General features: G+C 37.6%; 8 protein-coding genes and 1 pseudogene across 13 annotated transcripts in view; 6 read left to right on the top strand and 3 right to left on the bottom strand.

Annotated features, from left to right (window-relative positions):
- LOC149021859 (protein NUCLEAR FUSION DEFECTIVE 4-like) overlaps positions 1–1,821 on the top strand; it is a 2,300-nt gene extending 479 nt beyond the window's left edge. The window contains exon 1 of the mRNA XM_089147200.1: positions 1–1,821. This exon is cut by the window's left edge and continues 479 nt beyond it. Coding sequence (XP_089003326.1) covers positions 1–1,531 — 1,531 coding nt within the window. The 3' untranslated portion in view covers positions 1,532–1,821.
- A 1,866-nt stretch (positions 1,822–3,687) lies between these two features.
- On the top strand, positions 3,688–21,635 carry KTF1 (kow domain-containing transcription factor 1). 2 transcript variants are annotated; one of them, XM_089150039.1, is made up of 24 exons: positions 3,688–4,117; positions 6,489–6,739; positions 6,825–6,980; positions 7,152–7,310; positions 7,404–7,487; positions 9,112–9,179; positions 9,276–9,614; positions 9,705–9,756; positions 9,828–9,983; positions 10,084–10,221; positions 10,308–10,428; positions 10,509–10,667; positions 10,744–10,798; positions 10,925–10,974; positions 11,988–12,054; positions 13,889–13,925; positions 14,065–14,089; positions 15,093–17,780; positions 18,030–18,092; positions 18,674–18,733; positions 18,861–18,920; positions 19,044–19,103; positions 19,225–19,284; positions 19,769–21,635. In XM_089150039.1, the coding sequence occupies exons 1-24, from the start codon at positions 3,919–3,921 to the stop codon at positions 19,840–19,842; spliced, it is 5,181 nt and encodes a 1,726-aa protein (XP_089006165.1). In that variant the 5' UTR covers positions 3,688–3,918; the 3' UTR covers positions 19,843–21,635. The 2 variants fall into 2 exon arrangements, with proteins under 2 accessions (XP_089006165.1, XP_089006166.1); XM_089150040.1 differs by having other exon boundaries at positions 10,928–10,974.
- A 1,511-nt stretch (positions 21,636–23,146) lies between these two features.
- Positions 23,147–33,966, top strand: LOC149021861 (serine/threonine protein phosphatase 2A 57 kDa regulatory subunit B' beta isoform-like). The gene is made up of 2 exons (XM_089150041.1): positions 23,147–25,074; positions 33,220–33,966. The coding sequence occupies exons 1-2, from the start codon at positions 23,878–23,880 to the stop codon at positions 33,544–33,546; spliced, it is 1,524 nt and encodes a 507-aa protein (XP_089006167.1). The 5' UTR covers positions 23,147–23,877; the 3' UTR covers positions 33,547–33,966.
- A 5,411-nt stretch (positions 33,967–39,377) lies between these two features.
- On the top strand, positions 39,378–41,040 carry LOC149021862 (uncharacterized). The gene is made up of 2 exons (XM_089147201.1): positions 39,378–39,687; positions 39,838–41,040. Exons 1-2 carry the CDS (start codon positions 39,634–39,636, stop codon positions 40,531–40,533), a joined length of 750 nt encoding a protein of 249 aa, XP_089003327.1. The 5' UTR covers positions 39,378–39,633; the 3' UTR covers positions 40,534–41,040.
- A 3,472-nt stretch (positions 41,041–44,512) lies between these two features.
- LIG1 (DNA ligase 1) lies at positions 44,513–69,528 on the bottom strand. Of its 3 annotated transcripts, none has more exons than XR_016172368.1 (18): positions 68,552–69,528; positions 67,925–68,041; positions 64,868–64,969; positions 64,675–64,788; positions 60,964–61,194; positions 60,788–60,882; positions 58,010–58,097; positions 56,884–57,015; positions 50,769–50,881; positions 49,516–49,617; positions 49,346–49,407; positions 49,079–49,150; positions 48,914–48,987; positions 48,756–48,812; positions 46,593–46,670; positions 46,382–46,459; positions 46,159–46,291; positions 44,513–45,608 (listed from the first exon to the last, which is right to left on the bottom strand). XR_016172368.1 is itself a non-coding variant. In XM_089150042.1 (17 exons), exons 1-17 carry the CDS (start codon positions 69,371–69,373, stop codon positions 46,214–46,216), a joined length of 2,415 nt encoding a protein of 804 aa, XP_089006168.1. In that variant the 5' UTR covers positions 69,374–69,528; the 3' UTR covers positions 45,875–46,213. The 3 variants fall into 3 exon arrangements, 1 of the variants encoding a protein (XP_089006168.1); XR_016172369.1 differs by having other exon boundaries at positions 46,134–46,291; XM_089150042.1 differs by lacking the exon at positions 44,513–45,608 and having other exon boundaries at positions 45,875–46,291.
- Positions 69,529–73,884: 4,356 nt separating this feature from the next.
- Positions 73,885–77,686, top strand: LOC149021864 (protein SOSEKI 3-like). 3 transcript variants are annotated; one of them, XM_089150043.1, is made up of 7 exons: positions 73,885–74,560; positions 74,976–75,243; positions 75,315–75,384; positions 75,466–75,581; positions 75,706–76,600; positions 77,046–77,344; positions 77,446–77,686. In XM_089150043.1, exons 2-7 carry the CDS (start codon positions 75,057–75,059, stop codon positions 77,469–77,471), a joined length of 1,593 nt encoding a protein of 530 aa, XP_089006169.1. In that variant the 5' UTR covers positions 73,885–74,560; positions 74,976–75,056; the 3' UTR covers positions 77,472–77,686. The 3 variants fall into 3 exon arrangements, with proteins under 3 accessions (XP_089006169.1, XP_089006170.1, XP_089006172.1); XM_089150044.1 differs by having other exon boundaries at positions 74,981–75,243; XM_089150046.1 differs by lacking the exon at positions 77,446–77,686 and having other exon boundaries at positions 77,046–77,349.
- Positions 77,687–77,904: 218 nt separating this feature from the next.
- Positions 77,905–86,734, bottom strand: LOC149021865 (protein FAR1-RELATED SEQUENCE 5-like). Its single transcript, XM_089150047.1, is given in 10 exon segments — positions 77,905–78,798; positions 81,815–81,877; positions 81,991–82,055; positions 82,166–82,214; positions 82,216–82,270; positions 82,352–82,418; positions 82,530–83,031; positions 83,033–83,778; positions 83,781–85,364; positions 86,527–86,734. Coding segments are annotated over 9 exon segments (3,156 nt in total). The 5' UTR covers positions 85,354–85,364; positions 86,527–86,734; the 3' UTR covers positions 77,905–78,762.
- Positions 86,735–95,894: 9,160 nt separating this feature from the next.
- LOC149021866 (pentatricopeptide repeat-containing protein At4g21065 pseudogene) lies at positions 95,895–98,258 on the top strand (annotated as a pseudogene).
- Positions 98,259–99,527: 1,269 nt separating this feature from the next.
- LOC149021867 (E3 ubiquitin-protein ligase RZFP34-like) lies at positions 99,528–101,683 on the bottom strand. The gene is made up of 12 exons (XM_089147202.1): positions 101,637–101,683; positions 101,425–101,512; positions 101,285–101,344; positions 101,074–101,106; positions 100,918–100,995; positions 100,647–100,690; positions 100,517–100,554; positions 100,335–100,417; positions 100,084–100,175; positions 99,916–99,985; positions 99,781–99,822; positions 99,528–99,680 (listed from the first exon to the last, which is right to left on the bottom strand). The coding sequence occupies exons 1-12, from the start codon at positions 101,660–101,662 to the stop codon at positions 99,528–99,530; spliced, it is 807 nt and encodes a 268-aa protein (XP_089003328.1). The 5' UTR covers positions 101,663–101,683.
- Positions 101,684–108,271: the final 6,588 nt, after the last annotated feature.

Genomic DNA, 108,271 nt, shown 5'->3' on the forward strand with positions numbered 1-108,271 from the left:
CGCTGAGGTTACTCCTACCTGGTTCGTCCTCTTGGTTGGTGCTACCCTCAACTTCGTCGGCTACTTCTTCATATGGCTGGCTGTCTCTGGCAAGATCGCCAAGCCTGCCGTTTGGCAGATGGGCGTTTTCATATGTATTGGTGCCAATTCTCAGAACTTTGCCAACACAGGAGCTCTCGTCACCTGCGTCAAGAACTTCCCCGAAAGCCGAGGCATCATGTTGGGTCTGCTCAAGGGATATGTGGGACTCAGCGGAGCCATTATGACCCAGATGTATCTGGCAATCTATGGCGACGACGCCGTATCGCTCATCCTCCTCATCGGCTGGCTTCCGGCATTCATTTCCGTCATTTTCGTCTACATAATCAGAACAATAAAGGTGGTTCGTCAGCCCAATGAAACCAGGGTCTTCTACCACTTCCTCTACGTCTCCATCGCTCTTGCTATCTTTCTCATGGCCATTACCGTTCTTCAGAAGCAGATCGCTTTCACCCACGGCGCTTACATCGCCAGCGCCACATTCGTTTGTATACTTCTCTTTCTCCCCCTCGGCATTTCTATTCGTGAAGAATACGCCCTCTGGATCCTCAAGAAACAGCCCATCGACCCTCCTTCCAGCATCGCCGTCGTCAAGGAGTTGCCGCCCGTGATGGTGGAGGACCCTAAAAATACAGCGGCGTCAGATTCACCTTCACCTTCCAAGGACAAAAAACCCAAGGGCTCCGGCGGCTGGAACATCTTCAGGAAGCCAGACAGAGGCGAAGATTACGGAATCTTGCAAGCCCTCCTGAGCATCGACATGATGATTCTGTTCTTGGCGACGTTTTGCGGACTTGGTTGCTGCCTCACGGCGATTGACAATCTGGGTCAAATTGGAGAATCTCTGGGCTACCCAACTCGCGTCATCAGCTCCTTCGTATCACTGGTAAGCATATGGAACTACTGCGGAAGAGTTTTCGCCGGATTCTTCTCGGAATACTTGCTGGTGCATAAGAAATTCCCTCGGACTCTAATGATGACGCTCATCCTTGCCCTGTCCTCCGTGGGCTATCTCATCATTGCCATCCCTTTCCCAGGGTCCCTGTATGTAGCTTCCGTGATCGTCGGATTCACCTTCGGTGCCCAATTGACGCTGCTCTTCGCCATCATATCAGAGCTTTTCGGACTCAAATACTACTCCACATTGTTCAATTGTGGCCAACTGGCTAGCCCATTAGGGTCTTATATCCTCAACGTAAAAATCGCAGGGAAGCTTTACGATAGGGAAGCCTTGAAGCAACTAGCACTGAAGGGCCTTGATAGATCTTCAGTGAAAGAATTGACTTGTTTAGGGCCTCAGTGTTACAGACTTTCCTTCATAGTACTAGCGGCGGCGTCCGCCTTTGGAGCATTGGTTTCATTCATTCTGGTTATGAGAACGCGAGAGTTCTACAGGAGCGATATCTACAAGAAGTTCAGAGAGGAACCAGAGGTGGCGGAGAAGCAGATCGCACTGACATCGACAGCTGCCGGCGACGTAGAACGCCGGTAATTAATTAAGGCCGAGACAAAACACAAAAGGGGGATGCGTTCCTGCTTTCTTTGTTTTTCTTTTTAGTTTGTCTTATGAGGCATATCGGTTTGGTGTTGATACCGATGGGCAAATTGGTCCGGGTTTGGTGATAATTTTATGATACAAACCAAAATAACGTTTCGTTTCGCCGATAATCTTGAAAAGGTGATCGGTTTCATAATTGTACCATGAAATGTAATTGGTCCTTCCAACAAAAAAAATAAAAAAATTCAGGTTAAAAGATATTACTCGCATATCTACGTTTGAGAGAATCATGTTTGCTTATTTGCTTCCCAAAAACAAATTGAGTTACTGAGATGGGGTACCTTCATACATTTTGAGAGGCCTATGGTAGTTGGATTATATTTTCCAGCAAACTTATAGATGCCTGAAATGAAATGAGTTCATCTTCAACAAATAAGAGACAACTCATATATAATTCACTCATCTTCCACTAGCATCAAGTTCAATTGGTTTTATTCTGGAAATCAACAAACTAATTTTTGTAAAATACGATATTGTATAAATTGTTTAATCATCCGAACCCTAATATTGAACAAGAAGTCACAAATCTCAAACTTCTACCATCTTAGAACATCGTGTACAAAGTCTAAACTATAGCTTATTCATAAGAGGAAAACACACAATAAAACTAATTAACAAGAAGACCATGAAAACGTTCACTTTAGAATCATTTATACCAAAGAAGTACAGACCTAGATCCACAAAGCTCTCCTTTGTTTCTTAATGGTATTTTCAAATGAGTTTCGGTGACACTATGAAAGAGTTAACAATGCCTAATTATACAAACCAAAAGGAGTTGAATTATTAGTAACATGGTCATACATAGAGTGGTATTTGTGGTATGTTTGACGTTTTTTTGAGATGTCTCTATCATTAGGCTAAAATGTAGAGAGAATTAGTGAAATTCTCACTAAACATTTTTTATTGAATCATATTATTAAACATAGCTACTAGTAGACAATGGAGTCCCCCATAGATTGGTGGTTGGGATAAGAAGTATTTTGTAGACACTAGGCATAAATGGATAAACAAAACTACCAATTGAATCTACATTCATACTTGTTTGGGATAATTCAAATTTATCCCAAAACTAATGAAATATGGATATGATAATCTTTTCAATATATTAATCAATCATTAATCCATATCCATTGATGATAATATGTATTAATGTTAAAAGGATAATAAGATATCAAAAATCTAAATGAATTGAATGTAATAATGTATATGTAACAATGCCATTATTTGATTCATTTCCATTTCTAACATTATTTGGAATATTGACCCAGTATGTGATCGATGAGGCGATTTACCTCAACACTCTCTTACTTATAATAGCCTCCACCACAACTAATCCAATTTCCCCCATTTGTCTTTGACTATTTGGATACCATTCATGCCTCCATTCCAATCTCATATGAGTGGAATCAGAGATTTTCCCCAACTAACCAACATTAAAACCTTTATCTTGGTGTATATTCTTTAAAGAGAGAAGATGTCTTACCAAAAATAAAAGGGATGATCCATTTGATTGGAGTGTAGGGACTTTTTATGTAAATAATGCATATGAGTCATTTGATGGAAATCACTCAAAGTAATCCCACATGTTGGATTCAACATGAATGTTTGACATTTATAAACATATGCTCATGTATGTGAAGATTCATCATGCCATCATGCCATCATGCAATGTGATGCGACCAATTGATAAGCATGGAGAGTTTGGAAACCCTAACTTAGTGTTCCTTTTAACGGCAAATACACAATCAGGTAATCATCAAAACATTCCTTATAAGGGAGAGGGGAGGAACTTCTATATAGGGTTAAAGCCCCCCAACTCCATAGACATTTGCTTCAACTCTTTGATTTATTTTTGAGATGTTGATCTTTGCCAAATGAACCAGCCATTGGATTCAGATTCCACACCCAAATCTGTCAACAGTCCTAAAGCTCTATGCCTCTGACGTTTCACATCATAAATCCTTCTGATGATTCTAATCCGACGCTTGGCACATAGCAGAAAGCAATGATTCCGGTTGCTCAGTGGGCCCAGTCATTCTATTCCCTTTATTGGGATGAATTCCACCCGTTTGGAGATTTTTCCCGTAACTTGGTAAAAAACCAAACCCCAGAAGGTAACGGCACAAAAGCCGATGTAATGAAATCCACTACCAACGACACGAAATTGCCTTCTCGTTTTACGATGTAGAGTAGTGTGGTCTGCATTCCACTCTCTCCTCTCTTCAACCCCAACTCTGTCTCTTCGTCCTGATCGCGAATCTCTGTGGTAGTTCCATTCCATTTTCAGTCTTTCTCCCTCTCTCCTCCTGTCTCTGTAGATAATGGCTGTAAAAGGTAAGGATGTGAAGGGGAAACAGGTAGCTACAAAAGGGTCGTCGGGGAAGAGGAAACGCGATGAATCGGACAAGTCTGGAAATCGGAAGAGAAACACTTCTGGTGTACTCCAGTTTTTCGACGTCGCTGCCGAGGTCGAAGACGATGAAGAAGGCGAAAGCGAAGAAGATTGGTTTGATGACGATGGTACAATTCCGTCTTATTCTTCCAAATTTCCGATTCTGCTTCCTTTATGTATTCTATTCTTTATAGGGTCTTGTTTTCCGTCATTTCCTTCTGATTCTTCACCTTATTCCAAACTTACGGTATTTAGGGCTTTTAGTGGGTATGTTCTTAGGGTTGGATTCGGGTCACGTATATTCAGTGAATGCAAATGTGAGTGCATATAATTGGTTTTATGCTTATCTGACATGCGTTAAGGGCTTTGACTGTATTTTATACTTATATGCACTGAATGCTACTCAGTTCCATAAGCGGATGCATGTCATGGGGTTTATGGGCTTATGGGTGTACTTAAGTATGTGATGATGTATGATTATAATTCGGTCAGGGTTGGTTCTTAGCCCAGAACTTACCGATGTTTATGTTTGGGGGTTTACCTAGACAATCAGTCCCATGAGAGGTGGTAAAATTAGTGCCGTAAGTGCCTCTTGGCTGCCTAGTCGACGCCTAAGATATGCACAGAACCCTTGATTTTCTGACCTTGCAAATTTTCAGCGAATGATATGTTTTCAGAATGTGGTAAAATCAAAGCTTGTTCATTTTTAGAACGTCTGGATATTCAACTTAAAAGACGACACTGGCACACTTCAAAGAGAAGTGCCTATTACATGGTGTTTCATATGATTGAAGTGGAACCAACGTTTCATGAGATTTGGTTATACACGGGTTTAATGTTGGTCAAGGACATCAATTGCTTGCAAGATATCATTTGAATGTCCCCTTTGAAAACTATATGAATAAAAGCTTAGCATGTTTGATGATCTTTCAACCATCTAATTTAGTTGGAGTTTTGGAATTCATTTTATATTCTACCATGTTATTCTAGTAAATAATAAAAAAGCACACTGTTACGCTAATTTAATTCGAAAAATAAATTTTCTAATTTTTTTGTTTGTTTTTGGAGACTTATTTTACCATTTTTTAAAACTATTTTTAGTTGGTCATGATTACTATATCCTGATTTTATTTTTCACATTGGCTTTTGTGGCACTCCAGTTTTCCTTCGCTCTTCCCCCTGTAAATTGAGTTTCTTTATTCTTTTTCAGTTCCCTGTTCTTCGACAAAATAGAGGGTTATAAACTCTATTTGGGCGCTTATGGTTAAGCCTTAGTTAACATGAGTCATTCAAGTAAGCTGTCCTAGGGTTGTTTTGTGGCAAGTTGTGACCATTGTATAATTTAAGAGAGTTGGTGCAGGGTATGGCTGCATTGTTTTACAGAGAATTTATTCAGTTGGACCAATGTTGCATCATTTCTATTATTATCTATTGAACTTGCTGCTGTTAGTCTGTGCTAATGTACCAAGTGCTGAAAGTTGCTGCTGCATATAACTGATATATCTGTTACTTGATTTAATCGTCTTACCTTATTGCTTACATCGATTTCATCTTTGTTCTATAGGGTGTATTGTGTTGCCCATCCACACCCTTTCTAGTTATTTCCTCCCAAATTACTCCTGTTAACCATCCTATCAAATGAGGAGGAGATCAGCTATTCACTTCTTTTTATGGTGTGTGGTTTCCTTCTTTTGCAGTTGCTATGATACAGGTCTATTACAATGTAGCTTTTCAAGTAGTGTTTTCTTTCTGGCAATTGTGTCGTTGTATTTGTTTCCTTATACTGAACCTTTATACCTTGTTCCATGAGTGCTTTCATATAGGGACACCTTCCCACCCTTGTTCCCTGAGGTTTATCAACCGCATCAAGCGTAGCCTACCACAGATACTTTTAAGTGCCTAGAAATTCTTCTTTTATAAGCAGAGGTATACCTTTCTCATCACCTATGATGAAGCCTTCTTTGTTGCCACTATCTTGCTGCTAGTTATGAGTCTGTTAGCTGTTTTGGATTCCTTGGTTGTTTACATCAACATGTTTGGTTTGCCTTTATTTATGATTGGTGGCTAATTGGTTGGTATTCCATCATACAAGCTTTTTCATGGGAAAGCCAATCTGTAACACAAACCAGCAGTTCGGCTTAACTTGGCACTCTCCCAGTCCCTTGTGTTTTATGTTTATTTGATTGCTTGAAACTTGTTGATTGAAAAATAAAGGTACTCATGATTGTTTATTTTTCTTCTTTTCAGTTTCGTCTAACCTCACCACTAGATTTTTAAATGAGTTGGTGTGTCTTTAAGGCTTGTAATGATTTCTGATTTAGGAGGATATATTGGTATTATCTGAGTATAGTTTGCTGAGGAATGTCATAGTTTGATTCAGTGGCAGGAGATCTCTTTACATGTCTTGGAAGATGCTCCAATGGTTTGCTGCTTCGTTTGTTCAAATTTCAGTAGCCAACCAGTAGATTTATCACATCCATTTTTTTATCACTTGGACAGATTTTTTGGATAAGACTAACGCAGGGCTAAAGGACAAGATTGAAGCTGGAAAATCCCATCACCTCCCTTTTTTTCCTAAAGAAGAGGAGTTGAGCGATGATGAGCTTGCAGAACTGTTGAGAGAACGTTATAAGCCTGGTTCAAAGCATGTTGTCTTTGCTGAAGATGGTTATGAGGCTAAAAGTTCGCTGGCAGAAAATGGGCATATGCCCTCAAACGAGGACCCAACCATATGGAAAGTCAAGTGCATGGTATGACGTCTGATCATTTGGTTGTCTCTGGACAGCAATGATTGAAACTGCTTTATGACCAATTCACTGCTTCTTTTGGGTTCAGGTTGGACGTGAACGGTATTCGGTCTTCTGCCTAATGCAAAAGTATGTTGAATTGGAATCTCTTGGAACCAAGCTGCAGACTGTTTCTGCTTTTGCACTTGAGCATGCAAAAGGTTATATATTCATTGAAGCATATAGGGAAGTTGATGTAGTAGAGGTATCTCCCATTGCCATTACGTGTAAAATTTATTGATATCCAATATTATCTTTATAAATTTCTTGCTGCCTTGGCTTGATTATTGGCCAGTAAGCTGCTTATTACCCTTGCTATTAGAGTAGGGTTACTATATAAGATACTAACATGGGGCTGACAATGTCTGTACTCTAGGCATGTAAAGGGCTTTGCAGTATATATTCTAGTAGATTGTCATCAGTACCAAGAAATGAAGTTCCCCATTTATTCGTTACAAGAAGTAAGACCTGTGAAGTTCCTGTGGGTTCATGGGCTCGCATGAAATATGGTATTTACAAAGGTGATTTAACACAGGTATGTTTTGTGTTTTTTAGCTCATTGGTTGCTGGTTTCCAAACTTCAAAGTGCATTTTGCATTTACTTTTTCTGTATGATCTGTTTCTGTAGGTTGTGGCTGTCAATGCTAATCGTAAGAGGGCAACAGTAAAGCTTATCCCGAGAATCGATCTACAAGCCATTGACAAAAAACTTGTATTAAGTTCTTGTTACTGCCGTTAATTTTGAATTTGTTACTGCTGTTAATTTTGAAATTCATCATTGAGAATTAACTATTAAGCAATGGAAATGAGCACATGCTCTCTGTAATTGGTGTCTAATAAATAATAGTTGCCTAAGAGTTGACTAGCACCCAGGCATCCTGGTGGTTTTCTCATTTCTGGGGGCTGGGCAGTTGGTAGGCTTGCTGTAGTTGTGAAAGGGGATTGCTTTCTTGTCTTTGGTGGTGCATAGATGTTATCTTGGGACTCCTTGCTGTGCAGGCAGTCTGCATGGATAATTTTTTCCCTTTTTTTTTTTAACAATGATAGATGCCTTTTCTATTTGTACCATTTATGTGTTTGCAGATATATACGATTTCATTCTTGACTACCCTGTACCCATTTTTTTTTGTCTGCTTGTTTGATGTTCACCCTTAACTGCAAGCTGCAATTTTATCTCCAACTTACCATGGTTTACAGTGGCAGCGTTCCAGGGTGAGGCCATCCTCCCTTTGTTGATTAATAATTGCTTGATTTCAAGTTGTGATAATTTGTTTTGCAGTTTGCATTGTTGTATATGATACTATAATTGAGATTGACTCTGTTCATATTTCATAATTGTATCTGGTATTCTGTGGTTATGTTTACTCACATGGTCCTTGTTTTGTTGGTTATTCATGATGAGTTGTGGCTTAATGTTTTTTTTTTCTTTTTTGGTTCTAGATTTTTTGTGCGTATGATATAAGCATATATTATATAAGCTTAAGCTATATGGTGATTCTTGATGAATTGAAGGAATCCTGGATAAGGGGGGATTACCCCATACTCTGTTTTTTTGTTCACTTGTTAAGTGTTCACTGTTTAACTGCAAGCTGCAACCTAACTCCAATGTACTGAGGTAGATGGGTGGCAGCATTCCAGTGGGAGGCATCCTCCCTTATTGTTGATTAATGATTACTTGATTTCAAGTTCTGATGATTTGATTTGCATTGTTTATATGATACTATCATTGCGATTGACAGCATTCATAATTGTATCTGGTATTTTTGTTTGTGGTTATGCTTAATCCATGTGGTCCTTATTTTGTTGGTGATTCTTGACGAGTTGATGTGGCTTATTTTTTGTGTATGATGTAAGCATATATTTTTTTAAAGTTATATTTTAGTGATTATTAATGAGTTGGATGGGATCATGAATAAAACGGGAATGGGTTATTAACACTCGACTGCCTAGCCCTAAGTGTCTAGGCACAACTCCACCATCTTAGGTTGCCTTGGCACCTTCGTACCTTGTAACTACAGTAGGCATTAAGTTTGCGACTACTCTGTATAGGTCCAGGTTGAAGCTGAAATGAGGACCATGAGCCTGCTGGATTATTATGCCTTGGGATCAGTAAATCGTTAACATATTGCGGAGGATGAATCAACTCTTAACTAACCGATAGTGGTCTCTGCATGATGTCTCTTATGAGGATGCCAAATGAACGAAAATATATTCTTGGTTTTTGTTTTTGTATTGTCAACTAAACCACTCAGTATCTTGCTTTTTATATGGTACTTGGCCTCTGTAGTTTTTTTTTTGGTCATTTATGTGGTGCTTGGTGCAAATTTCGTCTGCAGAGTGGTGGAGGGACTGTCAAACGATCTTCTGTCCCAGCACCAAGACTTATAAGTTCCAGCGAGCTTGAGTAAGTTGTCTAATCTTCCTCACTTAGAGTGTGCCACTGGATGTTGATTGCAATTCTTTCCCCCATGCTGCATCTCTGTATGCTTAACATCTGTAGGAGCTTTCGGAAACATATTCAATATCGACATGATCGTGAATCTGGCTTGTATTTCGAGATACTTGATGGCTTGATGCTGAAGGATGGTTATTTGTTCAAAAGAGTACCCATTGAGTCACTATGCTGCTGGGATGTGGTGCCTTCAGCTGACGAGCTACAGAGGTTTGAGGCTTCTAAGGAACACCAATCGGATGATACAGAGTGGCTTATGGGGCTTTATGGTGGAGGAAGGAGTAAGTGTTCGGAGAAGAGTGACAATGACAAAACCAGTGGATCCAAAAGTACATCAGGGACAATACATGAGAGTGGTTTCGAACTGCATGATCTTGTGTTTTTTGGGTAAGTATTGATTACTACACGAAGCCACCTGCTTTATGGTAACTCTCAAGTACTTATGGATTTCCTTATTTATTTTCTCTTGGATTACAGTGAGAGTGATGTTGGTGTTATCATAGGCATGGAGGAAAGTGATAGATTCCAGGTAGTCAATTTTAGTTTATTTTCTTCCCTCTCTCTTGCACTGGCTACTTATGTCTGCCTTTGGTTGTCTAGATACTAAAAGACAGTGAGGGGGAAGTAGAGACTGTGACTGTTGAGCTGGACGAGCTGAGAAGTGGATCTGACGATAGAAAGTTTACTCCTCTAGATCATCAGAGGGAGACAATATCCATCAACGATACTGTTAGTGTTTTAGAAGGTCCATTTAAGGTATGGTGTTTGTGCTTATGAGTTGTCTCATTCACTAAAATAAGTAGTCAGATACATTTTAATCTCCTAAATAACTCTGCTGTTTATTTTTTCATCTCAGGATCGACAGGGGATTATCAAACAAATATACAGGGGCACCCTCTTTATTTTTGTTGAAAATCAACTGGAGAGTAGTAATTACTTTTGTGTCAAGTCCCATTTATGTGAGAAATTGAAGCTTGCTTCTCAGGGAAATGATGTATGTTGCACCAGCCACCAGAGATCAAGTTTGGGCTTTATAATCTCATTGCGTATACTGAAGCCTTCTATTTTTGGCTTTTATAGGTTGACGGACCAGGGTCCTCTGGGTTTGAGGATTCCATGGCATTTCCCAAGTCACCTCAATTGTCCCCAGAATCCTCTTCACCTAAAAAACCTTGGGAAGCAAGGGGCAACTTTCGTGATTGTATGTATCTGAGTTTTAAGCGTCTTTGTTCAAAGAGCTTGATATGTGGTTTCGCTTCTAATTTTAGTGCTCAAGTGCAGCCAACAACAATGGCCAAGGAGATGGAGATGGAACATTCTCCATTGGGCAAACTGTGAGAATCAGAATTGGTCCTTTGAAGGGTTACCTGTGCCGTGTCATTGCCATTTATCGCTCTAATGTTACGGTTAAGCTCCATTGCCAACCGAAGGTTCTTTCAGGTTGGTTAATTGCTGATGGTTCTGTGTACTGTAGGTTTTATGTTAATTGATAATAATTGTGTCTATGTTTCTGTAGTAAAATGTGAGAATCTTTCGGAGGTTCGTGCAAAAACTTGCGGAGAGCCTTTTAGGTATATTGTATGTTTTGTGGTATTTTGTAGAAATATATGCTGGGGATGTAATAATGGTTGAATTTCTTTACTTGGTAGTCTATTTGTCAGTCTTCTGATTCAAATCTATTTCTTTCTTTTTTAAAGCAGGAATCCTGCTTCCAGTGCTGAAATTGGAAATCAAGACTGGTCAAGAGGTATGGAAATTGTTGTTTCCCTCCTTGAGCTGGCAAAATATGGAAGTATGTTGCTTATGCACTAATATTTGGCCTAACGTTTGGCACCTTAGTTAATTCCTGATGACAATGGAAATATGATGCATCAAACTGGGTTATACTCTCTGTATCGACTCAAAGTAATTGTTGGTCCTGTTGGGTTGGTTGTTACTTTCTGTCTAGTGACCCTAATCTCATCAAAATACCTTATGGTTTGGGCATTTTTCAATCCTCCTCTTTGCCTAGTCTATTGCTAACAAAGTGGTAGCTAGGAACATTCTCAATGAGAATTAGACTTTCTGAATCTTATCAAGCTGCTCTTTTCATGCACACTTTTCAGAGATGGTTTTCTAGCTTTTTCCAAGCACCTTTGTTCAAATTTTAAGATGCCCATTGTTAATTTGCTTCTAATGGTTGACTAACCTGTCTTTGTGGTAACCCAAGTCTATTGCCTGCTAATTCAAGCCTGAAGCTAGAGATTGAGGCTCAGCAGGTATAGTTTCCGTTCAAGTAGAGTGAAGCCAAAAATCAATTGACAGCAGTCTTTTAAATTCATTAGATGAAGGGTGATTAGCCTCTAGATTGTTGTTGTCACCAATTTGTGTGATACATTTCGTTGGTTATATATCCACTTTAGATTTTGCTTCGTTGTTTCTTATGGTGTTTAAAGAAAGAACAAGGTATCGACATATATCCTATAATTGCTTAATTGCTTTGCAGAGCCTAATTTAGTCAAATCTTAAAATGATAGAGTTAAGCTTCAAATAGGCCAAGTATTGAGTAGAACAGGGAGTTTGGAGCAAGACATTTAGAAGGTGTAAAGACTGGACCTGCAGACAGAATGCATGTGTCTTGGGTGTTCCTCTGTGTTAAGCATCTACTTTTGTATTTTTGACTTATAAATGTGTGTCATAGTAAAGCATTACTATTAGTTCTCAATCTTGTCACTCTTGTCACCTTTGCTGTTGTGTCACATGGTGCCTTAATTTTTGAAGATCTGATGGATGGAAAGGGAGCATTGGGAGAGAGTAATGGATGGAATTCGGGATTGTCTACTGGGAGGTATGGTACATCCATATATGTTGATGTGAATACGGTGAACAAGCTATAATTTGTTGATATTTGATCTCTCTGGTAATTATTGATCTTTTGGGGCTTTACATATTTAATAAGGTTACATATGCAAATGCACGTATTGGTGTTTGGTCAAATATGAAATACCTAAAATGAATTATATAAGGAAAAGAAGTGTAAGAGTCAAGAGGTACACAAGGAAATTAGTGAAGATATTTGAGGGTATTTTAGGTAGTAAAAATATATTCACATTTACATTACACATTGTCCAGACTAAACTTGAACCAATTTTCACCAAAAAAAAAACTAAACTTGAACAAATTCCATCTTTTCAATTGATACAGTTTATATTAGCCATTAGGTGTGTATCTTAATTATTGAACCTACAAATAGGACTTTGTAATTATCTTAATTTTTGTTAGTTATAATTATGAGTAATGCAATTACCATAATAAGTATTTGTCTATGTAAAATCTAAGGAAATGAATAGAGTGCAACTTTACTTCCTAAAATTTCTTCAATCTCATTAACTGGATGGATGTGATTAATGTCTATAATTGTAATTTTGACATTTTATAATAATATCAGCTATTTTATCAATATTTATTTTGATTAATATTTATTAATACCAGTATTTCCTCCTAACCTTTCCACACCTTATTGGTAAACGAATCGGTCCTTAAACAAAAATTACGTAAAACTAATTTTGGGAAGTTAATTGTAACATTTCATATGTCCTAAAAAAGTAGGATATTCTCAGATCTTGGTGAGTTCTCCATCTATGATTGTAGTTTTGATACATGCAACCTAATGGATTAACTCAACCCTGAAGACCTCTTAAACAAAAATCTCTTATGATTTGCCTTCCAATCTTTTTCTCAATATCTTTTCATTGTTTGAAAATAAGAGCATAACCATGGGTTGGTTTGGTTGCAATTGCTCGTTTTAGTTGACTTTCTGGAGTGGTAAGACCTCTCATACCAAATCCCTTACGATTTGACTGGTATATAACTGTCCAAAATTTTCAAAAATATCTTTCATTGCTTGAAAAGTAAAAAAGGAACATAAGTGATGGTTGGATGGTTGCAATTATTTGTTTTGGTTGAATTTATCATATTGAATTCTTACTTAGTCAGTACTCCTCCTGGGCTGTGGATTAGTAACTTGGATTTACCCTTGGAGTAAGTGTTTAAAAGACATTCTAGAAGACGATTTGGATAGGTGGAAATAACTGGTGATAATTGTAAATGTTTTCCTTAAGCCATATACCTTCTTTCTTTTTAAATTTGTCAATAATCATGTTCAGAATATTCTAAATGAGCTTAAAGTTTGGTGGTTGAGGTCTAGAGGAGCCTTGAAAAATCACGATTAATGTAGCTTCCCCTAATGTTCTTTTTATATTTTGAATTCCACAATAATCATGTTCAGAAGATTCTAAATGAGCTTCTAAAGGAGCCTTGAAAAATCACGATTAATGTAGCTTTCCCCTAAAATTTCAGAGGAAGCTTATTGGATTTGAGTTGAGTTAGCTTCACCGAAGCAAAATATATTATAAATTATCCATTTCTTTTACTAGGTTAAGAAAATCACAATTCTGTAACCTTTATTTTGAAAATTTTCCCCTAATTAACTGTTACATTTTTGAAGACTATATCGTTGAGCTTCTCTTTTAGTGGCTTTTTGTCGTTGTCAGACTTGTAATGGTTTTAACTGATCTGTAATGATGATTTTTAAGATTTGTTGATTCTTTCTAGGAATTAATTGGTTCACTGGCTTTGTCTGTTTTGATGCATACATGACAAATTCATGCATCTGTCTGCAGGAATTCTTGGCCTGATTTCACTGCTTCTGGCTTTTTGGTTGGTTCACTTCTATTCACACATTTCTGTGGCTGTTACATTTTTATGTATTATTTCAATTTTCAGTAATTTTTTATCATCTAATGGGAGCTTTCTGCTTGTTTACTCGGACTGAGTCCCTTCTGCGAATTCTTTTCAGTCCACAGCAAGTGATCCTAAAAAAGGTATGGTGGAGTACCATTTGAGCTGGTATGTTAGTGTCCATGATATAGGTGTTTACCAATTTTAAAATGCATTAATATGCATTTACAGCATGAATATACTCATGAGAAACATGTGTGGTACTATTGCAAATACCTGTGATGTAAATGGATCATCTTTTAAGTTTAATCATTCTATAATTCAATCAGTTGATCGTTTCCGTTACCTGTTTGACAAGTAATCAATTTCACTGCTGATCCATACTGATGGATGACATTCTCTCCCCTTTCCGTATGGCTTCCCTTAATGTTGGCTTCCCAGGGAGAGAATTGGTTTGGATTTGGATCATCTGACTGAGTTGGGATTTCTTGCTGCAAATGTTTTAAAGTTGAGATGCCAAGGTTGACTTTGCTATTTATCTGAGATTTTTAAACCCAACTCAACATTGTCTCAGCCTTATAGGGTCTATTTTTCCAATCAACTCTATGCAAAGCCATAGTTTGTTAAGAGTACCCTGTCCCAAGCCATGTACATCTACCGGCACCACTTCTTCTGGAGTCATTTTGGTCCTATTCGCTGGTTCCTTTATCTACTCCAGTCTGAATCATACTTGCGTTCTGTTACATGTCTTTTTCAATGATCCCAAATATCTGTTACATGTCATTTCTTTGAACTTGACATGTGTTGGAGTTGCTCCTAAAGTAGTTTTTTGTCGATGTATGTTTTTTTACTTTAGCACTTGTTGTTCTCAACCTGATTTCTGTTACACTAATCTTCACTTATTGTTCTCAACATCCAGATTTTTGTTACACTAATCTGTATGTGGTGTTTGTTCACCGTTTGGTGTTCAGCTCCATGTGTCACTGCTCTTGGCTGTGTTTTATATCCCAAAAACTAGTCTTATAGTAAAGTGGATGTACCATATCCTTTTTTTTTGGGTAAAAGATATACCATATCCTTTTTGTGCTTAATGGAATGCCTATGTGTGGTTTTTATTTTTTCTTGTTTGTCACTTGTTAATTACAGATGAAGGAGATGATCCGTGGGGAAGCAATTTAGGTCCAGCTGGTGGTAATAAAGCTGCAAACGGCTGGGAAACTGCAATTGGTTCTCATGAAGATCAGAAGTCGTCTTGGGACAAAGTAACAAGTATGGACAAGGCCATGGGTGCCGTCAATGATAGTGTTGGTAACTGGGGTGCGAATGCAGACTGCTGGGGTAAAACTACTACTAAAGATGGCTTTGGCAGCAGTAAGTCTGATGGCTGGGAAAAAGCAAGCATTCCAACTGAAGGGAAGGCAGGTTGTTCAAGAGATGCAGGTAATAACTGGGCCAAAGAAAATCATGATGGTCAGCCAATGGATCAGAATGATGTTAGACAAGATCAACCGAGTTCTTGGGATAAGGGGAAAGATATTGTTGGAAATGATTGTTCTGGGGAGGGTGGTGCAGCTGGAAATAAAATAGATTGGAACAATGCAACTGTTGCAGGAGGTTGGGGTAATGCATCTGCCAGTCTTGACGCAAAGGGAGATCAGGGAAGTGGCTGGAATAATGATAAAAGCTGCGGTGCTAGTCAGTCTGAGGAAAGAAATTTCCAAGAAAACCATGATAAGGGAAAACGAGAAGACTCTTGGGGCAAAGCTCTAGACAGTTGGGAAGCAAAGGATGGTTCAAATAGAAGTAAGACAGACTGCTGGAGTAGTGCAACCGCTGGTGGTGGTTGGAACGCAAGTAAGACTGTGAATGCGAGTGGTATGAACGATGGATGGAACAGGCAAAGGGCAGCTGGTGCTGATGAAGCATTGGCCTGTGGAGAAGGGGGTGCTATGGAAAATGAAACAAAACAAGATCAAAATAGCCGTTGGAGCAAATCAAAAAGTTTCGGCAGTGACTCTGGGTTTGATTGGAAGAAAGAAAGGGTGGAAAATAAGGATGGATGGGGAAATAGAGACCAAGAAGGCAGCTGGGACAAACAAAAAACTTTTGATGATAGTGGGGGTTCTGGTGGGAGAAGAGGAAGAGGAAACCGAGGAGGTGGTAGAGGTAATTTTGGTAGGGGTAGATCTTATGGTTGGAATGATGAAGGAAACAAGTGCGAAACATCAACAGTATCTGGTGGGAGCCAGCCCCGATGGAACAATGGATCAAATAGAAGTAAAAGTGGGGGTGAAAATGGATGGAATAGCAATGTTTCGTCTGAAGATCAGCATACTGGTTGGAAAAGCGGAAAAAGTGATGCAGGAGGAAATCAAGCACCTGGTTGGGATGGAGGCAGCAATTGGAATGCTTCCAAACCAGAGAAGGAAAACCAGTCATCTGGTATTCAGAGAGGAGAAGGTGACGCAGGAGGAAGTCAATCTGGTTGGGATAAAAGCAGTTGGGGTACCCCTAAAGTTCCTGCTGAGAAACCAGCTGTTTGGAACCAAGAATGTGGTGTGAATGGAGCAGACGGGCAAAGAGATCAAGGGCGTTCACCGGGTCCTACTAGAGGAGGCTTTGGATATAGGGGCCGTGGAAGGGGCAACCAAATGAGTGGCAGGGGCAGAGGACAGGGTTCTGGTGAGGAAGGTTCATTTAGGAGGGAAGGTCGGGGTGGTGACGGTTGGAATAATAGCAAGACTTCCTCAGAAGATCTGCACAATGATTGGAAAAGTGGAACAAACGATACTTGGAGAAGTCAAGCGTCTGGTGGGGATGGAGGCAGCAATTGGAATATTCCCAAAGCAGCCAATGAAAACCAGTCATCTGGGTGGCAGCGAGGAGACAGTGATGCAGGAGGAAATCAATCTGGTTGGAATAAAAGCAGTTGGAGTACCCCGAAAGGAGAGGGTGATACAGGAGGAAATCAACCTGGTTGGAATAAAAGCAGTTGTACCCCCAGAGGAGAGAATGATACAGGAGGAAATCAATCCGGCTGGGATAAAAGCAGCAGTTGGAATGCCCCCAAAGGAGACAGTGACGCAGGAGGAAATCAATCTGGTGGGGATAAAAGCAGCAGTTGGAATACCCCCAAAGGAGGCAGTGACGCAGGAGGAAATCAATCTGGTGGGGATAAAAGCAGCAATTGGAATACCCCCAAAGGAGATGGTGGCGCAGGAGGAGATCAATCTGGTTGGAATAAAAGCAGTTGGCATACCCCCAGTGGAGAGAATGATGCAGGAGGAAATCAATCTGGTTGGGGAAAAAGCAGCTGGAGTACCCCCAAGGGTTCTGCTGAGAACCCAGGTGCTTGGAATCAAGGATTTGGTGCAAATGAAGCAGATGGGCGCAGAGATCAAGGGCGTTCATCAGGTCCCACCAGAGGAGGCTTTGAGTATAGGGGCCGTGGAAGGAGCAACTATTCTAATGGGTGGGGAAGAGGTCGGGGTTCTGGTGAGGAAGGTTCGTTTAGGAGGAACGGTAATGCAGATGATAGTGAACATGGATGGAGTAGTAGTGGTCGTGCTGACAGTTGCAACCAAAGAGGTGGCTTTGGAAACAGAGGCCGTGGGAGGAGGGACCAATCTGGTGGCAGGGGCAGAGGACGAGGTTTTGGTAGGGAAGGTTCATTCAACTCAAACCAGAATAATGATGGTCCTGGAGATCGTACCAGCAGTTGGAACCAAGGAAGTGACGCCACTAAGGGACAGTGGCAGGATTGGAGTGTTGGACAGAGTGGTCAGAGTAGAGATGGAGGTGGAGCAAGTTCCTGGGGCAAAAGAAACCATGAAAGTGAGTAGGGAAATTCATTCTCAACTTCAATGAAGTAGATATATTAAAAGTTCTGGTATGTTATATTAGTTTGAAGTTTTTTTTTTTAAATTTTGCAGTAGCAGGCAAATAGGTTCAGAGTTATGTATGGAATTTCTTTTGTTTACAAATATTATTTCTGATCCTCATAGGTATACTTTGAGTGAAAAATTGTAATTATTTTTTGTATTTTAACTGTACAAATTTCTTTGTTCTGTCATTCTTCTGTAGAGCCAAGAGGTGATGCCACTGCTTCTTGGGGAGCAAGCCCTGCAGGCAATCAAAAAGATGAAAGTGAGTAGGGAATGATTTTCGATAATTGATGTCCTAGTGATAGGGAAGTTTATTTGTATGCTATGTACTATGCTAGATTATGTTGGACAAAAATTTGATGGAGTTTCTGCGTGGACTACAATTGTACTTAACTCCTATTCTGATTCTGCTGGACTGGGTAATAATAATTGAGTGATAGGCCCACTCCAGAATGAGTAGGTTTTATGATTTTCTGTTGTTTACAATTTTCTTGTTGGATGATATTCTTCCACAGATCCAGGGGTTGATACCCCCTGGAACTTTTGGATCCAGCTGTTCTGGCAAAGGAAAGGATGGAAGTGAGTGGCAAAATTAGTTCTCAACTTTGTGAGAACAGTATTTGTAAAGATTACTGGTATACTATTTAGTTTTACGTTATGCTTGGATTTCGTACCCTAGATTGTGTAGGAAATTCAGAATTCAGTTGCATTCAAGTACTTGTTATCAACTTTTGACTGGCATTATTTTAGTCTGAAGTTTCAGTGAGAGGTTTTAGTTTTGTTTGCAATGAGTGGTTGTGTTATAAATGTAGAATTCTCTTACTTTATGTTACTCTTCCACAGGTACATGGGGTAATGCTGCTGGTTCCTGGGGAGCAGGCTCTTCTGACAAAGGAAAAGAAAGTAAGTGGGAAATTGATTGGCAATATATTAGTCTGAAGTTTAGTTAGTGGCTTTTATTTTATTTGCAATCAGTGGTTCTGTTATAAATGTTGAATTCTCTTACTTTATTTATGTTACTCTTCCACAGGTACATGGGGTAATGCTGCTGGTTCTTGGGGAGCAGGCTCTTCTGACAAAGGAAAAGAAAGTAAGTGGGAAATTGATTGGCAATATATTAGTCTGAAGTTTAGTTAGAGGCTTTAGTTTTTTTTGCAATCAGTGGTTCTGTTATAACTGCAGAATTCTCTTATTTTATATTACTCTTCCACAGGTACAGGGGGCAATGCCGCTGGTTCTTGGGGAACAAGCTCTTCTGACAAAGGAAAAGATAGTAAGTGGGAAATTGACTGTCAATATACTAGTCTGAAGTTTTAGTTAGAGGTTCTAACTTTGTTTGCAATGTTCTGTTATAACTGTGGAATTCTATTATTTTATGTTTTACACTTCCCCAGATACAGGGGGTAATGCTGCTGGTTCTTGGGGAGCAAGCTCGTGTGAGAAGGGAAAAGAAAGTAAGTGGGAAATTGGTTATTTTATAAAAAATTAGTAATAGTTAGGTTCTTTGGTACTCTTTTTTTTTTTTTTTTTTTTTTTGGAAAGTTTCTTGGTACATAACTACCATATGTTTCGATTAAATTCAAACCTAAATCGTAGCTGTATATAAAAATCCAATTGTATTCAAATTTCCTGACTGGGTAAATATTTGAGTGAATGGTGTTAAATCGATTGTAGGATGGCTATTGACTGGTTTCTAATCCTTGGTGGGCCTTGGCACACAATGGTCAGTGGACCACAGTTGTAGCCTGAGGTCCAGGTATCGAAACAGCTTCTCAGCAATAGTTGCTGGAGTGAGGTTGAAATATGGCTCTGCTTGTGGGGAAGCCTTTGGCATTGGTTTTGCCCATTTAATCAACAATGCTTTCTAATACTTTGTATTACTTGTCTGCTTCTGTTATTTTCATTTGTGACTCTTAGTTAGACGTTTTTCATCCACAGATCAAAGGGGAAATGCTGCTGATCCTTGGGGCAAGGGAAGCGACAAGGATGGTGGTGCTAAGGGTGGGTGGTGACACCAGGTGAAGTGCTTTTTGGGGTCATAAACAGGCCTTATATTTGACTTTAAGGATTTGCTGTCTTTTGTTTCGTTCAAAAACAGCAGTGCTCCAAGACTGTAAATAGCAGGTTATATGATCTTTGATCTGTTTAGCATCCTATCTTATTGGTTGTAAATATAACCCTGCAAAACAATGAATAGGCTTTCTGGGATTTTTTTGCTAGTGTTTGCTCTATTCTTGACTTTACCTCCCATCACCCTCTCCTGTAATTTCCTTATTGCACACTATTTGGCTGTTGACTGAGGAATGGAAAGGCAACTCTCACCTGGTCCGAGTGGATCAGTTTGAACAAAGAAGGGGTTGGTAGAGAGAAGGAAAGAAAAGGGGGGGAGGGGTTGGGTTACTCCAGGTGGCAGTGCTGTGGATGTCAACCTAGATCCTCTAGGACTTCTCTCGCAGGACTGTCAAGCAAATCATTCTGGTCGATTGGATTGATCTTTGACCATTGAAATTCAACAGTTTTTGATCCAACGGACTGAAATCTTGTTTGATTGTAATGCGCATGACTCAGAGCACTTTCGGATCCTCAACAAGGGGAAAACAAAAGAAGAAGACAGCTTTTGCAGTTTCTCAACGGTTGATGGTTTCCTTGTGCTCGGTTGCCTAATAAGTTGTAGTAACATGGAGATCTACTTAGATTTGGTGTACGATTACTGGGGTGGCATGTATTTGGTGTGAACCTGGATAGCATAACAAGTTGCAAGCCATCTAACATTCATTTGTATTGATTACTATCTGAGATGAGCTGGAATGGAAGTGACAGAATACGATGGTTGGCTGGTATCTGCACTAGAGTAAGCTCAAGATTTCACATTCCGTTAGTTCACTACCTGACAATTCATGGGTAGGCATGAGAAGTAAGCTGAAGATGTCTCGATACACAGGAACTAAGGTTTGTCCTACTTATGGTGATAGCTTTGGTTTTGTTGGTTTTCTATGGGGTTCTGTGTTTTGCTTTCTTCTTTGTTTTTCTTCTTTCCATCTCATTTTTAGTTAGTAAATTATTTATTCATCTAAAGAAAAAACAGAAAACTTTTTCCATACGACACGTTACCTGTTCTGAAAAATTTGCAGCAAAATTCAGCCGAAAGGCATTGTATTACATGTCACAAACCAATGATCAAGCTTGGTCAAGATTTGGATGGCTAATTAGCTCAGGTATGAGTACGCCAATTGAGATGTTGCGCTTGGCTTCGTATTTTTCAGTGTCAAAAAAAAAGTTGTGGGTGTGCTAGTGGTTTTTAGTTCATTTTCATGCGGTTTGTTAGTTCTCGTGCTTCAGAGGTTCAAATTTTCTTTGCTTCTCTGTTTCTTGTTGTGTTGGGTAGTTATTTTGATTTTTTACCTAGGGTTGATGGGGTTAGTGTTTGCGCTAGTAGTCCAAAGGACTAATACTTGCTTAGGTTGAACTCAAAAGTTCGACAATTGCATAGCGGTGGGGGCGCAAGGTTGTCACTACTGTATCCCCTCTTAAAAAAGAACTATGTATTAAATGGTCTTTCTATTTTTGAGTGAATTTGAAACGATCTCTTTGTTGTATGTCAAATTGAAATAATTATTTAATTATGAGTGAGAGTCTTGTCCCAGATAATAGAAAAGTGACAAATTATATATAGACTCTTTGTGTTTGCTATCAATTACATCTATTGTCTTTGGAAAAAGATTAATTACAAATGTTCTTTACTACTTCTCAGAGCTGTCCATTTATGTTTTTCAATTCTTAATAGTAAGGAGCACATGTAATTGATTTTTTTCGGAATAGTGAAGTCCAGGGGTATATGTAGCCATATAAAAATGTTCATTTGTCAAAATATCAGTTGGTTCTATATGTATATTTGCCATGATAAAGTAGATAAATGTTCGAGAAAGAAAAAACAAACCCCCCTCCAGAATGTTATGTGCCCAAAATTTATATGAGAAATACATACCGGATCCAACACTTTCTTAGTTAACTGGTATGCTATCACAGGTCACTGACCATGCAGACTAAGTTACTCTAAAGGGAAAAATATCTATCGATTGAAACCTTTGAAGTTTTAGGGTGTTGTAGCTCTGTAACTTCTTAAGTCGTTAATAGTATTGAAGTACTGTCTCAGACTCTCTGGTAAGCATGGAAAGGAAAGCAATGTCCTCGTTAATGTGACCACTGCAAAGCCACTATTTACTGCTAATGCTCTTGGCTTCTTGCTCCCAAACCCTAACTACCTCTAGATTGCTTATCCTTGAACCAACATTATTAAATTTAGAAACAAAGAAAAGGATTATCTGGGCCAACTTCTCTTGCCCATCATTATTGTCCTTTAGGTTTTTAGGTATTAAAGTTGCAAAAGGTATTCAACCTTATCCCTTCCATCTGTAGTAGAAAATTTGTTTCTTCTGTTTTTCGCTTTGTTTATTGCTCAAGGTTAACTGAGAATTTCTTTGCAGAAAAGAGTAAAAAGAAGAGTACAGATTAATATCTACCCAGTATCCAGATGCGGACATCAGATGCAAAACAATTAAATAGATCTCTCACCTTCAACATTACTGTTAGGAAGAAAAAAAATTGTGAAAAATACTACCAATTGGATGATCTACAAAACATCTAGCATGAAGGAAAATCTCATCTGTTTGATATATCTCTTAAACAATAATAATACTCTAAAATAGGCCGGTCATATGATTATTTTACACGTGGAACCGCCTCTGCAATCTTATATTAGATATTATGTTTTATTTCACGAAGATTAAATCGTCTTCTTGCACAATCCAATATTACGAACCACGCTGTTTGTTAACATTCTTTTTCTTGATTTTTTTGTTATTAATTAAATATTATTTATAGACCAACCATGACCAAAACATACACCATACTACTATAGAGTCAAATATCCTGACTTGGCATTTAATTACCTTAAAAAACAAAAGAGAATTTCATGACTTGGTATTAGTCCTTAGTCAGAGTTGGGCATTTCTGAGTCTTCTGACCCTAAATCCTCAATGTCCAATTCAATTGCTTCTTCCAGTCCAAATTCTCACTCATAAGAGTGTTGACCCTTTTATCCAATAAAAAAAAAAGTGTTGACCCAATCTCTATTGACAATTTCATATCTTTCCTTGTATATCACTACTATCATAAAAAAAATTTGAACACAATTCTGGATTTCAGTGTTTATGTTTTCTTTTTACCCCGGGTTAATTTGGTCATAACAAAAAAAATCCTCAAACCCTTATACAGTCCAAATATTACATCATCTTATCCTTCCTTCTTCAGGGGAGAGAAGAGGACCAAAGCTATAAGAAACCTCTTTTAGTTCTTTGGAGGTTCTAAACTGGTTGTGCCGCAACGGCTTCAGATTTCATTTCCTTTTTAAATTCTTAGCTGGTTACTTTCAAAATATTCTAAGAATCAACCAATCCTGAAAAAGTTTTTTTTTTTTTTTTAAAGAAGATTAAACATTAATTATGGTTTACAATAAATAGAAAAATTGAAGTTCTCCCGTCTCTGGGTCTTCGTATTTTCTCATTTCAGTTGCTTTTCTAGTTTTTAGGTTTTTGTAATGTAAATTTATTCTTGTTTATTTTCATCACCCGCCGATTTTTTGTTCCACTAATTTTAATTCTCTCCCAAACCCATGAATCGATCATTTGAAATCTATCTGGGTTCTGATTCTTCGTCTGATTTGGGTTCTATTCCGGCAACCTCTTATAGATGGTTCCGGCGTACCCATCTCTCTGGCGTCAGATTTCTCGACGATTTGAACTGAAAACGGTACCCTTTTCTGTCATCTGGTTCAGGGTTCTTCGATCCGCGTGTTTTCGATTCCTTGGGAAGAAGTGTGTTGTGATCTTAGAAGCTGAAACTGAAGGAGAAGAATAATACTAGGTTTCCTTTCTTTTTGTGTTCGGCAGTTTCCGGTTCATGTTCTAGTGATACTTTACTTAGATTGTACAATTGATTGCTGTGCTTGAAGATCTAGGGTTAGGGCGCATCATTGTCATTGGGGTGAGATGTTCAATAAAATCATAAAACGTGGGCATCGTAAGGTCTCCAAGTCCGATCTTCACGAGCCTGCTGTATTTGGGCAGGGTGTTTCAGCTTATCGCAATTCTGCATCGGTTTCCACATCGAACGTGACAGTGAATCATGCTTCTCGACCTGCCGTTGCTTCCTCCGGTCCCAATTCTCAACCAAATGCTGGAGCTGCTTCTGCGAATTTGATGTCCTCCACTGGGCTTTCGGATGCTACCGTTGAATTTCTTCCCTTGTTCAGAGATGTTGCTGCCCCTGATCGCCCGAGTTTGTTCCTCCGAAAGCTGCAGCTTTGTTGCATACTTTTTGATTTCTCCGACACGTTGAAAATGATTCGAGAGAAGGAGACTAAGCGCCAGACTTTACTCGAGCTTGTGGATTTCCTACAATCGGGTTCTAGCAAAATTGCCGAGAATCTCCAGGAAGAGCTGATACGCATGATTTCCGTCAATATCTTTCGTTGCTTGCCGCCATCGTCGCATGAGAATACTGGCTCCGAACCCACTGATCCGGAGGAAGAGGACCCTTATCTGGAGCCTTCGTGGCCTCATTTGCAGCTTGTGTATGAGCTGCTCTTGAGGTATGTTGTGTCGTCTGATACTGACACTAAGATCGCTAAACGTTACATCGATCATTCCTTCGTTTTGAGGCTTCTTGATTTGTTTGATTCCGAGGATCCCCGTGAGCGGGAGTATTTGAAGACGGTTCTCCATCGTATTTATGGCAAGTTCATGGTTCATCGTCCCTTCATAAGGAAGGCTATAAACAACATTTTTTACCGTTTCATCTTTGAGACGGAGAGACACAGCGGAATAGGAGAGCTGCTGGAGATTCTCGGGAGTATAATCAACGGCTTTGCTCTACCAATGAAGGAGGAGCATAAATTGTTCCTCGTTCGTGCTCTTATCCCACTCCACAAGCCTAAACCTGTTGCTTTGTATCATCAACAGCTCTCCTACTGCATTACCCAGTTTGTGGAGAAGGATTACAAGCTGGCAGATACTGTCATCAGGGGACTGCTGAAGTACTGGCCATTAACAAATTGTCAGAAGGAGGTTCTCTTTCTTGGAGAACTAGAAGAAGTGCTGGAGCTAACGCAGTCTGCGGAATTTCAACGTTGCTTGGTTCCCCTCTTTAGACAGATTGCTCGTTGCCTTAACAGTTCCCATTTCCAGGTTCGCGATAGTTTACTCCAATATTTTCAAATATCATTTTAGATCCTATACCTAACATTCCGCAGGTGGTCATGATTCATGTTAGATGCTCAAGTTCATCCCAAGGGATCTTAAAGACATGAACTTCATGTTTGTTTGTTACTTTCAGTGTTTTAGATGAACTTATTTTCCATTTCTGTCTGTTTATGGGTGTTCGCAATTGCTTGTTTTATTTTTAGCCTTCTAGGTCTAGTTCTTCTTTTATTTTCTGGGGACTTTTTACCTTGGTGAAGAAGCTTTGGCGCCCGTGTAGCCTACTAGTGATCCTTGAAATATTTAATATCTGTTCTGTTGTTCACCCATTCTAGTTTTTGTACCGGTTTAGCATTAATTATCTAGTGCCACTTTCTGTGACATCTCTAAGTAGTTTTGACAAACCGGGTGTATTTTGTTAGACTGAATGCAATCGTTGGTCTGTTGAGCTGCTTTCATTCACATCACCCCACTCCACCTCATGTATCTTTTTGTTGTATTTATCAGATAGGGTTTGAGTTGCAAAGTCATAGATGGATGGGTTTGGCTCTTTATATTATAGTTGCATGTCATGCATGTGTGTTGCTCTCTGTGTTTATATAATTGTTGCCTACCAGAAGTAGAAAAGACAAGGTTGTTTTGCCGGTTCAACCATGTTATTTCTGAACTTTATTCTCAGGAGTTGAAAAGATACAGCTTAATGTTGTAGCTGTTGTGCATGTGGCAAAAGCAATTAGCTTCTAATTCAATGGAATGAACCCATTTGTTCATGGGTGAATGATGTCTTGCCGGACATATCCAGATGAGACCCTAATTTAGGACTTTATCTTAGTTAGAACAATTTATACTGTTTTTACTTTCCATGAGTAGAAGATTGCAAAACTTGACCAGCTCTTCTTTTCTTGGTTTATGCCTAGACACTAGCCAGCCGCCTATGATATAACAGCTTGGCTCACTTTGCTAGGTATCTGCAGGCTGACCTCTCATGCCAAATTTGCTGGTGAACCTTTGACATATGCCACCTGTTTATTCTTGTATTGGACCTGAAAGCCAATGAAATGTGGTGGGATTCAGATTGTAATAGACAGACACTATTCATACGATGCTCTGTGTTTATATAATGCTTGCCTGCTAGAAGTAGAAAAGACAAGCTTCTTTCTGGCTGACTGTTTTGCCTGTTCAACCATATTATATCGGAACTTTATTCATCAGGAGTTGAACAGATACGGCTTAATGTTGTAGCTGTTGTACATGTGGTAAAGCAATTAGCTTCTGATTCAATGGAATGAACCAATTTGTTTATTTGTGAATTATATCTTGTCGAACATATCCATATAAGACCCTAATTTAGGATTTTATCTTAGTTAGAACAATTTATATTGTTTTTACTCTCCATGGGTGGAAGATTGTAAAACTTGACCAGCACTCTTTTTTCTTGTTTTATGCCTAGAAACTAGCTAGCTGGTATGATGTAACAGCTTGGCTCACATTGCCAGGTATAGGCTTACATCACATGCCGAATTTCCTGGTGGAGCTTTGACATATGACACCTTTTTGTTCTTCTATTGGACGTGAAAGCCAATGAAATGTGGTGGGATTCAGATTGTAATAGACAGTTACTAGTCAGTCTGCTTAGGAAGCCAAGACCTTGTTTACTTCCTCCACAAAGTTTTCATGAAGCAGCTTTTAGTTATAGTGGGTTGATGTATAATCAGCAGTCTTGCAGTTCCTTGCTGGTTCAAGGTTCTATTTGTCTTTTACATCTGTGGTTGGGTTTTAAATTAGTAAATTCTACACTCTAGCCTCATTGAATAATAGAAAATTCCTTGAATCCAATGATATCTTTTGTGAACTTTGATTGTATATATTGCGAAGGGTCAGAGCTGGACTTTGTAAAAAAGAATTGAAAAAAATGGAAAAAAATTACCTTCCATCCATCAGCCTATTGACTTCTCGTAGCAAATGCCTATCACACCCATCTCGTCTCTATCAGTGTATCTAATCTTGGGCAATCATTAGTTTGGTAGAGTTGCACATGATTATTTCCAAGTCTTTGGCATAGTTGTTAATGCATTGCTTAGGCTTCCAAACTCTTGGGTCCAAGTTGATAGCATGCCTTGTTGATGAGACCTCATAATTTTTTTGTTGATTTTTGTCTATTGCTTTCATTTTTTGGATGCATGTGCTTATATTATATTCTAGAGCAAATTACACGGCACCTACTATGTTTGGGGTGTGACCACCCACTATTGTCTCAGAAATTACATGGCACCCACATGCATAATTACAAGTTACCCACAATTAAATTCTGCTATTAAATGGGTTATAGAATTATCTAAATGCCCTTTGATGCCATACCCAACCCCAAGATTTCCTATGCCGGAAACTACTCTCCACTACCCGAAACCGCCCACCATGCCGACGACCGGACCCCCTCCCTGCAGGCTACCACAGCGCAACCCCATCTCTCTCTCTAACACGAACTTCACATAACGGAGTCGCTACCTTGTTAAAATTCATTCTCTGATATTCAGAAACACGATATCGAGTAAATGGGTTGTAATAGAAACACTTCGTTTCTCTCCCTCTTCTCTTCCTTCTTTCTTCATCGATAAAATCTGCTAGTCAAACCTCTAATTGCAGATTCAAGGGTTTCCAATTAGGCTCTTCATCAATTCCACAAATCCTTTTCCTGTTCTACAAGGGGATTTGAAAGGAAGAGTTTCTCTGATTTCTGTTGTCTGAATCAGTTAGAGGTAACCTATTTATGACCTCCATTATTTGAGCACCTGCAGAAGAAGCTTCAGAGAAGTACCTCAGGTTTGACAGCCCATACCCCAAAGCCCTGTACAAGAAAACAGAGCAATAGAAAATTTTCAAATTCATCACTATTTTGAAGTACCCAACTGAAATATCAAAATTCAGTGATAAAAAAAGAGAAATTACAGGCCACCAACAGTGGTGCAAGCTCCAATAGCGAAGGCAGTTCCATCTTTTCCACCATTATACATGACTAATATCAGAAATTGTCCATTTTGATCTCAAAACTGGAACGTTCAGCTGCGACTATTGAGAAGTTCCTTACTTGCTTTAGCTTTTCTCCTCTCTCTCTCCCTCTCCCCCCCCCCCCCCCACCGTGTCTCTCTCTCACTGTGTAAGGGCATCTATTTCTACAAACTGTAAACCTAGTCATGAAATTGCAGAAGAAGCAGTTGAATTTCAGTTTCTTCCTCGCACCTCTAGCAAGGTCCAAACGAAGGAAGATGGATTCACAGAGAACTGGAAAATTACAGTATCAATTTAGATCTGGAAAATTCACTTCTGAATCGGCATTTTATTCTCCAACATTTTGTCTGTGGGGATCTGGAAAATCTTGTCCTTCAAATCTGATTTTTATTTCTGCAGAATCAGATCTATGCTTGTGAGAGAGAGAAAAAGATGGTCGTAGGCGTGGGCGTGGTGGGTGGTTTCCTGTGGTGGGGAGTAGTTTCTGGCATAGGAAGAGGATGGTGAAGGGAGAATCCCTCCCTTCACTCATCTAGGGGTTGGGTGTGGCATTGAAGGGCATTTAGATAATTTTATAAACCATTTAACTGCAAATTTAACTGTGGGTAATTTGTAATTATGTGGGTGGGTGCAATGTAATTTTGAGACAATCGTGGGTAGTCGCTAGTTTCACCCCAAATATAGTGGGTGCTGTGTAACTTGCTTTATAATCTATGCTTTGTTTATTATAAGTTGGTTTTCTCATAATAGGCCATTTCTAACATAATAAAATCAAATTGCATTGATGTAGCTTCTTTTTGCATATAAACATAACTTTACAAAGTTTATCTTGACATTACATATAGTCATGTTCTGCTAACCTAGAGTCCCCAGGTGACACCTAGGCTAGTGCTTTATTGCTGAGCCACCTCTCTAACTCCTTTGGTTGCCTTGGCAACTATGATCACAATTTGTTTTTGTAGTTTTCATGAACTAGTAAAGGTGTTATAAAATTTGAAGGGACTAGTTGATTGATTTCCATAGTGTATGGAGAGCATGGACCAGAATGAGGTCGCCTAGTAAGTTTGGACATGTAATGAATGATGTATTTTCCCCCCCCTCCTAATCTTTTTATTTTGGGTAGATATGATGAATGGTGCATGATTTTTCACATTTCATTCTCTTCAAGGCAAGTGTCATGCCAGATAACATATTGCTCTTTCTCTGTTCTTATATTGATCTCCTTATGGATTTTCAGCCAATACAAAATTTTCCTTGGATGTTAAAATCTGACTCATGGAGCCTTCTTAGTATTTCAAGTCTAAACATAGCTTCTTAAAAATTGAAATATGATTGGGATAGTTTCATTTGATATTTTTGGCTGCTATATTATCTGGAAAACCTAGTACTGTTATATTCCAACCTGATTTTGTATCTGTATTCTAGTTTGGTCCATTGTTTGCTTATCATATAGATTACAATATTTAGCTTTATTTTGTTACTTGATTTTATCTATTTTGGTGGCCATGATCTCCCATGTAGGGTTAGTCGCACAAAAGCTGTGCCTCACACCTTCATCTGCTCATGCTTGTTGTAGGTTTGATTCCATTATCATTTTTGCGGATGGCAAATTCAAACCCTCTTATCTGCCGGGTTTTTAAATCTTTACATTTGACAGTATAGTTTTTTTTTTTGGGAGGGGTGCAGTTTGGTGTTGTGTTATAGCCAAGGACTACAAGATTTGACATATGTCCAATCCATAATCCATTTTATTTTGGGTTTAGCTGCATACAAAGGAGAGGCAATCATAAGCAACAAGAGATCAAATTAAGGCTGCTTAAGATAACTGCAAGATATTGTTGCAAGAAAAAGAACTCCATCTTTCGTGATACATGCGTGAAAGAATCAACAGTGATGAACAAACCAAGTAGCCATAGAGGCTACAGAGATTGCTAAAGCACTCTCATTTGGGTGGGCGGGGATTAGATGGGGTGAAACAGAGGTTTAAAGTATCAGTATCATTTGTTGTATGATTTGGAGACATATTGTATTGTTTCATAGATACATATCTACCACTAAGGATATGGATGGAATTGGCCAAAGTGCACTTGGAAATGCACTAAAACAGTATAAATAAATAAATAAATATATAATAAGAGTCATAAGTAAATCACGAAAATGGAGGCATCTATAAAAAGTCAAACATGCTAAGATTGAGAATAATGCGTAACCAAACAAAGGCATCAAATAAAACTGTTATTAAAAGATGAGGTTTCTTGCGTGTGGTAGCAATGATTTGTTCTCAGTGTTGATTGGAAGTCTTAACTCCCAAAGTATGAAAAACTGAGATCAAATGCAAGATTTGAGACACTCAGTTGAGAGTCTTTCATTTTTCAGCAAGAACAGCAGCTGTATGGAGGCTGTGTGTGAAAATGGCTTTTGAATGGAAGGTATCTACTATGTTGGTGGTATCAATACATATTGATACGTATTAATGCACCTGTGAAGTCATTTATTGGTTGCATTGATAGTATCGTATCACTCTGTATCAGACTATAAAATTTAATTCTGTGTATTTAAAAAATAAGAAAGAAAATAAAAAAATAGGCGTATCAATTTGAGACTGATACCATTACGTATAGGCCAATTATCTAGGTGGTCAAATAGTGTTGTTCAAGTTGTGAACATTTCCCTAACCGTATGCTTGACTTTAGTAAATACAGAAATTAGTTTTTTGACCTTTGGGTTCTAAGACATTCTTAGTCCCCTACTTAGACTCCTGTGGACCTGTGAAAGCAGTAATCTATTTTCTATTTAATTTCTTATCTAACCTCGGACATTGTATTTATTACTTATTAGAATACTTGGAGTCGCACCCTCAGTGATGTCTGTTTGCCAAATCCTTTGTCAAATTTAGTGCAAACTATTTCGTGAAATTATAAGTCTTTTTGCTGCTGTTATTATTACTATTATTATTATACTTGTCATGGTGCCTCTAATTGATATCCAACAAGATAATATGCACTGTTGAATCTTGCTTTGCTTCTGTTATAATCATAGTTTTATTTCGTGGAAAATATAACAAGAGTGATTTAATTCCAAACTTTTTTGATTGAGGTGAACGAATTTCAGTATGTTGACTGATGATTTTAATGACAGTATTCTAAGTGTGTAGCTACTTTACGCTGTCAATTTTTGCTTCTGAGTTTGTGGCTCCTTTGTCACTAAATCATTATTTCTTGATTACTTCATGACATAATTAGATATGATATATATAAGGGCAAACCTGATACTGAAGGAGTTCCACACAAGCAGAGTCCGGGGGCATTTTTCCTATGCAGCCTTACACCAACAAATTTTGCTGGGAGGCTGTTTCCGTACCTTGACCTCAGGCTACAACTGTGGTCCACTGACCATTGCTCTAAGGCCTGCCCCTAATTAGTTATGATATAAATATTAGCATCAAATGCTAGTTAATTTTATGTTGATTACCACTTCTCTTGAGTAATTCCTGCATAGGCTTCTTGGATTTTGAGTATTGTTCAAATCTGCAGTTACTGAAACAAGTCTGTCAACCACTGTAGATTTTTTAGGAACATCTAGGGCAATTTCATTCCTCAATTTATGGTCTAATATTAATTTTCAGATTATGCTTGACGCAAATCATTAGTTGGCCTGGATATCATCATTCAAGCCATGCTCTTACTATACAAGGTGCTGTGAGAATATTTTTATATGAGATCAAGCGGTATAATAATTCACCATGTCCATATGCATCTGTATATGAGCCATTGTGGTATCTTCCAGCATGTTGGATGCTTGGCAGATCTGTATAAGGTGGGATTTCTTTAGGGGAACAATGTGCCTTTGCCATATCTTTCTGAAAGCAGAATACTTCAAACTTTGCTCTATCTCAATACCTATCATTTTCAGCCTCTTATCTTGTTTGCGTTTTATATTTTTGAATCATCATCTTAATCTTTCCTTCATATGGATAGCTTAACTGTGGCACTGTAGACTAGTTATGTTTGGTTAATAGAGAACTTAAGACCACAAACAATAACAAGGATAATCCATCATTTAGATGGAACTCAGTGGAGTTCAATTTGGTTCCCCCCATTTACCATTGTTTCCTTTTCCTGAAGAGAATTGTCTTTCCAGCTTGCTTTTCAGTATATATAGTATAGGTTGCTTGCTGAATCATTGATTAATGTATACTAGAAATGTTCCCTTGATATATGCTATATTTCAGCATGTGGATAAACGAATGAGTCATGTCCACACTAATGAATCATGCATGTATGAATATTTTGAAGAGCATATGTTGAGTCAATTGATTTGGCTGTTATTAATGTAGAATATGGCCGAGAGTCCATCTTCATCATACATTTGAGCACTATTTCTTGCTCCATGAGCTATGGTGGTTCACCCATCCTTTTCCTTTTGGAATGGGGAGAATAGAGAGACTTTGTGTGTCTTGGATCTTTTTCTTGGTCAAGGATGTAGGTTGATGCCCTGCTTCTTTTTAACTTGAAGATAAAGAATTGGACTTATCTACAAATGGGTCACTCCCCTTTCCTTCCTGTTCCCCTAGTTAGCGTTTACTAACAAGGGTGATATTCCAAGCTGTTGGTTCAGGTTCAAAACTTTGAAACAGCCTCTCCTGCCCGAAGTAGGGGACGAGGCTCCCTATTGTCTGCCCCTTTCAGTAGATTTTTCAAGATTGAGCAGCTTTGAGAAATCTCACCTATGGAACTCTTGGGCATTTGGAGATGCTCTTACAGTTCCTGACAGGACATTGATAACCTAATTTGTTTCTGGGGTAGTGACTACTATTTTTCTAGCAGGGCTTTATCAAGACATTGCCGCAGTCATGTTGATCCCGACCTGATGAAGCCATAACCCAGTGGGAAGGGTTCTGGAAGAGATTTGCATGCGGAAGCTTATCATAGTTCCTTAGTTATCTTGTAATTTGTTATTGTTATGCATGATTTGCTCAATAGGAGTATCTGTTGTTGGAACTAAAGTCATCTGCTGTCTGATGTTTGTAAATTGCTTCATTTGATTAGAAATGATCAGTTTTTGTTTTTGGGGATTGTAGTATCAGTCATTATATAAAGTATTTGCTAAACCAAAGCTACATGACAGGTATCAGAGCGAGCCCTTTTCTTGTGGAACAATGACCACATAGTGAGTTTGATTGCACAAAATCGTAGTGTGGTACTCCCATTAATTTTTGAAGCCCTGGAGAACAACATAAAGAGCCATTGGAACCAGGCAGTTCATGGACTGACATCCAATGTGCGGAAAATGTTCTTGGAGATGGATAACGATCTGTTTGAAGAATGCCAGAGACAGTACCAAGAGAAATTGGCCAATGCCAAAGAAATGGATGAACAGAGAGAGTTGACATGGAAGAGACTAGAAGCTGTGGCTGCTAAGGCTGGAAGTGAGGACATGGTTCTGGTGAGCTGATTGAGTTGGGTTGCCCATCAGTCAGATCGAATGAGTTAACTGTCTTCTTCTTGTTCTAGGGTTTTTAAATTTTTTTTTTTTTAATATATATTTTTTGGGTTGGGGTAGGATGCATTAAATATATCAAGAAAGGCATTGGCTAGTGTAATCTAAAATTGTATCAAAATATGTGGATAATATGCTGCAGATTGTGAATGTTTTTTGAGGTTTCCAGTAAATTGTATTGGTTCATGGTTCCTCAATATCTGAATGCCCTATGATAAGGGAAGAAACTATTTTGTTTTCTTTCAATAGTGGGAAGATTTGTTTGAAGTGGTTGGCCAGATCATCAATACTGCAGCATGTTGCCTGACTGTCAGCGGTATAGTTGCTTAAAGGCTTAAAACCCAGTGGAGATTCTCCAGTGCCCAAAATTTCACCTCTATCTACCCAGATTCTCTTACAGATTTTTTTTTTCTTTTATCTTCGGGAGATCTTTTAACAAAAAACAGAAAGGGTAAAGGATGGTGGACATGCGGAATCCCTTTTTTTTCTTTTCTTTTTGTGATGAAAAGAAAAAGCATTGACTAAAAAAGAGGTATCAATTGGAAGAAATTTCCTAAAATGCTCGATCATTAGAGACTGTATGATGACGTATTATATAAGTTCATAGGAATGCTCCCAAATTTAATGTCAGTTGAATTTTTATATATGAAAAGCAAAATTCGGACTCATTTGATGGGCCAAATTACTCCGGAATGCTTAGGAATAAGAGTAGGTAGGTCATTATAATTAAACCAAACTTCATCTAAACGAAATCCTAAATTAGAGCAAAAGTTCCAGCTAATCAATGCTTCTTGTTCCTATGGCTCCGGATAAGCATTTTTCTTCTGTTTCAAAAGCAGTTTTCCACTTCTATCCTTGCTCGCATTCATACCATGCAATAATCAAAGTTCAGTTGATGATTTTATCCCAACTAATGGACGGAAATTGGAAAGAATTTTCATGGTTAAGAGCATTTGATTCAAATGATGTATTCCCTGATATAGGAGGTGAGACTTTGAGTTCTTTTAACCAAACAGAATAGTTTCTAGAGTCTTACTTGGAGTTATCTTCTTACCTACTCTTAGAACTTTGTTTCTAGATGTTTAGATATAATAAAAAGAGAATAAAAGAACAGAAAGCCACCAGAAAAATCATTTCTTTTTTTCATTGAAAAATGATACAGATTTATAAAATAAATTTGAAAATTGAGTCAGTTCGAAAATGTTCAATCTTGAGACCTAAGGGAGCTGCAAATAAAATGTGTTTTGCATACCAACTTGAAAGAAAAACATGCCAATCAATTTCATAGGGCAATCACCCAAGACACACTTATTGGACGAATTATTCCATTTGGCAATAGTTTTGTTGACAGTTAAACTATTATGCAAAACCCTCCAAAGGAAAATTTTGTATCTTAGGTGCAATTTAAGGGTTTTGAAGAGTTTCTAAAATCTAGTTTCATTCAAATCCTGAAATATTGACTCACTCGAAAGGTGGGCAGCTAAAAGTTTGGTGGAGAACTTCCCCAATTAACAAAATGACAGAACCAAGCATCTTCCAAAGGTTTGGGGGAGATTTGAAGGATTTTTGAGATAAATGGGAAGGGGAGAAGGGTGAGAATTCTATTCAGGTTCCAAGAGTATTTTTGGATCAAATCACCATCTAAAGAAGAGGGGGAGGTATAACATGATGAGGGATACAAGGAATCCAAGGATCGTGCAAAAAAAAGTAGGATCACCTTTCCCAATGATTTTGAGAGAGCACGATTTGAGAAAAGGCAGGGTTCTAACAATACCATTCCAAATGTGGGAATATATGTTGTTCTATATTTTAGGATTGAAAGGTGAGAGTCAGAAAAATATTTACTTTTCAAAATTTGACTCCAAACTAAGCAATTGCTAGATAACATTCTCTAGGAAAGTTTATGGATAAGAGCTTGATTATGGATGTGAGCTCTTCGAACACCTAAACCACCCAATTAGTAAGGCTTGAAGAAGATATCTTTTTTAATTAAAGAAGTATTTTTGATAGAATTAGTGCCACCATTCCAAGAGTTAAGAGCAATAGAGTCCAATTTAGAATAGATAGACATGGGAATATCAAAACAGACCATTTGAAAAGAGGGGATGGATGAAAGAATAGATTTAATGAGAACGAATCTACCTACGAAGGACAGACAACTAGCTTTCCATGCTAAAAGGCGGGATGAGATTTTTTCAATAAAAAATTTGAAATCTCTAGTTCTAGCTCTAGAATTGAAAATGTATGTTCCGAGGTCTTTACAAGACATGCTCATTTTCGGAATCCCAAGAAAAGAGCACAAATTTTTCTTAACAATTTGACTAACGTTTTTGCTGAAAAACATCCCACTCTTTTCAAAATTGATACATTGTCCAGACAAACCAGCAAATAAATCAAGAGCAACTTTAACAGTGAGAAGATCATTAGCAAAAAAGAAATGTCCGGGGCTCTCTTGGCAACTCTATTGCCCTTGAAGCTATTTAATTCCCGATATGCATTCAACATTCTAGAAAGGACCTCCATAATGCAAAGAAAAAAGTATGGGTTTAGGGGGCATCCTTGCCTAATGCCTCTAGAAGGAGAGAAAAAGTCATATGTGATACCATTCAGCTTTATAGAAAAAGAGGAAGAAGAGATAAGAGAGAAGATAAAAAGAAATCCAATCTTCTGCAAAATCCATAAATCTAAAGACACTAGTCAAGAGACCCCATTCAACTCTATTAAAAGCTTTAGAGAGATCTAATTTAATAGCTACCCATCCACCTTTACCATTTTATTTCTTCCTAAGATGGAAAATTTCATGGGCGTTAACAATATAGTCGTTGATTTGCCTTCCCGGGACATGCAGAATTCTTGTTTAGAAGAACACAACCCTTTCATCTTGACCATGAAGCGACCCACATTTCCCTAGATCTAAATGTTTCTCTTACTAAAAAATAGGAAAACCACGACATCTATGGCTATATAATGAGGGGAAAGAACTTGTATCATATAAGAATGCTGGAAACAAAAGAAAAATATATATGTAATTTAAGTGTCAATTAAGAAACCTTAAAGGGCTGGTTCAATTGGTTAGTGACCGTGCTTCGAGGTCAAGGGTTTGAATCTCCTTGAGTCCAAGAGCTAAGAATGTAATTGAGGTATGCATAAATTGATAATTCCCAAGTATATTTTGAGCTTGCATCAGTAAATGTTGTATAAAGAGGCTGCTGAGAGTGTGTAATGATATTAATGGGTCTTTATCTTTCCTATTTCATTGGTTTTTCTTGACAGAGACAAAGAGTTTAAAGTAATTTCCAGTTATCAGCAATGTGAATTTGCAGTGTCTCGATTCCTCCCTGGCTGCTGGATAAACCAAAGGATAAGACTTTTGGACAAAGGTACCTTGTTGAAAATTCTAGTTAAAAATTCTAGTTTTCAACTCCAGTCAAATCTTGTCTGTATTAGTCTTGTTTTTTCTTCTTCTCCCTATTCAATCCATATCAACACTAATAAAATCTCCCACCCCACCCCCACAAAAAAAGAAAAGAAGAAGAAATTATTTAGATTAGGTTTTGGTCAAATGCATGATAGGTTTTTGCATTTCTAACTTAATTGCACCCAAGTAATGAAAATTTTCTTAAAATAAATGGGTTGTCAACAATTTGCGTTCTAAGTGAAAAACATATATGTTTGGGAAACAAATCCTTCAAAGAGTTACAAACATTAGTTTAAGATCATTTGTCTTCCATCTGAAGGATTTTATAGGCTTGAAAATGAAGGCAAAGCTAATTCAAAAGCAACCCAGGTCACACACATCCATATACTGTTTCAATACTTTATATTTTTACTATTTCTTTCTTTTTCTGCTGAAAATATGAAGAAAAATATAGGTTGGTGGAAATGAAGATCAAAGAGCACTAATATTTTTGGGTTGCAAGAACTAAAATCATCTATTATGATGAAATAGCATTTCTCTTGTTCAGAGACACAGAATTAGTCAAAAAATTTAGCATTTCTTCTTCCTTCCAAAGACTTTTTGTCCAATGGAGTCCATAGGCCCTTATCATCATCTTTACAAGGGAAAGTTAGGTTTCCTACCAGCACCTTTCTCTGACTTACATAAACAACTACACTAACATTTGACTCCTATGTAACTCGTTGTCGATCTTTTTGTCTGTATCATTAATGGAAAAAATTCATATCTCCAAAGTTTGAAAAACAATGCGAAAGAGACAATATTATGGTCATTGCTTAGTTTTGAAAGAGAGTATGCACGTTTTGGATTTCTCGATTCCTTCTCATCCTTTTTGTGAGTGGACGACTGTGATCAATGGAAGTCGTCAAGAAGGTGCAAGCACATGCAAAAGTGACGACAACTAAGAAAAACAGGGGCCGGATTTGAAAATTTTGTTGCTGTAGTCTCAAATAATCCGACATGAAATGATCATCAAGAAGAGGTGGAGGTTTCTAAGATGAAGGCAAACCCACAAACTAAGATGACAAAGACTAGTTTGTGCTATGGGATGAATTTGAGGATACACTTATCATTTTGTTATTTTCAAGAAGTAAAGAACACATGTTTTGCTACCTTGATGACTTCATGTGTGCTATTGGAACCATGAAGAATGGATGTAATTTGGCTACTACTTGGGTTTAACAAATGTTCTACTACCCTGCTCTCAGCCAATGAGAAGATAACTAAAAATGATACAGAAACACAAAAATGAATAGATGAAGCCAAGAGGGATTTGAATTATTCCATCTGATCCCCACAAGAATAGGAGTAAAATTCCTGCAAGCTAGATAGCAGCTAAGATTTTTCTATGAAGAAGCTTCATCCAGGCCGCATTGTTCTAAGATGGCAACCTTTGCTAGAGAAGATGATATCTCTGAAAAGCTCAAGGACCATCAATTTTTCAACCCTTAATACACATCAAATAGATCTTAATTATCAAGGGGATGGAATTCATCATTTTGTTACAAATTTTAAAGCTCCTCAGAGAAACTTTTTCTTGGTAAAAAGCTCATTCAGAAACTTAACCATTGATTTACATCCCTAATGCAAGTATAATTCATGATTTGATTGAAAGCTTCATACATCATCATCAAGTGGGTTTTGGTTATTCAAGCGGTTGCAACTCATAAGTGATTCAACCCTCAATGAACATCATCAAGATATTATCTTTTTTCAAGGGAAGCAAATGGTCTGACTTCATTACCTTTCCAAAAAGTTCCTGCTTATGATAGTTTGGCCTAATTCTAATCGTTGACTTCATTGCTTGTGTAGATGGAGCTTTGGGTACTAGGAGACCCTAACCATCAATGGAGTTCTTACTTACATGAAAAATCTGTTTCCTCCTGATCATATGGTGTAATGATTCATGATCGATTCTCCATGTGGGAAGATGAGTTTCCTTCCTCTGCAAGGGATCCCACTGCCCAGTGGCATTCCAACCATATGAAAGTAGTTAAGAATATTACATGTAGTCCTTGCACCCACTGATTTCGAAGAAGACCTTCCATCGATTCTTATTAAATTGAGAAACCAATCCATATTGAAGCTCCATGGGCCACAGCCACTATTAGGCTCCTATATAGTGAAGACCATGCAGCATTCTGTTAATCTATGAGGTTTCCTAAGGCTGACGCACAATTAATACCTTGGGCGCCTAAAAATTCTACTTCATATAGGTATATAGCAATAATTTTAGGCGGAAAGGTAGGTATACCCTGAAGTTAGGAGGGGGTCTAAAGTAAGTTCAGAAAAGAATGTTATTCGAATACCAGATAGCAGAAATAAATGTGAAAGTAGGGCTTTTCCTTTGGCCTTTTTGTGGAGGGTTTTTGGCCTTTTGTGTTTCTTTTGTCCAACCACATAGAAAGTTGAAGTTAAGGAATATTAATTAAAGAAAGCTACACTCACAAAGCAAGCAGGCAAGAACTTCAATTCCTCCCTCTCTTCTTCTCTGCTTCCCTCCCTCTCTGAAGCTGCCACTCAGTTCATTTTAGTGTTGATCTGTTTGAGCCCATTACAGTTCAAAACGCTCAGGCTTAAAAAGTATGGCCAATCAGCACATCTCGCCTCTTAACTGGGCTTTTTACTCCCATGGAAAGGTAACATTCTCATCTTCCCCTGCTTGCGTTCTATCATAAATTCATAATACTTCCAGTGTTGTGGCATGATCAATACTTAACTTTCGCAGTAATGGGTTGGAAATATTTTTCTTATATAATGAGTTAGTAGGTGATTTTGTAACTGTGCAGACATCGGAGGAGCTAAGGCAATCCCTTTTGTATACGACCCTGGAGCTGGAAACAACCAGGCTAGCAGCTCAAGATGAGATGAGGAGAAGAGAAGAACAGATGATCCGTCTCGAAGATCTTTTGAAAAGAACCATCAGGGAGAGAAACGAGGCACAAGACAAATGCCATAGGCTAAACATGGAGAAGCTCTTACTCCTGAAGAGACTTCTCCAACGAACTACCCTCGTCACAGGGAGGTCCGGCATTGAAGAAGAAGCCAGAAGAGGAGGTGACTCCAGCACCGGCATATCTTCCTCGGACCGCGAAGAGAGCACCGTTTCGCCTCCCGTGACGGACCCAATTCCACTACTGCAACCACCGTCGGAAACTGTAGAGCTAGCACCAGGTAAGCCATTGCCAGAAAAGGGAAAGCTTTTACAGGCAGTGAAGAAAGCTGGACCACTACTTCAGACGCTTCTTCTAGCAGGACCGCTCCCCCAGTGGCGACACCCACCTCCGCAACTCGATTCCTTCGAGATCCCACCAGTGCCCATTACTTCGTCACCAGCAACGCCTTACCTACCGAGCCAACATTCTCTGACTGCAGACGTCAACTGTGGGGGCGGTACAATTACTAGAAGAAAAAGAGGTTTGATGGGCTGTGGAGGCCCCGATTCTTCCACCGAAACCAAGTTCCAAAGAGTTGTTCTTCAGTGAATTCCACAAACAAATAGGACGCAAAAACGATGGTTCGCGTTGAAGAGGATGAATTCAGAGGAGGGACACTGCTGTCTAGTTTCTGTTCCCTTCTCTTGGTAGCTAATGGAGATTCTGTGTCTGTCACAATTTAGAATTTCTTATAACCTTGTGTTCCAAATGTATGGAGATTCTGTAGTTAGTAGGGATTTTGAATTCTCTTGGTACTTATTTGAGAATTGAGATGTATCAGGAAAATCCATTTATGAGATTGATAAACCTTGAAGTAACTTGGTAGAGTTGGTACGGATTCGATCTATGAAGATGAGATGCGAACTGGGGAAGCCAACAAGCAGATGTTCTCTGTCGTGGAGAAAAGGGGTTGGGGTTCCGAATCCATATCAGATCATCTACAGATCTTAGCAACTTCTGGGGGAAAATGGTGGGGTATGAAGTTGAGTCAAATCCATATCTTTTCCAAACCCTAGAGAAGGCGAGCCTCTCGCTCTTCACAGTACGAAAATGAAAACCTATCATCATATGATCTTCTACGTGTCAGTTATAGAATCTCCACCTGATCCTCCTTTACAACTCCCAATGGCCAACCGGATTTTTATTTTGCAGCTGCTGGCTATTGGTAGTACTTGTGCCACATAATCAAAATTTGATCCAATGATTGACAATCAAATACTGAAACTGTATTTGGAGTTTGGACTCGTCGATTGAAATAGTGAGAGCCGATCCTGATCCGATTCGCATGAAGGAATGTAGTGTTACAGTGACTCGAGTCACTGGGGAAGCTCTGCTCTGCTGGTTCATTGTGGAAAATTTCAAAGAAACTCCATTTCTAAGTAAATAATGATCACTAACCAGGGTCCCACTTCCCACCAAAACAAGATCATTAACTAGGGTGGAAGTGGAACAATGAAGGAAGGGTGATCCGCTCATGTAGGGACTAGGGAGCCTCTTGGGAGGCAAAGGAACAAAATTAATTTGATTGCAGTCATGTGCGAATTAGGTGAGAGCACAAGTCGCAAGTCTTTAGGTCGTTCAAGCGCTTGCTTGACCCATGATACTGATTTCTCCCCCTTTCTCAATTCTTGACCCTCCCTCTCCCTCCTGCTTAATCCAGGATAATGGTGGAGATTTACTGGCCGGCACCAATGAAAGTGAGACATTTCTTACCCGATGGGACTTGCCACCAATTTCCTTTGTGAAAAGTCAATATTGATAGTTCATGCCTTGGTTTTGGTTTTCCTGGGCAAGCAGGTATCGAAGGTGAGACCAGGGGTCCTCTGTTGCATGATTTGCCAAGCATATTGGTTACACAAACTCGAACCCATGGGAGCTGCAGCTCCTACAATCAGGCAAGCTCTTCATCTAAACACAACATGGATCAGCTCATCATCAAAAGTGACAAAGTCCCTCTCATCAAAATTTTGTGAGAGGATAGTCTTGGGGCATCAAGGCACTCACTAGCTGAACCGACCCCACCTGAACTCAATTGGATGTTATTCTGAATTTGAAGGTGAGAATGTGTCAGTTGGTTTTCAATGTAAGGTTGATAGAGTGGTAAAGACTCATACTTCTTAGTGAAGATGTTATGGGTTCGACCATTGTAGATGCCATATATAATAACCTCCTCCCCAATATATAAAACTCTCCTATGAGTTTATGTATTGGTGGTCCAATTTATAATTCAATTGTTTAGTTCCTAGTAAGGGTAGTTACGTGATCTTGTATACCTCATGTTATTATAAATAAGAGGCTTGGGATCACATTGATTCATTCATCAAGCATTCAATTATTTTCACATGGCATCAGAGACTAGGAAAAATTAGAATCGTGTGACACCCCTCCTTCCTGCCTTCAACTCCTCTCTTTCTCTCTCTTGTTTTTTTTGCCAACGACAAGACCCCCCCCTTTCTCTGTCACCAACACCCCTCTCTTTTTCTCTTTCCATCGACTCTTTCTCTTTCTTTACCGCTGCTACCCCTTCTTTGGTTGATTAATTTCTTCTAGGGCAGCCTATATGAGGTAATTCATTATGAAGTAATGCTATCTCTCATTTTTACCTCTCCGAAAACATGGTCTTTTTTTTCTTGAAAATCTACATTTTTGGTGACATTTCAGATATTTTGGAAGGTTGAAGACTAAAAAACAGTAGGTTCGATAAAATAAAAAAGAAAAAAAGAAAAAGAAGAGAGGATCTATCAACTTTTGGTTTTTTTTTTACAAATATTTTTTTGGTGGTTTGGCTGGAAATATGGCAACATCAGATGCTACAACTATTCCTACTGGTTTAGAAAATCGTCCTACTCTTACACCACTCTCAGTTAGGTTCGATAGAACTAATTAATTGATCTAGTCTTGTTCAGCCAATTTGACAATCACTGGAAGAGGTCTTATTAGTCATATTACGAGCACTACTGTTGAGCCCTTGATAGTTGGCACACTTTAGGATAAATGAATTTCAAATGTCTTTCTTATTATGTCGTTCCTTTTGAATTCCATGCGTCCAAGTCTTAGCTAGGGATATGTACTACTTGATATAGTAGGCCAAATTTGGATGGCCACTCAAGAGACCTATGGATAGTTAGGAAATGATGTACGGATCTAAAGAAACTCTATGAAGCTACACAGAAGGAGTTGATAGTTGCACAACACTATGTAGAATTGTGATTTCTTTGGCAAGAATTAGATCATTATGGTGATTATCACCCAATTGATCATGACAATGTGGCTGTCTACAGGAAGCATGTTGATAAAATTCAGATTTATAATCTTTTGGTTGGCTTGAGTGTGGAGTATAATCGGGTCCAGGTGTAAGTTTTGAGTTGTTCTCCCTTTTCCACACAAGAACAAATCCTATGCACTAATTAGTGTGAGTAAGAGTCGTCTCCTAACTATACTTCACAACTCAATCATGAAAAAGTCTACTCTTCGGAGTGTAAGTATGGTGTCTAAAACTGAATTAGCCAAAGATGTGGTTAAGTGTGAGCACTACTACAAACCCTATTATACCAAAGTCACGTGTTGAAAATTACATGGGAAGCTTGCGATTTGAATAAAAAATAGCACAAAGGAAGAGTTGCTAGCTCTAAGGCACATTCTACAGTCTTTCACTACTGTTGTTGCTCCAATTTCCTTCAACTGCATATTCAAACTCCTAACTTGCTAGTTGAGGTAACTTATTTACAAGCTTCCATGCTTCTTCTCTTTCCGCTACATGGATCATCGATACTAGAGCAACAGACCATATGACATGTTTTGTTTTTCTTTTTTTGAATTGTTTACCTACTTCAAGGAAAGATAAAGTGCATATAGCTTATGGCTCTCACCCTTCCATTGTTGGAAAGGGGATCATACAACATTTTCCATCATTTTCTTTGTTTTAAATTTTGCATGTTCCGTTCTTTGCTACTAATCTTATTTGAATTAGTAGTCTTACCAATGATTTAAAGGTGAGGTAATATTTTCTCCTTCCTATTGTATCTTCCAGGATCTAATAATAGGGAAGGAGATTGGACGTGGAAAGTTGGCCAAAGGACTTTACTTGTTGGAGCCGAATGGAGCCTCTTCTTCTATTATGATTGATACTCCTTGTTAGGTCAATTTGGCCTTGTTAGACCTTCACCAGTGGCAGCGTAGGTTAGGTCATCCCGCCCATAAGAACTCTAAGAAAACTCTTTCATGATTTAGTTTCATCTCGTCATAGGGATTTTTTTGTGAAGTTGCATTTTTGCATAGCAGACTCATTCAAGTTATTTGTCTTCCAATAATAACAGAAGTTCAATTCATTTTGTGTTCATTCATACTAATGTGTGGAGGCCTTGTAGATGTTACTGGCCATAAATATATTGTTACTTTAAATCCACATGGATTTATACTTTAAAACTGAAAAAAATGAAGTTTTCAAATGTTTAAAAAAAATTATAATATGATTAAAATTCAATTCAATGCTACTATGAAAGTCCTTTGCATTTACAATAAAGCAGAGTATATTGAAGGTGAATTTCATAAATATCTTTCTAATTCTAGTATAATACATCAAATCAACTACGTAGATACGACGTCCCAAAATTGTGTGAAAAAGAAAGAATAGGCATCTCCTTAAGCTTGCCCGTTCTCATCTAATTGCCATGAATGTTCCCAATCAATATTGAAGTGATGCAGTCCTTACATGTGCTTACCTAATGAATAGAATGCCTAGTAGAATACTTGATTTTGTGTGTCCCAATGAAGTTTTTCAAGGGACATCTTCATTTGTAATCCCTCTAAAAATATTTGGTTGTGTCATGCCAGGAATTCGACCCACAAAAGTAAGTTTGCACCCCATGTCCTCTGCTGCATCTTTTTAGGGCTCACTTACTTGTAAGAGTTACAAATGTTATCATCCTCCTTCCAAGAGGATAATTGTGTCCATAAATATCATATTTAATAGGTCCAATATTACTATACACCTCTCTTGGGGGAGAATCCAAGATGAGAGGCGTTATTTTTCACTTTGGACATTGTTATCACTCATATAGACCCACGAACCTCACATTTAGAAACTCAGGGAGAAATTCCTAACTAGGGGGAGCATTTGGCCAGTGTCCCAGAGCATTCAGTCAGCATACCTAGGGACACTCAATCTCCTCTTTCCTCCTCTGAATCTTATGAAGATCCTATTCAAGGGGAGACCACTCCTATGAGGTTTTCTTAAAATGACACAAAAAGTACTAAAGTATCCTGTTAAATTACATAAACTTGAAAAGCCTTAGGCTACAACTAACTACATGATGTCAAATGCCCTACTGCTTCAAGACCAACAAGTTCATTAAAACATTAAAAACAAAATCGTGGGAATCAGATGGATGATTAAGTACAAAGACGTGATCAATGAATTACACAACTAATTTCAGCAAAAGCCGAAGGCCATAATTAATCAGTTGACAACATAAATGCTGAAGGTACATATGCTAGCATCTTTTGTTCATTCACTCAGTGTGCCTTCGATTGGCTACACCATCCAGCGGTATCCAGACAGGACATTATGAGCCTGGTGCCAAACTGATCATAGCTTGATTCACGTCCCCATATGATTTCCACAACTGCAAAATCAAGACTACAAATTATTGTAAAATTATGCAGAAAAAAACGAGTATTTGCAGATGAAGTTGAGAAGAGCAAATTACATGTACACCACCAAGGTTTGCCAAACTTTTTCTATTACATTTACACCCCTTATGTTCAAATTATATATCACCTACACCCCTACCTTAGAATAATGGGGTTAAGTGATGACTCAAGCATCATCCATTGCATTTTCAAAATTCCCACATTGTCCTCCTTTACCCTCAAACCTGTTTCAACTTTCAAGAAAGAAGTAGAGGGGAAGGTTAAGAACAACAATTGGTTTTTACGTATTACTTTTATGTTCTTTTTTCACTTATAAGAAGATCCAACAAGAACTGATACATCTTTTTCTATTTAAATTAAAGCTGTCAAGCACAGCGTCATTTTCAATAAAATAAATACAAGGAGTGCACACACGATAGTTTGCATACCAAGGGGGTGTACATGTAGTTTGATCAATTAAAAATGAATAATCCAAGATCAACAAGATACATATTTACCAGCGAAACTGGTAAAAGATCGCACCATGGTGGGTAGAAACTGCCCCCGCTTGGAATGAGTTCAAAGTGAAATCATGGCCTTAATCATCTTCTTCTTCATCATCTTCATCTTGATTGCAATTACCATTATGCTTTTGAGCACGGTACATATCAGCAACCTAACTCAAATCAGGATACCAACATAGAAGATTTCAGTTAGGTATGAATCCCAACAAGACCAGCAAAGAGGGAGCTGTCCTTGATTTTACCTGATCAGAAGACGTAGCTTCCTCTGGGGTTTTATCTTTTCGCACTCGAACTAGACGTGGAAAGCGGAGAGAGATTCCCTAAGGCAACAAAGCCAATGAATTCAGATGGATAGGAAATGTAACAACAGTCCATAATGCAGAACAGTGACTATGGGTTTTAGTAATCGCAGAACAAGATCAATCACTTCTGTTGTCCACCAGGACATCTAACCTTTTTTGGATCCAGGATACCCATTGCAGCACAATTAACAGGACTAATTGTCAGATCCGCAGCTTTCACCTCCCAAACCTTTGAGAGAGAGAACCACAGATAAATGCGTAATTTTAGTGAAGAAAAATACAAGGAATTTTAAGTCTCCAAAATAAGCCATCAAAAGAATAATCAAATTGCCAATTATTTAATAACTATTCCATAAATCTTCATATTTCTGCACATTATTTTGAATCATAAACATAATTTTCAACACAGCAAAAGATGTCACAATGCACAGACCAGGCACCATAGACCTAGGCAATTTTCAACACAGCAAAAGATGTCACAATGCACAGACCAGGCACCATAGACCTAGGTAAGGTATATTGGTGCTGTTGTGCATAAACAAGGTTTAGATGGGGAGATTTTCAGGTTACTACGGTACTTCTTGTTTACTGATATACAGAGCCAGTTAGTTTAATATTACTATGCTAAGTGCTAATGATAAGTCCAAACTGAAGAGACCTGAAGCATTCACTAGTCAAATCAATGATAATTTATCAAAGGAGCCAACCAATCAATGATCCTCTTCATTCATTAAAACATGCAACAAATGATCAAATGAAGTCCATTTCAAAATATCATGATTTTAAGACCAGAACTGTATTTGGCTTTCCAATTGTAGCCCCTCCTTCCTCAAAGACATGATGAGCTGCAATATGGATATGGTGCACCATAAAAGCATACAACCATATGGCCAGTCATGACTTCAAAAACATGAAAATAGAATAAAAATTTTATGGCCATGGCAGTATGTAGCAGACGCATCAATGAACAGGGCAACTTAGGCAAGTGTGAAAGGAAAAAAAAAAAAAAAAAAAAAAAAAACCTAGAAACAGTGCTAAGTTGTATGAAACCTAAGTGAGAGCAGGCCTTGCCCACAGTTAAAGGCCTTGGTGCCTGGGTGAACCTAAGGTGTCCTAGGAGGGTTTTGGCAACTGGGTTCCTAAAGGTCAGGAACCAAGAAACAGAACCAATTAATCAACACTTCCAGATGAGCTATGTTAACAGCCACAGGAGACTTTCAGCAAGGGAACTCTCTTCAAAGGTCATTCAGTTGATTAAATGACAAAGTTTCTTTATGAAGCCCCCAACCAAAGATCCGTGGTTGCTTCTGGTCGGTAAAACCTTTCGGTGCCTGTTGCTCAACATTTTGCGTTTTATAGCCTCGGCTTTTTTTTCCCTATAGATTCCCCTTTGGCTTCTTTGTGGTTTCTCCGTGTTTTTTTCTCCTGATGGGGTGGCCTTCTTGACGCCCTCCTCGTGTGGTATGAGTCTATTTCTTGTTGAGCTTTGGGCTTGGTTGCCTTATTCTTCCAGGTGTGAAAGAAGATGATCCCCCCCCCCCCCCCCCCCCCCCCCCCCCCCCCGGGGGTGATTGTTTTGAAGGAAATCTTTCTCTTTAAGCTGCCATTTTTTTCAGATAATTGTCTTCTAGTGTTCCATAGTTAAGATGTAGCTGTAACAATACATTCACTCAGCAAAGATCCAGCTTTAACAATGGACAAAGAAAATACAATAGATATTCAGCCAAATCAGAGAAAGAAGAAATATTTTCTTGCAAAAATACTTTCTTTTCAGTGACAGCTTTCTCTGATTAAGCTGCCAATTTTCAAATAACTGTCTTCAAGCATTCCTTGTATTAAAATGTAGCTGTACTAACAATAAATTCAATTAAGGAGTATCTGAGCTTTAACAATGGATGAAGACGGCACAATAGGTGTTGGGCAAAATCAAAGAATTTAAAAGGGCATACCCAGTGCATGAGGCTCCTGCCACTGCAGGGTCTGGGGAGGGTCTATCTATGTAGCCTTACTCCTATTTTTGCAGAGAGGTGGTTTCCAAGACTTGGACCCATGACCACTTGATCAAAATAGAGCAATCTTAACCATTGCACCAAGGCCCACCCTCTCAAATATGATTGAATGAAATAGCATAATATGATCCCAAGGTAGAAAGATGCAGAGAAAAAATAACCACCAAGGCAACAGGGTAATAATTACTACCTAAAATGGTTGAAGTTGGAAAATATGACAGAAAAAGATGGTCAAGTAGGATCACCAAGGTAGTAGGATGCATAGAAAAAAATATTCACAAAGGCAAAAGGATGATAATTACTACCTCAGATGGTTCAAACCACACATCAGGATTCATTGCATCACCAAATCGGTAATATGGCTGGAAACAACATTAGAATGAAGTTTAGCTTCTTAAACCATTTCCTAACTGACAAAACTGTTGATTTATTCCCCCCACCAAATATTGAGAAGAAATTTAACCTTGGGTTTGGGGATCACTTTAGTACGAAGACTATTATAACACTCCTCAAGTATTGCATCAGAAAATCCAGTGCCTGTGCAGCATCAAACACAAGCATACAACTCAATGCACCAGGGAAATCCATCAATAGTAGATATCAATATAATCCAGGAAAAATTGCTTACCTAGTTTGCAAATACTCTGAAATTCTTCTTTCTTGTCATCATAACAAGCAAGGAGAAAGGCACCATAGAGACCTAGCAGAGCACAGTAAAATCACCAAAACAAATCATTCAATAGTAAAAGGGAAAAAGGAGACACGAAAGCTTAAATAGGTGACAGATAAATGGCCGAGGAGGATCAATTTGACGAAAAATAAATTCTATTTGGCAATGTCAATGCATGTTAAAATAAAGCTGACTCCATATGGAAATGGTTTTAATGGTGACTACCTTTGCGTTTCCCACGGCCATGGACTGCACCAATAGGTACTAAATCCAATGAGTCACCAAGGCTGCAAAACACAGATTTCATTAGTATTAACAATGATATTAAAATGAGGGCAAGGAGTCATGGTGGTCAAATGCAATTTATGAAATGAGCAAGAACCTTTATCATTTACCTGTCCATGTAATCTTTTTTCAATTTCAGCCAATTGTGGGATCGTTTTGAAGGCTCATAGGTAGCTTCTTCATATAATGTTTTGACAATCAACCCTTCAGAGCTGTACAAGTAAAAATAAAATAATGTTTAGCTTGTGTGGGGAAATCCTGGTGAACAAAAGATAGAACTTTCATTGCTGAGCATCTGACATCACTTTAAGATCACACACATCACTACACCTCCAGACAAAAAGAAAAGGAATGACAAAACAATTTACAAAACGTAGTCTAATTAGAAGTCCTTTCTCAAACATGTAGCAGTAGATACATCCCAAGAAACATCAACCATAGGATAGCAACACAAACTATAAATTACAAGCAGATCTTTCATTTCATTAGAAATAAAGATGAAAACCAATATAGTATGATCTGCTAGAGAAGGAACAAAATCCTGGCATGGAAGCCCCTATAAGAACATTTGAAGGATAAGGGGTAATTGCCTGACGTCTAAAATGATTTACCATAGAAGTGATAGGACATTGTTAATGGGAGAAAATCAATGACTGCAGGAAAGTTTATTTTCTGGGAGCAAGTGTCATAAAAAGAGATCATATGAATTACTGAATAGACAGAAATTCATGCATCTATGCGGGCAACTTTATTCTTAACAGTCTTGATTTTGTGTAATAGATGATGCTATGGCTTGTATGCTTTTTGGGTCTGCCTAATGCTGAGGCATACCCTCCATTAGAGGCTCGATTGCAAAGCCGGTTCCCTCGTAGATTTGTTTCACTTATGAACTGTTGCAGCGAAACAAATCTACGGGGGAACCGGCTTTGCAATTGAGCCTCTAATGGAGGGTATGCCTCAGCATTAGGCAGACCCAAAAGCATACAAGCCATAGCATCATCTATTAAACAATATCAAGACTGATAAGAATAAAATTGCCTGCGTAGATGCATGAATCTCTGTCTATTCATGAATTAACAAAGTGGTTTCTAACAAAACAAGAAAATAAAGACAGCGTAACTACATCATCCAGTAAACCAAGTCTAGAAGATTCTATTGCCCCCATGCACAGCAAATTGCTTGTTGATAAAAATGAATCGAAAAAGCATTTTCGTTGGTCAAATCAAGATTATATAAATCTATAACCTAGAGCAGATAAGTAGTTTCATTTTGTTTAATCAAGAAAACAAATACATTCCTTACAGCTACGACAATAGTTTCTTCAACATAGAAACCAAATACACCAAACGCCCATGAAGAATACCTCGAAGCAACTGCATCTTCAAGAAACTTTTGTATTACTTCAAGATCATCTGCTGTTAGTGCTTTCGCAAATTCAAAAACTCCTGGTTCTATCTCAAATGAATCATAAAGATGCTGTATCAAGCAAAGAGAAGGGAACGAGGTAAGGAGACATGAATATTGGGGAAAGAAGGGAAGAAGAAAAAAAAAGTTGCACAACCATCTGTTCACAGACAACTAGAATAATAATTTCAAATTGCTTAGTACTACTATCAGCATGCATAGCCTTTATAGTAAAAGCATTGTTGGATTCTACTAGGAGTTAAATTAGAGTTTGTGTTCATGTAAATTTCTATTTCTTGTTACCCAAGTAAGGGTATTTATGTAATAGTGTTGTTTCCACTTTATTATAAATAGAGGGTTTGAGATCACACTGATCACAATAAGTCATTCTACCACAATCGTTTCTTTCAACATGGCATCAGAGCCTAAGTTCAACGAGGATCTTTTTTTTTTTCTTTTTCAAACCCATCGCAAACCATCACAATTGGGATCACCATCGTTCTTCAGTTACTGCCACTGCACTATCATTTCTGCTGCAAACCTCGAAGACCAGAAAAAAAAAGGGCGGGGGGGCAGAAGAAGAGAAGAAGAACCACGCTTCCTGTTACCACCACTGCTGCTAACGCCTGCTGCTTCCTGTTACCGCCGCTGCTGCTAACGCCTGCTGCTTCCTGTTACCGCCGCTGCTGCTAACGCCTGCTGCTTCCTGTTACCGCCGCTGCTTCCTGTGCCATCGACAGAAGAAAAAAAAAAGGAGGAAAGAAAGCAGAAGCAAAGATGCTGCTACTGCTGCTGCTTCCTGCGCCTAACAGTGAGTTTACCTCTGATTTTTCTCTCTGTTTCTGGTGTTTAAGTCTCAGTTTCCGCTGCTGAAGTCCCTGCGATTGCGATTGAATCGTTGTATTGTTTCTGGTGTTTGTGGTGCTTCATCTATCGATCGAATTTACCGTAGATTTATCGAATTAAAACGAGGGGTTTAGTTTATAAATTTGAATTCTTTCAGGGACCTATAGGTAAATTATCATAGTTCCAGGGACTTATGCATAATTTTACATTTTTAAGGGACCTATTTGCAGATTTACATAATTTCAGGAACTTATGTGTAATTTTGGATATTATCAGGGACCTTATTGTAATTTCCTATTTTTTTTAGGGGCTTACTTGAAATTTCCCATAGTATTATTTGATAAAATAAAGAGAGAGAGAGAGAGAAAAGAAAAGACAAGACAAGACAAGACAAGAAAGGAAAGGAAAAAAAAAAGTCCGGAAGGAAAGAAGGGGGGAAAAATGGTATTCTTTATAAGCATTTTTTGAATTCTATCATTTGTTTGGGTGGTTTGGCTATTGCATTCTGCGACATTTCAGTTATTTGAAGGGGCAAAGATTGAAGAACTGCAAACAATTCTTTCAACATGGCAACCACTGACGGTACTACTGCTCCCATTGGATCCGAACATTACCCCAATCTTCATCCTCTTTCGGTAAGATTTGATGGCACAAATTATTTGATCTGGTCTTGATCTGTTTACCTGACTATTACCGGAAGAGGACTAGTTGGACACCTTACAGGCACCACTATCAAACCTACTTACCACAGGTGTTTCACAGGATAAATGGATATCACATGACTCTTTTATTATGTCATTCCGTTTGAATTTCATGCATCCAAATATTGCTTGAGGATACCTACTACTTGATACTGCAGCACAAATCGGTAAGGCTACTACTGAAACATATGGACAGTTGGAGAATGATGCATAGGTTTATGAACTGCGAAAGAAGCTTCATAAGACTACCCAAAAGGAACTGACTATGGCCCAATATTATGCCAAATTGCGATCTCTTTGGCAGGAGTTGGATCATTATGGGGATTATCAACCCACTAACCCAGATGATGTGACTACTTATAGGAAGCACATTAATAAGATTCTGGTATATGACTTCTTGGCAGGTTTAAATGTGGAGTACGATCAGATTAGAGTGCAAGTATTAAGTCGTTCTCCCTCCTACACTAGAACAGTCTTATGCTCTTGTTCAGTATGAGGAAAGCCGGCGATTAGCCATATTTCATACTCCTATCATGGAAAATCAGCCTTATAGTCTGTTAGCATTAAATCTGCTTTGGCTAAGGAGATTGTCAAATGTGAGCACTATCACAAACCATATCATACTAAGGCCAATTGTTGGAAGCTCCACGGGAAGCCTACCAATTTTTGAGAAAAAAAGAGCACAAAGAAGGGAAAAACCGAAAGCAAATCTTTCTGAGATAGTTTCCACAACACCTTCTGCAGACATTGGTTTTTCACAAGAGGAGTTAGCTACTGTACAACGTATTCTGCAGTCTTCTACTACCGGTACAGCCTCTACTACTACTTCCTCCACTACCCATACCAACTCCAATCTTACTACTTCAGACAAAACTTTTATAGGCTATCATGTTTCTTCAGTTTCTACTCCCTGGATCATTGATACAAGAGCCACAGATCATATGACATGTTCCTCCTCTTCTTTTTCACATTATGCTCCAACTTTCGGAAAAGATAAAGTTCGAATTGATGATGGCTCCTATTCTTCCATTGCTGGAAAAGGGATCATTAAGCATTCTCCATCACTTTCTTTGTCTAAAGTTTTACACGTTCCCTCTTTCTCTACTAACTTGCTCTCTATAAGTAGTCTTACACATGACTTGAATTGTAAAGTGATTTTTTCCCCATCTTACTATGTCTTCCAAGATCTGGTAACGGGGAAGGAGATTAGACGTGGTAAACTAGACAATGGATTTTATCTATTGGAGCCAATTGGAGGATCTACTTCTGCTCCAACTGCAACTCCTAATCAGGTCCATTAGGTAATATCAAACCTTCAGCAGTGGCACCGTAAGCTAGGTCATCCCCCTCTAGTAACTCTTAAGAAAGTATTACCCGATTTAGTTTCTTCTTGTAAAACGGATGAATTTTTTTGTGAAGCCTACATTTTTGCGAAGCAAACACGTTCTACTTATTTACCTTCTCTTATAATAGAAAATCTATTCCTTTTGGACTCATACTAATGTGTGGGGGCCTTACCAACGTATGTCTATTACTAGCCATAGATACTTTGTTACTTTTATTGATTGTTACTCTCGTTTTACATGGATTTATCTTTTAAAACAAAAAAAATGAGGTTTTTCGATGTTTTCGTGATCTTCATAATATGATTAAGACTCAGTTCAATGAATCAATACCACTATGCAGATCCTTCGCAGTGATAATGGCGAAGAGTATATTAATAGTGAATTTCAGAAATATCTCTCTGGACTCGGCATAATACACCATACCAATTGTGTTGATACTGCTGCCCAAAATGGGGTTGCCGAAAGAAAGAATCGGCATCTTTTAGAGATAGCCCGTTCACTTATGATTGCTATGAATGTCCCTGACCAATACTGGAGTGATGATATACTCATTGCCTCTTACTTTATGAATAGGATGCCCAGTAGGATACTTGGTTTTAAATGTCCTAATGAGCTTCTCCAGGGAACCTCTTCTTTTCTTATTCCCCCAAAGGTTTTTGGATGTGTCTGTTATGCCAGAATCACAGCCCATCAAAGTAAGCTAGCTCCCTATAATTTATGCTGCATTTTTCTAGGGTATTCTACTACTCAGAAAGGGTACAAATGTTATCATCCTCCTTCCAAGAAAACCATTGTCTTCATGGATTTCATTTTTAATGAGTCTTGCCCTTACTATACACCTCTCCAGGGGAGAGTCCTAGAGGAGAGGTGTCATTTCCAACTCTAGATCTTTCTATCACACCACCACAACATAACTTAGGAGTTCAAGAAGTATTTCCTGACCAGGACGAGACTTCATCTAGTATACCTAAGGACTCTAATTCCCCTCCTCTGTTTTCTGAACCATGTGAAGAACCTAGTCAGGGGAAGACCACTCCTGTGAGACACACTATTGAGGTATTCCAAAACAAGATTGACCAGAATAAGGAGGTACAAACTTATCAGAGGGAAGAATTACAACCGGCTAAAGCAGGTGGAGAAATGTGACACGCTACCACTTCAATCTCCTGCTCCAAAATCAGATTCTACTGTTCCCCTTAAGGTATCTTCTTCTGATCTTCCTATTGCTGTTAGAAAAGGAATCAGATCTTGTACTCAGCATCCCATAGCTAAATATGTCTCTTATGACTCTCTATCTGACTCTTATCGAGCTTTTATATCCTCTCTATCATTTATATCTGTTCCTAAAAGTTGGCAGGAAGCCTATGCTAATAAGAGATGGAAGGCAGCTATAGTAGATGAAATGCAGGTAATGAAGAAAAATGATACTTGGGAGCTGGTTACACTTTCCCCAGGAAAAAAACCAGTAGACTGCAAATGGGTGTTTGTGGTTAAACAAGTTGAAGGCAAGACTAGTTGCAAAAGGGGTTTACCCAAATCTATAGGATTGATCATCAGGAGACTTTTGCCCCTGTTGCAAAACTAAACACTGTCATAGTTCTGTTGTCTATAACTGTGAACAAACTGCACCAACTAGACGTAAAGAATTACATGGGGAGTAAGCAGAGGTAGTCTATATGAAAATCCTACATGGTTTCTCCGATGACAATACTGCAAGGAAAAAGGAAAGTTTGTTGAGAGGTCAATTTATGGGTTAAAACAGCCTCCTGAAGGCAATGAATCCTATTGGGTACAAGCAAAGCAATGTTGATCATACACTATTTGTCAAGAAGTCAGGTACTAACATCACACTTCTCATTGTTTATGTAGACGATATTGTCATCACATGGAATGATGGTGAAGAAATTCAAAGGTTGAAGGACTTTCTTGGCAGAGAGTTTGAGATTAAAGATCTAGGGAAGTTATAGTACTTCTTAGAGATTGAGGTGGCTTGATCAAAGAAGGGTATATTCCTATCCCAAAGAAAGTATATCCCAGATTTATTATCAGAAGTGGGAATGTTGGGGTGTAAAGCAGTTGATACCCCTATTGAAGCTGGAGCTAAACTTAAAGAAAAAGAGGGAGAACCAGTGGACAAAGGAAGATACCAAAGGCTGGTAAGGAAGCTTATTTACTTGTCTCACACCAAGCCAGACATCGCTTATGCCGTGGGGATAGTGAGCCAATTCATGCATGATCCATATTTAGCTCATATGAAAGCTATCACCAGAATAATAAAGTATTTGAAGGGAACTCCTGGAAAAGGAATACTTTTGTCACCCACTGATAATCTAAGAGTAGAAGCATACACTGATGCAGACTGGGCTGGATCTCCAGACAAGAAGTCAATTTTAAGTTACTGTGCCTTTGTTGGAGGTAATCTAGTTACTTGAAGAAGTAAGAAACAGAATGTGGTAGCTTTATCTAGTACCGAAGCTGAATATAGAGCTATGGTTCATGGAGTTTGTGAGCTACTATGGTTGAAAAGCTTATTGCAAGATATTGGAGTTCAAGTTCCAAACCCTATGATGTTATATTGTGACAACAAGGCTTCTATTAGTATTGCTAATAATCCGGTGCAACATTATCGAACTAAGCACATTGAAATTGACAGGTTTTTTGTAAAAGGAAAGTTGGAACAAAGTGCTTATCTGCATGCCTTTTGTGAGGTCTGGAGACCAAGTGGCAGATGTTTTCACTAAAGGTTTGAAAGAAAAAGATTTCCTTCCTATTGTAGGCAAGTTGGGCATGACTAATATCTATGCCTCAACTTGAGGGGGAGTGTTGGATTCTATTAGGAGTTAAATTAGAGTTTCAGTTGATGTAAATTTCTATTTCTTGTTACCCAAGTAAGGGTATTTATGTAATAGTGTTGTTTCCAATTTATTATAAATAGAGGGCTTGAGATCACATTGATCACAATAAGCCATTCTACCACAATCGTTTCTTTCAACAAGCATGCACCAGGGAAATATTTTCATCAGCAAACTTGCCCATAATAGAAACACAAGGAAGTGATTACTGCTCCATAGAGAACTTCATAACCACAACAGAACCGAATGGCTTGAAAACTTGTACTAAGAGAGAGAAGGCTCACTAGATTCTTTCTTTTTCATAGTTTTAACAACTAATTAAAATTTACCTGTCTGCGAACATTAAGCTGCTCTTTCAGTAATGGCTGCCCATTGATGTACAACAAATCAAAAGCGAAGATGCATACTTCAACCTTAATGTCACTCAAGGCCACCCCTTTACGAGCACGAGTACTGAGGATCTGCCAGAAATGCCAATTAAGAAATCATTTTTGTTTCAAAATTAAGTAGAATCCAATGACAGCAACATTATAGGAGGAACAGAAATTGAGGGTGGCAAAGAGGATTGGATCAACATGAGAAAATTCTACAATGGACACCCCCAACAGAAAATCTCACACAAAATAGAATGCTATTGTGAGACAAATTTGGGCAGGCAGCTCCAGAAAACTGGGATAAATATCTGATGATGATAATGGCAGCAACAACAGTTATCCAGAATACTGTGAAGGCCAAATCAATGCAATATTTTTATCCAAAAACAAAGATATTTAAGGGGTATAGGAAGACAAGTGACTTGTGAATGAAAATCTCACAACATACTGCATATTCATATATAGCACAAAAATAAAAAAGGTTTGGTCAGCCAAAATATGTGAGGGGATTGCCATGCCATCGGTGAATCCAGTGCTTCCTGAGTGGTAAATTTCATAGGAATCTAAAAAGAAATTTGAATTATTTACACTAACAAATATGTACGAACAAAATGCTCATTTCTCCATTTGAGTATTTCACCTTATGTACACCCTAATAACTTGCCAACACTCCAAAGTCCAAATACAATATTTTGATAGCAGAATTGAACACAAAATGAGTGAGGAAAGGTTCACAGAAGTTTACAGAAAAAAGAAATAAACAGAGTCTGAGAAAGGAGGAAAAAGAAAGCTATTGTTCTCCTTCTAATGTTATTAGAACTTCATCCAATCAACAGAAAGAAAGGTAAAATTTCTGAAAAAAGGGGAAGAGTTAGAAGCATTTGATAGAAATCACTGATATAAAAAAAGAATTTCCAAGAAATCTCTAAACTAACAGAAAATAACAATTTTAATGAAGAAAATTGAACTTTACCGAAAGGAAAAACCATCTTTGTGCCATCCATTATAACAATCCAACTCCTAAGGCTGCAATGAACTGAATTTACCTATGTGACATAAATTTTTTGTGAAAATAAAATACCTGGAAAGGTTGAATCTTCTGTTTTTCACGGTCATAAGCAACGAGTTCACAGTCCAGAACGAATGATTTCACAGAGGATTTCTTTACTCTGCACTCTGACAATAGAAGTTAGGGATCACTGTATCCTAAAAACACACACACACTATGAAATTAAACTTATTTCAGGAGCAGCTTCCTATTCTGGGAAAATAACAATACATACATATCAACAAGTGTAGCTCAAAACCCCTTTAACAGGGTAAGTATTTCATTTGCCTAATAAACCACATCTCCTTGTTCTTTACCTCCCCAGTTGTTATCAGCAAACAGCTCACTGGGTCGTCAGGTCATTCAAATGGCTATAACAGAATCCAGAATTATGGGAATTCACAATATAGCCCCCAATCAATGGTGGGGAGGATATTTTTCTTAATTTATTGCTTTTGATTGTTTAGCAAAGTGTTACCAATCGATTAGGACACTCATTCTTACCTGTGGCAAGAGGAGTTAGTCTTAGTTTTTGACTTGGATTTTATTAGTTAGTTGTATTTATATTCCAAATATGGTTCAAGCTTTATAGCTGATGATAAAGGCATGTACATGTGACACCCTCCTTACACTTTGAAATTTGAATAACAAATTTAGAATTCATTTAATTGAATTTTGAATTGAAAGAACTTAGGACCTCCCCTCTCTATTTTCTTCCCTCTCAACAAATTTTGGGTTTCCTCTTTTTCTTCTCTCTTCTTTTTTTCTTCTTCTTCTTCCCAGAAAACTGAGCCCCTTCTTATTCTCTTCCACTGATCTGAGTTTTCCTTCATTGGAATTTTACCTTTCAGCAGTTAGGGCTGAACCCATCTTATATTTGGGATTCACTTATTCCCAATTGCAATTGTGGATCTAGACAGCATCAGTAGGTGCTCCCCGGTAACAATCTATTTAACAAGGAGACTCATTCCAGAAAACTTGCCTTGTCAGACAAGACAATGACCAAGTTAGAAAGAGAAGACACAGTACAAGGTAGAGCGACGTTAGCATTGGGAATGAAGCCTATTGTGGCCTAGGCAAATTATTTATACTGACAAACAACACAGGTTCCTACTAAGAGTTAACTATGCATAGACCCAAAGACAAAAAGCAAATGCTATTAAGATTAATAAAACACTACAAGGCTACACAAAACCAACCACCACCAACAAAAATACACAAATGGAGAGGGGAAATCCCCTTCAAAGTATGAATTTAAAAACCCAACATAAAATTATTTAGTTTTCTTTCCAAGTGCCACGCTTCGCAGCCATTATTCCATACCTAACACTGAGACCCTTCTCCCATCCATCTAAATCATTACAAAGTAACAATTTGGCTCCCCTAAGGCCCTAACTGTGGAAATGCAGAGGTTAAGAAGAATCATAGACACGGGCTTGTATAATCTCTAATTAATAAAATAACTAGACAAGTTGAGAAGTACAAAGAAGTATATTATGTGAATGAAATGGAAAGGACCATCCTTTCCAATCAAAATAAGACCTAGCCAGATAGGATTCCTTGTCATTTCAAGAGCATCTTCAAGATAAAACTCAATGCCAAGATGCACCTGACAGAGAAGAGGAGGTGTGAGAACTGTAGTACATGTCCATTGTTCATAGCATAAACATCAAGATTCTATTCTTTCCAGACTCCCTCCACTCAAGCTTGTCCCAAGTATCTACTATTTCACTGGATTTGCAACAGAGCCAATAAGAAGTACGCTGGAGAGAAAAAAGTAGAAATCACCCTAAACAGGTGGTTTGAACTTTCTAGACTTTACAGAGTAGATAAGTTATTTGGTGGCACAACCACAGGCATGGTGTATGATTTGACAAAAGCTTCCATTTCCTGAGTACATTTTAAAACATCAGAAAGAACCTCTTCCTTACAGGGACGGCAATTCAGTAATTTTTGCACATTATGAGAGTTTTTCTGACCTTGATCTAGGTGGGTCTTGCATATTTCCCCACTCATGACTTCACAGGCTGACAACAGCAACAATTTTGGTAGGTTAAAAATTAGATAGGAATAAAGAAAAAAGGGTGGTCCCACATTTAAGATGGGTTTGTTATTCTTTTCTCTCTTTTTTTCTTCTTTTTTTCAATTTCTTCTGCAGTCAAGGTAAGCATTGGTTTCTATCATTCTCAAAAGAAAATCAAATACATATGTCATGATTATAAATAAATGTTATGGATATATAGTGGCCTCTGTCTCAGGAGCCTAGGGCACTGCCTATATCTCTTGCTTCTTCATATGAAAGATATCCTATTAGCTTTTGAGTTAAACTAACAGAATAACCACCAGTTCCTAAAACAGAGGTTGTGGACATCACGAAAACAGGAGAAGGTAGAGAGTCAGAAGAAAAGGTCGACTTACCAACCATCCAACTGAAAAAAGGAGAGAAAGGATATAGTATAAGTCAACTGCAGAGGGAAGAAACGATGGTTTTCTTGTAGCTTTTATATGGAGTCATCACTCATCGCCTGTCTCCAATACCAAACCTACCAGCCTAACATGGTGGATTTGACCCACTTTTTTGCCAATGTTGTGTGCAAGGTAGGGGTGGCATATTAACCCAATCTACATGGGTCTGTTGTATAGGGAATAATCTGGCACCCACACTTGCACTGTAACAAAGCACTACCCAACATTTTTTTTTAAAATAAATCTCTTAACATCAGCCAACAAAACAAAAATTTTGACAGACTAAAGCTAACAAGAAACAATGAATCATTACACAATGAACACATGGCCATAAAGAAAGCATACCTTGTCACTGCAATGACAACATCAGGAAACTTTGCTGTATTCCGTTCTGCATTTCGACTATATATCTCAACAGAACCATCCTCCATGTAATGTATCTGCGTTCAATGAGTGAGCAAAGCCATTGTGAAGAAACGGCCTTTTCTTTAGGGGGAGAAATACATGCAAAGTAAAATCACCTGTGCACGTTCTCCATCATACTTGTATTCACAAGTGAATTTCGTATCCTGGAATCTATCCAATATCTCTGTTACCCCTTTGGTTGGTTTAGCCAACATAGGCCCAACTGGAACACCCAATGTAAAGCAACATGTCTCTGGAAGCTTCCATACACCATTTTTCAGAAGAGTGGACACAATCTCATCGTAGTTAGGAACTACAGAATACACTTGTTTGACAATTTTGGAAGCCTGAAAATAATAAATACAAGCATACACTTAATATTGACCATCCAGTTATATATAAAAATCCTTTAAAAATTAAGGAAAAAGGCTAAGTGAGGCACAGTCGTACTTAGTTGTCCACTCACAAACATTAGGAAAATCTCCAGCACTGGATTGAAATGATACCCAACACACATGGAATAGGCATAAGGTTTGTTTTATTTACAACCCCCAATCTAATATCGTAGCACCATCTTCCATATGATTACCAATAGGGGAGACTATTTCTAAAAAGGGTACATCTTTTCTTTCTTAAAAAAATTATTCGCAACCAAAAACTAATAAAAACCAGGAACTGAAACCTCTAAATAAAGAATCTCACTGGGAGTAGAAGAGTAAATGCTATTTCCTACCTTACATAAAAAGAAGACTTGCATTTCTAGAAGACACATTTATCAGTTTTTAGAAATGTTTCAATATTTAATCAACAACTCAATCTTCATCTTAGGTTACATGACATTAACGGAGGAGACCTTAGAATGAGCATGAAATTGAGGTGCTTCCAATATTCTATTATCATAGTATCTACTTTCTCCTCATGCAACAGACACCCTTAGGAGATTCAATGATCCACGATCATGACAAATATATCAAACACAACTGTTGGGGATTGCCACATCAGCCCTCACTTGATTTCAATCATAACAAACACAAGGTACTAATGCCTTGATTAATAAATGCCTGGTTAGGGCTAATACAAGTTGATCAAGCCCAGAAAATCAAGTCACGTGAATTGGACCAAGGCCTAGTGATCAAGACATGGACGGGGTTGAGACGAGTCAAAGACCAAACCTAAGAGTGTACAAGTGCATTGATGAAATGAACGTGAAGCCCACTTGAATATCCCATGAAGATTTGAAGATCAAGAAGTCCAAGTGCACTTAGAACACACATCACTAGTAATTTAGCACATTCATGCATCATGTCTAAATTAACCCTAGGCAGACTTAGAACATGTTAGAAAGGCTTAAATTTTTCAGACTTAGAGATGGCTAGAAAGACCAAAATCCCAAAAAAATACACAAGTACTATGCTTGATGAACCAAACAGCAAGTCTTTTCCCAAATGGCAAGCCGTTTCAGCAAAACCCATTTACCTGCTGAACTAAATGGCAAGCCGTTTCATATATAACATGTGTTCACTGATAAGCCTTGAAACTCCAGTGACCAGACAGAATGGAGTCATTTCCAAAACGGTGTTAGGCCTTTTGAGCAGCAACAGCTACTTCTCCAATGATCTTCTGAAACGGCAAGTCATTTGAGGAAAAATATGGCTGTTTTTACTGTTTTAATCTCTTGGGACACACTATTCCCATTACTTCTCCTATATATGACCTCTCACCTTGAGAATTAAAACTCTACCTTTTGCCTATATTGTGCCCATCTTTAAGTGACCAAAAAGCACTAAGTCCTCACTTGCAATAAATCTGAGTAATGTAGATACCAAATTTGATTGATCAAAATAGTACCCAAATAGGACCTTTTCACAGGGAGACAATTGCAAATTTGATGGACTTAAAGTGAAACAGAGTTTAGATGGGAAAGAGGGCTGAAACTAGAATGGTATTATAACGGGCTGAATAGATCTTTAAATAGGGACAGAACTATAATGAAGAAAGTGACAATAACAATGTAACACGTAACACCCAGGCTTCACACCGCAAGGTGGATCGATTGGATCGAACACCAACCTACCTTGATCAAACACAAGGGTTCTCCAAAGAGGAGGAATGCTAGCAAGCAATTTGATTTCAATTCATAAGTTGTGTCTTCACCTCTTACATAAGTCTCTTTATATAGCATTTTAAAGAGACATAAATACTAATGGTAACATCCAACCACTAGCTAACACCACCTACCTATTAATAACTCAACTATTACCTACCTCTTTGACAAAGGAAAACTCCTTTGACAATGAGTTCTTTTATTTTCAAACCACAGCCCCTTTTATTGACTTTTAAAATCTAGACTTAGGCTTAGGTCTAGACTATAAAGTTCAACATATGTGGGCTAACTTTAACCCACTACAATAGTTCTAGCCCACGCAAGCCATGGGCTGTTTTGGATCATATCCTTAGGCTTTGATGGGCTTGACCATTGGGCTTTTCTCTTCCTTGTATATGCTGCCAATTCTGCATCACTGAGCCTCTCACCCCTTGTTCACACCTTGAAAAACTCTTCCAAAGAATTAAGCCCATCAAGATTGATTGTGGCTCTGGTGATAGAAGGCTTGTTGGGAAGTCAAGTAAATCCCAAAGTGGTGCAAGCATCTCATTCATGCATTTCATTCCACATTGCATCACAAATCTCAAGGGGTAAAATGCCACACCCTTTGATAGGTAACTTCTACCTAGTATTTTTCTTTTATTTGAATTCTAGTTCTAGGTTGAATTAGAATTGTAAATGGTACTCTTGCTCTGTTAACAAAACTTGTAAGGGTGCTCTTGTCTAGTGAAAAAAGATTGTAAAAGGTTTGTTTTCTACCCACCGCATGGAAAGAGGAATACTAGAAAGGAACCTCTCTTGAGACCAAGAGAGGAGAGGACATAAACTTGGAAAAGTTGAACCACTATAAAATCTATGTTTTGGTTGTTTGATATTGTCTCCATTGTCTACTTAACTTTTATTTTGCAATTACTGCAAAAATTAGACTAATCTATCAGAGGTAACCTATTCATTCCCCCTCAAGGTTACATTTACAGTATTGTCTCTTTTCTCTAAGAATCAGTATTTAAAATTTCTGTAGAAAGCTCACTAGCATTAAGTAATTGAAATTTCAATAAAAGGAAACCAGACAGATGGGTGTCTACTTCAGTTATTTTCTAGAGTTATTAATACTTGATAAAGCTCTCTACTTTTGTTCTAATAAAATCGCTTTGCTATCATATAAAGTGCTTACTTTTGGTAAGCAAACTCCAATTCTGCTGTTGAATCCAATTTTCTACTTCTAGAGACAAGGGGAAACACACACATAGAAACCAGCTTGGCAATCCCCCAACCTGCAACTGAAAATAATATAAGATTCCAGTTCATGATGACAAAAGGGCAACCGGTGATGTATCAATATCCTTTTTTTGTTTCTCTTATCATATTATTAGTATAGTTCAGAAACTCGCTGAAATTTTACTACATTTGACATATCACAGAAGGCAACATCCAGAATCAACACTTTTCCACTGAAATTTTGCTTATCTGGTCATTTCTGTCACGTCTATACTGTGCGCAAAAAAGCACTGTTTTGGTGAATTTTCAGCTCCACTCCTTTTTTGTCAAAGTCTCAGTGATTTCGCCAGCAGACAAAAAATGAACTATTCAACAATATCTCAACTATTTAAGTGAATTGCAAATTTTGGCCTGACCAAAATGGCCCACTGAAACGAGTTTTAAGACAACAATTAGTAGATCAAAGGCAAGACGTAGTATCGTGACAGAGGTAAGTGTTCCTAACCTCTTCCAGATGAGATTGAATCTGTGAAGGTGTAGATTGTGCTTCAGAATAAACAGCAGCATGTCCCAGAGCCACCAGGAGAGTCTGCTCTGCCAAACCTATTCGTAGTTTTGACTGCAGCAAGTTTAAAGTTGGTTCATAAAGAGCACAACATGTCAAGAAAACAATAGATATCAAAACATCCCACTCTAACCTGCAACAGACGAATTAAATATTGAGGTTCACAATCAGTAGCAGCAATAAGAAGCTCCCTGATGTGTCTTCTTTTCTTGTCTTGACTGTCCTTGCCAGATTCCTGTTCAAAATCAAGCCCAAATAAGGCCCAGCAGCACATACAATGATACAAAGGAACAGAAATGTCATATTATGAGCTAACTTCGCAACAAGTCATGAAAACTCTCTCCAACTCTAAGCGAGCAGGTTTCCTCCACTGCCTGGAAGAAGCCAGCAGCAATTGATAAGGCTCTCACTCCAAACTCTTTGGACATTTCACAAATGTTGATTTTGAGAAATTAGTTGTTCTCAGGGAAAAGAAAGCAAGAAAGACCACTGAAGACAAAAGTTAGTGGGTTCAACACATAGCAGGACATAAGTTTGAAATTGGTCCAATTTGTGGCTGTACCTAAGCATTCAATAGTTGGAAGAACCAAACCAGCCAGAAGATTTCTTTGTGAAGATAACTTCTTTTTGTACTGAGCCATAATAAGTGTAGGAAATGGAACTTTCTTCCCTGGTTATATTTGTTTCTCTGTATTTTTCATGACCATTGCTATAAATAACATCTCTTCAATTTACCAGAAAACTTGGGTGAACATGAAATTAAGTCACCTGATATGAAATTTATTATGATTTAAGAAGATTACGGAACAGAACAGCATTCAGGCTTTTTAAACAATATTACAAACAAACAGAAGAACTCAAATCAACAACAAAAAAAAAAATACTAAATAGACAACAAGAAAATATGAAAATTTTGGCATAGAAATAAAAGAAATTGAGTGGATAACAAGGATAGACATTATCGGCACTTAGTGATTCCATCCCCCACTCGCCAATTTCAAGGTCATAGTTCCCCAATATGTTTTCTTTCTTCTGATTGAATTTAGGAATACTTAGTCCAAAAAAAAGGGATCGTCCAGATATGTTTCTATATGTTCATCCCAAAAGAAGGGATCATCCATATATGTTTCTATAGTTGACACAACCGACCTCATCAGAATTTTGGCGACATTCCTTCCCACTGCAAATAGTATTAGCATAGTAATGCACTGGGTTGGAAGTTTGAACAACCCTTGCTGTGATTTAGGAGCCAGCCAAACAAGAAAACACAGAGTTCAAATTTGAATGGTAAGTCTGTAAATTTCTTTAGAGGCTGACACTTAATAACAAATGGAATCTCAACTAACTATGGCAAAATTCTATAATTTACTGGAATGAAGCTATCAGAGAAGGAATGTTTTACGGAGAGGATATGACTAAATTTGAGCAGACCCCACCCCAACCCCCCCCCCAAAAAAAAAAAAGTGAGGCAAGGTTGTGTACATCATATCATGAGCCTCTCCAAACACCAAAGTTGCAGAAGCATTATGCACTAGGTACACTCTTTATGTGAGTTCCTTTTTAAAGATTTGGTGGTGTTGAGCAATCCATATTTGATTTCTTCTATTCTCTTTTGTTATTTTATTCTCTCTCCTTCCTTCCAAGCAGATTGATCTCATCTTCTTTTCCTTTTCCTTCCAATTGATCTGATCTGTTTCCTTGTTAATGCAGTAACTTGCTTTTATCCCTATTATGTTCACAAGAATGGTCAACTGGGCATGCTTGCATCTGAGACCCATAATCTGAATTTTCAGATTGCATTATTTCATCTTAAAAAAATAATTTGTTTCATGCTTCAAGATGTCTCTGCTGAGATTACCATTATTTCATCACTAAAGTCATTCAAGCATCTATAAGCATTTTCTTGACACACAGCCTTCAAGAAGCCATTTTCTTGGTGAAGTCAAGCCAAAGCCTTGCTACGGCTGAATACACAGCTTTCAAGAAGCCATTTGTTCATTCCAAAGCTCTACAAGGCTCCCCACCCAGGAATCTGCAGCCTACCCGATCCCCCTTGTCCAATCTCCCTTTTTCTGTTTTTCTCGAGACTTCAGACCTCCAAAGGCATCCAAAATTCATGATCAGATCTGCACAAATATAGCCATCAGATTTCTCCCATACTTTATGTACATCATTGCCCCCCAACCCTAGAGACCTTAGAACCTAATTATACCCCATTTTGACCATCTGATTTCCAGATATGACTGTAACATATCTTCTAGTTTAACCATCCAAACCCAACCAAACTATTTTTCTTTTTTTCATTTTTTTTTTTTGGGGTGGGGTGGGGGGGGTCCTTTCCCCATATTATTACCTACATTACGTCCAAATTTAAATCCATGCTGACACCTATAGAACTAAGCTTCCCATCTCAAGCAATTTATCCCATATCTTCCATGGGATGGACTAAGTGTCATCCGTCATTCATATCATAAATATCATTTAGGAGTGCATTACTTTTCACCATAAAGTCATAGCCTAAACCTTTTTCCCTAAAATCAGATCTATCTACCCCACCTGAGTTGGTTCTCTATAAGGATCTTGAAAGAAATGGCCCTTATTCAATTGAGGCTACATATCATCACCAAATCTCAACTTAGTCAAAACAGTACAAATGATTCTTCCCCAATATTTGCAACTGGGGTGGGGAGTGGGAGCACCACCTATAACAGTGGTTCAAGGGCAACAACCCAGCACCTAAATTTTTCTGAGTCATTTACAAAAGTGGTAGTTCTGTACTTTGGGGGATTAAGGTTTGTAACATTTTTATTGGAACAGTGGAAGCTCAACTTGGCTGTGGACATAGCCCAACTTGGGTGAACCATGTAAATCTTTATGCATGTGTGATCCTTCTATATGCTTTTCATTTGCAAATCCCTGATCCTCTGCATTATAGTATTGCCAAGCAGAAAACGCCATACAATAAAACTTAACAAACCATATGAAAAGTTAAATAATAAAAAATATCTATAGTAAGTCCTTGTCCTCTAATTATGTGGTACAAACACAAATTAATTCGAACAGAACTCTAACTTTGTCATAACCTCGCTGTGCTGAAATGTATCTCAAACTTTATTTTCTTTTCTTATAGTAATGAAAGAGAAAAAATGAGAGGAGGGAAGATTTCCGCTTGAATTTTGAATTGACTCACATTAGCAATGAGGCGAAATGTACCAAAAACCTTAGCAACAGTTAAAGCTTTCGGCTTAAACATCAAACTTTGAGATGAACGACTTGCTTTTGCAACAAGGCCCAAATCTCCCAGTTCCTGCAATTAAAAAAAAATATGAATGTATAGTACCATATGATTGAATTAAATTATAAAAAAATAAAAAATAATAAAACCAAAAAAAAAAAAGAAGTTTTTTTTTTTTTGGGGGGGGGGGTGTTAGTGTCCCCAAAGTACATAAGAGAATAATTGTCAAATGAAGAACCCAAAACAGCAAGCATATTCGGCACTCAATACTCCAACTGATAAATAAGTATCCTCAAACATGCTACAGATACACTGCTGTACTACAATTAGCAGAACAGAAACTACCACCAGTGGATTGAATTTACAAGTTTCTCAATTGATAATTCGGTCGCAATCTAAATTATATATGCATATACGCGCTAAAATGCAACTGCTGCATTTTCCCTTCATATGAATGATATTGCATTGTCACGTCGCAGAGTGACTCTTTTCCATCTTAAATGATGAGCTTACGTACTCGAAACAAGGGGAAAGGTGTCCAATAGCCAAACTGAAACTAGAGAAGGTAAAGCCAATGATCACCTCTGTCTGTTTCTTGATTTTTGCTTCGCTCCTTCCGTATGCTTCAGCGAGAACTCTAGTAAGGGCAGCGTCTCCAAGCCCAAGTTCTATGCCCTCGTGAGACGGAGCAATCTTATTCGCAGATAGATACACAACATAAATCAAATCACCTGGGGTAGTAGCCATCACAGTTCTGAAAACATTACAAAGAATCTCCGTACTGACAATTCGCCCCTTTTCTTGACTGATAAAGTCAAACGCACGAGCAAGAAACAGAAAAGGGACGGATTCTCCATCTTTCCAGAATGCAGCAGACTTGGGTTCGAAATCAGACGCCTTCTTCTTCAATTGAGCAATGTGGTCATCCACACTGAGCGAGTGATCTTTCACGGCCGTCTTCGACTTCTTGGTAGAGTGTTCTTCGGATTGTGGTTGGTTGTTTTCAGACACAGCTTTACAGTCTTTGTCTTCTAGGGTTTTGGATTTCTTGGGAGAAGAAGGAGGAACCTTTTCTTCGGCCGTCTTCGCCTTCTTGCACAAGGGTTCTTCGGATTGCTGTTGCTTGTTTTCTGATGCAGCTTTAGAGTCTTTTTTCTCAAGGGTTTTCGACTTCTTTGCTGAAGAATTAGCACCCTTTTTGCCAGCAGCAGTAGCTCGAGCGGATTTCATAAGAAATTCATGGACGTTAGGGGTTTCCGACATTGAAGATATGGGAGTTGAAGAGAAGAGAAAACGGATAAAGGGTTTGCGAGTGGATGCAGCAGAGATCGCAAGAGAGAAGATACGAAACGATCGAGAAAGAGGGAATAATCGTGTCTGGCTTACCAAACACGGTCGGAGCATTACTTAGTATGCCTCTCTGAGGGAGTGGCTTTATAGTTTAAAGCAATCTCGCCTGCCAACGTGTAATAAAATGGCGGGAATGAATTTGCAGTCCCCACGAGAGTCGAGAACGATGATGGCTTGAAGCCAGGCGAAACGATTTACCCGGAAATTAGACCTATTATTTACAAGGGGTGAATCGGTCGTTCTCCCTGGTCTATATAAGAATGATGGTTCGATTGAGTATTGGGTCAAATTCAAATCAAAATTGGTTTAATATGATCTGATCCGGTTTGAACGTTTGTTGGGTTGGTTTCAACTTTGCCTCGTTAGGAGTCTTGACGCCTTTTTTTTTAGGTTCCAAATTTTATGTCTTTTTATGAGTACTATGCAAACACTTCACTCTTTGATCCAAAGGTCAAAAAGAAAAAAAAGAGGAACAGGGATTTGGCAGAGCATGATCAGTATTCTATCACACTATACAAACTATGGTTTTGAGAAAAAATGGAGATGGAAATAATACATACTTCTAGATTAATCCATCGAATCAAGCATCAACGGACCATATGATAGTTGATCACAACTCTGACCTCTGGAAAAGGCAATCTACAGTACATAAAGTATACAATTCTCATCAACAAAGAACCACGGAGTCACAAAATCCGAATCTTGCTATATCTATTCCAGCATCTTTATCCCACTCAATTCAGTCAATCCATCTATCACAAGCATCGGATTCATGGTTATCTCTTTTATTGACAACAGGTGAATTTATGGCTAAGTTAGCCGGGAAAGCATTGTCAAAATTAAATAACCATGAACCACCGACACCTCACTCCATATGGTGGAAATTCTTCTGGAAACTATCAATTCACCTAAAGTTTAAAAAAAAATTATGGTGCTTTGTGAATGCAGGCCGACAAAAGCCACAATCTCTAAATGGGCTGAAGCAGATTCAACCTGTGAATTCTGTAATACCAATGAGGAATCCCTATGGCACATTTTCTAGTCGTGCAGCTGGAAGAAGAGATGTTGGGAAGCAAGACCATTGGGGTTATGAACGGAAATCATAAACAATAATTCCCTCATTAACCTGTGCAATTTATTTCTAGCCTGTCATGACCTTGATAAAGAAACAAAAACCTGATTTTTTCTTTTTCTTCTTCCATTTTTAGTATTACATGCTATTGTATTTGGATATAAATAAATTCTAAGGTACACAATAGCACAAACCCAAACCCGCTAAAGGTACTTGTTAGTATTAACAGGTGGATTGGGGAATTCCAGCTTCACCCTCAAAATATGATCAATAATCAAGAAGACACACAACCATCACCACCATTTAAATGCTTAAACACATCAAATAATTTTGGCCATTTACCAACCCTTATGTATGCAGGTTTATCTAATGAACTAGAAGGAGACAAATGGAGTGTGGGTCTACTGTGGGAAGAAAGTATTCAAGAACATTACAACGGGATAGCTATCAAAGGGCAGCTCTTGGAAAACCAACTTCAAGATATCTGGAAAGCAATACAGACAACACAACAGAAGCAAATACAACTCCAAGAAATCTAGTATGATGAAGACATGATAGAATATCTAATCCAAGGGAAATTGGGTCAAAATCTAACCCCCTCACTATTCCCTATTTTGGTTAAAATTATAACCTATAACTACCAAACTTAAAGTATGTAATCTAAGGAAAAATGAGGCAAAACTATGGCTAGCACATAAGACTACCCTATGCTGAGATTATGATTCATGATGGATGTAATTGCAAAATCTTACCTAAATGAAGTCTCAATTTATTTTCTTATCAAAAAAATAAATAAGAGAGCTAACCTAGTGCCAAATGTTTCTGCACAAGCTGAGTCCAGGATTTTTTTTTTTTTTTTTGCGGGGACAATTTTCCTATGCAGATTTACCTCAGGTGATCTTTGTTGAGTTGTTTGAATACAGATTTTGAAATACAACGATCACATTCAGTGAAGTATCATGAATGACCCTATACACTCTCAACAGCTAATCCATGTTCTAGCTGCAATTCATGAACAACATTTCCTGAAGCAATCATCAACTCTATTAAGGGAGTAGCACCTAGGCTACAATGGAATATCCAAGTCCATCAGACTTGCTCTGAAATTGGAAAGGATGGTAGGTAACTCAACAAATTGACAAGAAATCTCAATTCATTTTCTTTCCCTACTTAGGATTTCCTACTCAGATAAAGTATACAAGACGCTCCAGATTCTGGGTCGATTTTTTTTTATTTCAGCCATATTATAGTGCCATCTGAGATATTTGGGCACTTGTACCTTCAGCACCAAAACTTGAACCATTTTGGTAGAAATCTATAAACGGAAGTTTTCAGAAGCCAAACCTGAAACCTATTAAGCGTGTTTACATATGTTGGATCATTAGGGAGAAAAGCATCATGGTAGTTGGCTTCAAACCTATCATACATGACAATTATAACATTCTTTCCTTGAAAAATCTACTCAAAATCCATCACAAATATCCTTTAGGTGAAATGTTTTAAATTTGAGAAAAAATTTGACAGATGCTTTGAATCCACCCAAAGGTTGCAGAGGATGGTCCATAGTTGGCCACTATATTGAAGCCAAAAAATTGAGGTTTTCAAGCAGTTATGGAGTGCTCAAGTGAACATGCAGAAGCTCTAAATTCTCTCAAAATCTTGCTTGTATATGACTCTATGCTTGAAATTTAATGGGAGCTTGAAATCAACTCATGATCAACTGAAAAAGATTTGTACCAACACAAGCTACAGGAGACTATTTCTGTGCTTTCTGCTTTACCAAACCAGATGGAAGTGGACTATTGAAGTTAAACTGAAAATAGCTTTTTCCACAGTTGAAAATAAGCTCAAACAGAGAAGAAACAACTTCCTCGTCACACTTCCAACTAAACTAAACACAACTGTAACTCAAATTTCCACACACTACTAACTAAACTAAAAACAACTAAAACTCAAAGAGCTACAATACTCTTAATATTGCTAGGTAATAATGGCTATGTTCATTGTGAAAAGCTTGGTAACCCCATGCTCTAATCCTTCATGTCTGCCTTGGAGCTATTCCCAAAATAAGTTAATCAATCTGAACCCAATGAGATAGGGCCCAGAACACCATTACATGTCACATAACAACCAGTAAACCTATAGACATCTCCAAGTCCATTATTGGCAAAAATTGTGATGTGTCGACGACCACTGGCAGTTATTGATCTCTTAAAAGTCTCGACCATTACCGATCTCTGCCTCGCAACGATCTTCACACGACTAATGTCACTTACTGGAACTACCTTTTTGAAGATGAAGACAGGTTGCTCAATACTGCCCTCCAACCTTTCAATATTTGAAAGTGGCTACGCCTCCTCTGGCTGGAAGTTCACACCCGGTCACACATCTACAAAGAAATGGATGGTCCATTTCAAACAAGGAAATGGACTGGATAAATTTTCGCCGGAGGGGGGTTTGGGGTATTCTTTTCTAAGACCCTTGGGTGAGCCACTACCTGCCATGTTTGAACCAACAATGTTTAACAAAGCTTTGATGGGTGAAATATTGGCTATGCAAGCGATTGTTCTTGACACAATTTGGGCTATAAACTGCTTTTTGGGCAGTGACTAATAACGAGATCGGGGCTCGCTGCTAATAACCAACTAGAGCTTTGGTGTTGGAGCTATGCCAATGGATGCATAGTAAATTTTGGAAGATTTACTAACCTTGAAGTCTAGCATTAATGATTGCATCTTTAAATTTGTTCCAAGGAAGCAAAATGGTGTTGTTGCCTTCTTGTCAAACAGGTCCGTTTATTACAAATATGGAAAATTACGTGATTAATTACTTATAGATTTCTCTTTTAAAAGTAGTGACTCAATGTTTCACTTAGTAAAATTAATTAAAATTGAATTTACATTTGTAAAACTAACCAAAATACTGATCTTTCATCTCTTTGGACATTTTTCTCTTAAAATAATAATTTTTTCCTTTTGAACAAAATAGTGATTTTTTTTTCCTTTAATGTGGTTAGTTTTAAGAATAAAAAATGCCCAAAAGAGTGAAAAATCACTATTTTGATTAATTTTGCAAATGCAAATTTAATTTGAATTAGTTTTGTTAGATGAAAGGGTGACTGCATTTTGTAAAGAGAAACCCAAAATTAGTTAATCATGTAATTTTCCATGATTATTGGTTTTTACTTTGATTGAAAAGAAAACAAAGAAAAGAAAAAAGAGAAAATAAAGAAGAAGAAAGAAAGAAAAGAAACCATTGTCATTTATCCATTTATGTTCGTGCATTTTTTCAAGAAGTGGTTGTCTAGACTTCTGTTCTAGTAGAAAACGATATGGTTGTGATTTATGAAGAAACCCTAGCAATTTTATGGCTCAGACATTATAATTTTCTACTGTGAAGTTCCTGCAAATGAATACCCATTAGTCAACCCGACATTCTAACTTTTACCTCTTCTATTGAGCCCTGTGGACCTTGAAGCTCATAAACCGAGGCATGTCTGTCTGTGTTTGACATTTAATTTTCCAACACATGGTTTGCTCGCTTTGTTTGTTTTCACCTCTGTTTAATATTTTGGACTTGTCTCCGACTTAAAAAATGAAAACGTATATCTGTCTCTGGCCTTACTCTGTAAAGCCTTCAGTGCTGCTTTGCTGTGAAATGCTCGGATTTTGATTTCATATTCTCTTTCTCTTCACATCTCTTCATTTAAAATTTCCTAGGCATTGTCGTCCAAGTCTTTAACGAATATTTAGTGCAACACCAGGTGAGAGAAACTGACTCCACTGGTTCACTCAGAGTTGATAGACGAGCTCTCCAATTATCTCCACCACGATGAGAGGACTTGAGCAAGAAAATGAGAGAGCGAGATCTGAGCCCAGCCGGAGAGAAAGAGAGAGCACAGCGTAAAGGGTTTAGTAAGGTATCACTGGTGTCCCTGAGAAAAGGAGAAAGGTAAAATATAAAGGGAAAGTAACGCTTAAGAGAGAGAGAAAGAGAGACGAAACGCTGTGTCGGTAGTCTGCCGCCGTTGCTTTCTCAGATTTTGGTACTTAACTGCAATTCTATCCTTCAACTCTGATTTCCCGGTGAGCGGAAGAGCAGTTACTATCAGGTTTCTCTTATCTTGCCTGTCCATGCCCACATGAAAGCAGCTCCTCCTCACTTCTCAGGTGCATACATTTCTTCTCTGTAATCTATCATTTCCTTGGTTTTATTCTGTTTCCTCTTCTGGGTCGGCTCAGAAACAAAGAAAAATGAACTTTTTTCATTCTCATATAGATTAATGTTATAACAAAATTGTGTAAATGTATGTTTATGCCTTTTGTTTCGCCTCTCTCAGCTAACCACTTGTTCACTCTCCATCGCATTCTTTTGAATTGGGAATGCCTGTAGAATCTGTGGTGTTGCTTCTCCTATAGCTGCTTGGGATTGTATCACTTCTGATTTTCATTTCAGATTTTTCTTTATTTATTTATTTATTGAGATCCTCGAGTTTGGACCAACCTGCTTTAGGATTATCAGTTTGTAATGAAGTTAAGACTCCAATTGGTCCCTGATATCTCCTTGCTGTAACTGGATCCTTAGGATAGTTTGATGCTGGAGCTTATGCTTTGAGGGTCTTCTTTTTGGACTCATTTTGGTATGAGGTGCTTTTGAGAGAGGAAAATGGATGGGCAGATGAAGAAATACAGGCAAACGAGCCCAGAGAGGACAAGAATTTGGACGGAGCCGTCACCTAAACGCCAAACTAGGAAAGTCCCTGTTGTTTACTATCTATGCAGGAATCGACATCTCGAACATCCCCATTTCATTGAAGTTCCACTGTCGTCGTCTGTAGGGCTCTACTTGAGAGGTAAGATAATAGAGACACCTTGATTAGATCCCTCACCTTAACTATCCTTATATTTTTAAATTGTTATGCAGATGTTATTGAAAAGCTTAATATTCTTAGAGGGAGAGGAATGGCTTCTATGTACTCGTGGTCTTGTAAGAGGTAAATGGCCTGGCTTATATTGCTATTGTTTGTCTGTTTGTCTTCATATTTGCTCTTATTTCATTTCTGTGCTTGATAAAGGAGCTATAGAAATGGCTTTGTTTGGCATGACCTTTGTGAAGAGGACCTAATTCTTCCAACTAATGGAAATGAATATGTTCTCAAAGGTTCTGAGCTCGTCCAAGAATCTCATTCAGGTACACCAAAAACCTTGAGGAACTCCCAGTTTAATGCTAGATCAGTTATTATCTAGAGGATAATGAGAATGGAAAACCTCAGAACAGATCTTTTTTTGGTCTTTCGCCTCCCCTTTCAATCCAGGTCGATCCCATCCCTCACTTAGTAAAAAGTTGCCTAGTTCAAAGCAATCAGAAGAAAACACTTCATTTAGAAGCCAGGAGTCTGCATCATCTTCTTCAGGCATGATGGTTGTAAAAGGGGTAGAACCTTCTCAAGAAGATGAAATCTCTCCTCGGCTTCAATGTCCAAGTTCCTCTGGCTTGTCTCTGGATTATAGAGTTGGAAACAACCACTCATCATGTGACTTCAGGAAGAACTTGAATGAGTATAAGGTCTGTAAGGAGGCCCAAGCAGCTGATGCTTCAACACAAACCGAGGTAGCTAGCGCAAGGATAAATAAGGCTCCAGAAACCTGTACAAGAGGTGTTTCAACTGATGATGGATCGATAGAGCTTGAAGAATGCAGTGAGGATCAGGAGAACCAGGTTTCACAAACTAAGAATGACTCTGAGCTGTGTAGGGGTGAGATATCTCCTCCTCCGTCTTCTTCGAGCACCTCTTCTGGTGGAAAGGCTGAGACTTTGGAGGCTTTGATCAAAGCCGATACTAATAAGATCAGTAGCTTCAGGATACTTGGGGATGAAGATATTAGAAAGCCCTCTGTTATGAAATTCAAGCCTGCAAGCATGTTGATGCAATTGATCTCCTGCGGGTCTATCTCAGTGAAAGATCACGGTCTTGGCCTGATATCTACATACAAACCTGGTTTTTCTGGTTCAAAATTTCCCTCAGCGTTGTATTCTAATAAATTAATGTTGGGAGAGTTTGACTGTCTGTCAGAAAATCCTAGATTGATGGGACTGAGACTGGAAGACAAGGAGTATTTCAGCGGAAGCTTAATCGAGACTAACACTTACGGGGAAGAAGGAGATGGACAAACTGTTCTGAAAAGGTCCTCATCATACAATGCTGATAGGTGATTCTACTTCCTCTAATTCCAGCCTCTTATGTATCATTCTTGGTAATTGGCATTCTCTTGCAATGAAGTTTGAGAAATCTTTGTTAAACCTAGGAAATGCATGAAGTTACCTGATTTCACGAATTTTGGCTAGATGTTTGGAGTCAACTTTCTTATTTTCTAGCTCTATGTTACCACTTACCACTTGGATTGCAAATACTTAATATTTGAGCATATTAGTGGTATGCTTTTTCTGGATGAATATAGTGTATGTTATTCTACTCTGTTTCTTTTTTTGATATTAATTGGAACTGTTCTAGTATGTGGAAAATTAATTCAATTGTTGCAGCCTCTTCAATCCTGTCATTCCCAACAAACTTGGGAGTTTTTGAATATGTTCTTAGTAACCTGAGATCAATTTTATCCTTCTCCATGGTTAACAATAATCCCTTGCAAAATGCAGAACCTGTAAAACATTGGAGTCAGCAGGTGACAAGGGGAGGGACAGTGATGCTGTTTATTCAAAATGCATTCCTCGATCAATTAAATCCTCTCTGGCTAAGCAGCCAAGGAATGAAATGATGAGATCCCCTGTTTCAGACGGACCCAGGAGTTCTTCTGCAGGAGCAGAGGGTTCACGATCCATTTCTCACTGTTCATCCAATGGTGGAAGCAAGAGAATCACCGACCCTTCCTCAGAGAAGCAACCATCGAAGAGATTTGACTCCTTCAGGGAGGAAAAAGTGATAAAAATTGAAGAAAGTTGAGTGTTGGTCTCAACCTCCTTGCCTATTTATTATATATCAGAATAGTACATGATGATTTTGTTGTTGATGGTGAATAATTATGGATTGTTCCTGCAGGCTTTCTTCAGGAGCTCGGATTATAATTCAATCCAAAGCCTCTAGTGATGAGACTATGGACACCTCATAGACGGTGAGATTGGGATGGTCATTGAATTTGTGACTTCCAAAGATGTTTGCAGAATATACACATCTTGTTTCTAGAAATTTGCAGGGGCCATATTCAGTTAGATATGGAGGGTAGTCTTAATGTGGTAGAACAAATGCATTTTTTCTTTTGGGTGGGGAAAAAAAAGTTAGATATGGGAGGGTAGTCTTGATGTGGTAGAACAAATGCATTTTTTTTTTTTTTTGGGGGGGGGGGGGGGAGTTAGATATGGGAGGGTAGTCTTAATGTAGTAGAACAAATGCAGGTTTTGTTCTTTTCTCGGGTGTACTAAATTCCACGTAAGAAAATGGAAATGTTTCTAGTCTGGAAACATTGTGAGATTACAGAATCTTATTTTGGGCAACATAAATCCATCAATTGACATGTAGGTTGAACCTCATAAATTTTTGGAATTGGCAAATTGAGTTGTAATTGGTATTTGGACTGAAGAGAGCTTTTCTGTACACTACATCCAGATTTTGTTTGGGCATGGATTTTCGTTCAACAATAAGGTTGTTCTATAGTAAGCCCAAGGGCTGGTTCAGTTGAAGACTAACCTCTCATAAGAGGTCAAGATTTCAAATCTTCTAGATCCAGAGCTCCACCCCTATACATTTTCTTTTGCTCCTAACTTAAGAAGAGTTAATTGTATCTTAACTAAAGTACTTTCTGAAGGTCACTCGACTCACCACACAAGCACCCACTACTAAATGCTGTTTTGAGAAGTTTACAATGCCAAATAGCTGTTACAGAACCCTACAGTAATTCACCATCGTTCTAAAATCAGTCAACACTGCACTTTTCATCCACCAAATGGGCAATCGTTTGTTTACTTTCACTTACCTTATCTAGAATTTGATCTACCTTTCTAAATCAGCAAAGAGGAGACCATGGGTTTCAAAATTATTGTTATACAAAACACTACTTAAATACGGATTACAGTGCCTCAAATATCGAACATAATCATCATCCATCCTCAAATATATAATCCATTCCTAAAGACCTAGAACCAAAATATTTACATGTATGTACACTCATAAGCCAGATGGATGCCAGGTTTCTTTGCATCCCCAAGATGGATATGATTTAGGCACTCACCTTATCAGATCATTGCCCTGCGAATGTTCTGTAATAGATGATATACTGCATGAGCCAATTCCACTTCTTTTCTGCATTACCTTCGTTTTGCAGTTGCTTGGGTGTCCTTGCATTCCTGCTTGCTTTGATTATCACCAACCTCCAGTTTTTGGCATAAGCCAAGATTGCTGACACAAATAAGATAAACTACAATGAGAGGTCTACCAAGCCCTTTGAGAAAACTCTAGCTCTTTATCACAAAACCTTAACAAGGTCAGGGGAAAAATAAATAATAAGATCTACTGATTCTGAAATGCTAGTTCATCATGAATCTCCAACCATGTCTCAAAGGTTACAGATGTATTCCTATCTTATTATGTCTATTATGAATAAAGATAAGTTTCTTTTGAGGGGTTAAAACTCAAGAACTTTCCATATAACACAATACTTTCATAATGGAAGAAATATGTTAGTGATATTGGCCAATATGTAATAAAAAGACTTCAAAACGTATGAGTGATGCAGCGGTCAGAGCAAGTGATCACTGGGTCATTGATTGATTCCATCCGTCCAATCTCCAAACACTGCTGCTTCTTTCAATTTTTGGCTTTTTTCTCCCCACATTGCTAGATGTTTAAACACCATTTTTAGTTGCAAAAATTCCAAGATCCATCAAAAGTACAAAGAAAGACGGAAATTTTCAAACACCCCCCCCCCTGTCCCCACCTCACTAAAAAAAATAATAGAAAAAAAACCCAAAGAATTCCTTGATGGATTTAGCTCAAGGTCTCTGCCTTTCTCTTTCAATGGAAGTATATGCTTGACCTCTTGGCAGATACTCGAATGCTGGGTTGTAAACAAGCACACACACCTTCAAAACCTAATTCCCATATCAAGAACAAAGATGGTGAACCAGCCGACAAAAGCAGCTACCATAGGTTGGCTGGCATACTAAAATACTTAACACCACACAGAACTGAATGTAGGTTTCTTTTGTTAGTGTTGAGTCAATATATGCATGATCCTCACTCAGAACATCATACAGATACACTGCCTTGGACCAATCCAAACCCAACCATGTTTCCAAACTTTAATAAACAGGGTCTAGTTCAAGTCACTGGTCTAGTAGAATATTATTTTATTTTGGTAATAATATGTTATTCAGTCAATTTTAGAAAGTGGAATACGCTTGCAACAGTTATAGTTGGGAATCGTAGAAGATTATATCCTTGTTAAAGTTCATTTCCTAGTTGATTAGGTGTCTCTGTTAATTGAATGTTCTTTTAAATAGCTTGTATTAGGACACAATTTCAGATTGAAAAATATAGAACTGAGTTTATGGTTTGAGAGCTTGTGTGACAGTGTCCCCCCCCCCCCCCTTCTCTTTTTCTCCTCCTCTTTTTCTTGTATGTGATACCTCCTCCTACTTTCTCCTCTCAATCTCTGCGATGCTCAACCACAGCAGATAAGCCTTGGTCTGCACCAAAACACCTGAAGGCTGTACTTAAGTCCACTCCTGGGAAAGGTGTTTTCTTTCTCAGTCATTTGCATATTGAAGCTTTCTTTGACACAGATTGGGCTGGCTATCTACATTATAGAAGATCCACTTCAGGGTGTTACACCTTTGGTGTTGGTGACCTTGTACTTAGTGGAGCATGAAACAAGATGTAATTGTTCATTCTAGTGTAGAAACTGAATTTCAGGCTATGGCTCATGACAACTATGAACTACTTTGGCTTCAAGATTTGTGTTCCAATTGAGCTGCCTATGGACCTACTCCATGATAGTAAATCAGCAAGCAGCATTACACATAATATCCAGTTCAACAAGATTGAACAAAGCATGTTGACATTGATTGTCACCTTATCAAGAAGAAGCTGAGAGAAAGAGCTATCGGTGTCCCATTTGTTCAGTCAGCAGCACAGTTTCTTGAAGTCTTTACAAAGCAATGTACTGTTAAGAGTTTCATTCCTATTGTTAGCAAGTTGAGCACACTTGATATCTGTGTACCAGCTTGAGGGAGAGTGTAATAATGTGCATACAAGGTTATAATGGTCTACAGCAGGATGTTATTGTATTAGCACCTTACATCATTCAATTACAGATAAAACTGGGCTGGTGTGTCCGATGCAAACTCAATTTCCCAAAACCATCAATGCAGGCCTCAACGTCTGCCTGTTTACTACTTACTACCTACCTATTTTGAGAAGGGCTTTTAGTGAGCTGTTGGATGCTTCACTATAATCTTTCTTTGAGAAATGGCTACCTACTAATGACTACCTCCGTGAAGTGCTACACGCTACTAGCCTTCTCTGTTAAGTACTTTATATTGTTGTTGCTGATCTGATATTGTGGATTGCCATTAGTGTTTACTACTGCCTATATTGCAACTTTCCAATTGGAATTGGTCGACACCATGATTATTTTCTTTTTTCGGAATTGGTCTATATTAGGGGGCAGGGACTATTACATATACCACAAAGAGCGTCGAACCTGTGACCTCTTTCACTGAGAGTGCTGGTCATTACCAAGCAACCCTCGATGGTGCACCATGATTTTTTTTTGAAGCTACTGATTATTTGTGTGCTCGAGTTGATATAGCACCTAAATGATGCTTGTCTCAGTTTCTCTATGCCCACAAGCATTTGAACTGGTTTTCAAGGCTGGTGCACATTCAATATTTATTCTTATTGACCCAAGCTGGAAAGAAGCTGGAGCATTCTTTCGATATATGTAAACTCCAGCTTGAAGGAGAATTAGGAATCCTTTCTTTGAAACTCCATTGTACTGCAAAATAAAGGGTTTTGGGGAATGTAGGTAATAGGTATCTGGCCTAAGCAGATCCATGTTTCTCCTACCTTTTCTCTTCTCTTCTCTTCTCTTCTTCGGATCTTTGAATTACATATTCAATTCTGGCACAGACACAATGATAATTCATTTTCAATTTATTTTAAAAAAAACCCTTTTATCCTTGACTTCAAGAGGTTTGCAAATAATACAAGGGGCGTTGAAAAGAATGTACAAATTCTAAATACCCCTATAGACCCATCACTTGGGCAATATTATTAACAACAACAATAAGCCTTGTCCCAACTAAATGGGGTCGGCTAATTGGGGCAATATTATTAAAAGGAATCAAATTAATCTTAACATAAACATATAACACTAAAACTAAGCACATATTTATAGTTGCCAGGCTCAAACCTGATTAATGGTAAAATTGCTCATTGGAGAAGTTGGAATGCTAGAAGGGCCAACTGATGATTCCTGCAATGTCAAATTGAGGAAATCTGCATTACTTTTATGGATAGGAGAGATATTTAAACACAAATTAGTTCTAACAAAGAGTGAATACAGCATAAGTTTTCCTGAAGACTCACTTGATTTAGGTCAAAAATATTTGGTTCTGAGCTCTGAATGCATGAAAGGCCCCAGCCAATGATCCCTGGATAGAAAGACACCCCCCCCCCCCCAAAAAAAAAAAAAAAGAAGAAGAAGAAATCTCCATAAAAAGATTTTACATAGATAAATGGAAAAAATGATTGTCTGATTAGCTAACCCCGAAAATGGGAGTGTGTGAAGATTGATATCCGAGGTTCTGATCAGCCCGAGGAGCCACTTGAAGTACAAGCATACCTGCATATGTTTGGCCATATAAACCTGTAATGGATAATATTTCTGGATCACCACAGATGAACAATTTAATATAAATATGCAGTTTGAGTCTTATGTATTACTTACGACAATCTACTGCAATTTTGGGGTTCTTGTCCATTTTTTTCACCAAAATGGCATGAAACATCTGGGACTGCACTCAAAATAGATTACTTTAAGCAAGAAAAGACTTGAGGAACACTATCTATATGGAGAAAGAACAAAGAAGATTGAATAATTATAGTATCAATATTTTGATACATGCCCTCTTCCTCTCTGGTGGAACATGAATGTTGCCCAATATGTTCAATTGATTTGAGCACCTCTGAGCGTCGAAACGCCACATTGTGTTCACTTGATTCAGTCCCTTCTCTAGCTTTCTTTTCTCTTTGGCAATTCTCCAAGCAGGGCATGATTCTTTTAGTTGGTTGCCCTTCCACTCTCACAGGTGGTGGATCACCTGAACCTCTCCTATCTGCTGGATATATTGTATGATCCTCTTCACTTTCCATGGAGTTTGAACCCATCGTAATCTCAACAGCTCGATCTGAAACTTCCATGCTTCCACATTCACTGTCACGCTGAGTGATACTCATATCTTGCTCAGTACCATGTCCCATTTCTCTTGGTGGCTCACTACTTTCCTTTCTTGCTTGGTTAGCATTTATAGGTATGACACCCCTGGCAGAGCTAGAAGAGCACAGATCACTACAGTGGTAGGTCAGTGTTTTCTGACCATTAGAGAGCACTCCCTTCCCACTTTCATCCAGAAACAACATTGGACTTGACTTTCTTAGTCCATCTCTTTCTTATGTAGACATCTGGAATTAACATGATGTTTCTTACCATGAATACTTTCAAGATATGCCTACATAGAAGGCCCTTGAATTCAAAATTTTGACAACTACAGGTGACCTGAATATCATCATCATGGCAGTTGAAATTGACAAGGAATTTCCTGTTCTGCCGCCATCTTGACACGACATAAGTCCAAGTTGTCTTTGACCTTCCAGTTTCTTTAGCAACATACTTAAAACTATCGAGAAACTCCTGATGGAACTCCTTAAACACAGATCTCGTGTAAACTTTGGCAGCTTGTTGTTCCATAGGAAGATCTAGCTTTAATACAGGCCTTGTTTGGTGGGATTTGAAGTCTTCATAAGTTTCTTTCTCACGTCTACTAATGGCTGCTCCCTCACAGTGTTTAACAAACTCACTAAACGGCAGTGACTTTTTCAGGTACCCATTAAAGTAGGAGTTAATACTTTCACTCCTCTGACCTGTTGTCATGTCAGCAAGGAAAATGTACCTTGAGTAGACAGGAACCCATTTGTGTCGTTTCTCATACATGTTTTCAAGCCACTCCTCATCATGGAGTTCATATCTGTCAAGTATTGATGACCACCTGGACTCAAACTCGTCCGACCATCGGGATTCATAAATGCATTTCTTAAAATCATCAAGGAAATCATCATCAATTTTGTACAAATGATTCAAATTTTTAGTTGTATTCGGAATATATGCCACAAACATAGACGATGGTGGGTTCTCAATAAAACTCGCTCAATTGCTTTTGTCAATGCAACATTTGGATTGGTAACAATTGCAACTGGATGATGCCCATTCATTGCTTCCAATAGTGTCTTAAGCAACCAAGTAAATGACTCCTCAGTTTCATTCAGAAGTATTGCACAACCAAACAAGACAGTTTGTAGGTGATGGTTAACACCAAATATTGGAGCAAATGGCCGCTGAAACTTGTTGGCCCCATACAGTGTGTCGAGATATATTACATCTCCAAAATAACCAAAATCTTCTCTTGACCTTGCATCTGCCCAAAAAAAGTTTGATAGTTGATTTTTTCCTTCACCATGTACAGCATAAAAGAAGGAAGAGTTTTTAGCCTGCATATGCCTGAAGTAGCTGAGTATAACCTGTGCATCGGCCACCTTGAGATCCTTTGCTGTTCTCTCACTGAAGTGACTGCTTGAAGCTTGATCAATATAGTCAGCCTTCTCACTTCCACAAGCTTCTCCAGTTAAGTCGGACATTAATTGTTTTGGATTTGGGTCTTCATTGTTTACTATCTCATTAAGTTGTCTGCATCTATGAGACCTCATTAAATGTACTTCTCCCTGATGAACACATTCATGGTTATGTTCCTCCTGAAAATTTTGGACAACCCATTTTTCATTGGACATTCTTTTTAAGTCTAACTTTGCTTTGCAGCCAACTCTTGCAATCAGGTGGCGTCGTGGTCGAACCTTCACAATATCACCATCTTTCACCCCTTTTTGGTTATTAGTATTGCTTTCCAAGCTCTTACGGCTATGACCTTCCTTGGAACAACAAAATCGACGAAAAAGAATAGATCCGTCCACGTTTGATTTACGAATTTTCCCTTTCCGTACACTGAAACCCACGATCCGAGCATAATCATTGTAGAAGAGAAATGCTCTGTCAAGAGAGTCGAATTCCATTCCGACAGAAGGTTGAGGACATGTCAGTGTTTGAACTTGTTGTTCCTGGGCAGATTGCTTGCATTTGTGAGACCACAGCAGATGTGTTTCACAATGTCGAGCACAGTCATGATTATGTTCCTCATGAAACTTTTGAACAACCCATCTACCATTACTCATTCTTTTCAAGTCTAACTTTGCATCACAACCTACTCTTGTAACTGACTGAATGTTCACCCCCACCTTTACTGTTGTGCCAAGTGTCCTTTGCTTTAGTTCATCACAGTCATCACTCCTGATTGTTTGGGAATAACCTTCCTTCGAACAACAAAATCGACGAAAAAGAAATGATCCATCAATATTTGATTTGCGAGTTTTACCTTTCCGTACACTGAAACCCATGGCCCTAGCATATTCATTGTAAAAGAGAAATGCCTTATCAAGAGATTCAAACTCCATGCCAACATATGGTTTGGAACATGTTGCCTCACTTGGAACAAGCAATTCAGTGGAGGAACAAAGTTCTTCCATAGCACAAGCCTCATGATGCATCATTGTTTCTCTACATCTAGGAACTTCAAATATCTCATCACTAGCATCCAGTGAATCACACACACTTGTGCTTTCCATGGTTGTAATCTCTGGAAAAGATAGATATGCATGCAATTACATAAAACAAAATAAATTTTGAAAAAAAAAATTAGCAATGAATTAGAACAAGTGTTTAAATCCCATAATAACCGAATTGAAACTGATCCTCTTACTTCACATATGATAAAAATAGATATATCATAGAAAAATAACTTTCCTCACCAACAAATGTTTTAGTGGATGCAATATAAAAAGACAGCATTTAAAATCAAACATCCCACAAAATTCAGAGAAAGAATAGATTACTAATACAGATAAAAGACAGAGAGACTCAGAATCCCCAGAAAGTAATGCAACCCCTGTCCCATTGGGCACAGAATTTTTCCAGAGACCAAAGTATCAGTGAGATTGCTCAATGGAGAGAGAATTAGACTTCCAAATACAAGTCACATTGGATGAACTGAAAGTGGTTCCTAGAATTTTACTGTGTATCTCAAAATACGATTCACCAATACTGCCACCTAAGCTAATACTTTCTTACTGTATGTTAGGTACTTCACTGCATCATTTGCATATCACAGGAAACCATGATATGCTTTTAATCCGTGCTTGTTGTCCCAAACACTGCCATTACAAGGGATATTAAAATCATATCCATAAAACAACTCTAAGTTTAACCAAACTCAACTCAGTTTAAAATGAGACAAGGCAGTCCATGAACATGTCCCCATACAGATAAGACTGCTTGTTAAGCATGGCCAGGAACTCCAGTCACCAGTGACACCATCAACAAGAAACAAGACTGAGAATGATTAAAGAAATGGTAAAGCAAGTTATCTTCAACAAAAGAGCAACATAATTAAGTTAAAAGAGAACAAAACATGAAATACATTAATAGCTGATATTTATTTGTTATCTTTTTCAGCTATGTAAATGGATAAACCCTAACAATAACAATGAAAAGGTAAAAGAGTTAACTTTACTTTGCCGTTCATTCACGCATGGCATTATTAAAACAAATTGTAACGCAAGATAGAAAATCTAATTTGGGAAATTAGAAACAGAGAAAATACGCACAAAATTCAACTGACATGAAAAAAGAGGGAAATAAGCTCCGATAGTGTGATTCTAGACCCAGAAAGCAAGTGGGTTTTTCAGTTTTTGATCAGTTAAAATGATTCTTCTTTTTTAAGTTGAGAATGATGAGTTTACCATGCTAACTATGCCTTCGGGTCCCTCATCTCATCCTTCCCCAAGTCCCTTCAATCATCACAGGGACTTTCTTTCTAATATGAGCAGAGATTATCAGAGAAACGAGCTTTCTACTTTGTATGTTGATCTCTGGAGCTTCTTTTTCTAACAAAAATGAGAAGATGAAGATCTTAAGATCAGTGATCACCCCGGTGATGCAGATTACGGAAAGAACCTTCCAATGGTGATAAGCAACGTCACCGCAAGTTTGAGGGATAAAAAAAGAATGAATTTTTTTTTTTTGGGTAAAGAAAAAAAAAAAAAAAATGAAACAAAAACCAGAAAGAACCGTGATGGTACGGTTGCTTGATGTAGATTTCGCTTGGTTAAAATAATTAATTTGAGCTAACGGTGGTTGGTTCAAGTGGTAAGAGCCAAGCGATTCGTATCGAATCTTGTGGAGCAAATCCCCCCCCGGTATACCGGGAAATAATAATAATTGATTTGGAATCTAATAAGAAGCAGGGAACTCATCTGTCAAGCCTTTCTGTAATTTTGGTAATTAAATAATTGTCATATAATCTAGCTAGCTCGTCGTTTGATATTATTTATTATTTAAACTTCATATGGTTAAATAGAAATTATGAAAGTAGATCACTTTCATAATTTCTATTTCATATGATCTCACTCTTGATATTTAATGACCACCTCATAATAATAATTTCATTATTATAAAATAAAATGCTACACTTCAATTAGGCAAAAAAAGAAAAAGAAAAAAGGAAGACACTGTATTTCCTTTCGCAATAGTCTCATCACCATCACTCCTGTCTCATTTGTTTGTTCATATCTCTTTAGCGTTGCTATCACCACTATTGCTATTGCTACACCCACCAACATCGTCTCCATCACTATCTAATGGGTAACACCATCTTTGCCTACTATCTTGTTTTCTTTTTCGATGAATGTCTATTTTTTCAAATTGTCCCACCATATAGATTTTCTTTTATAGTAGAGATTCCATATTGACATAACTAAAACAAAACAATTTGAAATATTTGATAAGATCTATTTATTTACTATTTTATGATTTTTTTTTTAGGTAGAAGATAGATTAATCGAAACATAAAACTTTATATCTTTTTGGATAATTATATTACGACATAGATCTAGTAAAAAGGCCAACACAAAAAAGGGGTTAGGAATATTTTTATAAACAAATATTTTTTATTAGATGCTATAAAAGAGACTTAGTGTCAGAAGTTTGCCTCTCTATGAACATGGTGGTAAGATACTATACATAAAAGAGGGATAATAAGAGTCTAACATTAAGATTTTTTTTTTTTGATCAACAGTACAGGTGTTACTAGAAGAGATAAAAATAAAAAAAATAAAAAAAGAATAATGCAGCATTTTTTTCCTTTGGTGATGATTCTGTTGAGGTCAAAAAAATTTGCCCCCAGCAGAGCCCATTTAATATTTCATGTAATAAATCTGAAGTTTGAACAAAAATCACACCAAATCTAAGAACAATTTAGGCACTTAAGAATTTTGAAAACTTGATTCAATCAAAATTTAATAGGCATATGGCATGCACTTCATCAAGGAATTAGAGATAACAAAAATTCTGAGGCCGGGGAATTGAAGGATTTTATTGGCAACATGCAGTGATCTCTTCTCAAGGTTCTTAGGAAAAAAAAAGAAGAAAAAAAAGTCACTTATCAAGGTTTATCTGTTTTGAGACTTGAAACTTAAAACCACGCGGAAAACCACTATACATGCATGCACAGACAACACAAAATGGAATTTAACTGATTTTAGCAGCTTAAGGATGGCTGTGATCATCACCAGGACTTCCACCCAGAGATTGAAACTCAGAATCTGGGGCTTCTGGTTGATTACCCCAATCATCTCTTGGAATGTTATGGTGGTTGTTCAGGCTTGCCTGACTTTCGTCAAAGCCTTCACTCCAACCCTTTTGTTGCTCTCTGCTCTGTTCCTCCCATGTCGATGATACACTGTTACTGCTTTCTTGAACTCTTACCATGAGCTTCCTTCCTTCACTGCAACCCAAGTTTGCAGACACCACTAGAAGTAACAGAAGCAACGAGCGCATGAAGCTTCTCTTCTTCTTCATGACTGGAATGGAAAATCTTTAGCTTTCTGCTCTCTAATTAGCACTGATGACTCAAAACCTTGTTTGCTAAATAGCTTTTAGTGACTTGTGACTTAGATGAAAGTAGATTATATACCCACATGGGAGAGAGAGAATTAATCAGTGGTAATATAAAAACCCCAGAAAATTTTATTGTGGAGAAACCACTTCCTGTCAATATCATATAGAATCCTTAACCTCTCTCTCTATATATATATATTTATAGAATCCAGACCCAAGATATGGGTGGTGATCAAGAAGCAAACATAATTCAACACTCATGCTTCTATGCCAATGATTATGAACAGTAGAGGTGTGCTGCCACCAGATTTACCCAAAAAACAAAAAGCAGCTGTGCTGCCATCAATAATTTACTCTCTCATACTTCCCACCATCTCTTGATATTTTCCCCAGTTAATTACTTTATTTCTGAAAGTCGGATCATCTCTTGGTACTTTTCCAACTTTACTGTGATTCTCATGTCTTACCTACTCTTGATATTTTTCCGTGGTTAATATCTAGGTTAAATTACCATAAAAGAGTTGCTCAATTGAAGGCAATCAATGCATTTTAGTGAAAAGGTCACGGATTTGATTCTTTTTCATAGTACATGTATTGCATCCAAAACTAGCTGGCCGTCCTTGTAGTTCTACGGATCTCTTGCATAGCAAAGATGGACAGGTCGGGGAGGCACCTCCAATGATCAAGTCAGTTAAGGAAAATGTAAATAAATAGAACAGAGATGCAGGGTAAGTAGCAATTGAACCACAGCTCAACTCTTGGAGCCGAAGGGAATTGGATTATCTTTCTTGTTTTTGTTCTTCGTCACAAAAGGGTACTTACAGCGTGCAAGACTCAACTATAACTTATACGGGATTAATAGCTAATATAATCCCGAAGATGACTTCTAGCAACTTGTATTTGTTTTGCCACCTCATTTTATCCACTTGTTCAACAACATGCTTTTCTTGTTACTAATTAATCCCAATGCCCATATAGCTGCAACAGTTTACATATTTAAACTTTTAAAATTTTGACCATGGATAGGTATTAACATAATACTAGCAGCAATACATGAACCAAGAATAAAAAATTTGATCAAGTTTCATTAATTCTTATAGTGGACATTATTGAATTATTTAAGGGTTGTATGCTATTTTTTCTATTTCTTATTTTTTGTGTTTTTCTTTTCTATTTTTCAAAATGAACTGATATTTTGGCATCGTTTTGATTTTTGAGCCTACTTTAAGAAATGCATTAAAAAGAAACATTTTTCTTGAAAAAAAATGGAGAAGCATCATCTTCCAATGGAAGCATTCTTGTCTTCTTCTTTTTTAATAAAACATTCTTATCTTTTTGACATCAAAACATTACTTGTACCTTAAAAACTTAAAATTTCTTTTTCCTTTTTTTTTTCTTCTTTCTATTTCTTACCTAAAAACTGGATGGAACTGAAACCTTACAAGATAACTCTTAAGTTCTTAAAATCATATAGCCAATTCTAATGTTATTAGCCAATTAAAAGGGACCGAGATCTCATGTTGATTTCATATTTTAAAACCTTCAATAGTACTTTTATGCATGGAATTCTTTTTCATTAAAAACTTATGTCAGCTTGCAATTCTTTTCATTGGGATTGTGAGTTGATGTCTTGGTTTAGTGCTAACAGATTTTTTTTCTTAACACCCATTAAAAGGTTTAGTGATTAGATATTTTCATTAAAGTGCTAAGTAGGTTGCCCACAGGGCCACTTGGCCACATCAATGCATATGTAGAATAATAATTAAAATGAGGTAAATAAAGGCTCTTCTTGTGAACTACAAAGAGAGATTGAAGATCAGAAGAGAACAAGTAGGAGAGGAAAAATCAAAAAGTTACTTTCTTCTTTCAATGTTCACTTTTTTTTTCGAAAATCAATAGTGAAAACCATTTTCGCCTAAAACACAAAAGTCATTTGGAAACTTGGGTGATTACCTAATTATAAATAATTTTAATAATATTTTAAAGAACGGTAAATATATTCTTTCTTCACCCACCTTTCTTTTCTTGAAAATGATCTTGATTTCAGTCATCAATTAAACTGAAAAGTGCCTTACTAGTACTCCAACAAATCATTAATCAAAGAATAAAGCTTCTTCAATTGCAAAATTATTATAAGGATAAATATCAGTAGAGTACAGTTTTGGTCAATCCATACAAAAACTTCAAAATGTAGACAAGAAAAAACTCCTATTTAGACTATGTTCAAAGAGTACTATAGTGAGCACTAGCACATCAGCACTTAACACCACCACCACCAGTTTGGGGCCCTTGGGTGTAGGACCATTAGGTACGTTTCTCTTCATTTGGGTTTTTTTGTGATTTGGACCAATCTCTGCTTCTTTGGCCTTCTTCGCATCCTTATTTTTCTCAATATTTTCCTTGATTTCACAATAAGTAGCCTTTTTTGGCAGCATCACACACTGTTGTAAATATGTTTAAAATTTTATATAAATATTTGTTTTAATTGTGTCTTTTATCCGTGGTTTTATTTAGTCCCACATCGGGTTGAGATGATTTGATTATATGGTTTATATATAGTAAGGGCCCATGTATTAATAATTTGTTTGAACCCTATTGTGACCCTGCCATTATATATATATATATATATATATATATATATATACTTGGGGCCTAGGGACTTGGGGCCTTGGGCCGTGGGCTTTGATCCGGAAGGCCCATTTTGTCTTGGGCCCATCGGGCCCGCGGGTGATTCGTGGATATGCCATGAGGGCCTATCCGGGAGGGGTCCGCGTCCTCTGAAGGGGCGAGGTGCCCTCAACAAAGAGAGGTAACCTTACCCTTCACCCACAGCCTTTGGAGCTCTATATAAAGCCATTTCCAAGTTCATTCTAAGCACGGAATTTTCCTCCTCCTCCTCCTCTCTCTCCCGTTGTTGTCGCGCGGTGCTTCCCGATGGTACCTTTCTAGGGTGCAACCTAGGTTGGGCTGGCGATCTTGGGGTGAAGCGAGAACCCGTTGCCTCGGGATGTCTTCCTTGGTATTTGTGAGACAGCGTTCAAGTATAATTTTGCGGATTCATCAACAACGTTTCATCACACACTTCTAGCTTCTATGTTCTATTTCTTTTGGATTACCTCCAAAGTTGCACCAACGATTGATCTTGAATAAGGTCTCTTGCACTTTAGATTTGTAAAGAGGAAAACTTGAGAATCAAAATGAAAAAATCTAATACCCTTGTCAATGAGCCCATGATACATCTTGGCTCCATCGACAAAGCTCACTCTTGAGAACCATTGTTGTTGCATTCCTCCTCCGTTTCTAACAACTATTCAGAAACCCTCATCTTTAGACTAGCCAAGTCATGGCTTAGTCCAAGAAATTCTAAGGCTTTCTGCTAGTTTAGTTTATGTAGTTTTTCACTTTATCCACAAATTTTGTAATTCTCTTGCTGATTTCTTAGCCTACGGCTCAAAGAAATCTTAGTTTAATTGTGTTTGGTGACAGTCTTTGCCAGCTTGTTTTATAAACACTAATCTTCTTTCCTCTAGCATTAAGTCTAGAGAGTTTAATATAAATTCTTATTTGTCCAAAAAAAAAAAAACTTACTTCTTTACCTTTGTCATCCTTTAATCATAATTTTCTTAGTAAAATAATCTTATCATTTGTCACATCTTTCGAAAGAGAATCCTCTTAATAATGACAAGACGATGAGTCATTTTAAAATTCCTTTTCTATCTCCATAGTAAATATCTTCCAAAAGAAAAGATAAGATAATGAGGGAAAAGGAATATATGATCTTTAACCTTTTTTTTTTTTTGAGCTGAAGTTCGTCTAAGCGAGCTTGCACGTACCTTGATTACATCTTCAAGAGAGATGCCTTGGCAAGAGTTGAACATTCATTATTCTCTTTTGATAAATAAAAATTTTCACAAAAAATGCTGCTCCTCCCCGAATGCCTTGAAAATTTGTCCCACGAAGCTTTTGAGAAAACCATGAAACAGGTCCGAATTGGTGAAAAGTTTGCATTTGAAGCATTAAAGTTGCTTGCTGAGACTTCCAAGCTATCAATTGGACCTTGGAGAGAAGTATTTTCTTGCATCCACTTAACTTGGTTGAGTAACCTATTCATCCAAGTCAAAGTATTAGAAAGTAAAGCATTCTTATCACTAAAGAGAAATTCATTTTTTGCATACCAAAAAACCCAATAGAGTATACTACTGATTGTATGCACATGTTCATAATGACCAGAATCTCCAAATTTTGCATCCAAAAAATTCAACCAATCTTGAATAGAGCTACCTACAAATTCATTTGTGTCAATTCTAAGCGAAGAAGCCCTCCAATAAGCTTTTGCAAACTCACAATGAAATAATGCATGAATAGTATTTTCCACATGTGAAGCGCATATAAGACATAGAGATGAATGACTATTATCCCTAGTAAATAAGCTTGTTGAGTTACAATACCATCATGAGCTGTCTTGCATAAGAAGATTTTGATTTTTACGAAGGGTTTGATTTTCCAAATTTTTCCCAGTTCTCATTTTCCGAATGAGATGATTGGACTTAAGAATGGTTGGTAGTATCTCTAGAACAATGATATGCCGACTTCACTTGGAAAGATCCACTATAAGAGAATTTCCATACCCATATATCTTCAAATTCTTCCGATAAAATTGGGATTGACAAAATAGCTTGCTTTTTCATCATGGCTAAACCAACAATCTAGCATTGAGAATTCCATTTTCTATTAGGCCAATCATTAAGTTCATGTACAAGAATAGGCCCGAAAGGGGTTGTGTCCTTGAAGCAAAGGGAGAGAGAAGATTGGGTATCCAAGGATCTAGAAACACTTTTGTAGATAACTTGTTTCTTATTCTACGAATCAAACCATTTTTTAGAATTTCCTGTCACCCGCTAAAATGCTTTTCCAACTCCAAGATGTTTTTTTTGACATCTGAACTTCTAAGAAGTTTGAATCTTTCAGATATTTTCCTCTCATTGTTCTTGCCCAAAGTGAGTTGATTTGTTAGAAGCCTCCATCCTTATTTCATCAATAGGCCAGAGCTTTGTTAAACGAATAAAGGTCCTTAAATCCCAAACCACCTTGTTTCTTTGATTTACGAGTGTGTCTCAATTAATCCAATTAATTCTTGTGGTTTCTTTATTTTCCACCAAAACTTCCTTATGAGGCTAGAAAAGCTTATCACACATCTCTTTAAGGATTAAGAAATTTGGTATTGTGTATGTTGGCAAAGCAGTTGCAACTAGGAGTGTAAATGGATAGTTGAAACCCTCTTCCAAATTCGTAGTCGCATCCATTTAGGGGCATCCGAATCCTCCAATTACTAATAGGATATGGATATGGTATACCCCTTTCTTATTGATTATTATCCGTCTGATAAAATTATCCGATTAAGTTACTTATTCAAATTTATTTTTCTTATTTTTATAAAATTTTGTACTTGTGATATGTGATTATTTTTCTAGATTTTCTACTAAAATAGCTTCCAAAGTTGCTAAATTCTTAAAATTTCAAACCTAACACTCACAAATAAAATAGTAAAGATATAAATAGGTAGTAAAAAACTTGCATTCAATATGTATTCATGTCCATTTAGAAGAACCTACTTAAGAAAATAAATATCCGATTATCATCCGAATCCGACTAAATCCATTCAAAAATCGATAGGATATTATCTAACTTCATCCGAATATAATAGGATGTGGATATGGTATTACCACTATCCGATCCGAATCTGATCCGTTTACACCCCTAGTTGTAACTGCTTTAATGAGGATTTCCTTTCCCGCTTGAGATAGAAGTTTTTCTTTCCATCTAGCTAATTTTGCCTAAAACCTCTCGTATAAATAAGAAAAAACTTGGGTTTTTGATTTCCCAATGTTTGAGGGTAAACCCAGGTAGACTCCATGAGAAGCAACTTCAACTATGTTAAGGAAATTCGAGATTTGCTCTTTAGTTTGAATAGGAACTGGAACCCCTTTGCTGAAAAGTATTGAGGATTTTGAATTGTTTTATGTTGTCCAAATGCTTTATTATATTATTTTAATATTTGACTTATGATGTTTGTGCATTCTCAAACTTTACAGGAGAAAAGAGCATACAAAATTTTCATAAGTGAGTTTGCACAAGGGCACAAGTGTCCTTTCATATGACCAAAGTGCTTGTGTAAGCCACTTTGATCTCAAACTTAGATCATATTCCTAGAAATTAAATTATAATACCTTTGAAAAATAATTTAAAGAGCAAATTATTGGTAAATAAAAAATTGTCATTCTTCTACTAAAAAAATTTGTCATCCATTTGTGCATTTTTCCTAAAAAAAGGAAAATTGTTAGATTGTTTGCAACATTATATATTTTTGGGAAAGGTAAGTTAGTCTTCAATAAATTTTCATTGGGAAAGAAAGTAAAAGAAAATAAAGGTGCACAATGTTACATTCAAAATTTGAATTTATCATTTGTCGTATAATCATGACAAGAGTGGATAAAATCTTTCATGGTTAGAACGAAAATCATTAAACAAAAAATTAACAAAAGAAATCTATTACATATTGTTCTTCCAAAGATAATGCCCAAACATACAGTCACAGAACCATACTTTTAAGACGCAATATCATCCACGATACTCTTTGTAAAATCATGGGGTTCTATAAGTTCTCTATATCATACAAATAGCTTCATGAGAGTTAGATTTGGTCAAGTGATGACCCTATTTTTAAAGAGCTTTCATGATACTTAGTGATGAGAATTGAGAACTCCCTACAAATTTACTTCTGTTCTATTTGCCTAGGGAGGATAATTTTTTGGCTGGCTATTATTTGATTAGGGTTTGGTGGCTTAGCCTCCTCATTTTTTTTTTTTTTTTTTATACTGCTAATTTTAGATAGTTCAATATAAACTTTCATTTGGCCAAATGAAAAAAACGAAGAGCAGCTCTATCACCATTCACCAGGATTTAGTCTTCTAGAATAGCTCCCAAGAATTGTTTACCCAAAAAAAAGGAAAAAAAAAACTCCCAATGCATAATCCGAACCGAATACCAATTCTGCTTTTCCCCCCAAACTCTCCATGAGATTCAATCCCCATTTACGATACATATTTGAGTCAATCGGAACCGAAACCAGCTGCTACCAAAGTCTCCAACTGGGGACGGATCCCTTGAGATACATCTTTTGTGGGACCATTTCGATCAACTAACCAACTGAATCACTGGGCAGTCTTGAGGACACCGGAAAGAAGAAGAAGTGAAGCAATGCAGTTAGATGCAGACAGGAAAATCACAGAACCTCCAGAAGACTCTTCACCATCTTCTGCAGCTCTCGTCCTCAATCAACCACCTGAAGCAGATTCACTGTCGCCTTGTTCTAATCGACCTCCACCAAGACCAATATCTCATTACTGCTCTCGTTACCGTTCTCTCTCGGCGCTTCCGAGCCATCAATTATGCTCGCTCTATCATCACCCAGATTCACAACCCTAATACATACCTATCCAACGCCATGATCCAGGCTTTTTCAGAAACACCCGGATCCGAGAGCGATGCCCTTTCCTTCTATATCCTTCAAATGCGAGACGGAGCTGACCCCACCAGATGGCCCAACCGTTTTACCTTCCCTCCTTTGCTCAAGGCCTGTGCCGCTGCCTTCTCCTTAATAAGACCCATCCAAGAAATTCATGCTCAAGTTACCAAGTTCGGAACTTACAATGATGTTTACGTCGGGACCACCCTGCTTGATTCTTACTCAAAGCGTGGTGACATTGAGTTCGCACGCAAGGTGTTCGAGGAGATACCTGTAAAAAATATAGTCACTTGGAATTCCATGATTTCATGTTTGGCGAGGTCCGGAGATGTGGGCTTTGCTAAAAAGCTCTTTGAGGAGATGCCAGAAAAGGATTTAGTTTCTTGGACCAGTCTGATATCGGGTTATTCACAAAATGGGTTTTTCCGTGAGACACTGGTGATGTTTGAGGAGATGGGTGCTGCAGGGCTGAAACCGAATGATATTACATTGGTAAGTGTTCTATCAGCTTGTGCGAATCTGGGTGCTCTTGGGCTTGGAAGGCGAGTACATTCACTCTTGGAGGATAATGGTTATGTGTTGGATTTGTTTGTGGGAACCGCTCTTATTGACATGTATTGCAAGTGTGGTATGGTTGATGAAGCTATTCAAATATTTGAGAAGATGCCTCAAAGGAATGTGGTTGCTTTCAGTGCAGTGATTGTAGGGTTGGCCATGAACGGCCGGGGATTAGAGGCCGTTAATATCTTTGAACAAATGAGATTTCAAGGGTTGTTTCCCAATGACATTACCTTCATTGGAGTCTTGTGTGCTTGTTGTCATGCTGGTTTGGTAGATAAAGGAAAGCATTATTTTGATTCCATGACTCAGTTCTATTCACTAGTCCCCAAGCTCCAACACTATGCTTGTATGGTTGATCTGTTAGGCCGTGCTGGTCATGTTGATGAAGCTTACCAATTCATCATGGAGATGCCCATCAAGCCAGATGTAGTTATCTGGGGAGCTTTACTTGGAGCTTGTAGGATTCATTGCAATTACAAACTGGGTGTACACGCTGCACATCAGATTCTAGAGCTTGATCCCCAACATTCTGGTGGCCTCGTATATTTATCCAGTGCATACGCTAGAATGGGAGATTTGGATGGCGTGAAAAAGGTGAAAAGCATTATGGGAAATTCAGGGATGAAGAGATTACCTGGGATAAGCTGGATAGAAGTAAACAATGTTGTCCATCAATTTTTTGCGGGAGATAAATCCCACCCCCAAAGTGATAGGATTTATGCAAAGCTGGATGAGTTAGCTAAGCGGTTGGAATGCGAAGGTTATACCCCAGATGTAGACTCTGTATTCTGTGATGTAGAGGAAGAAGAGAAGGAGCAGTCACTTTATGTCCACAGTGAGAAACTAGCACTTGCCTTTGGATTGATCAACAGCCCTGAAGGAACCCTCATTAGAATTGTGAAAAATCTTCGAGTTTGTGTTGATTGTCATGTTGCTATAAAGCTCATCTCCAAGATTGAGGGGAGAGAGATAATACTAAGAGATAGTAACCGTTTTCACCATTTCATTGCAGGTACTTGTTCTTGCAAGGACTATTGGTGATCTGGCAATGCACAAAACCTTGAAATATGAAAGCAGGGGGGGCAGACTTTAATAAAACTATCAACTTATTGTTTATGGTACTGAATCATTTCTCTGCCATACCCTTGATATGAAGAAGCGTTTATAGTTCATTTAAGAGTATAACCTTTCTGATGTTTCTTGGAAAATTTATATCTTTGCCACAATCTGTGTGGAGGGCTATATAATCATCAAAGAGGAAATCTAGATGTCAAGTTAGAATTCAGAAACCAGAGATTACTCCTAGCAAGGGGTAGAAGGAAAAAAGTAGATGAAAAGATCCTGGCAAGTTCCAATAAACAGCTCCCCCTATAGTGATTTATTTTACTGGAGATTGGAGTGCTACAGATTTATCACCTTGTATTGAAGCCATATACAGAGTCTAGTGGACAAATTTGGTGCTTCTCCTTCAATTGATCATTCTGGGTCGATGATATCATGTATCCCCCACTCCAATGGTTGATATAAGAGTAATCAACAAAACTGTTTGCTGAGAACTAGGCAGTGGCAGCTTATAGTGTGAGAGGTGAATCCGGAAAGCTTTGGCAATTCAGAACTCATCCAGGGAGGTGCAACTTGCTGGGTGCTGGATCTCTAACTGCAAAATCACTTACAATGAGATGAAACTTTGGATTGGAAAAGACTCCAAATAAATGTAAATTGTATCAACAGACTTCTGCTCCATGGATGATTTTGAACATCAATTATGAACTGGAAGGGATCCTCAATGATAGTTCTGCTTCCTTTAACAAATTCCAACCTGAGAAAAGGGGAGTTGCTTTTAGTAATACTATTTTTCATGTTAGAAGAGGCCATTAAACCAACCCTAAGGTATCAATAGATGCTCTGTTTTCTTATCCAAATCTTCTTTCCAAACAACCCAGCCTGACATTTTCCTATCAGTGACTTTCTGTTAGACTTCTTGATACCATAAGAGCTTCGGGTGAACCTATGCATAAGATAATCCATGCGGCATTTTGCCTTATATGATAGCATGAATCCAAATTTGACCAGCCTTCGTATGAGATACTGCTCGCTGTAATCAGTTGCAGAACTACTGCTGGCAGCCACTCCTTTCTAGAATTGACATATTTGTGCTGAAACCCATGCTCCACTTCTTTGACACTTGGTTAAGTGAATGGAGAGAACAGCAGTAAGTACAAGGAAGGCAAAATATTATGAATCGGATTCTATCAAAAAGGATTCAATTTGGTTTGTGTATGAAGGATTTCTGTACTGCATTGTTTGATTGCTACGTCTTCATTTGAAAATTTCATAACTGAACCGATCCAAAGCTTCATTGATTAGAGCCTGTATTTCAGAAATGTCCAGCCTCAGTCGATCCAATATCTCAGTAGCAACAGCATAAGGTGTAAAGTGAGAAAATAATAGTTCACAAGTTTACAGGAGAAAAAAAAAGGACAAACAAAATAGGTATAGACAGTGTTTACCGGGGGAGGAAAAAAAACTAACAAAATAGGTATAGACAGTGTCTTGGTAGTGATAGGGAGTAGCCATTTCTTGGAACCCTCCCCCCCACCACCCCAAAAAAACAGAAGATCCATCCCCAATGGCATACTAAAGGAATAACTTACAATTGATGAACAAATTAAAACTTCTTTCTGTATGTGAAATTTCGCTCAGTCAATGGAATTCCTTATGGCTTCTCATCCTTGCAAGAAATCTTTAATCAAGGGGCCGTTATCTCGGCAGTTCTGAAACCCCTGGTAAGCATGAAGCAGGAGCTCCTTGGGTCTGCCTAGTATTGTATGACCTGCAGCTTAGGCACTTTAGTGCCACAATATGGAAACAGACCTGGGATGATGTTCCACAATCATTGCATAGGATCCACACCTAATCAATCACAAGAAAATATCCAAAAACCTAAATTTGGAAACTTGTTACCATAAGTCAGCTAGGTAGAGAATTGCTGCACATTAGTATATCCCCTTACCGTCTTGTTTTTATAAACTTCGGGCATTGGTGTTGAGGCAATCTACAATGATTTTCAGTATGGGTTAGAAACTGAAGATAATTTGAATGACTAACATGCTTGGGCAATAAATATCAAAATTTTATATTATCTTACTTCCTTGTCAAGTTTCTCCCATAAGCTTGACATATCACAAACTGACTTTGAGCAAACAGGGCATGCAAACCTGCAATGATCGGATCAAAAGTAAAACCACACCAATTAATTCTTTTGGCCACATGTGAACACAAGGTAAAACACTGGTTATTCTTAACAAATACTTACTTGAAGTGTAGCATCATCTCATTCAGACAACCCAAATGTATTGTATGTCCACATTTTAGTGCAGTAACCTCCTTGGTTGAATCAAATATATACTGCATATAGAAATGATGGTAGAACTCAGGCATGTGATTATTCCTTCTTTTTCTTGTTAATGTCAAATTTGCAATTCCAAAATAAGACTGACAACAAAGACAACCAAAAATTATTAATAGAAAGGGTTGACAGAGATTTTGGGTTCTTTCAATTTTCACCTCAAAGCAGATAGGGCAGTTATGGTGCATTGCTCCTTCCACACAATGGTGTGAATCCTTCAGCACCAATGAATAACAGCATCCTGAAGCAGGAATTTCAAAATTCCCAACATCAAATAATGTAAAAAATATGAGACAGAAGCTTCAATTACAATAAGAATAGGGATGAACATTTAGCTTACTGCATTTTTTGCAGTGGAAAAAGTTCTGCCCTCCAGTTCTGAAGCAGAAACAAAAACGATACAAATTACTCAGTATTTGAAGAAAAGTTTGGTTCTTAATTCTATTAGATGTTAGGAGGAGTATAGTAACCTGCAAATTCCACAGTCGTCACAATGATATTGGTCCTTTGAAACCTGCCATGAGAACCAACTAGTTAAATAAGAAACCATTTAGATGTTGAAAAGGAGTCTTTGCTCTTCTATCCCCCTTCTCTTCCAGGAAAAAAATGAATCCTGCCATTCAAACCAGCTAGCGAAACAAGAAACCCTTGGATGTGCAAAAGGACACTGTTTTTCTATCCCCTCCCACCTCCTCAGAAAAGGAAAGATTCAGTTAGAAATTTCTTCCTTGTTATAATTACATCATCATCAAAGAATTTGCATTTTGCACAGAAATATTTTCCCATGCAAACGCCACAGTTGGTACAATTTTGTTGGACCTGAAACAGAAATAAAATGAAGATCAATTATCAGTAACAGATTTCATCTTTTGATTGAGCATCCTGAATTGAACTTACATCTTGTTCTGTACCACACAGCGAACAGATGACCTGAAAGTTTAATGGCAAAGAAACAATAGTGCATCAGTGATCTCTTTCGGAAGAGGATAAAAAGGGAAAGAACCAGACGTATTGTAATGACTCAATCGAAGAAGCTAGTAAGAGAATGAATTAAATGATCTACGCCCATAATACATTTGAAAAAAAATGAAATAGCGAAAAACTAAACCTTTTCCAGTTTATGGCGGGGAACTTCATGTCTATCGACCGCGTCAACTTCCATTGAGTTCTGTTCATGATCACCCATCAGTAAATCGTCGTAAATGGATCCATTCGATACAAATAATAAAAAGGAAAAATCATATGAACCTTAGCTTCATTATGGCAATGCCTGCAATCGAAAATCTCATCGCAGCAAGGGGCTCTGATTTTACATCTCCTCCTGTAATGTTCACACCTACACACACAATTTTCGTTTTGAAAAATAAAAATCAGATAAACCTCCCTTCTCTACACCCAAAACAACATTTTTTAACAACATGAAATAAACGATAGGAGCATCTGATATAACTGATGGTTACCCGAAATATCCAGATCCTAGCTCCATCAACGATTCGTTTTTCTTACAAGATTCGAAATATAATGATTACACTTATCGTGGATATTTTGAATGAAAAATGGAGAAGAAGAAGAAGAAGAAGAAGAAAGAGCTTAAAATAACCAGAACCTGCAAATTTAACTTGCAAATCTGTTGGTAACTGTAGAAAGCAACGGTGAGAGAATTTGATGGACAACCTATATTAACTACCAGGTCGGCGTTTGGCGGGAAAACCGCGTAACTGAAGACCTAAGAACTCCATGTACTCATCGTTGTAAACCTTCAGAAGAGAAGAGGGAAATCTTCCTCTGTGGTTCTATGTTTCTAGGTTTGGTTGCAAATCTGATACATGGACCCAACAGATTTTCATTGCTTAAGAAAGAGACATGGGGATTTATTTTTTTTCGTTCAAAAAATCTGAGGATTTAATGATTAGAAACTAAATACTTTTTCTAATATGATCATATTATGCGAATGCTTTACCAGATCTCTTAGATCGTAGATTGAATCCTTGTTGACGATAAATGTAATATCTCCATCTTCCCATATATAAAAAGCTAGCTTGTACAAAAAAGATGATTATATTATCTTGGTATGACCATAAAACCTGTTAAATAGAATTATTATTTACCTTAAAATTTTAAATTATCATTTTTCCTTCAATCAGTTTTTCTTCTTCCCTCTTTCTTCTCGGATCATCTTCTCCTCTACCAGTAAAACCCATCTCTTTCTTCCTTTCCATGCTTCATTATATATGGACATTCTTTTTTAAATTTTAGTCTGCATTGAAACTTCAAAACATCCAAAATTGTCAAAAATTTCTCTATAAGTTCTCTATGTATTTGCACTCGGGTTTTTAAATCCCAACCTATTTTGTAGTAAGCTATCAACGAAAAGCATACACATTAAAAAACTATTCCAAATTGATAATACCCTCTTTTTCATTAGAAATGATGAATGTGCCTTTAGCAGCAGTATTCTATTTCCTATATATAAACTACCGACGAAGAAAGAAGAAGGATTTCATGAAGGAAAAAAGAAGATGAAGGAAACATTGTTCTCAGGGGCGGACCCAGGATTGAATATTGGGGGGGGCCGAAGAACGAAAGTCTAGATTGGGGAAGAACAAATGCTTTTTCGCCACATATTGTGTGGGCCTTTATAAGACCCATTGGGGCTTCCACCTATGAATTATTTTATTATATTAAAGAATATGCCCACATATTTTGTGGGGCCCACACATATTTGACAAAAATAGGTAAATTATTGATAATAAATTTTTTTTCAACAATATATAGGTAAATTAAAGTAAAAAAAAAAAAAAAAGACTTTCAACCCTAAAAAGTCAAATGCAAACTATTTTTTTTAGGTAAGAGATACAATATATAATCAAATAGCAAAAATAACAAAAGAAATAAAGAAACAAAAATACAAAATCTAATAAAGAAAAACAAAAAAAAAATGAAAAAAATATAAACAATATATTGTGAAGAAGATTTTTTCCCCAAATTTTCCTTAACCCACGCTTATAGAAAGTTGAAGAAGAATAAATAGGAAAAAATAAACGGAAGAGAATAAATAGAAAGAAAAGAGAAGAAATGAGAGAATAAATAGGGATTGAGGAGGAGTTAATTTCTAATTAGGAATGGCATTTTGAATTTCTAATAAGATTTTTTCTTCAAAAAATTTCTTTAACCCACGATTATAGAAAGAGAAGAGAACAAATAGGAAAAAAAGATGTGAGAGAGAAGAGAGGGGAGAATAAATAGGGATTGAGGAGTTAGTTTTTAACTAGGGATGACAATTATACCCATTATTTTACCTTTCAAAATTATTCTCAAAATTGAGGGGGGGCCAAATAGTGACATTTCACATGTGAGAAGAGAAAAACACTGAAAAAAATGAAGAAAATTAATACAAAAAGTGAAATAAGAAGGGAATTATTAAAAATATTTAAAAATCCGGGGGGGGGCCATGGCCCCCCTCGGCCCCTTAGTGGGTCCGCCCCTGATTGTTCTTCTCTTGTTCGGCTTTCCAAGATGTTGTTCTTTGTTTCTTTCATTTTTCTTCAAGACATTGTTTCTCATATCAAGCGTACAAAAAGTAAAGGCAATTTCATTTTTCTTCTTTTTTTTTTTTTTGGCCAACCCCGGTTTTATAAACCGGTGGTTCGACCCGCGTCACACACCTGGCTGTGGTGGGTGAGTCTCCCAGTGGGGATTTTTTGCATCCACAAGGATTCGATACCGGTTATTTCTTTGTTTCTATGATGAATTCTATGTAAATTCTGATGGGTAATGTAAAAATATGAAAACATTGATATTTCAATTCTATTGTTCTTCGTCTTCAATCATTTTTCATTATCACGGGTTTAGGTTTAAGATATAGACTAAAGGGGGTGGGGGGGGGGGGGAACTAGAGAGAGAATGATACTTCTTAGTTTTTTACCTCTGATTGTGAACTTTTGTTGACTTATTGATCTTGAATTTTAGTTTTAAGTGTTTGAAGTTTCTATTTTAGCATGAGTTGTTGTAGCTGATTGGTATTAAATTTATGGAGACTATTATGAATGACCTACAAAACTGATTGTTGGAGACGATTTTGTATACATTTTTTTTTTTCCAATACCGGTTTTAAAACTTAAAATTTTTTTTTACAAATTGGAAATGCTAAACTTGTTTTTTTGTTATAAAAAAATATATTTTATTGATTAGTTACCAAACAATTTTCGTACTTTGATCTAAAATGAGTTCCACCACTGATTTTTGAAAAATAGGTAAAAATCAAATATGAAAATAATGCCAAATATAGCCTAACACTTACAAATCACAAGAGATTAAAAATAATTTAAAAATTAGAAAATCTATCTAAACATGAGTTAAAAGAATTTGCTAAAAGAGTATATTATTTTACAAATTTAAAAGACAATTTGAAGGGTCATACTGATCTTGTATAGTTTAAGGTATGCATTTTATCAATTATATTGGGATTTCTCTGAATTTTTCTCTTTAATTTATAAATCGATCTAGAACCTAATTTACCATGTAGACCAAATATTTAGATTAAGTTTTCTATTTGAACTAAATTCAACCTATTGGTACTTGTCTATAATTAGCCAATAATACAACAATGCAATGTTAACTATAAATCGACAGGCTTAAAAGTTAGAAATAAAAATATCAATATATTTTAAAAGAAGGTGGACAAGATAATAGACTGTAGCCCTAGAATTTTGTAAATGACATTTATCAAAAAAAAAAAATGGTAAATAACCAATTATAGAAATCGCATACTTCATCTAAGTAGGGTTGCGAATTTGTTATAACTTTTGTCATGCATATTTTACTTACACATAAATCAATGTGTAAATGACTCATAATTTCACATTTTCAATGAGTGGTGTTGGGTCATGCAATTTTGAATTACACGCAATTTGTAAGTTTTTCACTTATTATAAATAAAATACAAATACTTACTTCACATTTTGTAGTAGAACTTGAGGAGCTAAAGTTTTCTTTTAAAAAATATATATTTATGGATCAACCATATCAATTAAGCAGTGGACACTTTGTAATTCGAGATAAATCAAAAAATTGAAATGTTGGAGTAAACTAATATTTAAAGTTCAATTATGTCATTCCTCAAAGTTGGACAATTTCCATTTTATGTGTTTGGAGAATTCGTCTTAGTATTTGATTTCTAATTGCTTATTTTTCAAACTGGTATTTTTTACAAATTTGAGAGGCATTTTAATATGCATGCACAGATAATTGTTCTTTTTCCCAAAATCATGTTTCACTTCTTTTGGTTGGAATATGTTAGACTTATAACAATTCACAACCTTGTTTATAAATAACAAAAAAGCCAACTCAGATCATTGAGGGAGACAATGAACACAGTTATTGCGTTGATGTTTAATCTGTAATTAACCTGCTGGTTACTTGAACCATCTTGAATCAGTGTCAATTTCTTCCAGTTGAGGTTATGTGCTTATATAGGTTTTGTGGTTCATTTTTTTTTTGGGAAAGAAGGGTGTAATCCGGGTTTGATGGTTAAACTCTCTTCTCTCCATTCTCTCTTGCGGACAAGAAACCCTCCGTTCCGCTCTTGTTTATGGTCGTTCAAGGTTTCAGGCGTTGATATCGTCATTTTAATCTATCTTCCTTGTATTTTTTGCTGCAATCTGGTTCTTGGAAAACTGATGCTGTTGCGATGGATCCCTTCTTTCATAGTGGATTGGGCTTCTTTCTTGAGCCCTAAAGATGTAGGTCGCGAGATTGAACTCCGTCATCAAATCTCTCGCTTATTATGCGTTGTTTTCATTTAATTTCATGTAAGGATCGAATCGAGATGGCACAACAGATTCCTACCTTTGGTCCCCAATATCTATCAGAGACGGAGTTCTTTGTCCCTTCAAACTGTTTTGTTTTATTTTTCATTTATAATCACACTATTTTCTACCCTATTCATTATGTTCTCATAATACTTTTTCCTTCCCCCCCCCCCCCCCCTTTTTGGCTATCTTTGCAATCCTTGTCTCTAGAAGGTCTTACTCATTGCTTACTCATCTCAAAAATAGAAAACCTTCACAAAATAAGTTGAGTGTGGATTCAAGTTCCACAGGATAAGCATTGAGCCCTTAACTATACAATCAAGCGTATCTAGATGTGGGCTCTAGTTGGGATCTTGGCTAGCAAGGTTTCAAACAAGAAGCTCGAGCACTAGGTTGGATGGATTTTGCTAGTAGTTTGGTATTCACTTCATTTAATAGGGTCCAATTACATTTTAGATGGGTACAATTCCATTTCAACAGTATATCGTTTCTGGACTCATTAAGATGAATAAACATTTTGAGACGAAATGAAGATGTCTACAGAGTAAGGCAACTATTTCAATGGCACATTGTGTTGAGACTCTCTGAGCAAGTAAGCTTTCTGTGCTTCTACCTACCACATGTGGATGGAACAATAAATCAAGGGCACTTCATTAGATTTAAGGTGCTATATCCTTCAGACTTTGGGTCAAGCTTAATATACATGACTCTCTGTGCTTATGTTCTCTTGGGCTAATGACTCCAGCTGCCCTCAGAGGTCATGCTACACCTTGAGGGCTCTGGGTGATTATCCTCTTTTTTCTTTTTTAATGTTAGCCTTTTTCCTTTTCTAGGGAGACATTACCAAAGGGAATGGGAAGTCTCTCCTCACTTGAACAGCCCTAGGTTGATGAGTGCTTCTCTTTTATCTTCTCTTCCAGAAGGGATTCGTCACCTCATTTCACTGGAAAAGCCAAAAATTTTGAGATGTTGGGGCCTGAAGAAATTACCGGATGGCTTGGAAAGTTTGTCATCACTTTAAGAGCTCAAGATTGATGATTACCCCAGATTATTATCACTACTAGAAGGGATTTGGAACCTAATTTCACTTAAAAAAGCTGGATGTTTCAAAATGTGCGAAATATATCAGCAAATCTGCGAAATCTCGACTTCGCAGGTATACACTGCATAATAAGGTTTAAAAACTAAGTGACTGACATCATGTTCATAAGTTTATCAAAAAAAAAAAAGACATCATGTTCATACAGAGCCAAAGACTTACGTGCGTGCATTTAAACGTCAAGTCTTTTTCTATAAAAAAACAAAATGTCAAGTCACTTTTTCACTTTTACATGTGTAGCTACAGATGCAACTGTCTAAGTGTCAACTCAAAATTTTGACTTCAAAAGAAAAATTCAATTTTTAACTTTGATGGAAGCCGCTACTCAGACAAGATGAGCTATTCTCTTCGGCACAAGCAGTTAGGCACCCGTTTTCTTCTTCAGTTCTTCTCTTCTTCTTCATCAAAGCAAGGATTTCACCAGTGATAGAAAGAATTTTGACCATAAAGCTCAACAAGCAGATGATTTGTTTGGTGGATCGAACTGAAGAGGCAAAAAAAATACGTAACACGAATATAGTATATAGTAGCAGCAGATTTGGGTGGCAATCACTCCGTCTTTGGTGACATTTTGCAAGTTTGGTGCCTATTATTGTCGATTTTTTCCAAAATCGGCATCTTTGGCGATATTTAACGATTTTCCGACGATATTATTTAACTTCGTTTTTCAGTGCATCTTTCGATTCACTACTCACCAAACTACGCGAAATCTTCGAAATATTTTAACATGAGTTCAATTGGTAATTTGGTTCTATTAAATTGAAATTTGAATTCTATAAATGATCTCTTGCTCTAACTTTTAAATTGTGGCCTAAACATAATTTTGGGCACTTAGGTCACAGTACGAGTTTTAGACCATAATACATGACTCAAACATAAATAACTGATAGGGTTAAGATTGATGAAAAACATGTTGCAACACCAGCCAGAGAGCCAAGGCTAGAGAATAACTTTGTTAGATCAATGGTTGGAGACGATATCATTTAACAATTGCGTGAGCATATGTCTCTGTCCTTGCCAATGGTAGGTTAGTTGAGCGGTTAACAATCCAAACTCCCCTAGGGAGATCTTGGGTTCCCAACCATTAAACAACACATATATTAGTAATATTCCCCCCCTTATTATCAACCTGCCAACTCAAAAAAAAAAAAAAAATGTCTCTACCCCAAAAAAGAAAACCCTATAT

Source organism: Hakea prostrata, chromosome 3 (assembly GCF_041222555.1).
Source record: "Hakea prostrata isolate BN-2017 chromosome 3, UWA_Hpros_2, whole genome shotgun sequence".
NCBI classification, from domain to species: domain Eukaryota; kingdom Viridiplantae; phylum Streptophyta; class Magnoliopsida; order Proteales; family Proteaceae; genus Hakea; species Hakea prostrata.

Coding starts and splice junctions, on each gene's coding strand:
- LOC149021864 (XM_089150043.1), top strand. CDS start 75,057: ATGGATGGGCAGATGAAGAAATACAGGCAAACGAGCCCAGAGAGGACA. Junction 75,385..75,465: donor TACTCGTGGTCTTGTAAGAG/GTAAATGGCCTG, acceptor TGCTTGATAAAG/GAGCTATAGAAATGGCTTTG. Junction 75,582..75,705: donor CGTCCAAGAATCTCATTCAG/GTACACCAAAAA, acceptor CTTTCAATCCAG/GTCGATCCCATCCCTCACTT.
- LOC149021862 (XM_089147201.1), top strand. CDS start 39,634: ATGGCCAATCAGCACATCTCGCCTCTTAACTGGGCTTTTTACTCCCAT. Junction 39,688..39,837: donor CTTTTTACTCCCATGGAAAG/GTAACATTCTCA, acceptor GTAACTGTGCAG/ACATCGGAGGAGCTAAGGCA.
- LOC149021867 (XM_089147202.1), bottom strand. CDS start 101,662: ATGGAGCTAGGATCTGGATATTTCGG. Junction 100,555..100,646: donor GACGACTGTGGAATTTGCAG/GTTACTATACTC, acceptor TTTCTGCTTCAG/AACTGGAGGGCAGAACTTTT. Junction 100,176..100,334: donor ACTGCCCTATCTGCTTTGAG/GTGAAAATTGAA, acceptor TTCTATATGCAG/TATATATTTGATTCAACCAA.
- LOC149021861 (XM_089150041.1), top strand. CDS start 23,878: ATGTTCAATAAAATCATAAAACGTGGGCATCGTAAGGTCTCCAAGTCC. Junction 25,075..33,219: donor TTAACAGTTCCCATTTCCAG/GTTCGCGATAGT, acceptor GCTACATGACAG/GTATCAGAGCGAGCCCTTTT.
- KTF1 (XM_089150039.1), top strand. CDS start 3,919: ATGGCTGTAAAAGGTAAGGATGTGAAGGGGAAACAGGTAGCTACAAAA. Junction 10,668..10,743: donor CCAACCGAAGGTTCTTTCAG/GTTGGTTAATTG, acceptor ATGTTTCTGTAG/TAAAATGTGAGAATCTTTCG. Junction 12,055..13,888: donor TCGGGATTGTCTACTGGGAG/GTATGGTACATC, acceptor ATCTGTCTGCAG/GAATTCTTGGCCTGATTTCA.
- LIG1 (XM_089150042.1), bottom strand. CDS start 69,373: ATGCTCCGACCGTGTTTGGTAAGCCAGACACGATTATTCCCTCTTTCT. Junction 50,882..56,883: donor AGCTTAATGTTCGCAGACAG/GTAAATTTTAAT, acceptor TGCTTGATACAG/CATCTTTATGATTCATTTGA. Junction 48,813..48,913: donor AAGTGATCCCCAAACCCAAG/GTTAAATTTCTT, acceptor TGTTGTTTCCAG/CCATATTACCGATTTGGTGA.